This window comes from Zootoca vivipara, chromosome 6 (assembly GCF_965207765.1).
Source record: "Zootoca vivipara chromosome 6, rZooViv2.hap1.1, whole genome shotgun sequence".
NCBI lineage: Eukaryota > Metazoa > Chordata > Lepidosauria > Squamata > Lacertidae > Zootoca > Zootoca vivipara.
This window is the reverse complement of record NC_142589.1, coordinates 23477742-23621920: the sequence shown is the minus strand read 5'-3', so window position 1 is coordinate 23621920 and position 144179 is coordinate 23477742. Positions and strand designations below refer to the sequence as shown.

At 46.9% G+C, this 144179-nt stretch overlaps 2 protein-coding genes across 6 annotated transcripts in view; one reads left to right on the top strand and one right to left on the bottom strand.

Moving 5' to 3' along the window:
• Positions 1-30880: 30880 nt before the first annotated feature.
• On the bottom strand, positions 30881-131541 carry NPHP4 (nephrocystin 4). Of its 2 annotated transcripts, none has more exons than XM_088671789.1 (30): positions 131405-131541; positions 124658-124848; positions 117697-117849; positions 109686-109858; positions 109299-109363; positions 107167-107316; positions 96195-96322; positions 92283-92464; positions 91777-91903; positions 79531-79713; positions 78037-78178; positions 67354-67412; positions 65696-65812; positions 63942-64093; positions 63157-63348; positions 61635-61825; positions 58121-58281; positions 56451-56631; positions 48799-48927; positions 43516-43727; positions 42769-42995; positions 41385-41571; positions 40954-41043; positions 40149-40305; positions 39443-39528; positions 38770-38855; positions 37941-38112; positions 34486-34665; positions 32278-32421; positions 30881-31585 (listed from the first exon to the last, which is right to left on the bottom strand). In XM_088671789.1, exons 2-30 carry the CDS (start codon positions 124793-124795, stop codon positions 31445-31447), a joined length of 4305 nt encoding a protein of 1434 aa, XP_088527915.1. In that variant the 5' UTR covers positions 124796-124848; positions 131405-131541; the 3' UTR covers positions 30881-31444. The 2 variants fall into 2 exon arrangements, with proteins under 2 accessions (XP_088527915.1, XP_034974919.3); XM_035119028.3 differs by having other exon boundaries at positions 63942-64090.
• Positions 131542-134503: 2962 nt separating this feature from the next.
• KCNAB2 (potassium voltage-gated channel subfamily A regulatory beta subunit 2) overlaps positions 134504-144179 on the top strand; it is a 104244-nt gene continuing 94568 nt past the window's right edge. For all 4 annotated transcript variants that reach the window (XM_088671788.1, XM_088671786.1, XM_060276123.2 and 1 more), the window contains exon 1: positions 134504-134611. The gene's annotated coding sequence lies outside the window, so the exon portion shown is untranslated. The remainder of the gene's footprint in view (positions 134612-144179) is intronic.

The following is a 144179-nucleotide window of genomic DNA, read 5'->3' as shown; positions in this document are numbered from 1 at the left end:
CACGTGAGCAGATGACACCCATAAATTGGTCTCAGCACTCACTGCTATGAATTCTGGTGTCCCAGAATTGGGCCCTGATCCAGAAAAAGAAAAATACAATCATACACACACACACACACACACACACACACACACACACACAGTCATACCTCATTTTACGTTCGCTGTGGGATATGTCTTTTCATGTTGTGAATGGGCCGAACCCGGAAGTCCCACATGCGCAGGAGTACTAAATCACACTTTGCACATGCGCAGAAGCACCAAATTACATCACGCGCCTGCACAGACACGGCACTTCAGGATGCGGCCTTTTCAGGTTGCTAAAGGGCCTCCGGAACGGATCCCTTTTGCAACCAGAGGTACCACTGTACATATATATATATATATATATATATATATATATATATATATATAATTAACTGATATATATCAGTTAATTATATATATATATATATATATATATATATATATATATATATATATATACACATATACATACACACACACACACACACACACACACACACACATATATATATATATATACACCGGGGTGGGTGGGTTGGTGTATTCCTGTTTTCTTTTCTCCATCGGTTTATGAGAAAAGAAACTGCATTTGGAAATGATAGAAAGGGAGGATGGGAAACCAATGGATACAGTAATTTTCAGTCTAGGTTAAAATTTGTAAAGTTTTTGTGTTTTTTTAAGAAATAAAGAAATAAAATTGGGGGGGGGAGATTCTCGAAAAAGAAATTGAACTCAATCCTATACGCACCCAAATTATAAATCGAGGAAAGCAGAAGCCTCTTTCACAAGGCAGGAAATCTTATTTTTACTTACCATTCATTCCTTTATTCATTCATTAACTTTCTACACCACTTTTCCTTCAAGGAGTCTGAGGTGGTGTACATAGTTCTTCCCCTTTCTGTATTCTCACCGCCACAACAACAACCCTGCAAGATAGGCTAAACCGAGAATTGGATTTAACCCCATATCTCTATATCCTAGTTTGATCCTCCATGCACAGCTATCATGCTGGTTTCCAAACAGTTCAGGTGAGTCATAATTTAGAGCTGCACGCAAATAGTCTCTCCAAACTTTCTATTCTATTTGTAGGGAGACAAATTGGGGTGAACGGGCGGCTCATGTCTCTCCCCACATATGGTTATTAGCCTTCTAAAAACTCACTTGTCAAATTCAGCTCCCGGCGCAGGTGGGGTGATGGTGCCACTCAAAATAGTTGTGGTGAGAAAAACAGGAACCATCCCAATTTAGCTGGTGATGTTAGGTGAGAGTCACATTTCTCTGTTCTACCTGCACATGCCTTGAAACAGCTAATAATTGCCCTGGACTGTTAAAGGGATGCATTGGTGAAATTCCAGGTCTTCACAGTTGGAAAAGAGACTCTTCCTGGGCAGAAAGAGTTGTACAAAAATCAAAATTGGTTTGTGATCCTATTTCTAAAATTCCTGCTGCTTATCAAATGCCAACATTCATTTACATGCCCCATTTGTGTGTGTGTGTGTGTGTGTGTGTGTGTGTGTGTCCCTTGCCCCGAGAATTTCCTATCGGTAGAATGGCAAAAGCTACACCAGTGGGACACAGCACACACACTTTCTGCCGTCCTGAGAAAACTCCTTAATCCCAATCTGATTTGACTTTATTCTTTGGGAGATTTACAAAAAGAAAACACACACACACCAATAAATAAAGATAAAATAAACAAATAAAGATTCTACCTAAACATTAGGAAGAACTGCCTGACAGTAAGAGCTGTTCGGCAGTGGGATTTGCTGCCAAGGAGTGTGGTGGAGTCTCCTTCTTTGGAGGTCCTTAAGTGGAGGCTTGACAGCCATCTGTCAGGAATGCTTTGATGGTGTTTCCTGCTTGGTAGGGGATTGGACTGGACGGCCCTTGTGGTCTCTTCCAACTCTATGATTCTATGAAATATATTTTAGAAAGGGGCAAGATCGGCTGCACAAACATTTTTAAATATGTTTTTAAAATTAGCTTTTATTTAGGGTTTTCGTGTTCTAAAAAACCCCCAAAATCAAGACTCCTTATGCTCCACTCCCCCTTTCCTCCCACCCAGGGTGGCCCTGCCCTCTGCCTGCCCGTCACAACCGTTGAATTATGCACAGCTGGGCTGTGGCCACAGCAGCCTCTCCTCCTCCAGCAGTCGCTATGAGCTGCCCAAGAGAGGAGGCTAGCAGCAGCGACCATGAACAGGCAACAGGATGCTCCCTCAGAACCGCAGCATCCGACCCTCGGGAAATAGGGACATTCTGGGATCAAATCCAAAGGCAGGATGGTTTTCATAATTCTGGGGCTGCCCCTGGGAAATCAGGACACTTGAAAGCTATGTGACTCTCGCTTGCCTTATTGGAGAGATCATTAGCACTATTTTTAAAAAAGGGCATTAGTGAAGTGGAAAAGGTTCGGGAAAGGGCAAGCAGGATGGTCCAAGGGATGGTGAGATTCACCTATGAGGGAAATTGAGGAAAATTTGCAGCATTAGGGACTTTAAGGCAAGTACAGCCGTACCTTGGAAGTCAAACAGAATCCGTTTCGGAAGTCCGTTCGACTTCCAAAATGTTTGGAAACCAAAGCACGGCTTCCGATTGGCTGCAGGAAGCTCCTGCAGCCAATCGGAAGCCGTATCGGAGGTTCGTGTTCCAAAGAACGTTGGCAAACCGGAACACTCACTTCCAGGTTTGCGGCGTTCAGGAGCCAAAACGTCCCAGTACCAAGGCGTATGGGATCCAAGGTACCACCGTAATAGGCGACAGGGTGGAAGCTTATAGAATTCTGCATGGCATGGAGAGGGTGGGGAGAGATGATTTCCCCTCTCTCTTTAACATTTGAGCTTGTGGACTTCCAATGAAGCTGAATGTTGGGACAGATAAAAGAAAGGACTTCTTCAGGCAGTGCGAAATTAAACTACAGAGCCCACACAGGAGGCAGTGATGGCCACCAACTTGGACGGCTTTAAAAGAGGTTTGCACAAATTCATGGAAGGGAAGGCCAGGATGGCTATGCTCTGCCTCCACGGTTGGAGACAGTAATGCCATTTGCTGGAACTTACAGGAGGGCAGAGTGATCACCTTCTGCTCCCTGGTTTCCCACAGGCACCTGGTTGGCCACTGTGAGAACAGGATGCTGGTCCACATGGGCCACTGCTCTTAAGTCCCACGCCTATTAGGTTTACAATGCTTCTCCGGGGTTTCAGCCTGGAAGTCTCACTCAAACTTACCCGGAGATGCCGGGGACTGAACCGGCATGCAAGGCAGATGTTCTGCCACTGAGCCCTCCACATTGTTCCCTATACATCTTGGCTTTAAAAGGACCTGCATTTGGGGGGGGGGACCTCCCCCCTCCCTGGAAATTGAAATAAATAGCTGAAAATAGGTTGACTTACCCACGCGAAGCACAGCATCTCAGATGCTAGTCAGCATCTCAGAAACTGAGAATTCTTGAGGTTTACAACCTGGAGATGATTTAAATGTAAAATGAACCCAATGGCCGAGAGGCCATTGCAGGGAGAGCTCATAAGCATGGCACATGGCTTATTAATGGCTATAATCAATGCACCAACAAAAGCCATGCACAGGTAGTTTGTGGTCCAGAGACACACAGTGTTGGAAACAGACAGTATCTGTGAGCAGGGACAGGGCCCATTTTTAAGATCTATTAAAAAAAGTCTGTCTGAGAGCAGCAAAATGAGGCCAAGCCAGATTCCCTTCTCCAGAGGCTTCTACAAAAGCCTAGCTTAACCAAGCTGCTTTATTAAGTTTCAGCGGCTAATGGGTTGGAAGCTCCAGACCGCATGTCGTGTTTGAAAGCTGAGGCTGGAGGACAAGAGTTTTGCAGGGAGCAAATGAGACCTTTATTACCCTCCAACGTTCTATAGATGAAAATAACAGCATGCACATAACACCCCTATTAGCATGCCGAGGATTTCTCTCTCTCTCTCTCTCCCCCTTCCCCCCTCTCCCTCCCCGCTTCCCACCATGTTGTCCCCCCTCTTCCCATTTCCACCTTGGGGAGGCTGTGCTCTCTGCATGCCGCATGTTCATTTATTATGTAGTAGCCTTTCCCCTGCTGATTTAAAAGCTAAGAGAGGATCTGTCCCTTTTGTTTAAGGATATGCAAAGAAAACATTAAATGGCTCTGCAAAAGATCATCAGCAGTTCACAATGCGCTTCAGAAGCTGTGTGCAAGATGGCGGGCTGCAAAATTGCTTCTTGTTTGTTTATTTCATTGCATTTATATCCCTCCTTTTTTTCCTCCGAGGAGTTCAAGGTGGTGCACAGGGTTCTCCTCATTCCTTTCCTTTTATCCTCACAACAACCCTGTGAGGTAGGCTAGGTTGAGAGGCAGTGACAGGGCCAGTGTGCTGCATAGATGGATCAAACGGGGATTTCAACTCGGTCTCTCCCAGGTTCCTGGTTCGGTGTTCCAGCCACTACACTGCACTGCTTCTGGTTCCAGCTACCGTATTTTTCGCTCCATAAGACACACTTTTTTCCTCATAAAAAGTAAGAGGGGATTCTGTGTGTCTTATGCAGCAAATGCATGGTCCCTGGAGCCGAATTGCCATGGGGCGAAAGGCAGATTGTGCTTTCTTTTTTAAGAAAGAGCTAAAGGCTAACAAGAGGGAAAGAGAGTGTTGAAAGGACCTGCTCAGGAGCTGACTGCAAGAGATCGGGGAAGGAGGTAAGGGAGCTAGCTCCCTTCCCAGACCTGCCCAGGCCCCTTGCCGAGGCCTCAACTGTTGTCTGCAGAGAGAGGATGCTTGTTTACCCAGCAACATGTGACTGGCTTAGATTATCTGTCTGGAAACTGTAGAAATTGGTCCCTTTCCTTTCCTAGAGAAGCTGCAGAACTGTGAGTTGAACCCCACAAAAACAGGATTTTTCTCCCTTTGTAAGGTAAGCTCAACAACTTTGAGCTGATCCTCAAAAATGGAGCTTTCCCCCTTTGCAAATAGATGCACAACTGTGAGCTGACCCCCCCCCCCCAAAAAAATGGGGCTTTTCCCATTTGCAAAAAAGCTGCATAACTTTGAGCTGATCCTCAAAAAAATGGAGCTTTCCCCCTTTGCAAAAGAAGCTTCCTCAAATATTTAATGGGGGGGGGCGGGCAAAGACACCTAGGCCTCTAGGAGTTGGCTGCTATGCCTAGGACAATTCCTTGTTTTCCTACTCTAAAAACTAGGTGTGTCCTATGGTCAGGTCGTAAGGAGCGAAAAATAGGGTAATTAACATCTATGCAGGCCATGGGCTAAAAGGCAGGACAATGGGGTTCCACTCACTCCTGGGACATGGAGCAGAAAATAGGGGGCTGGGGACATTTGGAGTAGAATCCTAGAACTGTGGGGTTGGAAAGGCTGTAGAGCTGAACATGGGTTCTGGTCAAACTTCAAAAGCCCTCTGCAAAGGGATCAGTCAATTCATACCTCAGGTCCCTTTGCATGCAGATTTCTGGGAGGCAAAGAAAGAGTGAAAGTGCACAATGGAGGGAGTGGTAGAGAGTGAGGAGTGGACCCATTCACCACGGGCTTACCGTAGGTCCTTCCCACCAGTACTATCCACCCTCCTTGCCACAGATTAACCCCGAGTGTGTGTGGCCGTCAACTCTGCCCTCTGCTATGTGACCAGAACCTTTAAGACACAAGAAAGTCCTAAAAGCAGCTGGGGTCCATGCTTTTGCACGGAAAAGGTCCCAGGTTCAATTCCAAACCTCTCCACTTAAAAGGATCTCGGGTAATTGGGGGAGCGAAAGCCAGAGCCCCAAGACTCACAGAAGCTACTGTACATCAGTCACCCACAAACCCTCCATGTAGCTAGGGCACTGTAAGAGAATTGATGGTTTACCATGATAGGTGTTGTTGTTGTTGTTGTTGTTGTTGTTGTTGTTGTTGTTGTTGTTGTTGTTGTTGTTGTTTAATAAAGCTCATGTGCACTCACCCACTGGAGGGGGAGCCCTGCTGTATCTCTGCATGATTGTTGCCATGAATATTGGCCTCCTGCCAATCAGATGCTGTTGGGAGGCGGGTCTCCGGCATGTTTCGGCCTTGGATCACTCCTGGGGCAAACAGAGAAGAGATCCAATGCTCTGCCCCTGAGGAGGTTCCCCCAGGACGGTGACTCAGGCAGAAACGCAACAGGAAGGGCCAACAGTACAAGGCTTCCTCCTGTGTTCCTCGCTCTGTGGCTCAGAGCTAGATCTGGCTGTGAGCGCATACAGTACAAGCCTCTTGTGAACACTCAGGTGGGACTCCATGAAGCTGTTCCCTTGCACATTCCTCCTGCGTCAGCTGCTGCCCACTCTAGGGGGTGCTTGGGAGGATGTTCGCAGGACCCTGCAGGGCCGCTGAGGATATTTCTGAACCCGACTGCTGCCTCTCCCCGAGATGAGAGCTGGAGATTGGAGGACGATTTAATTCTTTCATTACTTGGAATCCAATTTTCCTCCTGACGGGAATGAAATGGAGAGAGGATAATAAGCTGCGTGTTGGGTTGCAGCAGAGAGCTGTGCTTAGTGTCATTAACGGGGACAGCTTCATTAACAAGCTGGATTGCAATAAAAGGGGAAACGGCAGGGCGGGGGGTGGATTGCTCTTTGCAAACTATTGCCTGGAAGTGCATCCGAGCAAAGGGTGGCACAACTCTTAACTGAATCCTGCTCTGAGTGAGCGAGGAGGACAGGAGGGTCAAGACAGCCCTACCCAAAGTGCTGGTGGTAGGCTGGATGCACCCAGAGCTTATTTGGTGGCTGTGATTCCTGCACTGCAGGGGGTTGGGCTGAATGACCCTTTGGATCCCTTCCAATTCTACTGCTCTATGATTCACAGGAGGCTTTTAAACAGAGGTTGCCTAGCCATCTGTCAGGGATTCTTCAGCTGCCATTCCTGCATCACTAAGGGTTAGACTACCATATTTTCCGGCGTATAAGAGGACTGGGCGTATAAGATGACCCCCGACTTTTGAGAAGATTTTCCTGGGTTAAAAAGTAGTCTTATATGCAGGAAAATACAGTAGGTTATCCTTTGGTTCCTTCCAACTCTGTGATACCTTTTTCTTTGCTTCGCAAGTCAACTGTTTTGTGCAGGCACTCATTGCATTTTTTTATTATTATTATTTAGTTGTTATTCATTAAACGTCTTAGTCATTCTTTTTTACCAATAAAAGGAACTTACAGCAGTAAACACATACATTAAAACCAGCATAAAACAAAGCATAGAAAAATATAAAGGACAATTCTGTTTTCTAAAAGGCAAGATTAAAACATCCCACTCATTCAAGGAGACAGGGAGGCAGGGGCATAGGAAGAGGGGGGGCGGTGGGAGTGCGCCGCTCCCGTCAGTGCGACCCCGGTAGGGTGCCATCGCAGCTGCCCCGCTGGGCACCCCGCCCCCAGAATGCGCACCATGCCCCTGCAGGAGGTGCACCACACCCCCAGAACACGCGCCACGCCTATGCGGGGAGGGGGGGAGTGTTTTTGCCTGACACATAATTATGGTGCCACCAGAGCCTCCATAGGGAGAGCATTCCATAAGCAGGGAGCCATCACTGGAAAGGCTTGTTCTTGTGCTGCCACCCTCTGGATCTCCCATGGAGGGGGCACATGAAGATAGCCTGCAGGGTCTGTGTCAGTTCATATAGGAAGAGGTGGTCCTTGAGGTACCGTCATACCTCCGTTTACGACCACAATTGGTTCCGGGGAGCCGGTCGCTCCCCGAGGGATGCTTCTGCGCATGCGCGAAGCGCCGATAGAGCACTTCTGCACACGCACGTGCTGTGCAGATTGCTTCTGCACACGCGTGCACTGTGCAGATCGCTTTTGCACATGCGCAAGCTGCACAGATCACTTCTGCGCATCCAAGTGCCGCAGAACCTGGATGCAAACACTTCTGGGTCCGCGGTGGTCAGAAACCGAAGTGGTTGCAAACGGAGGCAGTCGCAAACCGAGGTTTGACTGTATTGAGGTTCTGTGCCGTATAAGACTTTAAAGGTCAAAATCAGCACATGGATTTGGACCCAGAAACTAATTGGTAGCCAATGCACACAGGCCAGGATTTATGTTATATATTCAGAGACCGTCTTGCTCTGGCGAACAACCTGGCCACCAAATTCTGTACCAGTGGCAGTTCCCAAACTGTATTCAAAGGCAGCCCCACATGTAACACCTAATTTGAGTACTGACACTTCTTTTTTCTACCAAAAGAAAAGCACACTCATTGTTGAAGCTGGGCCCATCAAAACCATTGGGCCCACCTAGCTCAGTATCGCCTACACTAACCAGCAGAAGATCTCCTGGACTTCAAACAGAGAATGTTCCCAGCCCTTCCTTAAGATGCCAGGGATTGAACTGGTGACCTTCTGTGTGCAAAGCATATGCTCTGCCACTGAGCTACGGCCCTTCCCAATGTCTAACAATGGCTGAACGACTGGCATATGTATACATTCCCCACTCTACCAAACAATGTTGCTAGGATAGGTAAAGGTAAAGGACCCCTGGGTGGTTAAGTCCAGTCAAAGGCGACTATGGGGTGCAGTGCTCATCTCGCTTTCAGGCCAAGGGAGCTGGCGTTTGTCCACAGACAGCTTTCCAGGTCATGTGGCCAGCATGACTAAAATGCTTCTGGCGCATGGAGGACCATGACCGCACGGAAACATCATTTACCTTCCCACCACAGCGGTACCTTTTTATCTACTTGCACTAGCATGCTTTCAAACTGCTAGGTTGGCAGAAGCTGGGACAGAGCAATGGGAGCTCACCCCCCATGCAGATTCGAACCACTGACCTTCCAATTGGCAAGCCCAGGAGGCTCTTTTTTTTTTTATAATATTTTTTATTGAACATTTTTTCAACAAACATACAAAATACAAAACACATCAAAAACATCAAAATACAGAATACAAAAATAGAAAAACCAAACAACATAGAACAGAAAAATATATCATTTCTCATCCAATTTAATATTCATTGTCTTCAGGCTTCCCCAATTCCCTACTATCTGATTTTCATTTTTATAAACTTCTATAGCAGTTTCTAACTCATCTTATATCCCATCATATAATCCCTTTAAAACTTCCAAATTAATTCATCTTCATATCATTAACCCTAATTTCAAACTTCTAATCTTCTATTATTTCCCTAATGCCTTTACCTCTTTACTTTCCTGGATATTCAAACTCTAATTATCGAATACATTCCCTATATACATTTTAAATTTCTTCCAATCCTTTAAAACTTTGTCATTTGTCTGGTCCCGGAGTCTTCCTGTCAATTCTGCCAATTCCATATAGTCCAGCATTTTCATTTGCCATTCCTGCTTCGAAGGCAATTCTTCTTTTTTCCAATATTTTGCTATTAGAATCCTAGCAGCTGTGGTGGCATACATAAACAAATTAACATCATCCTTGGGGATTTCTTCCCCAATTATTCCAAGCAAAAAGGCTTCCGGTTTTTTCAAAAATGTGTTCTTAAACATCTTTTTCAATTCATTATAAATCATTTCCCAGAAGCCTTTTATCTTAGGGCATGTCCACCACATATGGTAGAATGAGCCAACATCCTGTTTACATTTCCAACATTTATTGTCGCTTTTGTGGTACATTTTAGCTAGCTTGACCGGCGTCAGATACCATCTATACATCATTTTCATCAAATTTTCCTTCAACACCGTACAAGCCGTAAATTTCATACCCTTCTTCCACAATTTTTCCCACTCCGACATCATCACATTATGACCCAGATCCTTGGCCCATTCAATCATAACTGATTTTGTTTGCTCATCTTTCAAATGCCATTCTAACAACAAATTATACATTCTGGACAAATTCTTGTGATCTGTCTCTAATAACTCCGTCTCTAATTTCGATCTTTCTGATTGGAATCCTAATTTTTTGTCTAACTTAAATGCTTCATTTATCTGCACATACTGAAACCAGTCACTCAGCCTATCTTTCAGTTGTTCGTATGGTCTTAACTTAAAGTGGTTTCCCACTTCCATCAAGATATCTTTGTATTTCAACCTGGGCAAGCCCAGGAGGCTCGGTGGTTTAAACCACAGCGTCACCCATGTCCCACCAAAAATCAAAGGCCATACTGCTGCCAGACCCAATGTGGGTGTGTCATGGATAGTATTGCACCAGCCCCCCCCCCAAAAAAAACAGAAGAGGTGTCCTACACATATTTCTAACCCATTGGGAAAGGGTTAAATCTGTTGGGAGCAGAGCCAGTTTTAGGGCAGCGTGAATGGTTCTGCTGAACTGGGAACCAAGCCTAGGAGATGTCACAAAAACTATGGTATTGACAGAAGACAAGAGGTGGGGGGGGGGCACTGAATTTTGGGCTTGCACAGGGCACTGCTGATGTTTGAAAGACCAAAGCTCACCCCTGTTGAGAGTAATGCTAGCAATAAGTTATGTGAACTGCAGGGTTAGGGTGGGTATATACAGAAAAACAACCTATTATTTCCCTCATTGAATTCTTCCCTCACTGATTCTCTCACTGAATACTACAGCAATCTACTACATGCAGATTGCTGTTTCTCAGTGTCTACTTCCTTCCTGATGCTTCTTCACACAGGCCTTGCTTTTGTTAAGCCCACAACTCCATGATATGGCTATGTGGAAGGTTGGACTCAGAGTGGGTCTGTTTGCCAAGAGTACATTTATTCTTACCACCCACAGTCTTACATCACTGTGATATGTGTTTATACCAAATTCCAACGAAATCACACCTCACTTGGTTTGGCCTTTGTCCTAATTCACATGCAAAGGATGGTCCTTTACATGAACAGCTGTCTGATCCAGATCCACATTAAACATAAAAAAGAACTGTAAGAAGCGGCTCACAGAGGGTGGGTGGAGGTAGCATGAAGTTCACTGGCTTCCCCCATATGGTGATACGGATTGCATTTCTAGTTAGATTACAGTAATCATTCCTGAATGTGCATTGATTATTATAAGTTAGCATATGCAAATTTTATGCATATCTGGACACTTTTCTTCCCCCACTCCCTTTCTGACTATGCAAAAGGGGGAACACTTAGTTATGTTGCTGGTTCCCAGCCAGAACTATCAGGAAGAACCCTCCCTGGCTCAGACTTCAAAGCCTGCCAGAAGCCTTCAGAAAGTTTTTCCTCTCCCAAATCTCCTAGGTCCAGGGCTTGTAAAAGAGCTACATAAGGATAAGCTTGGCTGTCCTTTCCTGACTCCATGCAGGAGCTCACAGAACCCAAAACCAGCACCTGAAGATAGAGTAGCCTTTCAGGACCTTGGACAGCACCAAGGAGAAATCCCTTCCCTCCCTTGCTCCCACAAGCTCAAAGGACCGGTACTGAATTCTTGAATAGCATCTTTAAATATAACAACCACAGTGAGAGTTCTGACTGACAGAGGGAGCCAGGGCATACATTTTGATATTTTTGTTTTTAATAAGGAAAAGCTGGTGGATAACTGAGTTCCACTGCACAGATTTCCCCTGGAGGTGCGAAATCAGGGCAGCTCATCTTACAATTTGAAGGCATCCCTTTGTCCAGCTGACAAAGGATTTCAGCACATATCTTTCCCCTTCTTGCTTTACACACACACACACACACACACACACACACACACACACAGACGCTTCCTTAAAACATTGCTTTTACGCATAATTGTAAGCAAGCGGGGCTCTGCCTTTCAGCTGAAAGGGAGTTAATTGTTTAATTAAAGCTAATGTAGTGAAAACAAACTAATAAGCAGCAACTGGGTGTATATAAAATGCAGCCCATAAAGGGTGTGTGTGTACATTCAGTCCGCCATTGGCCAGCACCACTTGCTCACAGTGCCAGGGCTGACAGCAATGGAAATGCGGGTGGAGGAGAGGAAGGTCAGAGAAACCCTAATTTGGGGCTGTAGGGAGGCTCCAGAGAAAGTGCAGGAGACCTGAAGGGGTGTGCATTTAAGATGGAGACCATATGAGTGAGACGGTGAAGTGTGTGAGCTGCTGACCCCTTATTTACCTGTGGTCACCCCAATTTTCTGATCCTTGCTTAATCACTATTCCAATCTGTTATTTAATGGAAAGTTCGGTCTGTAGAGCATGAGACTCTTAATCTCAGGGTTGTGGGTTCGAGTCCCCTGTTGGGCAAAAGATTCCCTGCATTGCAGGGAATTGGACTAGATGGCCCTCGTGGTCCCTTCCAACTCTGCAGTTCTATGATTCTATGAGAAGTGGAAGTGTGGGAAGGATGGTAAAGGCAAGTAATTCTTTTCCCCCAGGGTTACAGGTTAGAGCAGGCTTCCCCGACCCAGTGCCCTCTGGATGTTTTGGACTACAAGTCCCATCAGCTTCCACCAGTGTGGGAGGATGTCAGGTTGAGGAAGGCCAAGGTTGCATCATCTCCTCAGAGTCCCCTACTTGCTTGAGTGACTCTAAAGGTAAAGGACCCCTGACAGTTAAATCCAGTTGTGAACGACTCTGGGGTTGTGGCGCTCATCTTGCTTTACGGGCCGAGGGAACTGGCATTTGTCCGCAGACAGTTTTTCTGGGTCATGTGGCCAGCATGACTAAGCCGCTTCTGGCGAAACCAGAGCAGCACACAGAAACGCCATTTACCTTCCCGCCAGAGCAGTACCTATTTATCTACTTGCACTTTTACGTGCTTTCGAACTGCTAGGTTGGGAGGAGTTGGGACCGAACAACGGGAGCTCACCCCATCGTGGGGATTTGAACCACCAACCTTCCGATTGACAAGCCCAAAAGGCTCAGTGGTTTACACCACAGCGCCACCCGCGTCCTTTTGAGTGACTCTACCCACCGCAAATGACTGTCTTCTCTCCTGAAGCAGGAAGAGCTGCATCAATGAGGATATAAGGCATTATTACAGCTTGCTCAGACTAGCTTTGGAGTTGCAGCTATAGGGGGGAAATACCCCCCTTCCAAAAAATATCTGTCATCTGCATCTTTTAACCTTCACAGCTGTGTGAGCAGTTGAGAAGAAGTCTATAAAGGCCTGCTGTTCTCTCTCTCACACACACCCCATGGCAAGGAGCTTCAGCAACAGCTGGCCCAGGCATCACCAGGGTGGGAACTGCAGGATCCTTTGCCTTCTGCGCGTTCTGAAAAAATCTCCCTGTTTCATCTTTCAAGGCTGAAGTGACTTCTCAATTTGCGTCTGCCTTTGCCTCGGGCTGATGAGACAAGGAAGATACGGATGAGCCTCGCCTTGACTCATTCAAGGCTTGCTGTCAGTCCTGAACAGCTGGTTCTAAGCATCCCACAAGACAATGCAATGCAGAGGGATGATTAATGTGGGGAGGTGCCAAAGGTCGGTAGCAGAGCAGGTGCTTTGCGTGCAGAAGGTCTCAGGTTAAATCCCCAGCAGCATCTCCAGGTAGGGCTTGCAGAGAGCCGTACCTTGAAACCCCGGAGAGCTGCTATCAGTCAGTGCAGACCATGCTGAGCTAGGTAGACTGATGATCTGTGTTCTGGTCTATTTCTATGTTCTCCCTAAAGACTGTCTCTCTCTTCCTCCAAATCCATCAAAACCTGCCTCTTCTTGAGGGCCTGGGGGCAGGAACAGTGTGGAAGACAGAATAATTTTAAAGCACAGAAGATGTTGGAGAAGTTCATCTTTGTACTTTTGTCCTTCCTGGCTGCGGTTTACATTTCTGTCTTCCTCCAATGTCTATTGGTTTATAGTTAATTATTCTATTCTTTACCTGTCTACAAACATCTATTCTCAAAGATGCACAATTAACAGATCCTGCATTGGACTAGATGGGCCTCAGGGATGCTTACAGTTCTATGATTCTTTGTTTTCTTTTTGTTAGGTGTGCAAAAATCAATAAAATATTACATAGTTAAAAACTTAGGGAATTGAAATTTACTACTGGGACTCCCCCCCCCCCCGGCTTTCTTATTAGAGTAATTTGGAGCTTCAAGATGACAAAGGATCTGGAAACCAAGCTCCTTATGAGAAGTGGTTGAAGGAGTTGGGTATGTTTAGCCTGGGGAAGAGGAAACTGAGAGGGAATAGGATAGCCATCTTCAAATACATGGAGGGCTGTCACATGGTGCAAGCTTGTTTTCTGCTGCTCCAGAGCACCCAAACCAATGGATTCAGATGACAAGGAAGGAGAGTCCCACTAAACATTAGGAAGAACGTTCTGATTTTAAGAGCTGTTTGACAGTGGAATGGACTCCTACAGAAGGTGGTGGATGTTTGAAAGCAGAGACTGGTTGGTCATCTGTCAAGGATTCTTTAGCTGTGATTCCTGAAATGCAGAGGGTTGGACCTTTGTGGTCCCTTCCAACTCTACAACTCTATGATCCTGTGATGTTATGACAGAAAGGAAACTTGGAAGCATTGAGATGAGCAGTTTAGGTTTCCCCCACCTACAGCAGGGGCCCCCAAACTAAGGCCTGGGGGCCAGATGCGGCCCAATCGCCTTCTAAATCTGGCCCATGGATGGCCCAGGAATCAGCATGTTTTTACATGAGTAGAATGTGTCCTTTTATTTAAAATGCATCTCTGGGTTATTTGTGGGGCATAGGAATTCATTCATTTTTTTCCTTCAAAATATAGTCTGGCCCCCCACAAGGTCTGACGGACAGTAGACCGGCCCCCTGCTGAAATAGTTTGCTGACCCCTGACCTACAGCCTTACTTGAGCAGTTAGAGACCAATAATGTAAATCTTTTAAGAATCATGCCCCCCCTTGCTGTCTGTCTTTCACCCTCACCCATCTTCCCTTCCAAATTCTCTCAATTTGTAAGGAATGGAATTAAATATAAAGGGCTATGTAAATAATTCAGTAATCTCATTATACCTCCATCCTTTGCAGCATCAGCCTAGCATCTTGTGCAGAAGCAGGAGAGAGCGGGAGCAGAGAGTAAGTCCATTGGAATTTCAACACAGCTCTCCCCCCAAAAAACATTTTATTTAGTGAGCTCCCGGTTATGTTCATTAACTGCATGATTCACTTGGTGGTATCAGGGGAACATTTTCAAGTTGGCTCAAAGGGTTCCTTATATTGAAAAGGGTGCAAACTGCACCTTAGAATGGAGATTGCAACAGATCAGGTTGCCAAGGCCAGGATCCTAGCCTACAAATGAAGTCTTAGCCTTGTCCCCTGAGGGAAGCACTAGGACCTATTTGAGCAGCAAAAAAAAGAAGAAGTGGTCACTCTGGAAACAAATAACAACATTGCTATATTGGTAATAAGTGATATAGATTGGTTGGCTTTTAATTGTTTATATTGTATACTTGTTAATTTCATTGAGAGGTGATTCATAAAATAATAACAACAATATTGATAAGAGCCTATAGCAGATGGAGCAAGCTTGTTTGCTGTTGCTCCAGGGGGTAGGACCCAAATGACAATAAAGGAGATTCCAACTAAACATTGGGAAGAACTTTCTGATGCTATGAGGTGTTTCACAGTGGAACGGACTCCCTCAGAAGGTAGTGAACTCTCCTGTGCTGGATGCTTTTCAGCAGAGACTGAATGACCATCTGCCAGGGATTCTTTGGTTGTGATTCCTGCTTTACGAAGGGGGTTGGACTAGATGAACCTTGTGAGTCCCTTGCAACTCTTACGCTACGGTTCTCTGTTTCTGTGTCAAGAGACATTCAGATCAGTGCTGGAGGCCCTCACGCAGGATCTCTGCTTATTCCCTCTCCCATTCCCCAAGGCTGAACCGCCTGACAAAGGCAACCGCTTTATAGCTCAGGGTGCGCTTCGCCGGCGTGGGATATGAGCTACACGGAGCCTTAATGTGACAGCTTTAATTAGATTTTTTTTCCTCCAAAAAATAATAAAATAAAATACACATGCCTATTAATGGGAGGCAAAGCCTGGCGGCGGGATTTATAGCTGACCCCAGAGTTGCAGATCTCACCACCCGGAAACGAAGCAAATGAACGTTCCTGCAGAGTGAGTTTTATCGCCGCAATACAAACCTTCCTCTCAAAGATGATGCAAATTGAAAGCCCAATTTTCAAGGCTGTTAGGCTCTAGGATAGCCTTCCCCAACCTTTTGTACTCTAGAGGTTGTTGGACCAGCATGGTCAATACCCAGAGACGATGGAAGGGATGGCGATAGCGCCAAATGATGTGTGGTGATTGTCCAGAACATCTTAAGGGTACCAGATTGGGAAAGTCCCATGGATCAGGGACCTGAGGTTAGCTAAAGCCAAGATTAGCTGAAGTATTTACCCACCCATCAACTAAGGGGAAAACCTAGAAGATTTTGGAGTGAGAAACTGCCATGCTACACCATTTGTTCTTTTCATTCTTCAGAAACAAGCATCTATGCAATGGGCAGATTCCATTCCCCCAACCCAGAGAACCAATAACTGGTCTGGATGGACTTCATAGTACAGTCCCACAAGGCAAGTGTTATGTCTCAAAGTTTCCAACGGTAAGGAAGATGGTTGTAAGGGTGACTCCCTACAGGGAGCCAGCCCCCATCGTCCTGACGTCCACCTCGTCAAGTACAGAGAGCACCAGTGGTTCTGAAGCAGCCAGAGGGGGAGGAAGAGACTCGGAGGGGGAGAGAAATCAGAGTGAGGAACAATGGGAAAGATGCAGACAGGGCTCAGGGATGTTGGAGAGCCATGTCACCGACCACTCAGGGAGGAAACTGAAAGGGCATCGCTCCTTCCGGCGCAAGAAGTAAGGAGAGCACTGCGACGCAGGTCAAGGGGGAGGCGTTTTGGGGTGCCCCAACTACTTTGCTGGCGTAGGAACAGACGTGCGCCATTGCCGGATTCTGATTCGGGATGAGAGGTCATGTTTTAAGCTGTCTCTACACTGTACATAATTAGCACAATAAACGTCTTTGAAGACAAACTGGACTCAAGCGGAGTTACTCTAGAGTAGCCACAACAACCCTCTGACAATGGTGATAGGATAGGTGTCTTCAAATATCCAAAGGGCATGGTGCTGCAGCTAATAGGAAAATCCACCTGCCACATTTGACTGTGGAAATACAAGGCAGTCTCTCTCCAGGTGTGTGGAGGAAAGTCTTCAGTGCTAGCCTGAGGTGGCATCCAGCTAGGTGCAATGGGGAAAGGCCCACCCATTTGTTTCTATGGCAACCAGCCACCTCTTTGGACATGTAAATGGCAGGACTTAACCGGCCAGCTCAGGCTATAATCTTACAAAGAAACTAACTTGACGGATCCAGCAAATTCTCTCTTATAGAATCTAACCCCACATACACAGGACCACAGGCTTGGAAGGGACCCACAGGCATCATCCAAACCGACCCCCACAAACCTATTACAACATATTCACCATGCATTGGGTGAAACAGTAATCCCTGAACCTACAGACCATCAATTTTGTTGCATAGTCAACAAATTTCTCTTCTCCTTACAATGTTTTTTAAGATGGGGTTGGCCAGAGGGACTGAAATGTATATTTTTCCCTGCGCCTATTCCCTGCACCAGTACCCTGCAAATCTAGGGTGTCTGTTTAAAAACTGAAAAGCAAAGGAATGTTGTCTACCTTTGGTGATTTATGGCCTGTGGGGGTCAGCGATTCACCTCCTGCTTGCTCATAATCCTTACGAAATATTTTGAGAAAATGTAATGGGAATTATTCAGCTAATCTACTTTAATAACCCAAGCAAGAAGGGCCTCTGTACATGGTGGATGGACTAATAATTTTGACAAAATATTAGCTGTCTCTTTCAATCAGTTCCTGGGATCCCGGTGCATGCATTAATGAAGCCAGCTAATACATCAGCCTAATCCACCATAAAGATAGGGGGCAGACCGCATGGGCCTGACTGCTAATCTCCTGCAGTCCCTGCCAGGCAGGAAGTGAAGTTTGTGCACCTCACTTAGGAGGAGCCAGATGGGGAACTCGTGGTCTTCCAGATGTTGCTGGCATTAAGCCATGCTGGCTGCTGGGGGTGCTGGGATGTCTAGAAACTCTTCCCTTCAAAAAACCAGGTCCTGGCAATGCTGTAAAGGCACAGCTTAGGAAGCTGCCTTATACTGAATCAGACCATTGCTCCATGTAGCTCTGTATTGTCTACACTACTGGCAGTGGCTCTTCAGGTTTCTCAGACAGGGGGACATCTCCCAGCCTTACCTGGAGATGCTGGGGATGGAACGTGGGACTATTTGCACGCCACAGAGCTATAGCTTTTCTCCTTTTGGAGTCCAACACCCACCAACCCCAGCTAACATGGCCAATGGTCAGGAGTGACGGCAGTTGTGTGGCGATACCCCGATTCCTCCAGGAGTAAATAAAGACACAGGGCACGTTGACTAAGGTTAATGGGCATAAAAAGGCCACAACTTTATTGATTACGGGTGTAGAGAGGTATTGGCTTAGGCATTGGATCTAACCCTTACCTTCCAAGTCCCGGACTGCAGAATCCGGGACCGGCAGCCGTGTGACACCAGAAGTTGCGTCGACGTAACTTCCGGTGGCACTTTGCCCTTCTATGGGCACCAAAAATGGCCACCGCCGGCTTCAAAAGTAGCTTCTACGCATGACCGGAAGTGCGTCGACACAACGTCGGGTGTCGCCCCGCCCATCTATGGGCACCAAAATGGCCGCTGCCGACACCGGAAGTCGCATCTACGCACTTCCGGTCATGCGTAGATGCTACTTTTGAAGCCGGTGGCAGCCATTTTTTGTGCCCATAGAAGGGCAAATCAGGAAGAAGAAAAAATGGCTGCCGGCAGGAGAAAATAACGGAGAAAAACGGGAGACGAAGTGATACGGGGGACCACTGGGAAAAGGTAAGTAAAAACGGGGGTTTCCCGGGGAAAACGGGAGATTTGGCAGCTATGATCTAACCAACTATATCCGACTCCAGCCCGTTGTGCTGGCAGTCTGTGAAGGGTTAACCACCGTTGGGTGAGCCCTGCAATGGAGATCAGCTAGGAACTCACCCTGGGGCCACCTCCAGGGGGCGTGCCTTAGGCCCTCACCTACCACGGCTTCAGACATGGCCACGCCCCCTTAAGGGAGTACCCTTCAGCATTTGGGGGGAGGTGATGGCAGCAACCTCGGACCCCCACCCCCCACCATAACCTTTCAGAAATAATCCAATGCCTAATCGCCAGAACCAAAGTTGTGACAAGTTGCTATGAGGTAGGCGAAAACCACCCGGCCAGAGCCAATTTGCCAAGTGGAAAAATTCCTACCAGGCCCCTCAACGGCGACCAACCGAGGTCCGCAGCAATGTCAAAAGGAAAGCCCTGCCTAAAAGGAGGGTGGGCGGGGACACCGAAGCGGCTGGGGGCAGGACCCGAATCCAAGCAGCTCTGGATTTTCTACACTACTGGCAGTGGCTCTTCAGGTTTCTCAGACAGGGGGACATCTCCCAGCCTTACCTGGAGATGCTGGGGATGGAATGTGGGACTATTTGCACGCCACAGAGCTATAGCTTTTCTCCTTTTGGAGTCCAACACCCACCAACCCCAGCTAACATGGCCAATGGTCAGGAGTGACAGCAGCTGTAGTCCAGCAGCAACACCAGGGTTTGGGGAGCTAGAATCAATTGTTTGGGCAAAATATTTGCTGTGTGCACCCTGATATCTGAGTGGCGAGAGCCTCCAGGGGTGCCTGTGCTTCTCCAGGGTTCAGTTTCCTTGGAATGAAGGTCACTGGAGACTGCAGTGTCTTTAGGACATATAGCTGTATTTACACATATATGCAACCTGAGCAGAGGTTGGAGGGGCTCACAGCATTAACCTCCCAACAGATCTTGTCCCCCCCCCCATTAGGTGACCAAGGAAGCCTCAAGTCACACTTGAACTCATGGACGTTCCATGATGCTGAATGATGGAAGGTTCAGGACAGAAGAAAGAAAGGATTTCTTCACACGGCACACAGTTAACCTATGGAACTCCCTCCCACAGGAGGATTAGACAAGCTCATGGAGAAGACTATCAATGGCTACTAGCCATGATGGCTCTGCTCTGTCTCAACGGTCAGAGGCAGTAATGCTTCTAAATAATAGCTATTGGAAATCATAGGAGGGGAGAGGGCTCTTGTGCTTGAATCCTGCTTGCTGGTTTCCCAAGGGCATCTGATTGATCACTATGAGAACAGGATACTGGGCTAGATGGGCCATGGGCCTGATCCACTAGTGCTCTACTTAAGTTGCTTCTGAGGGGGTCACAGTAGCCGATATCCTAACAGGAACTTCTGCATGCAAAGCACACACTCCACTACTGAGCTATGAACTCATGCATGAAAAATATATTGTAATAAAATATGTGCCCTGAAGATTGAGAGATCAGGATGGAACCATGTCTGTTGAGGTAGACACTGTTCTATATTTGAAGTCTGAACGCCACATTGACTTCCCTGTTAATTTTCGAGAGGGTCAGGAAGGATGTAAAACACACTACAATGTGATCTCTTCCTCGGGTGCTGGGAGTCACAATGAAACATGGTCTGTATGCTTATAACGTATTCTTTCCTTTTCTACACAAAGGAAGCTGGTAGGACTTGTGCCCCTGTTTTCAAAGGGGGAGCGGGTGGGGGAAAATATGCAAAATGCACTGGAGTACGTTTCCCTCAAATTATCTGAGTACGTTTCCCTCAAATAATATGCTTTAATAGCACAAACTGAGGCCCTTCACTGCCTGCTATGGGCAGCAGTGGTGGTAAAATGTGAATTGTTGAAACAGCTGTGGTTGAATGGACGAGTGTCTATGCTAGGAAGTAGTTGGGCCAGGAAGGGTGAGGAGCTAGAAGTGCACAAAGCTTTTTTGCAGCTCAAATAGAAATTCCCAAATATTGGAAATCAGCTGGATGTCCCTCTAAAGAGGGCTGGGTGTATTCTCTCTGGGCCATCACCCTTTCCACATGCCTGTCATATAACCAGAGGGTGGTGCAAGAGGTAGCAAAATATGAACAGTTTGATAAAGTTTGGTTCCCATTTAAAAGCTATAGCAATAACTCTAAAGGGCTCCACTTACTGGTAGCACATCAAATAACAGGATGAAAGGGCTGTCTAAATGTCAATTTATTTTATTCATTTGTTTTTATTTATTGGATTTATGCACCACCCTTCAGCAAAAGAGCTCTGGGTAGCTCACGAGATAAAATAAATGAATATGGGTCTTCCGGTCTGTCGCGGCGGAGAGAAGGACGCAGGGACTTCGCGTGCCGAAGTCCCTGGCTTCGCGGAGGGGGGGGGGGAGTCCGCAGAGCGAGCGGACTCCCCGTAAAAGCACCGGGTAGAGAGTCCCGGTGACTCACGTGCCCAGCGGCTGCTCCGTTTTGCGGATCCCCCGCTGCCCGAGAGCTCAGTAGAGCGATCGAGAGCCGGCGGGGTGGAACCGCGGGAGCCATTTTGGGCTATATCTTACCTCCGAGAAGCGAAGCTCCGAGTCCTGACCCGGCAAGCGGCGGATTCTTCCGAACAAAATTAAAGGTTTCCATGAAGTAAGTGGAATTTTGATTTGGACTTTAAATTTATTAATTGGAAAAATAGGAGAGACTTTAAAGAAACGGAAGTCGGTCTCTTCCTAATGGAAAACTGGGAGGCGTTTTAAATAAACCTAAGCCGAACGACGAAAAAGTATTTGGGACTGTGGACCCGAGAGGAAAAAAGATCTTTTCGAACCATCTCAGCTCCTGAGTCCGGCACCCCTTGAGGTACAGCATTATTAAGGGGAAGAGCGCTTTGACAGCTGTCAAAAGCTGTCAATCTGTTAAAAGACCGGGTGGATTTATTGCATTGCTGTGAACAGTACAAATTGATTGAAAACGTGGTAGAATTATTTAAATCGGAATTAAGAATGGATTTGTGATTGAGTTAAAGAACAAAGAGAAAGAACAGCCAAAATGGAGTCGATCGTCTGAGGAAGGAATTTTCCAGCACCCTTTGTTCTCCACCTCCTGTTTGTCTGCGGTTAAGAGAAGTATGAAAACAAAGTACTCTCGAGCCTTCCAGGAGGCTGTGCTGAACTATCTACAAACATGGGAAGACATTTACAAGGAACGGCAACATCCCAATTTACCAACAGTTGAGGTTGAAGTCCAAGTTCAGGACTTAGAGGATAATTTGGATTTGGAGACTGCTGAGTCTGAGACTGTGTGTGAGGAGAAACAACTTGATGAAAGTATCAAAGAGGACTTGGACTATAACAAACATGTTTGGGATGAAGCAAAGCATGGATTTCAAAAGGAAGAAAAACAAGCAGAGCAAGAAATTGAGAAGCAAAGGAACTTAAAGATTAATGGAATTGAAGATCCTGGAGGGGTTAAAATGTGGGGTGGTGTTTTTGTGGGATGGGAAGGACAGGGACAGGGGGGGGGCAAAGGCCTGGAGATGGATTTGGGAAAGAATGGGTGTGGGGTGAAAATTTTAGTTAAAAGGTTTTGTCTTGGCTTTTGAAAGACGGTTTTCAAAATCTTGGCCTGTTAACGGAAATGCTGATCCAATTGGGGGAAAAGACTTAGGGAGAGGAGATGGAGTGTAAAAAAGAAAGAAAAAAAGCTGTGTTTTCTTGAGGGAGTTATAAGAATGGCCTAGGAAAGAATTTTTAGGTTGATGTAAATTTTTGTAAGTCAAGATAGGTGTTTAGGCAGAAAGCTGCCTACTCTCCTCTCCTTACTCTGAGATACCCAGTGGCAGGGGGTGCTCAGAGGGGTGAGGAGGGGATTTAATGGAACCTTGGAAATGCTGTGCCCTACAGGTTCCTATTGTGGCAGGAGGGGGCCTGTGGGAGGGCAGCATGGAAAAGGAGGAGGATTTGAGTTAATAATATAAGAAAAGGATTTTAATTTGGAATAGAAAACCCGCCATGCAATTAGAGTTTGTTAGGAAAACCAGGAGGAAGAGTATCGAGGAAGTCACAATTACAATGTTAAGATAATAAGAATTGGGGAGTTAAAACTCTTCCCTATTGTTGTTATGTTTATATTTGTTTATGCATGTTTATGAAAGAGCTGGGGGAACCCAATCCTCAGAACTCCTCCATTCCTGTCCTTTCAGTGGCAGGGGGGGATGTGGGGGGAGGGGGGAGGGGGGAGGCCAAACCCAACTTACAAAGGACCCCTTTGATTCTTAAAGCTCACGGGTACCACTGGTGGCAGAGGTGGACCGGTGGGTGGAGGGAAAACGAAGGGACAGTTTTATATTGTATGTTTGTTTTGTTTGTTTTGTTTGTATAAAATCAATAAAAATTATTATAAAAAAATAAAATAAATGAATATGGGGATGTGTTGTTACATAAAGGTTGAATTGCAACAGGAAAACATTTTCCATCATTGTAAGTTTTGTGTTTATGTACCCTGAGCTATGACTGTATTGGGGTTAACTACTTTATGTACTCTGAAAGTTCCCAATAAAATATTTCAGGAAAAGCAGAAGGGCAGAAGGGCTTCCCTGTTGATTCTGCCAGACCACTCATTTTCCAACCCCACTGTCCATTGTTGTATCCTTCCAGATCGCCTGAATGGGAGGGAACTGTGAAGCAAAGGGGGAATACTCTTTTGTGACAGCCCTACACAGATGGCAGGTCTTGGAATGTAGTGCTGTCTGGTCTGGCCCTTGTTTTTTGGCTCCCATCATGCAATTTAACACCTCCATGGAACCCTAAAGCATTCACTGTGTGCTGATGACACCCAACATTCACACCGGATTCTGGATGGTAGTGTACTTAAGAATGTAAGAGGAGCTTGTTGGATCAGGCCAAAGGGGGCACATCTAGTCCAGCACCCTGGCCAATCAGATGCCCTTATGGAAAATCCACAAGCAGGATTCAAGCACAAGAGCACACTCCCCTTCTATGGCTTCCAGCAACTGGTATTCAAAGGCATTGTTGCCTCCAACCATGGAGGCAGAGCATAGCCATTAGTAGCAATTGATAGACTTTTTCATGAATCTGTCCAATCCTCCTTCAAAGCCATCCATGTTGGTTGCCTTCACTTCTGCAGAAGGAGCAGGTGAACAGTTTGGGTCTTCCTTTGGCGGACCCAGCTTCACCCCTGGATAAAGAGTTACAACTGGGGGAAGGCGTGCTTTTGTGTAACTTTGGCTGCAACCACTTCTTTCTTTTAAATATTTCCATCCTCATTCGATGCTCTCGCAACGTGGCTTCCAGCAACAGAAACAATACAATTAAAAAATAAATGGCAATTAAAAACCAGCAGCGCAAAGCTGACATGAAAGGAATCAATCAGGAGAGGCTTAAGCATAAAACGAGATCGATCAGGAAAGGCTCAGGAAGACAAACGAGCCCAGTTAAAAGCAGTCAGATTGGACAAAGGCCCCTGGGAAGGAAGTTACACAGAAATGAGAGTCTCTTGTGTCTGGTATTTTGCAACCTGGCCCTTCCCAACGAACCAGAGAGCAAAGCTTCAGAGGGTGGTCTTAAGACTGCCAGCTTTTCCAGAGTGGACTGACCTCACCACAGTTGCCCATCCCCTGATTGCATCCAGATCGGACTACTGTAAGCACACTCTGTATGGGGCTGCCCCCTAGAAAGCATACAGAGACCCATTCGTGTAAAACAGGCATCCCCAAACTGCGGCCCTCCAGATGTTTTGGCCTACAACTCCCATGATCCCTAGCTAACAGGACCAGTGGTCAGGGATGATGGGAATTGTAGTCCAAAACAACCGGAGGGCTGAAGTTTGGGGATGTCTGGTGTAAAATGAAGCAACAAGGCTGTTGAGGGGACCTCAGGACTGCTGGCCATATTGCTGCAGTATTATAGTAACTGCAGTTGCTTCCCTATCTGTTTCCAAGGTGCTGTGGTGTTTTTTTAACAAGGGGTGGGGGGAACCTTTTTCAGCTTGTGTGAAGCATTTCCCTGTGGGGAAACTCTTGGGGGTTGTTTGTCAGTTGGTGGGCAGCGTTAGGGGCAATGGATGGGTCTCTGGCCTCTGTTATGCCCCCCCCCATTATGTCAGTGGTTCCTTGTTCCCCAGGTCGATGGGACAAGTAAGTCAAGAGTCTGTAGCTTGGAGGGAGAGCAGAGTGTGGGTTCAGGACCATGGACAGTGCTCCTGCAGTTGAAACCAAACATCCAACTTGTCTCAGCAAGGTCCCGGAGCAACTGATTTTTACAGCACCGCTCCATAGTAATCAATTGGAGTCTACACACACACACACACACACACACACACACACACACAACTTCCTTGCCAATCAAAGGGCCAGTGCCTTTTTCTTTAGTTCGGCAATGGGGTTTCCAGGTGCAGGGGCCTCATCTCAGAACTCTGTTGACTCGAGGCATCTGTAAACCAGCCATCAAAGGTGTATCCTTGAGGGTGGAGGGAAGCAGACCTCAGTGCCTGTGGACCCACAAAGAGTACAGCAGAACATAGATCCATCTCCTCGGAACCGCAGTTGTTAGGGGAACCTGCCCCCAAGGAGTCCTAGTTTGGGCCATGACAGAACCCACCTGATTGAAGAAATCCCTGGAGAATATAAACTTGAAATGTGGGTGGTGGGGAGGCTTTCTGCATTTCCAAAAGAAAAGTAGCAGCACTGGCAAGATGGTTGGTTATGTTGCTTTAATTAAGAGATATCCATGGTGTAACGACTGCAGGTCCCAGCCAATCACACCGCTTTTTGTTTCTTTTTACGTCTTCAAAAGCAGTTATCCTTTTGATCCTGTTACTTTCAACCCAGAACAGAAAATTGTGTGACGCAGGGAGGGCAGAGAAACAGAAGCCCAAAGGTTTGGTAAGCTTAAGGAGAAGGGGATGTTTTGAGGCCCGTTTTGAATTCCCTAAGATTTCTCTCTCATCTTTCTCACACACTGTTACGATTCTGTTTAATCACCCATTGTGCTCCAGGATTAATTGGACTGAGCAGAAAAGCATTGCAGAGGATGATTAAGAAACAAAACGCAGAGCTCTCAAATTGGCCTAATACAGTGGTTTGCATTTGTTATGAAAAATAGCTGTGTGTTTCTTTTAAAGCAACCCTAGGGGCTTGTCAATGCTGGACAGCAGGGAGGAAACATATATCAGTATGGTGAGATGGTCAATGTATTAGGCTCAGGTGTGCACATCACCTGATCTCTCCATACTTGAGTTTTCATGGGGGAATGAAGCTCACATGCCCCATCCTGGTTCCACTAAAAACAGTAGCTAAGGGCCCTCTTCCACCCCCTTAATCTGAGCACTATCGTACTTGATATCTGGCAGCTGAAAGTGCAAACTGACTGCAGTGCATAGCACCAAAGCTTGCATTTTAAATGGGAAAGGGTGATTTTTAATTAATGGTGCACACATTTGCTTTAGAAGCTATTTTGTCTCTGGTGTGTTAGCTGTCGGAGGCAATGGAAAACAAGCTATTACTGATGTCCCTTTCTTTCCTTATCATAATAAAACCAAGTAGCAGCTTTCGGTTATTAAATTGTGTTATGTGACATGCCCTTCTGAACGCCTTAACAAGGAACTCGGCCGAGGTTTAGTTGACATACAGATGCACTGCAATTTGACTGATTGAGCCGCTGGTGAAAAGTGTCCACAAAAGTGCTTAGCAAGGGACTAGGAGGGAGACGGAGAAGGCTGCAGGCTGAGCAAGAGAGCGCATGTCTTCCCTGCCACCGGTGCCACATCCACTCCCTGGCTTCTCCAGTTTCAGAAAGGCTCACCAAAGTGGCAGGACTGGGAAAGACCTAGTTGGAAAAGACTCAGAGCAACAGACAATTCTGTGCTCCATCAACTGGGCTGATTTGTTATAAAACAGGTGGGCATATTGGTCATTCTAATGGACTTTAGCTGTAGGACTGAATATTTTACTAAAGGATTGGAAGAAATGTCTCAGGGGCAACAGCAGTTTGACAATGGAACTAATGACCTAGAGGGATGCTAAGAGGCAAATGGGCAGCAGGAAGTGGAGATGCCTACCAAACTATCACTGGATCAAGTTCATTCATTTTGTTGAATTAATTGCACTAAAGTGTTTGAATTGGATTTTGAATAAATGTGCAATTATTTGTTACCGTTTTTAATTGCATTGTTATCTTTCTCAGTGGGCTGTGCAAAACGCTATATAATTTTTTTAATAGGGTAGAGTAGGCACTGGGGATGAGTTTATGGAGTCAAGGGGGCAGTGGCCCCAAAATGTTTGGGAACCATTGACCTAGAGCAGACATAGACAACCTTGGCTCTCCAGATGTTTTGGAACTACAACTCCCATGATCCCTGACCACTGGCCCTGTTAGCTAGGGATCATGGGAGTTGTAGTTCCAAAACATCTGGAGAGCCAAGGTTGCCTATGCCTGACCTAGAGGGATGTCATTCACTCACCCTGGAGGTCTTCAAGCAGAGGCCAGGCAACCATCTGGGCTACAGGATAATCTACCTCTGGGCTGCCTGCATGGAGCAGGAAATTGGCCTGCAGAGCCTACAAGCCCTGCCCCCACCCCCAAATGCATTCAAATTTTCACATGGACCTAAAAAGAAAATGCATTCTAACACAGAACTGGGATGAACTGAAGGCTGGGGGGGGGGGACAAGAAGCAGAGAGAAATGGTTCATCCCAAGTGAATGGAGGATAGAAACTACCCTGCCTTTCTAGAGCCCCATGGAATCTCCCAACCTTCTTGGGTCCCTTGGGGAGATTCTCCACTGCTGCTTGATGCCCTACCCACAATCCTTTGCCTCAAAGGGCACTGGTGTCCTCAGTCGCCACTACATTAACCAGAACCCCAGAGGAGCACCATAAACTGATTATATTTGTACTTCTGTAAAAATCAGATTGTCTCACAAGAGAAGCAACTCTAATTATGGGGAACCATCGCATAATTTTGTATCTAATTGGAGATGCATTTGCTGGAAGAATTTGTTGGGATAATTAAGAGTTGAGGGAGGGAGGGAGGGATGTGGGTAAGCTTGCGAGCCATGGAAGAAGCAAATTCCTCATTTCAAAAAAAGAGAAAGAACAAAAGTCAGCAGAGTGAAGGTTGGGTGGGAGTAGCTGCTATCGTCGTCGTCGTCACACTCATGCCAAGACGCATTTCAGAACTGTAGACGGTTCCCTTTCCCTTTTTAATTTAAAGAAAAGAGCTTTTATTGAGATCCTTAGAGAACTCTCCTTTTGCTTTTGAAAACTGCATTAAAGCCTGGAGTGGGGATTGCAATTAGGGTGTCTGGGGACATTAGGTAATTGAAGTTTCCTTAACTACTGTATCCAATTTTGCTGAGGGAAGGATGTTCTCTGCATGGGGAGGAGGGGGAAGCAAGCTATAAAGCTGCAGAGAGACCCTGGAATCTTTAAAAGGTCAGTGCAATGTGGCTGGAAATTATTTGCTATTCCCCCCTCCCATCTGTCTGAGCCCATTGTGGGGTGGGAGGTGTCCTCAAAGTTTGGAGGTGGTGCTTTTTGCTCATTCTCGAAGGGGTTTTGTATCGTGGTAGTCATCTGTTGTCTGAACAACTGACCAACAGGGACGTGGAATAACCATCCTGGCTTGGTGTCAAATGCCACCAGCTCTTAACCATGCTAAGGATTAAAAGGTCTATAAATGCCTTAAATATAGAAGAAGCAAACCAGCAGCACTTTAGAACGGGGCGGGGCGGGGCGGGGCGGGGCGGGGCGGGGCGGGTAGTCATCACTGCTTCCCTGCTCCCGCTGCTGCAACTGCTGCTATCGCAAACAGTTGGGATGAGTGGAATTAAATTTCTTAAGGAGGACCAATATACAGTTTTGTCACCATGTCACTGACCTTCATATGGATGGATTTTAAGCCCCCAATTAATTCTGCGGTTTGCCATTTCCACCGGTTAGATTCAATACTAAAACACGCAGGCACACACACACACAAAACCCTAAAGCATTTTCCTAGTTTAATCCCAATGGCTCTTTTTGCTTTATTTCCCTTTTCCCCTCCACCTCCTCTTTGAACGAAACAAGAGGTTATTAACTAACGAAGGCTCCCTCATTTTCCAGTCTGCTGGCTGCTTTGCTACCTGTGCCATGGGCCGTTGAGATGGAAATTCCATCCCTCGGCCGTTTGGGCAGAATTACTCTCCATTCTTTTGAGACGCTCCTGGCCTCTGGGCTTTTTTTGTTCAGCCCTGGAATTGTATTTCAGGGCTTGTAGTTTTCATTCAATTAATGAAACGCTGGTCCCTCTCTCAGTAGCCGAGGAAAAACCGTTTCCCGTCTTCTAATGGGATGCTCCCATTTGCTAGCTGAAATGGCTAGCAGGAAATGACCATTTTGAAATCGGAGCCTATTTACTTGGTAAATACTAAGTTTACTTGGTTTATCATCCAAGGATCTCAGGGGTAGCAGACATGAGGCCATCCCATCCCATCTTGAGAGAAGTTTGCGAAACAATGCCTGGCCCAAGGTCACCCAGAGAGGTTTTGTGGCTGAGAGTGGTGAAACCAGGTCTTTCCAGCATAAGGTTGATTCTCTGGCAGAGGAATAGCTAACATGGTATAGTTGGACTACAACACCCATTATCCTTCATTGTGGGCTATGCTGGCTGAGGCTTATGGGAGTTGTAGTCCACATCTGGAAGGTCCCACATTGGATCCCCCTGTTCTAGCAGGCACATCACACAGGTTTCCACAGGTGCTCTTGCTTGTTCCCAAGCAAACACAAACACAGGAATACAGAAGACAAGAAACTGTGATATATCTAGTCAGGCCATCAATCCATTTCGCTCAATGTTACCTACACTGACAACTTTTGCCTTTCTGGGATATCAGACCAAGAGACTTTCCTTGTCCTGCCTGGAGACGCCAGAAATTTGGACTGGGGCTTTCTGTGGTGAAAAGCAGATGCTCTACAACAACCTCCCCAGATGTTCAGCCAACTACCACATCAATGATGCTGCCCCCACCTGATGGTCAAATCAAAGTTTATTGAACGGTCACAGACCAATTCGAGATCTGATGGTCTATTTTAGTGTATCTTTGATTCTCAAACAAGGGACAAAGTGTACCTTCCCAAAACTAGCCCACCATGTTGGATGTATGCCTCTATGCCTACCAGAGGGAGGTCTCCCACAGCTGTATCCCTCACCCCTTCAAATATAATCTATTGCTACAAGTGAAGGGGAATCCTAAAAGCTCGGCTATAACCCAGAAAGCATCTCCCTATCAATGACAGACCAATTAAAGAGGAGAAGAGGACATTGGGGGAACCATATGACCCAGTCCATCTCACAGCAGAAAGAAGCACACCTGCAAAATTTGTTTGAGCAGCCAAAATAGATACGTAGCAGTTGGATGTAACAGCAAACTATGCATCCTCTTTTAACCCGGGGGTAGAGGGCAGAAACAAACTTGTACCTCCAGGTATCCAAAGTTTAGATGACCCTGTCTTAATCAGTATTTGCTTTGAAGCATTTGAGACACACTTTTTAGAGGAAGAGTGCATAACATAGTGGGCGATGGGTGAGAGCTTTATAAAATAAATGGTACCTGCTAGTCCCAACCCCATATTTACCTTTGAAATTGCTGCCACCTCCTTGCATGCCAATGATCCATTTCCTTCTCTTTTCCCTCATCCTGCCCCACCCACCCCCTGATCGCTGGTCCCCAGTTGTGTGCTCTGTTTAGGACAAAATTTCAGCAACAGTATCCTGGACCGTGTATATCCTTTCCTTGCAGACAAAGATATATACATTACCATCCAAGTGGCATAATTTGTTTGGACAGCCAGGTTTTATAAAAACAAACCAAAAACACTTGGTGGGGTGGGTGGGTGGGATGTGCTGCTGGTTTAATTTCTTTTTTAACACCTTTATAGTTTATTATAGAGGGTTGCTGCATTTTTTCCATGGGGAATGAGCTTTATTTTTATGTTTGTGTGTGTTGATTACGTCAAAATAACTGTCTGCTTTCTCCATACTGTGGTGGCTTTAAACAATTAAGTTTAATTCCTTCAACAAGAATGAGAAGGCACGTATGTTCTTCTGATTATCATCCTTTCTTTAATTAAAAAAAAAAAACAAGCACCCAAACACGCCCCCAACCCAACCCCTGTGTAAAAATAATGTTACAAAACCAAACAAATTGGCAAACAAGCTTGCACTGCCGTGTTAAAGGTCTGAAAGCCTCCGCTGCCTTCTACCAGCCGGTGACATTTCGTGGCGAGAGAAATGAATTTTCGATCCGGAGCCAGGAGGAAAGGGGGCAGGGGTATAACAGGCGGGACTCAGCTGCGTGGCTGGAGGTCGTGCTGACGTCCCAGGAATCCACTCGGGCAATCAATCACGCAGGCTTAGCAGGGGCTCGATGGGATGCAAGCTAAAGTACACTCAAGTGGAGGCCATGTGTCCCACCGCTCTGAGGTAGCAGGGAGGGGGAGGTAATCTCTCTGCAGACTTGTGGTCAGCGACAATTCAGGGGCACAAAGGCTGTTTGCCAACGGGGATCGTGAAGGGAGCGGGACTGTCCCTTCAGGGAAGTTTGATGGGTTGCAGGAGAGCGGGAAACAACCGAGGCAAGGGCACACACAAACGCATACACCTTACGACACTACTGGTAGGTGACCTTCACGCAGAAAGTCTCTTCGTTCTTGTCTTCATGATCATTGATATAAATCAGGATTTCCTCTTCGCCAGCACTCTGGCTCGGGGCAAACCGCAAGCCAATGGTGTACGTCTCCCCTCCGCCGATCTGAGAGGATAAACAACAGGGACGGTAGCCAGAGGGTCAGTTGAGGGCTAATGGATGCCTGCATATAAATTGCTCAGTAAGCAGTGATTCCGTGGATGATCCCTCAGTATAATTGTTGAAAAGGGCATGGCTCAATTCCAAGCCAAAGTGAAGCACCTTTTGTGTCTCAAGGGTGGTGTGGGATTTTTACTATTATTATTATTATTTTAGTGCTGAATTTTGGCTGGAAGGTGTTCAGATGGTGCTCGAGGCTACATGAGACAATATGGAAGCTTTGCCTCTGGGATTTGGTCTATGCTGGCTGTTTCATGCATTCTAAACATTGCATACCCTCATCGAAACTGAAAGATGAGGCATACACATGCGAAGAGAACCCTCACAGAACTATTTTGGGATGTGAGAGCTGATTGCCCTTGATATCCTCAAAACTCTCATTCATTGGAGGTTTTTAAACAGAGGTTGGATGGCCATGTGCCAGAGATTCTTTGGCTGTGATTCCTGCACTGAGGGGGGTTGGACTAGATGGCCCTTGGGGCCCCTTCCACCCCTACAATTCAATGATTCTATCCAAACATGCAGATTACAGAGACGGTTGAGAGCCAACTTAGCAGTGCCCAGGGTAGCATTTCTGCCTTGAGAACTTCCTGGAACCTCAGCCAAGTCAAACCATCCTGTTCCTCTTAAGATGCTACCTCAAAAGAATCCTCCTTGAACTGTAGAAGGTCCGGCCGGTTGGTGTGCAGGAAATAGACCCTCCGGGATGGATAGGGGTTGGCGTAGGTGATCCTCTTGTTTGAGCCTTTCCCTCCGCCCGGGGGGAGCACGATTTCAAAAGCCTGGAGGTGGGAAGAAAAAGAAACTGGAGTCCGAGACAACCATTTTACACTGGACAGGATGATGCAACGCCACTATCAGGGCCGAATGGTGTGAGAGAACTCTGTGTTTAGGATCTCCTCTGAGTTTCTTTCCTTTTTTCAGTTTAGTAGGTACAGGCATGTGCTTTGGGGGAAGAGACACTCTGAGAGAGGGTGATTCACTCTTTTCCTCCCATAACACTTCCTGTTTCAAATAGCCCCGCCTCCTTTTAATTACACAGGAGATGGGGGGTCTATATATATTGGGTTGCACCCAACATCTATGCCCAATGAAATCAAAGAGCTCCCCCAATTTAAACAGTTTCGATGGCCATCTGTCAGGGATTCCTTAGCATTGCAGGGGGTTGCACTAGATGACCTTTGGGATCCCTTCCAACTCTACAGTCCTATGATTCAAAGGCCATCAGTTTCAGAGGGCCTACTGTGACTGAGCTGGATTTCCTCATATCTTGAGGCTGCAGAGCTATAAACAACTCGGTGTGTGTATGTGTCGATTTCACATTTTAGCATCCCATCTGAGCTGCTGCTGCTGAGTTAGCTCTTAGCTTCACCTTTTGAGCAGCTGCTGAATATCTGATGCTTTCTCACCTAGCCTGCTGTCAGGTGTGCCAGGGTAATTGCTACTGTCTCCAGTTTTGGAGTCTCAGGTGCTCTACAGGGCTGGCACACTTCCTTACCCAGAGGACTTAATGTCTAATAAGCAAACCAGAGAAGGCTGTTATAATGAGACAGTGGAGAAAAGGGGGAAGGGGGCAAATCAGATGCTGGATCCGGCCACAGTGACACATGCCCTAGTTACATCCCAGTTGGACTACTGTAACACATTGTACATGGGGCTACCTTTGGAAGCTTCAGCTGGTCCAGACTACTGATGGGGGCATTGCAGGGAGCATGTTGCACCCCTCTTAAAACAACTTCACTGGCTTCTAGTCCATTTCTGGGCACAATGCAAAGCACTGGTTATGACCCATAAAGCCTTATACAGCTTGCGCTCAGGCTACCTGGGAGACCTCCCTGTATGAACCCGCCTGTTTGCTAAGCTCCTCCAGTGAGCACCTTCTCTTGGTCCCATCAACATCAGAAGCATTGCTGGTGGTGACACAAGAGAGAGTCTTTTCTGCGGCTGCTCTCAGATTGTGGGATTCCCTCCCGAGAGAGGTCAGCCTGGCTCCCTCTTTGCTATCCTTCTGTCAGCCAGCCAAGACCTTCCCTGTTCAGGCAGGACTTTGAGAACTAAGGAGCAGACAATGCTGATCACTGCAAACGGTACTTCAGCTGCTGGTTCTAAATGTGTTTCGATGCATTTTGAAGTTTTTAAATGTTGCACGCTGCTTTGAATCCCAGTATGGGAGAGAAGTGGGATATAAATACATTAAATAATGAATAAATAGCCAGAAGGTTAAGGCTTGTGGGATCCTGCCTTCCTACCCTCTGTCTTCTAAGAACGCGTTTTGAGGAAGGGCTGAAGGAAACGTGGCTGTGGACATGAAACTGAACCGAATCGTGTATTCTCTGATTCATGGTCTCTGAATCTGGGGAGCTGGGGGTGGCTGAACTGCAGCAAGGCAAATTGCTCCTCTGTTGAACAGGCAAGGGCAGAGCTCAGAGGCCAGTCAAAGTTCCTTCCTGCCCACAGAGCAGATTTCAGTGATGGGAGACAAGCTATGTAGCTAAAGGCCTGGATTTTAAATTACAACAAGAGGGGGAAACAAACAGTGCATTGCCTTTTAGGACACACCTTTGCCATTCCTAATAATGACCAGAAACACAAAAACTCCTGAAGAATAACCATGCAGACAGCCTTGAAATTGCCACCCAAGTCCCCCCTAAATGGCACTCCTGAGACAGGAGTGTAAGATGACTTTTGACTTTCAGACTGAAAGGAAAACCCACCTGAAGCAAGGTCTTGTCCTTGCCTATTCTGGATCCCTCATGTTCAGGAGAACACGGCCCTCCACCTGACCTTTCTGCCCCCCTTGCATCACCCTTAGTAAAACCTGGAATTGAAGGCAAAAGTCTGACTACCTTGGAGACAAGAGGCTGCCGGCAGGATAGGCACACCAGCCAGGAAGAGACAAGCTGATGGTATTCGACATCCACCAGGTTGAGGTAGACAAGCCGGCTGCCGGCACTCTGAGGCCTCACGCCGAGGTGCAGATCTTGCACGCCATTTGCAGGGAGGATGAAGATGCCTTCTGGGTCCACCTAGCAGGGGAAGAATGAGGAGACATAAGCACAGAGCTTGCTGGATCAGGCCAATGGCCCATCTAGTCCAGCACCCTGTTCTCACAGTGGCCAAACTGATGCAAGCAGGATCTGACCACGGAGCCCTCTTCCCTCCTGTGGCTTCCAGCAACTGGTGTTCAGAAGCATCACTGCCTCCATCTGCAGAGGCAGAGCAGAAGTATCATGGCCAGTAGCCATCAATAGCCATATTCTCCATTAATTTGTTTAGATTCTCTTTTAAAGCCATCCAAGTTAGGGCCATCACCGCCTCCCACGGGAGCGAGTTCTGTAGTTTAACTATGCACTGCATGAAGAAAGGCTTTGTTTTATTTGTCCCGAATCTTCCAACATTCAGCTTCATAATGAGCCTACGGGGAAAGGAGCTTGCTGCAAAATATTACATAATCTTCGGCGCCTGTACCTCTGCCCACACAAAGCTTGCTCTGGAAAACAGGGAGTAGTTGCTGACTAAACCATGGAGTGAAGCTGCTGAGGACCCAGAACTCCTTTTCAGGGCTGCTTCATCAGCCTTATTGCATGGATCCTTAGATCCACCTTTAGCAAGAAAGACCGTGATCAATGGCAGAACCACCCCTGGTCTGTCTATAGTAGGAGACTTGAGGCATTCCATTGCTCACTCTGAACATAGCTTGCTTACGAGCCTATGTTCAATAGCCCATGGGCGGTTTTACTAACCACAAGTGATTTCAGGCCTAGCTAAGACTTAAAATCTGTTCCATTTTAAAGTCACTGTCAAAGGATTCTGGGGAGGGAAATCCATGTCTCTCCCACAGAGGAAGTGAGGAAGAAAGACTCCTCCCTTCCTCTTTGTTAGATGTGAGTTACAAGGTGTGGGTGGGTGGCTTGCCAAAAGCCAGGTAATAATTTTGGAAGGGAGCATTGTGTTTAAGTGCAAGGCACAATGGTCCTCTCCTTCACCTCGCAGGACACCTCCCTCCCTCCCTCCCTCTACATCGTATCCAGAGATGCTACAGGGTGGGCTTAACTATGGAAAGATGGCTTACAAATGAACGATGAGAAAGGTGATGGATGTATCAGCATCCATACTTTGGCCCTTTAACAATGGTGCCCCAATGGGGACAGTGACCTCAAGGCCATGTGCTCTAGGTGACTGATGCTGTGAACAGTAGCTACCAAAGCCCCTTGCCGGAGGATGAGGGGCTTCTCAGAGGTTAATCCAAAATGCTACAGACACCAAGGAGGCTCTTCTGAAAGGGACCACCCTGCTATCCTTTGATCAAGCCACGGGGGAAGCTAATCTGCTCCACCTCTGTCTCCAGCCTGGAATGCAAATGAGGCAATGATTCAATGGGTGCTGCTAACATGGAAATGAGAGCCTGCAGAGGCAAAAGGCAAGGGCCTAGCATTTTCTTTTCATGAAGGTTCCCCCTTGGCAACGGGGGCCACATCCGCCTTATGCCAGCGATTTAGCAGCCATCTCTGGTCAGTCTGTCCGGCTGCGGTGCTTAATGCCCATTACATTTAAGGGAGGGCTGTTTTAGAAACTGAAAGCAAGGCTCCTGATCCTTGGCCTAAGGTATAATTGCCACTGGCTTCCTCCTCCCCTTTGCTCTAGAGATATAACACTCAGCTGACTCCACAGGAGGTTCTCCAGAGAATACAAGGCCATTCTCCACCACGGCTCAGGCTGCATGTGCCTCTCAATGGCAGGGGAGGTGGTCTCAATGGATGAAGGTCAGCAGAAGCTTGCCTTGGGGACCCTGAACACCCTGAGACATTTCGAGGCCCACTTTGAGGGCAGCCTCAAGGAGTGGATCCCGTGTTTGACTGGAAGTTTAGACTTCCTAAACGAAGACCTGTTGGCCAAGACTCTCAATCTTTCATAAGCTCGAGAGTTTACAGGTGTCAGTAACCCGCTGACATAGCCTCCTGACTTCAAATTGTCGCCAGCTTTAAATTCCTTCTCACTCTCAGCTAAAGGCCAGGACCTGGGCACTCAATAGGTCTGCCTGTAACGCCCATCTTCTCTGAAAACTCCCACTGGGAGCTGGTCCAGGTCCTGCACAATCTGAACTAGATGTGGCTCCCTGAGCTCTTGATGCTTGCTACTTGCTGCTGCACACTCACCAGAGGTCAAGTCCCTCCATGCCTCCCTCAGCATCTTCTCTGGCTTACAAACATCGCCAATAGCACCATCAACATACCAACTGCCCATACAGGTGTGCACCTGTTTAACTATCCACCTAAATTCTGCATGAACCTAATGCCAAATTCCGAGTTTGGAGAGAACCGCAGATTACTCACATCTCCACCCATTATACTTCTGAGCAGACTTTTCTTATGCTCTTATAACCTCATGTCACACTGAGTACCGTATGGGCTTTTATACGGACTGGATAGGTGAAGTTGAGGGTGAGGGATTGACCAAGGCTCATCAGAGAATCCACATCTAAACTGATCCCGGGTCTGATCAGCAGAATATCACTTGACACCATACCATGAATTAAGCCGGAGTTTCCTTCAACTTTCCTTTGTCTTTTGTTGTCCCCTTTCAACTCATGCAGCTTCAGAATTTTCAAGCCCACCCTCCTTTTTTCAATTTATGTGAGGGCAGCGGAGTTTGTGTTTCTCTTATTATTCACATTTATAATTATGACTAAACGCATTCTAAAGAAATTATTATTCTCCATAGACTCATTAATTCTGATAACTTGCCCACTGGGGTTTTTGGGCCACTGATCCCTCCGTACAATGGCTTTAATCAAAAGACAATTACAGAAGAGGCTTTGCAGCTGTAAATTGTCTGAGGTCCCCTAACAGGCTCTTGCATCCTAGCGGATGGCCCATCTCTTGGGGACCTTTGATGAAAATCTCCAAGCAAAGACACTTGCAGAGGCTGAATCAAATTTCCCAGCAGACACACACACACACACACACACACACACACACACACACACACACACACACACACCCTCCTTGTGTGATTTCTCACCAGTGATTTCTCGCCAGTTTCTTGTGAACATGTGCATCACCCTTTCTTTCTCAATTGCTTTTATTTGTCCTTGGAAAAACATCATCGCCCAGCCGAATCTGATTAGCTACACCATGTGATCCCTGATTGGCTAGGATCAACCGTTTGACTAATCCAGGCAGGAGGGAGAAAGCGTAATAAAGGAGGAGGAAAATAAAACAGAAGATTTCCTGTTCTTTTAAGATCTGAGCAAGGACGGAATAAAGCACAGTCCCCACGGAGTCCCGGGGTCTGATCTTACCGTCAGCTCATGCGGGTGTGAGGTGTACGCTTTCACCTTCCGGATGGCTTGAGTCCCTCTGAGCACCAGCGAAAGGCGGGTCAGCTGCCCTGTTATGCAGCTAACATCCACCCGCTGCAAAGAATGGAGGTAGAATTGCCAGATCTGTGTCGGAGCAGCCAGCCAGGGGTCCCTGGAGTGACAAACGGAGCAACAGATGGTGCTTCACAGCCTTGTCAGAGTGAAAAATACTCGGGGAAGTGACGGCTCCAAAACTGTGAGCCGGGAAAAGAGGAAAATCCTCCCTCAAACCCACATGTGTGTGTTCCATAAATTAAGCACCAGCCTCCCGGTTCCTGGGGAATGCTCGCACGGCCTAGCAGGGCACAATCCTATCCTGGTTTGTTGGTTTGTTTCCTTGTTTAAAAAACCAAAAGGAAAACATCCAAACAAAACGCAGTTCTGCGCTCAGCTCTGGGCTTCTCCGAGTGGTTGAATGTTCCAGGGTCTGTTTCCTTAAGGAGACAGAGCAGCATAGGCCAGTGTTTCCCAACCTTGTGCCTCCAGCTGTTTTTGGACTACAGTTCCCATCACCCCTAGCTAGCAAGACCAGTGGTCAGGAATGATGGGAATTGTAGTCACAAAACATCTGGAGGCACAAGGTTGGGAAAAACTGGCATAGGCTGCAGGGTGCCTTTTGATATTTTAAAATTAATTTTTATTGCTTTGCTTCTTACCTGTTAAACAACAGCACACATACAAGCAAGCAAGCAAGGAAGGAAGGAACCCTCCACCCTTAGTAACTCTGATGCAGCACAGAATCTGAGCGCCGTCATGGTTTCCTACTTACGTGTAAATAGAAAGGAAGAACCTCTTGATCTGTGGACTTGGGCCCCCTGCGACTTTCAGAAAGACATCCTGAGGTTCGCCAGGCCCCTGGGTGGGAAGACCGAGACCAGATTGTGACATATCAGACCTTACCCAGCAGTGTCGAATTAATTTCTGAATTAAAACCAGGGAGCAGGTTTTGGAACAGAGGAGACTGCCTTCCATCACTGATCTACACCAGGGGTGGTCAACGCGCATCCCTTTAGATGCGGCTAGAGTAAGACTCCTGTCATCCCTGACTATTGGCTGGGCTGACTGGGGCTGATGGAAACTGGAATCCAGCAACATCTGGAGGGCTGCACTGCTAACCTCACCCTGGTCCACCCTGCCTGGCAGAAACTCTCCAGGGTGTTATACGGAGAGAGCCCTTTCCCAGCGATGCCGGAGATTAATCCTGGGACCTTCATCAGACAAGGGACGACCCACTGACATATAGCTCTCTTCCCTGAAGGCTCTGCTTTCTTGCATCTGGAAAAGTTAATTTATAACGTGTGTAAGACTCAGAGCTGTGCTGGAAGTTAGGAAAGAAATATTTTCAGCACCTTGGGAGCAGGAGCAAAAGGGGGTAGGGGAAAAAACTCGCTAATCTTTGGTGGGTTGGAATAATTTTCAAAGATTTATGGGGCATTCAGTACCATTTTCTTGGTTTCACAAACAATGTTGGGGTCACTGCAACGCACAAACATCTCTGGTTCTCCACCCGGCATACCCACTGGGGCACCTGGCAAGGACAAAAATGGATCGTGAGGTCTGATTATTCCCACGAAAACAGCATGAATGAAAATAATCTCTGCCGTCACTCCTGCGGCATGCAATGCAAACGCTGAACGCAATTATCTGGGCGGCTTCCAACAAATACCAAAATACATTAAAATATCACAGATTAAAAACTTCCCTAAACAGGGAATTTATACTGCTAAGACCACCCCACTACCCAGACAGGAAATCAAGGGCTGAACTGGCCACCTTCTGCATTCCAAGCATATGCTCTACCCCAGAGCTAATGTTCTACCTCAGTACAGTACAGTACAGTACAGTACAGTACAGTACAGTACAGTATCACAGCAGACTACAGGGCCATTTAGCTCAGTATTGTCTGCACTGACTGGCAGTGGCTCTCCAGGACTTCAGACAAGGGTCTTCTTCAGCCCTACCCAGAGATCCCAATTGAAACTGGGAGATTCTGCATGCAAAGCAGGTGCCCTGAACTATGACCCTTTCCCATTGCATACATTCAGTATATCCATCTTGGCCCTGGCAATGGCAGTGACTTTCGACGTGCCGTTTCTCGTTCTGCACTTTCAGGGGGTGGGGCTGCCTGCAAAATTGGCTAAGAGCTACCTGGAAGAGTGTGCCAAGGAGGCAAACGGATGGATTTCTTGAGAAAGGTGAGCTCCGGGTGGTAGAAGCGGAACGTCTGATCCACCACATGGGGCTGGGATTCCACGTTCACACTGAGGATGGCGAGGAGCTTCCCGCCGCTTGCAGTGAAGGAGACCTGAGTGGAGGGAGAGGGAGAAAGTTAATGTCGTTGACTTCACTGCCTCTCACCCCGCCCTACCTTGCAGGATTGTTGCAAGGATTACATGAGGTGGGGGGGGGGAGCCACGTGCACCACCTTGAGCGCCCTGGAGGAAAAGTTGCCTTTCGTAAAACAGGCCGAATCTTTATTGCACTGCTGTGGGATAGTTTGCCTAAGCCGCAATTAGCAAATGCGGAATTAAGTCCTTAGGCTTGATATCCTTGTTACATCCCATAAATGCAGAGAGCAGAAATAATCCTTGAGAAATTTTAGTACTATCACCTGTAAATACTAATCAGGTCCTTGCGTGCCTTTAAAGAAATAATAAAATTGGAGTGCCTTTTGGAAAACAGGCCACATCTTTATTACAGAGCTGGGCAAGGTTTGGAGATCAAAAGGCACAGGGGTGGTAAATTGGGGGGGGCGCATGTCTGGAGCTGCCCCCACCACAAGTCATTGCACACAGACCCACCCCTGCCACTGCCGCCACCACCCCGTCAACCTTCCTGCATGAGGAATATACCGAGAGTGACAGAACCACCAAATCTGAAGAGGGAAGAGCACCCACAAGCCGACTGACTGGGTGCTGTCCAATCACTCTCCTTGTCAATCAGTGCAATTTACCCTGATGTGCTTTGTTTGTATCCCACAGGACTTCCAGGGGGCTGCGGAGTCCTCCTTGCCTTTGCTGAACATCGGCTCCGTGGGACCTTGCTGGGAATGAAAGAGAGGAGTTGGAGTGTGCTTCCCATTTTAACTCTCCCCCCCCCTCAAAAAAAAAATCCTCCCACTGCATAGCTGCCAAGTTTTCCCTTTTCTCGCGAGGAAGCCTATTCAGCATAAGGGAAAATCCCTTAAAAAAAGGGATAACTTGGCAGCTATGCCACTGTCTTCTGGGTGTCTAATGTCTGTGAGCCATTATCCTGGTTTATATGCTGTGGAATTCATTCTGCTACAGGCTTAAATGAGATTCCAGTGCTGCACCTTGTGTAAAGTTTCTCAAAAGCAAATATTTGGGAAGTATTTTAAAAAGCAAAGCACGAACGCCTCTCTACCTGCATGGTGGCAGCATGCTCCAGGGAGAAGGCCTGGTACTTGAAGGGGATGTGGACCGTCTCCTTGGGGCGCAGGTACACCTGAGGCGTGAGGTCGTCCTGCAGGTGAAACATGTCCTCCTCCAGAGGGGTGGTGGTTTGGGTCAGCTTCTTGAAGTGCCTCCATTCTCTAGCATCCACAATGACCCTGGAGGGAGAAACAAACCCAACAAATGCCAAATGCTTTTACTTCCAGGCGGGACTTCCAACCTCTTTGTTACCTGCGATCCATCTCAAAATCAAACTTTGGATTGCCACCTTTGGCACCGTGGCTGGGAGCCGATGTGTGTTGCAGCACGTGTGTCGGCTTTCCTCGTGTATAGTGGAGGGAGAATTAATTTCACAGGAGCATAGAATTGTAGAGTTGGGAAGGGACCCACGGGTCATCTAGTCCAACCCCTTGCAATGCAAGAATCACAACTGAAGAATTTACCTTCTAACTGGGGGCTGGTGGCATTCATGTGCATAGAACCCTTTTATTATTGCCTGTAGGCAAATGAATGCCGCCCACTGGTTCGGGGTGGGGTGGGGAAGCAAAGCAAACTTTTGCAGGGCAGGGTGGGGGTCCAAAACTGTCTTCCCTCCCTGAGATTGAGAACTGCAACTCCCACTGGCAGAGATCCTACAGGGGATGCAGCAACCTGTTTGTGCAGTGTGTGAACTAAACCTCCCCTCTACCTCCCACACGAATTACTATTTATTTAGAGCATTTGTACCCTGCTCCTTAGACAAAAAGGTGGTTTACATATGATCAGTTAAAAGAAGCCTGGCAACACAGGCTTACAACCTAAAAAAAACAAAACAAGAACAGCACACGAGGGAAAGGGGATAGGGAGGGAAGAGGGGAAAAAGATAAATCTTGACCTGACTGCACACCTGGCATTTTTCAAGGGACCCTGCTCCAATGACCCAAAATGAAGGACACTTCAATATAAGAACATAAGGAGAACCCCTGCTGGATGAGGCCAAAAGCATATCTGGTCCAGCATCATGCTCTACCAGGGGCCAACCAGATGCCCCAATGGGAAGCCCGCAAGGAGGATCAAAGGGCAAGAGTGCTTTCCCAACCTGCAATTCCCAGCAATATGTTGTAAGGATTACTGAGCTAATGCACGTGAAGTGATATGAACACTTGAAACGCACCATACCGGGTAGATACACAAACACACATTAATGCCGAGCATTTTTATGATTGATTGTGTGTCTCCCGGCAGATTTTGCATGATCCTTCTGGCGTTCACAATGCAGCTGCTTTTTCTCACAGCGATCCGGTTGGGGCTCAGTAAGCACAAAGAAGGGCACCGCCTGCTTTTGCTCCCAACTGCTCCCCTGGGACTTCTCCTACCTGAGCTCTGGGTTGTCCGTCTCTATGGTGACCGTGTGCTGGACATTATACGGGTTCTTCAGGGCAAACTCGAAGAACTCAGCCGTGCCAAACGTGGCGTAGAGGGTGTGACGGGTGGTAATGGCCTGGCTCAGCATGCTGGCGATGCTCTCGGCTTTGATGCGCTCCCGGTAGGCCTCGATGATCTGGAGGTCCCGGGAGTGCTGAATGCGATCCTCATGCCGTCCCTGGGAGGGAAGGGAAGGCTCAAGAACTGGCTGAGTGGGCAGGGTGGCCTATGGGACGTAGCTCTCTTGGAGAAACTAACACAGCATCTTAAGAGTACTAGGGAACACAAAGACCAAAGACAATTCTGAAACTGTATGGAACGTATCTGTATGGAAGGTATCTGAAGAAGTGTGCATGCACACGAAAGCTCCTACCAATGACAAACTTAGTTGGTCTCTAAGGTGCTGCTGGAAGGAATTCTTTTATTTTGTTTCGACTACGTCAGAACAACACGGCTACCTACCTGTAACTAGACGTATGGGACATGTTTATTCCACACAATGCACAAGGCAATGCCACCCGCGGCTCTCTCTGGGACAATGTGTTCGGACAGCGGGTAGAAGACCACTGACTGTCTCCCACCTGACGGCTCAGCTCTAAGACCCTGTAGAGCTGCTATTACTTGGGAGTGAGTTGTACTTGGCTAAATGGGCCAAGGGTCCAGCTCAGAAGGCGGCCACATGGCAGCCAGTCTCTCACCGTGATGAGGCTGGCTTTCTTCCCAGCATCGCCCTCTTGGGACTCCCGCCTCCGGACCGACAGCATCCTCTCCAGCTTCCGCCTCCGGGTGACGCTGGCCTCGCGGTTGCTGTGCTGGAATGTGGCGCTGACTTCGCGCAGGCGCGAGAAGAGCATGGCCGCCAGCTCGCTGTCCACATCAGCCAGTTTTTGTGCCTGGCACACATTCCCAACTGGAAGACACACACAGAGAGAGAGAGAGACAGAGAGAGAGAGACAGAGACTCAGGTCATGATGGAAATGGGCAGATGGGATGAAGCAAAAGCCAATCACATCATTTCTCTGTCTTGATGCGCAGGAATTGCTTGTGGGATTGATACCTGCCTAAATGCCGCTTTTTAAACCTGTGTCATTTTCTGTTTCCTTAATAAGAAAATTTTTTTTACTCCTTCTTCCTTTTCTCCCCGCCCCCCCCTTCTTTTTTTACTGGGCAATAAAGATAAAAATGCAATTAAGACCGTGGCTACCTCTGCCCTCCTTTCAAATTCCATTAGATCTCAAAATGAAAGGCTTCAAGTTTGGTTTTGAAGACAACGTTAATGAATTAGCTACATGTTACTCTGCTGAATGGTTGAGTATTAAGTTATTAATTTGCGGCTTTATCTCCCCGGATTGATTTCATTTGGGGGACCAATTTTCAACACACCAGTTGGCTACACTTTCATATTCTTTCGTTCCTTGTTTGATGTGGCCTTTTCTTTCCTTTGTGGTGGGAAATAGCTTTGCAAATAAAGTAATATGCTTTTTTATATATAGAGAGAAAAAGACCACCAGAGGTAAAGCAGAAGGAGAACAAAAAGCTTTTAAAGCACAGAAACGTAAGAAGCTGTCTTATGCTGCAACCATTAGCCATAGAATCACAGGACTGTAGGGCAATCCCCTTTGCAATCTAGCTCAGTCTACACTTTCCTCAGTCCAAGGGCCATGGGGAATCTTCTGGGGGCCACATGCCAGCAGGTGGGCTAGGCTAGAGGCAAAAGTAAGAGGAAGAATAGATGGGATTCTTTGTGCCCTTGTACAGCTGGCTACATTTCCGCCACACAAGAGTCGGAGGTCTCTAGACACACATCTCTCCACCAAGGCAAACAAGAGACATGGTCCCAGCTGGCAAGAAAATGCCCTTAGGAAAGGCACAGAGGTGGGGTGGGGAGAGTCCTAAGGGCCGGGCAGAAAAACCTGTAGGGCTGCATCCAGTTCTCAGGCAAAATGTCTTGGGGCCAGCCCTGATGGTGGGTGCAACTGGAGTTTCAAAAGCATAGCAAGCTGCCTTCTATTAGGTCGCACCACTTGTCCTCCAAGTTATTGTCTACACACTGAACTGGCCACTTCCTGCTACACTTTTGTCCACCACCACAGCTAACCGATGAGAGCCAGTGTGGTAAAGCAGTTAAAGTGTCACAGACTAAGATCTGGGAGACCAGGGTTTGAATCCCTGCTCGGCCATGGTGAGTCACTGCCTCTCGGCATAACCTACTTTGCAAGGTTGTTGTTGTTGTTGTTGTTATTGTTGTTAGGAGGCGGAGAGCCAAGTATGGCACCTCGAGCAAGGAGCTTGAAAAAGGTGGGGTATAAATGCAGTAAAATAAAAGTAAGTAAATAACTGCTATGCCTTAAAGGCCCTAGTTTCAATCTCTGGTTGAAGGGCTGTCAGGCCAGAGAATGTTTCTCTCTCTCTCTCTCTCTCTCTCTCTCTCTCTCTCTCTCTCTCTGTGTGTGTGTGTGTGTGTGTGTGTGTGTCCCTCTCCTCCTCTTTCTCTGCCTGAGGGCTTGAATAGTTTTAATACATAGGTAGAGCTGGCCATGAAGGGCTGGTGGTCTTACTCAGTGTATAGCATTCATGACAGCCTGGGGTAGTTGGCGGTTCAAAAGGAAAGGTCCACTGGCCCCCTGGCCACTCCACCATTCAGGTTCCCAAATGAAATTCTTCTTCTGACGTGGACTGCTGTACAAGGTTGCCTATTAGTCTGACTGCACGACTCTCTCCCCCCTCTCTCTTTCTCTTTCTTTATAAATAGTAAGTCCTATTTGCAGGTTAGATGCCCTTAATTGGATGCTCAGTCCACCTTCTGTTCTCCCAGTCGCGGCAGATCGGCTCAGGCAACCTTGGCAACAACAACAAATGAATCACAAAGCCAGGATCCGGATACATCTAGACAAGACTGCTCCGAGGGAAGGGGATGTTTAAGGTGGGTGAATGTCGCACAACCTGTGTAAGTGGAGCTGGCCCAAGGCTGGCTGACTCCAGAGGCCCTAAAGATGTGCAGCAGGATTCCCCTTGCTTCTGGAGGTTGCATCCGGATAGATGCAGGTGTTACAAGAGCTTTGGGGGGGGGGACTAGCCCCTTCTAGGGCAGGCTCCCAGTTCACTATTTTTCCCACCCAGAATATCTTTCTTGTGGATCTTTTGGGACACTGTCGCTAGCAGTTCCGAGTTCTCCCTGTGGGTAACTCAGAAACTCCCTACCGGTTGACAACCATATCTACTCCACCCTGACGTGTTTGGAAGGCTGTTTCAAGTGGCTTTAAGACAATGCTATTCAGCTGTGGGGATCTTCTCTGCTATTAGATATAGAGAGCCCGTGTGATGTAGTGGCTAGAGTGTTGGACTAGGACGTGGGTTCAAATTCCCCCACTCAGCCATGGATCTCACTGGATGATCTTGGGCCAGTCGCTGCCTCTTAGTCTAATCTACTTCACAGGGTTGTTGTGGGGATAATAGGAGGAAAACTGTGCACACCACCTTGAGCTCCTTGGAGGAAAAAGGTGGGATATAAACGTAATAAATAAATAACGAAAATAACTGTCCTATATCATTTGTTCTTTGAATTGTTCTTTGTTGGTTTCGGTGGCGGGGGTGCTATTTTATTCTGCTACAGCTGTTGCATATTTAAATAAAATATGTAGGCCATCTTTGAATATGAGAATATATATGACTGATGAGTGTGCACTAGTAGCAGAGCAAGGGAGCAGGTTGCGGCAGGGGTACAAAAGTCTGGGGCGTTGGGAGAGCTGTCGGGCAATGAGGGATGGTTTTCACAAGGGGTTTGGGAGTGAGCTATGGAGGAGGGAGGTTGGGCAATCTGATGGAGGAAATGGCTTTCGGTGAGATGTAAAGAGGGGGTTGCAAATGGGGTGGTGGATAGCTGGGACTGGTGAGTAATGCAAGCAGGAACAGCAGTCCAAAGTAAAGTGAAACAAGTAAAATTATCTGTTTCCCAAAAACCTTGCAGGTAGTCTTTACCTGCATGGCAGCAGTTGGCTAGAATAATACACCTCTGAATTTCTCGCCCCCCCCCCAAAAAAATCCCCACAGTATTCAATGGCTGTGCCCGCAAGAAGCTGCAGCAATGGTGCTGCTTGGCTTGGTCTGCTGCCCTCGCCAAGCCTCCAACCAAGATCTGATCAGATCACTCAACCCACCAGCATCCACCTTTAAAAGAGAACCAGTGTCTGGAATTAAAACCAAAAAAACCCAAGGCCTCGCTACGAGGGTGAGCTTGGCCAGTCTCAAAAACGGCTCAGGTGCAGAGCAGCTGTTTGGTTTTCATCCAACTCTTTGGAGTTTTCTAATGATGATTTTGTACTTCTGCATGACTGTTTTCAATCCTGGCAGCTGCTTTGAGGGCCCACAGACAGGAAAAGCAGGGTAAATACAATAAATCAAGTCAAGCTGGCTTTTCACTGAACACCTTGAACACAATCCCATGCTAGAAAGAAAACATGGCTTAACTGAAGAGCTGCTTTAACTGCCAAGTTTACACAGCCTCACCTGAGGCTTCTTCCCTGTGCATTGAGGTTTAACATCATGCATTTTCTGAGTCAGTCCCCATAGCCCATTGCAAAGAGGACACACATTTATGCATGAGGTACCAGCAAGCTAACAGATCCACATACCCTTAAGGGAACAAGTGGCCACCTACCCTCATCTTTTCAAAATAAACTCAAATGGTCTGGTCTTGGATATCGGACACAATTTCATCAGTAACTGGTCCACCCCGTTGCCTGACACTCCCAGAAGCATTGTTACTTCTGGAAAGTGACCTGAATCCGAAAGTTAAGCACAAAGCTCTTTTCTTGCTTTCCCTGGTGGTGGCTTGGGTGGTCATTGCTCAACAATGGAAGTCATGAAAAATGCTACCTGAAGTGGCATGGCTCAATATTGTCTGGGAGATAGCCCTGTCTGAACGTCTCACACAGCATAGATATGGGGTGAAGCGAAGAAAGATCAGTTTGAGGGAGTGTGGTCTTAAATATTTTCCCCTTTATTAGTATGGAAAAGTTCTCAAGCCCTCCACCCACACCTCACTTTAGAGGGGTTACAACCATAGGTGGAAGCAACCCCCAAGTGTCATATAGTCTGACCCCCTGCAATGCAAGGGAGACAATTGCAAGTCTAGAAGCAGAGCATAAAGTGTCGAAACAAATCCCTTCTGAGAACCCTTGGACACCAGAGATTCAAATCTCTTTAAAGCTAAAGGAACCCTGACAAGTGGTCAGCTAAACTCCGCTTAAAAGCTTCTAAGGAAGGAGAGTCCACCACCATCCATTCGATGGTTGAACAGCCCATAGAGTTGGGAGGGACCACAAGGGTGATCTAATTCAACCACCTGCAATGCAGGAATCTTGTATTATCAGAAAGCTCTTCTTAAGGTTTAGTTGGAATCTCCTTTCTTGCTATTTAAATCCGTTGGTTTGGGTCCTCCCCTTCGGAGCAATAGAAAACAAGTTTGTGCCATCCTAAAATCAATAATCACACGAAACTGGTAATGACTCTTCTAAGATAATTTAATCATTTGCTGTTATCTAGTCTGACTGTGTATTCTATAACTTGTGTCTGTAACTGGATTCTGCTATGTATGTTTACTCGAAGCTGTTCGATTTTCTTTTCTTGAAATCAATAAAAATTATTAGAAAAATAAAAAATAAACTCAATAAAGTTGAGGGGAGGAAAGGGAGGAAGAAGACTCATCCACAAAGCCCTTAGCAGGTGGTCCATCCCTCCTCTCCTTGCATCCACCTGCTTGGTGCATCACTCACTGTTTGGGGAAGGAGAAAGCGGTGGTCTCTCCTCTTCCCCATTTCTGCTCCCACCTGCCCATAGCTGCCAAGTTTTCCCTTTTCTCGCGAGGAAGCCTATTCAGCATAAGGGAAAATCCCTTTAAAAATGGGATAACTTGGCAGCTATGCACCTGCCTCCTCAGCGTAACCCAAAAAGGAAATTTGAGAAATCAGAAGCCGACTTACCGCTGTAAGAATTTGCAGACACCAAGCTGCCCCCATGGAAGCCACTGTTCCCGTCATGGGAAGAGATGATCCGAGAGCGAGAAGGTGGCAAAGAGATGGACTTCCTCTGCCTTTGTTCACACAGATGGCCTACAAAAGAAGATAAGGTAGAGACTCAGGGAGCACAGGCTCAGGGGATGAACAAAGACCTCTCTATCAAACCCCAGGGGGTTCCACAGAGCTCCTCCCTCCTCAAGCCACACACCCCACAGTCCCTGCTCTGCACTCTCCTCAAGTGCTTTTGTATAGCTTGAATGTTCCCCTGGAATGTAATCTTGCCTGGATGGCCTGCAATGGATGCAGGAGGAGAACTCCTCTAGTGGATTACAAACTGGTTAAGTTGTAGGAAGAAGAACAAGCATTACTGAAGCAGAGTCAGCATGGCCTCTGCAAGGGCAAATCCTGTCTCATGAACCTTCTCTGAGCATATGGATAGAGGTGATCCGGTTGATATAGTGTACTTGGGCTTTTGAAAGGGTTTCAATAAAGTCTCCTGAGTAAGCTTAGCCCTCAAAGAATAAGAGAAGAGATCACAAATTGGCTAAGCAGTAGAAAGCAGAGAGTAGGAATAAATGGATGGTTTTCTAGATGTAGAGATGTTGATAGCAGATTCCCTCAAAAATCACTATTAGGACCTGTGCTTTTTAACTTATTCGTAAATGATCTAGAGTTAGGCACGAACAATGAGCTGACAAAGTCTACTGATGATACTAAATTGTTTAGGGTCACTGAAACAAAAAGGGATTGGGGAGAGCTCCAAAAGGTCCTCTCTAAACTGAGTAAATGGGGGGTAAGATGGCAAATGCAATTCCATGTAAACAGGCGCAAAGTGATGCAGTCAGGGCTAAAATAATAATAATATTAATTTCACCTATATGCTCATGGGGTCTGAACTGGTGATGAAAGGCTAGGAATGAGACCTTGGGGTCACACTAGAGAGCTCTAAGATCTTGACCCAGCGTACAGCGGCTGTGAAAAGGGCAAATTCCAGGCAAGGGATCATTAGGAAAGGAATTGAAAACAAAGCTACTAGTATCATAAAGCCGTTACAGAAATCTATGGTGCAACCACATTTGGAATACGTACTGTGTACCGTTCTGGTCATCACCTCACCTCAAAAGTATATTATAGAGTTGGAAAAGCTTCAAAAAAGGGCAACCAAGAAAATCAAAATGAGGAAAGGTGTTTGGGAGTTTTTAGTTTAGAGAAAAGGGAAGTGGTGCATGACAGAAATTTATAAAATTATGCATGTCATGAGTAAATAGACATAAGTTTTTCTCTCTCCTTCATGAGACATGGACACCCATTGAAACTGAAGCTTGTAAGAGCAGCTAGAAGCGCGAAAAGGGGTGAGATTCCCGCCGCGTCCTGCTTAAATCAAGCAGGCCACACCCCCAGACCAATCAGCTTGGTTGCCTGGCCAGTGACGCAGCCGGGAATCCCCCCAATTGTGCAGGGCTGACCACACCCCTGTGCACGTGAAGGGGTCGTGAGTGCCCACAACGCCACCTCCTCCTAAGGCAGAAGTGGCTTAAGAGAACATCCTTCACACAGCACACAGTTAAAACTATGGAAGTCCCTCCTGCAGGAGGCAGTGGTAGCCACCAACCCTATAAAAGAGGGTTGGACAAATTCATGGAGGGCAAGGCTATCAGTGGCTACTAGCCAAGTTGGCTATACACTGCCTCCACAGTTGGAGCCAATAATGCTTCTGAATACCAGTTGCTGGAAACCACAGGAGGGGAAAGGGCTCTTGTGCATGGGTCCCGCTTGCGGGTTTCCCACAGGCATCTGTTTGGTCACTGTGAGAACAAGATGTTGGCCTGTTCTAGCAGGCATTTCTTATATGTTTCCATGTTTCCAAAGCAGATCCGGAGAGGCAAGTGCATTTTGAAGTGGCTAATTCCAGTCTTAAGATGTAGTATTCAGAACGTGCTTTTGGCTTGTTGGAGAGCTTTCTCTCTACTCTCCTCCCCTCCTCCTCCTCTTTTTCTCAGATCTTTCAAAGCCTCAAGCTAGGTTTTCTTTTTGGGGGGTTTTAATTTTAATTTTAATTTTTTTTACAATAAGCACCAGAACAAGTACGCTACAGAAAACAAAGTCTACCTTTCCCGGAGCAATGTTAATAATGAAGGTGACTGAGGAAGCGTGGGTTTTTCCAGAAAGGAGCCTAACAGGAACCATCTGCAGGGGCTCCAGAACAATTCTAAGCCCCAAAAGCACCCCCTCAAAGAATCAATTCCTTCCCCCTCGTGGCAATTGCCTTATCTTATTTTGTACCTTTCTGACACTGAAGGGGAACTCAGTGGGATCCCCTTTGACTTTCGGAAATAAACACCTTGATGCATAATGGCAAGCTTATCCAGTCTCTTTGCAAGTCCGACAGCTCCTTTGATCTCTGACTCAACCTGCCAGCCAAAACTCTCTTTTTTTAAAAAAAAAAAAAATTTAAAAGGCCCCATCTAAACTCACAGCCCGTTCAGAAAAAGAGAGTTATCAAAGGAGGCACCTTAAGGCTCTTTCTGCATAAGAGGGTCTTTGATTTGCAGTGCGCAACGGAAGCCAGGATCCTCTGAAACAGGAGCAAGTGAGCGCCTTCATCCCTCGGATCCTCTGAAGGAAGCTTACGCTTCCTGGCTCCTTCAAGCAGTTCCTTCTTGATCTGCTCCTTCAGGTGCAGGAAGGTCCTTCTTTGAAGTCACAATTTCTACAGTCTCCATAGTTGCCATGGTGAAGTATTTTACTTTAGTGGGGGGACCATAGCTCGGTGGTTAGAGCACATGATCTGCACAGCTGAAGGGCATAGCTCTGCCTTCCAAGAGAGGGGGATCGTTGTGGGGGTGCTGCTGCCCCACCACCACCTGCTGCCTGAGGAAGCTGCCTCACTTTGCTTAATGGCAACGCTGGCTCCAAACCTTTATAAAAAAAGCTCCCATTGGCACCAATTAAAGTAGAGTCTAGTTTCGCTCAAAGAAATCAAAGTACAGGTGATCTGTGAACCGCAGAGCAGCAATTTAGAAAGTCCTGAGCAGGGCAAAGAAATGGCACCGAGCACAAACTAATTTGGGATGATGAGAGGGATGGTCAGGAGGGCTGGGACTGCGAGCAACGTCAAATCATTGAGCAGGATTTGGTCCGGCCCTTTCAAAGGTATCGATCTTTTTTCCCTGGCCACAAGTATTCTGGTCCCTGCATAATCACCAAGGCAAGAAGGGTCCCTATTACTCAGCCACCCAAACTCAGTCATTCTCAGACAGCACGGGATCAGAGAACATTTTTTTATCATCGTCGTTGTCGTCGTCATCTCATGTGGCAGATCTTCAAAGAACAACAGAACCAACAAACCTGCTTCCCCAGATGAGACGACTGATTACTGAGAGGCCGGCAGTCTCCTGGACCAACACAATTACAGTCACTCAAACAAATACACAAATTAGAAACATTAAACTAGCCAGAAAATGTTGTAGAGTGAAGGGGGTTCCTCTGTGTCCCCTTTAGCTGCGTACATAAATAAAGGTATAACAGTCCCTTGCAAATGTGTCCTTCCCTTTCAAACCTCTCACGCGCTTTGATTTGTCAGCCAATTTCCCTGCCAAAGCCAACTGCCATACTTTCGTCTCTACCAGGGTGGCGATTGATGCTCCTTCCAGAATCTTCCAGTACCTCCTCGCTACTGGTAGACTAGATGCCAACAGCCACTGGCCAACAAGACGACTGAAATGGAGGATCAGGGAACATGTAGCTGTGGAGTCAAAGAGGAGGAATGGGGCTCTGTGCCTATGCCAGGACTTGCCAAGTCCCTTTTGAATCTCTCGCCCCCATTAGATCATTTCCTTCCCCAGCCTTTGATTCATCTCTGGATTGATCATCGCAGCCCCTGTCCCTCCCCGACTCCTTGCTAAAGAGCTTATCACCCACTTGCAGGCAAAGTATGAAATGTCAATTTATGATACGGTAGAATGGAAGCTAATCTTTCTTCTGAAGATAAGATTTTTTTTGGGGGGGGTGGAAACACATGGTGGAGTCACACCGCCTTTATTTTTTTGCAGACAGATGAATTAAAGCACCTGCTACGAGGCCTGTAGTGCTAAGGCCCTTATAAGCCCCGATTCCTCATCCTTCCAGGTACGGTTCTGTGCAGCTTCCAACGCCCCCGCCTCCATTTCTCCTGCGTTGTTGTTTTGTTGGCATCTAATTGAGTGTTGCCTTTTCCATATTGTCTCCTTTGAAAGCCGCCTTGGATTGCCCGCTTGTAAACAAGACTAAGCAGAATTAATGACCTGTGTATTTCCACCATGCCGCAACAACCCGATGTTATTACCGTTGTCGGGGCACAGGGGGGATAATAAGCTTTCGCAACGCAAGGTGCAAATCTTCTGCTTTCCTCCCCTTCCCCCTCCGAGGAGCTGGAAATCCTCCCTAAACAGCCCAAACGGTTGTTTTCCATCAGCTCTAGAGCTGATGCCCGTGTCTCAGTAGCCTGAGGGGGTCAGGTGGGGCAGAATCACAGCATAGAAACACCCCTGGCAGGCTGTGATTGGAGGGGGTGGATTTTGTCAGCACTCTATTACGTAAAAACAAAAACCAACCACTCTGCCAGAGGGGGCGCTGGAGAGGTTTTTGAGGTTTGATGATCTGCTTTGGGATTTGACTGCTGAACTATTCTCATCTGAACCCTGGGCTTGGGATAGAAATGGACCAAACTATTTCTGGTCCATGTCACTTTGGGATCCCATGTGGCCCTGTTTCTGCATTTATCCACAGATACTTTTTTTAAAAAAAAAAAACTGCACAAAAACTGATGTTGGTATTAAACTCAATTTATTAATAACTGTCAGGGGGACTCCCTACAGGGAGCCTCCCCCCGTCATCCTGACCAGCACTTCGCCCAGCGACAGCACAAGCAGCGAGTCGGGAGGAGGGAATGAGGAATGGAGCAGTTTGGAGAGAGGGCTCATTGAGGTGTCTGAGCCCTGGCAACACTATGGGCATGCAGGAAGGGCTCAGAGACGGGTCAGAGCATGCAGGAAGGGCTCAGAGCATGCAGGAAGGGCTCTGCAGGGAACAGAGCATGCAGGAAGGGCTCAGAGACGGGTCAGAGCCCTGGCACTGCTCTGATCGAGGGTCAGCGGATGAGGGACTCAGCGAGACGTAGGAGCCCAGGCGCCGCCCCAGCCAGCAAGAGGGGAGACCTCTCCTTCTGGCGCCCGAATTTAGGTGCGTGCCCACACGAAGGGCGAAGGGGCGGCATTTTGGGGTGCCCCGGCTTTTGTGCTGGCCAAAAAGCAGGCAGCAGCCATTGCCGGGTTCTGAATCGGACTAGGCGGTCATGTTTTCTGTTATCTCTGCACTGTAAATAGTATGCACAATAAAACTCTTAAAGACAGTGCGGACTGGAGCGTCTTTACTCGAGAGTAGCTGCAACAATCCCCTGACACTAACCTTCTAAACAAAGTCTCAAGGTGATGTAGCAATAAGGTGATTAAAAACAGTTAAAAACACAAAAACAGCTAATACTTTAAAAACAAGACTAAGTGGACCCATTTCTCCAGCTTGGAAAGCCAGTTGGAACAGAAATGTTTTCAGAAAGTGCAGACAGTGGGCTCTTGATATATCTTGACGGGAATGCTGTTCCACAGGACAGGGCACCTACACCAAAAGCCCTGCTCTTTTAGAGTTACCGTACTACAGCGCAGGCTGTGGAGACCTCTGGAGCTTGCGGGATTCTCTAAAGCAGTGTTTCCCAACCACTGTGCCTCCAGATGTTTTGGGACTACAACTCCCATCATCCCTAGCTAGCAAGACCAGTGGTCAGGAATGATGGGAGTTGTAGTCCCAAAACATCTGGAGGCACACTGGTTGGGAAACACTGCTCTAATGGACCGCAGCAATCTACTGAGTGTGTCTTTTAGTAATGTTTGTGTATTACATAGTCTAAGTCCTATTAAATAGGGACTTAAATGTTAGCACCGGCACCTTGAACGTGGCCTAGCAGGGGACACGGTCGAAAAAAATCGCCGAAAATCGCTTGTGCGCATGCATATGGGCCTCCCCCGACCCGGAAGTGCACCGGAAATGACCTCTTCTGGGTCGGGAGAGGCCCATACGCATGCGCGCAAAGGATTTTCGGCGATTTTTTTCCGATTTTGAAGATCGCCGCCGCGCCACGCGCCGTAAGAGCGGGCGGCGGCAGTGGGCGGCGGGGGTCATCGCGGGCCGGATTGGGAGGCCATTTGGGCCGCATCCGGCCCGGGGGCCGTAGTCTGGGGACCCCCTGCTCTGGACCAACACCACACAGCTTTGATATTTGGGGAGTTGAGCCGGAACATTTGGAAACTGCAACATCCAGTGGATAATCACGTTCCAATCTGTACGTTAGTCCAGAAGGTGTAAATCAAGGCAGTTTGTATCAGAATTGGAGGTGATTAAATTTCACATGCACCCTTAGTTGAATGGGGAACCCTGCCAGGAAGCCAGTGCTGCTTCCTGGCAAAAAGTAGAGCAAGGTAGCCCTAGACAAAAACATTCTAGCCCTAGCCACCTATGAGAGGAAAACCCAAGGAAAGGTTCCCCATCCATTCATGAGGCTCTACCAGGCATTTGTTGTCAATCCATTTCGAAGACCAGGCTACTCCAAAAGAAGAGAGGGGCCTACGTTCCTTGTGAGATGAAAACAGCCACACTGTTTCTCTTACAACTACATCACAACGGTCATGTCTGCAAGTCACGGCAAGCTACAAACCATAGTTTACTGTGCACAAGTGAATTGTGGCCAAAGAAACCACAACCTTCCAGTTTGGCATTACATCAGAACCAGGGGCTGTGGATTGCTAACGTCTGACAAAACATGATCTGTAGCCAAGGTTTGCTCCTGGCCTACTGATGGTGGTTTGTTTAAAGCCCTAAATGGCCTCGGTCCAGTATACCTGAAGGAGCGTCTCCACCCCCATCGTTCTGCCCGGACACTGAGGTCCAGCGCTGAGGGCCTTCTGGCGGTTCCCTCACTACGAGAAGCCAAGTTACAGGGAACCAGGCAGAGGGCCTTCTCGGTAGTGGCACCCACCCTGTGGAATGCCCTCCCACCAGAGGTCAAAGAGAACAACAATTACCAGATCTTTAGAAAGCATCTCAAGGCAGCCCTGTTCAGGGAAGTGTTTAATGTGTGACATTTTAATGTATTTTAATGTTTTGTTGGAAGCCACCCAGAGTGGCTCGGGGAACCCGGCCAGATGGGCGGGGTATAAATAGTAAATTGTTGTTGTTGTTGTTGTTGTTGTTGTTGTTGTTGGGGCTGAAAGAAACCATAGCCTCCTTTTCATATGAAATGCTAAAGTGTGGTTTGTTGTTTTGTTTCCCCCATGGAACAAAGTGGATGAGATCAGCCCACTTATGGTAAAGCCATAACTGGGCGGGCGAGTTTTTACATGGGTTTGCTCTCGATTGGAAAGGGATATTTTGAGCTCTGTCCTCCAGGATTAAACAAAATTGACTTGGGTGGATCTCCTTGGGAAGGAAATCCTGGGTACAGCTGAGTTCTGTTTTAATCTGAGGCTGAAGAGCCATAGGTTGCCCCAGAAAGCCAATGGAAATGCCTGAACAAACAGGATTCTTACCGATGTTAGCCAGGCTCAGGTGGAGACGCCCTCGCACAACAGCATGGACTCCAATGGGCTTCACACCCCCATGCTTGAGAATCTCCCCACTCATCACGGGTGTGTCCTGCTTGTATTCCATGGTGATAACCTCCAGCTCACGGTAAACTTGGACAGCTGTCCGGCCCTGGCGGAGCAAGTGCTGCAGAACAAAGAAAGTCTGTGTCTAATTGGCAGATCATTCAGGGGTGTGGGTGTGGGTGGGTGTTGGAGTGTGTGGACCCACTCAGCCATGAAGCTCACTGGGAGACCTTGGGACAGTCACTGCTTCATATGATTGTTGTGGGGATTAAATGAAAATGGGAGGGGGGGGGCAATATATGCCACCTTGAGCTCCTTGAAGAAGAAGTGTGATATAAATGCAATAAATGAATAAATAAGAAGCCGATCACCTTTTGAGTTGTCCTCTGAAATCAGTTATCAGACTGGCTGCCAGACTGGCAGTAGGCATAATCCAAACTTTCCCAAGCTGGTGCCCTCTAGATGTTCTGGACTACAACCCCCATTGGACTCCTTATTTTTGCCTAAGATGTATATCTCCTTTCTGGGGATGCACTACAAATCCCAACTTTTTCAATCTAGGTCCCAACCTGAGAATATGGGTGTGCATGCATTGTCATTAGCAGCCAACAACCACCAATGCTCTTTTTTGTGTGAGATCTCCTAGCAACAAATAACCATAAGGAACATTTTGGGGGGTGCTCTCAGATCCTTCTTGCAAGATCTGGTTAGGCACTGTGTGAAAAGGATGCTGGACAAGATGGGCTACTGGTTAGATCCGATTGGCTCCTCTTTTGTTCTTCCAACATAAGACACAGCCTTGCACTGAGTTAGGTCACTGGTCCATCTAGGTCACCCTTGTCTAGGCCAGCTGTCCCCAATCTGGTGTTTTGGACTACAACTCCCATCAGCCCCAACTAGCATGGCCATATGATGCTGAGCCTGATGGTCTCAAACGCCTGAAGCACACCAGGTTTGCAACAGCTGATCTAATTCATAGGGAGTAGAATCAGTGGAAAATTTAAAAGGTCTAGTCATTTCTAAATACTCTAATTTCAGTACGTCTACTTTGAGTGAGACCCTGTCAACATATAACACTTGTGGTCAGAGACCTGCTAAAAGCATTTTTGTTTAGACAAAGCTACCCAGGTATGCAGAATGATGATATGGCTTTTAATCTGTCTTTAAGCTTATTGCTGATTTTAATTACTACAGTCGTACCTTGGAAGTCGAATGAAATCCGTTCCGGAAGTCTGTTCGAATTCCAAAACGTTCGGAAACCAAAGCGCGGCCTCTGATTGGCTGGAGGAAGTTCCTGCAGCCAATCGGAAGCTGCAGAAGCCCTGTCGGACGTTCAGCTTCCAAAAATAGTTCGCAAACCCAAACAGTCACTTCCAGGTTTGCGGTCAAGAACTAAGCTGTTTGAAAACCAAGGTATGACTGTATATAAATGTTTTAAATAGCTGGGGGTGTTTTTACTGATAACTTTATTCTTTTTGTAAACGGCTTTGAGGTTTTGGGGTTTTTTTACGCTCAAGTAGTATATAAATTTTATGAAATTGGCTCAGAGTGTGTGTGTGGGGGGGCTTTTCTCCCTCCCAAGAGTCAGCTCCAACTTAACAAATTCCCACCTTCAGCTTCACAGCAGCAGATCCGACGAGGAGCAACGAATCGCCATCCCACGCGTCTATTTGCAGGGTGTGCTCTGCCAGGTAACGGATAAACCACCGTTGCTCACCTGGCTTGAGGAAACCAGGATCCACCATATATTTCAGTTGGAAACCTGGGGAGCCTGCAGAGAAAGTTGCTGGTTACAGGTGTGTAAGGCCCAAAGCAAGCAAACAAACAAACCCAAACTCGCTGAGGCTATGAGCCGTTTGACAGTGGAACAAACTCCCTCGGGCAGTGGTGGGCTCAGAGACACATTCCATCCAGGAGAAGCACTCAAGGAGGGTGTGAAGCTGGGCAGGTGGGGGTTTAGAGACTGGGGGATGTCCTAAGGGCCTGCCAGGGACTGGGAAGAGGAGCGATGGGGGAGACCTCCTCCCCAGCTTGACCCTTTCCAGGGAGGAGGAAGAGGAAGACAGTTTAGATTTACAACAGGGGTTTGAAGGAGGTCACAGCTCAGAGGTAGATGAGGGGGAAAGCTGGGAAATAATGGGAGAGGAGGAGGAAGCATCAGGGGGCAACAGCTGACGGACACAGTATCTTTAGAATGCATTCCAGAACCTGCTCTCCCAGAACCCGGCGAGCCTTAGAAGTAGGAGAGCAAAGTGCTCAAAGACAGAAGGCACGTAGCAGCACGTAGGAGAGACAATGAGAATGATGAATGAGGGAGTAGGAGAGATGGAGGGTGGAGATTCACTTGGGACAATGCCACTATCCAAGAGTCTGAGTTCTATACCCTCTCTCTGTAAATACTGAATAAAAAGAGGAATGAAAGAAACACCCCCTTGTTTTTGTATGTTCCTGGGCTACCAGCAGGGAGTTGCTGGCAGTGGCCTGACAGGGCCAGATATGGGGCTCAGCCCCTGGATCTGAAACTTTCTATCCCTAGTCTAAATGGAATGACAGTGGTTCTCTGGGGCTTTAAATGAGGACGGGACCTTCAGGAGGCAAAGTAGGTTGTCCTGCTAATGCACTCTATTTAGTTGGAAAGCCACTACATTATCTGCTTTCTGTACTGCTCCTGTGTTATGTTTTCTAACTTTCATTATGTTTCGTTTCTTGTTGGCTTGTACTTTTTATGCTACATTAATTTTTCTTTTAAAAAAAGCTTTACAGAATAATAGAAACATGAAATAATAGAAACTGTAGAGTTGGAAGGATTTCTAAGGCTCATCTAGTCTAAACCCCTACAATGCAGGAATCACAGCTAATGATTTTTAAAAGAAGGAGTCAAGGGTGTGGCAGCATGAAAGGGGAAATAAGAGAAAGGAAGGGACATCAGATCACAGCGAGGCCTTGTGCCTTCTTGACTAGGACAGCAATGGCATTTGTCAATGGATCCAGGGAGCAACCGAGGAGTGGAAGATGAGCAGTTCAGCTCCAACAAGAGGACCAACCCTTGAGGGCCTTCCTTTTCAAAAGTCATCAGCAAATGAGGGGTCTGCTGCTGCTGTGTGGCTCCACTTTAATAAACAGAATGATCAAGGCTATTATGAAAGATCTGGCTAAGTAACTTTTAAAGTCACACTGGGAGCGTCCTATCCTGGCACAGAGCAGCATTTAATGTGTGTCTTTCCCCCTTTTTAATTTCCATTAACTGTTCCACGGGGGAGAGGGGTGGCTTTATGAACCAGAGACACTCAGCAGGGTACGGAACAGGACCGCCTCTCCCGGGACGAGGCTTTAATAAGACCAAAAAGCACTTTGCAGAGCGAAACAAGGCAGCTGAAGCTTGGCTGCTCGGATGCGTAGAACTCGAAATAAATAAAGAAAAATCTGCTTAGCTAACTGGCAAGTCAGCATTCTGGATTGCCAAATCTCAGCCCTGATGCTTACCAGTGCCTGACACTCCATCCTAGTTCTGCAAAGAGCAGATTATTTATACTGAACCTGTGTCTTAACTGTACGGCTACAGACGGAAGGTGAGGGTTCTCATATCTGAATATTGGAAGGCTCTGCACAGTCCTGGTTGCCTCCCCTAAAAAGAATATTGCGGAGTCGAACAAGGTTCAGAAAATAGCATCCAAAATGATCATAGGGGTGGAATGACTCCGCTGTGAAGAAAGGTTATGAAACTTTGCATGGCATGGAGAGAATGGTGAGAGAGAAGCCTTTCTCTGTCTCTCATAACACTAGAACTTGTGGACATCCAATGAAGATGAATGCTGGAAGATTCAGGACAGATAAAAAGAAAGGACTTCTTCATTCAGCAGACAGTTAAACTATGGAACTCCCTCCTTCAGAAGGCAATGATGGCCACTAATCTGGATGGCTTTAAAAAAAGATTAGACAAATTCATGGAGGAGAGGGCTATCAATGGCTACTAGCAATGATGGCTATGTTCTACCTCCATGGTCAGAGGCAGTGATGCTTCTGAATACCAGTTGCTGGAAGCCACAAGAGGGGAGAGCGCTCTTGTGCTCAGGTCCTGCTTGTGGGGTTCCCCTGGAGCATCTTGGTCGGCCACTGTGAGAAACAGGATGCTGGACTAGATGGGCTTCCTTTGGCCTGGTCCAGAAGGCTCTTCCCAGGTTCTTACGCTATTAAGTTCAAACACCCACTCAGCCTCCATGTCTGTTTTCAAGGAGATCAGAAACACGGCGCTAAATGAACTGGGAATACAGGCATCTGGGAGATGGGAGAAAAACTTGGCTTGCGCATATGTCAATGACCTAATTCTCCAACCTTGAAAACCAAAAGTGTTTTAAAGGAGGAAAGGGAGAATTTACAATAAACCAAGGCAGTATCTGAAGCGAAGCCTCTCAAAGGGTGGGCTTTACTAGCTACACTTCTGTTCTGAAGGAATGATGACTCAACAGCATAGCAGATTCTAATTTTTGCTATCTGTGCTTGGGAGTCGGTTGATATACGTGTCATTGACCTATTAAAAACTGGAGTTAACCTCGCTCACAGGTGTCCCTTCAGCTTCCACTTCCATCAGGCTCACGGCAGAAAGGAGAATTTTGCTGACTCGCGGCTTGAGACTTCATCCCTGGGGGATGCTGCAACAAGCTCGGAGCCGGCTCTGACTGCTGCATTCTGAATTGGGAATGATCTTCCTTGTAGGGCCTCATTTTTCAAACTGGAGAGACAGCTGGACTCAAGTCTGCCTGGAATTTACACTCTCTGGTATGATAGCCTCTCTCCCTCCCTTCAGAAACAGAGGGATCCGAGTGGTAGCTGTGATGTTAAAGTGACTGTAGGAAAGGTTTCGAGATATTCCTTACTGACATACTGCAGGCCTAAATGCCATGACATCAGAGAGGGTCTTTGTCAGTGTTTAACTAAGCTGCTCTAAAGGCATCCAAATGGAGCTTCTTGGATCATCGGAAGAGAGAAGAAAGGTAGGAAGACATATCTAAGGAAGAGGGACAGACTAAGGAGGGACACTAGGGAAGGCAGCTGACCAAGGGCACCATGGGGAAGGACCGGAGGGTAGAAATAAGTTTCTGCCCATCTGTTCCCCTCAGGCCTTACCAAGGTTCAGGGTCCCATCTTCCTTGATTTGCACCAAGATGTGAGAAGATGGAATGAATGGAGCTGCCTTCGAAGTATCTGCATTGACCAGCTGCAACCGGGGAGTTGTGACTGGAGGGAAGCGGTAGAACTGGAAGGTGAAATAGATGGTTTGGGGCCACATCTCCAAGGCTGTCCTGTCCTCTGCGGCCCTTGTTTAACAACAACCAAAAGAGACAGAAGACAATTAAATCCCACTGAGATTAAATCCTGATGATTTAAATCCCTATGCCATGAGTCACCAATTCCCAGGGTGTGTGCTGGCCAGGCCAAGGGCACCTCTCAAAGGATGGCTAGCCAATTCTTTGAAAAGCTAAAGGTTTTTGAGAGACAGGACGTGCCTTCCTACAGCAGAGGCTGCCTGCTCTGTCTCAGCATGAGTCACTGCTCTGAACTTGCCTGCCTCCAATCAACCTCAGCTGGGGGGGGGGGGTTGGTCATTCTGACAACTCCCTGCATCAGGAGCCACTGGAACCTCTCCCTAGTACACACCTAACAAAGACTTGTGTGCGTTTGCACACCTTGTATGATCTACCTGTCTGGACTGGCTGTTGGAGCTGGAATTAAATCCTTGAGAATTTTGGTGCTCATCCCCCAGCCTCCTCCTCCCCCTGCATAAAAAACCCACAAGTCCATAGACCTTAAGTCTGGGTAGACACATCTGGAAACACGAGAGCAATTTTTAATTTCAGAATGATACCGTTACGGGAGTCTGATGCTGATAGAGGAAGGTTTTCAGTACAATGCAAAAAGACATGTTTAAGACACAGAACACCCTCTCAAATGGGTCTTCTGCTATCCCTACAGGCTATTCTACTTATTTTATTCCTTCCTTTGTGTTAACCAAACACTTCCACACACTCACAGTGGATTGGATCAGCAGAGACTGGTTGAGGAAAAGAGAAACGAGAAATAAGGATGTCTCTTTTCCCCCTTATGGACAAGTAACAGCTGGGCCAAATCTTCATACATTGCCTGAAGAAATCTCCCTGTTTAATGGAGGGGAATTATTTGGCAAAACTTGTAAACAATGAATCTGAATGCCTGTGTTTCCTCCAAGACTTAGTCCCTGTGGACGAACTCAGAGACGCAGCACTGCCTCCCTCAGCTGGGTTCCCTGTCAGCTAGTTCAGGAACTACATAGCTCTCTGGAGCCTTCAAAACAAAGCAACCATCATAACACAGTTGTTTGTTGCTTCCAGCACAGTTTTTTGTGCAAAATGCTGGGTGTCCAGGGCTCGGGAGGAAAACAGTGCCATTTTCGAGGCAGGTGCCAAAAAACTATTGCAAAATCCAAAAGTTTTTTCTGATAGCAACAAAACCCAAACTACCTCAAAAGCATTGACTCAGTCATAGAGATGGGAAGGCCTGGGGGGGGGGGAATGGGGAGGACAGCCCCCCCCCCAGTTTTTTCTAAAGCCGTTTCCCCCCAGAAAAATTGTCAAGACTCAGACCTGTCTTGAACCTCAGAAACAGGCTTTACCTGGTAAATGCAAGAAACTGCACGATGATTTCATTGTTCTGCAGGAGGTCAGCTTCTTCCCGCTGTGGGACGAAGTTCACAGGGTCCACAGGGTCCACAATTTGGACAGGCTCCTTGTTACAGTCCAGGAGCTGAGGGAATCCCGATGCACGCAAGCGGGCGAGAGCAGCCCGCGTAAGGCCGGTGCTAGGACTGAAGCAGAGGCAGGCAGCTTAGTCTGGGAGAAGCCGGGTGCTGCCAACAGACTCTCAGCCTAAGCGTTTCCCCCCTCTAGCACATATCTGGGGAAATCAGCTGGCCTTAAGAGCAAGGGTGCAAATATCTAGGTGTCCAGTGGCCAAAAGCTTTGGGGAGGTGCCCAGCGCTTGTGTTTCTGCAGAGAGCAGGGAAGCAGGATTCTACTCCCACCTGGCTCCTTAAAAAGCCTTGCCGGATCATTTGTTTTGCGAAACAAGATCTGTACATTCTACCAGGCTGCTGTCCTCAAGGTGGGAGCCAAGGTTATGTGGGTCCAATGACACCCAGGAAAGGGGAGGTAGAGGAGGCTTCCTCATCGCCCCTTGAAATCTTCTCTGGCTTCCTCCCCAGCCAAACCAACAAGCCCCTGCTTTGTCTTATTCCTGCCAATGAGGCTGTGCTGTCTTCGGCAGCACTTCCTCAACAGCAGAATTGGGGGCTCTCAGTCCTCCTCTCCATGTCAATCAGCCACACCCCACCATCCTGTCTGCTGTGTCAGGGCCAACCGACAGGTGGCTAAGCCCTGCCTCCTCCCCGCACAACCTCACCTTTCTGAGTGTGGCCCCAGGGCCATAATGGGCACGTGCACTGGTGTGAAGGGCAGCTCCTGGAGCTGATCTGCGGTGGGGGATTCCTGGACCAGCGAGCTGTAGCTGAGGTTGGACTCCAAGTGGGTGATGGCTCCACGGGGGTTATCCTGCTTGCAGAGGGAAAAAGAAAAGCGATGTTCATCCAAAACAGGCAAGCCTGTGGCTGGATGCAAAGAGGGCTGTGCACAGACAGAGCAAAGCATAGCATCATATAATTGTAGAGTTGAAATGCACCCAAAGGTCAAATAGTTCAAGCCCAGCAAAGCAGGAATGACAGCTACAAGACGCCCTGACAGATGGCCACCTAACCTCTGTTTGAAAACCTCCAATGAAGAAGAGTCCACTATCTTCCGAAGTAACACAAGGTGCCTCTGGATATCCCACAAGCAGGGCCTGAAAGCTACTGGATGCAGGGCCAGCTCTGAGATGAAGGGCAAGGCAGTGCTTCCCCCCCCCCCATTCCAAATACAGAAGAATAAGACTGGGTCTTATTTCAACACTGGCAGCGAAAGATACTGTCCTCCACTGCATCGAAGGGCACCAAGCTAGCTTATCATGCCCAAGACAGGCTTTGTAGCTCTGTCCACTCCCTGCCCCTCAAAATCTGCCTCACCTTGCTCAATGGTAGAGCCAGCGCAAATTGGATGTTCAGGGTGCACTGTCAGTTCCCACAGGGTGATGGGGAGGCGCAACAGATTAGGACTGCGCTCAGTGTGCAAGCACAATAACGTGTCCCAGAATGCAGGACACTGGCAGCCCACCTCAGAGCTGAGTTGGGCCTCCCTTTGCTAGCAGCCAGAATTGATCTAGCCTATCTGACTGAGATACTGGCACAGACTCAATGCCTTCGAGGATCATACTCTTACTAAGCTCTGCTGGTTAGATCAACTGAGAACAGGGGGCTGGGCACAAAAGTGCCAGGATAAGCTTAGGGCTTATAGGCTTCAAATGGAAAACTGCTCAGCTCTTAGCCCATGTGACCTTAGAAATTGGATTTTTTTATCAGGATGCCAACCAAGACAGAGCATCCATCATTGCCACACGTTGCTCTACTTGGTACCCCCAAATTAAGACCAATCACTCAAGGCCCCATTACCTTGAAACTCTGACCTTCCCACAACTACACAGGGCCTTTGTAGAACTAAGATTCCAACAGATGCCCTCGGCATATTTAGAGGGGAGATATCGGGGGATTCCTCATATGGATCGCAAATATATATATGGATCACAATCAGGTAGAAGACATCACACACTACCTGCTAGTTTGCCCCCTGTATACAACGTCCAGAGGAAAAAATTATATTGCCAATTCTTAATTGGCTTCCAGGTCAATCCTCACAAGAAGTGACAGATGAACTCCTAGCAGATAAACATCTGTACATTACCCACCAGGTAGCCAAATTTGCGCTGGCAGCCAAGAAGCTCTGTTCCAGCTATGTGAATGCACTCCAATCTTAAGTCTTAATGTTGTACATTTCTTTTTATGCTGTAAACTGCTACAGGTTATGTTCTATGATTTTAGATGAAAGTTTTTCTTTTATTCTCTTGTCCATTGTAAAGGCCTTTGGCTATATACAATAAAAATTGACTGCCCCGGAATATTTGGTGATGCTCCAGAGGCTGCTTGGTGGAGAAAGGGTTGATCTGGCCCACGAGGGGCACTTGAGGGTCTTTGCAAGCTCTTGGGGCAACAGCGTTGTCCAAACCTTTACCTCCTGCAGCTGGCTCAGAGCTTCCGAGGACTGGGACGGCAGAGCCCCTCCAGATGGCTGTGATGGGGTTTTGGAGGAGCAGCTCACTGGAGGCACAGAGAGCTGGGAAATTGACAGCTGAAATGAAAATATGAGTGTTATGTAGGAAGCATCACTGCTGCTCGCTCTTCTGATGCAAGGTAAGGGATGGAGAGAAGAAAAGAGTTTATTCTGTCCTCCAGAATAGGCACGTAGAGATGCCTGGAATGGATGAATTCCTAAAGCAAGCAGCTGCATGGCGCTCCAATTAAGAGCTGATCCAGACATAATACAGAATGGGACATTCAGCTAAATTTTACATATACCACTTCAGTCTGACAGTGGGTACATGTGTGTGGTATTTGAAGACACCCAAGGTAACCAATGGAGTGTCATGGCTGAGCGCGGATTCGAACCCAGGCTTCCCCAGTCATAGGCCAACTCTCAAACCACTACAAATCAACTGACCACCATGAGAAGAGAATTAAGCTAAAAATGCACTGGTAAGCAGCTCGAGTGAAGCAGGGGAGCTTTCCTAGTGTGAATATGACATGAAAGAGAGTGGAAGAGAAGAGGGCAGCTCAAAGCCACCCTTTTATCTTGCATCCCATTAAAAGCAGGATTTGTGCAACATCAGCTTCTCATCCAATGACAGCAATGACGAGGTCGCAAAGCGAGTCACCAGTCCTCCTCTGCCTTCAAATCCAAATGGTTTTTCCTAGCAAGTTGACCCGCTAAGCTCCTTCATTTTCCCCCTGCCTTTTCTCTGCCATTGTCCAAGCCCCTTAATTTATGGGGGTGGGGGGTGGGGAATGCCCTCCATGAAAGAGAAGGACAAGAACTAGGACTCCACCGTTAAAACTAAACAAAACATTAAGCTGGCAATTCTCAAGCCACATGCCAGTGGAAATGAATGAAACTAAAGCCTCTCAGGAGCTCAAAGTACATCTCTTCATGAGTCACCACTCTGGCCCATGTTAGACCATAGCTGCCAAGTTTTCCCTTTTCTCACGAGGAAGCCTATTCAGCATAAGGGAATTTCCCTTAAAAAAGAGGCAGCTATGTGTTAGACACTGGCAACTGAACCACAGAAACCCTCCCAATGCAGAATTACGTACCCTTACCAATGCTCTGGTTGGCATCCCCCGCCCCTGGCCCCATCAGCCTTTGCTGGAGCAGGTAATTCTTCAGCACTGGGGACAATCAGATCATCAGATCACCCACAGTGCAAAAAGATCATAGGGACCTGAAAGGCCCACTTTCAAGTAAGGTTTTTCGCTACATCTCTGTCTGACTCACCACTCAGGGCCTGCCACTTTCCAATCAGACTCCACAGGTGGTGGATAACTGTTACGCAGCTCTCAGCATTACATGAGATTATATCATCCCATCGTTCCTGATGCAGGGATGTGGCAAATGGACCTGCCATTGGGTGGTTGGGGGAGAGATGCCCAGAACAGTGACTCATGCAGAAATAGAGAGGGTAGGCTCCTCCGAGAGCAGATAATTTCCCAGTCTTTCAGGGCGAAACTTTCGGTACTCCAGTTTTCAATTCAGGAAGTGGTGAGCCTCTGTTATTGAAAGCTTAGGAATACAGCATTAAACTGAACAGGTGGGAAACCTCCGAAGCACATACTTACCCCAGGACCTCGGGAATAATCTTGGGTGGAAACCAGCACCTGAGGGGAAGGTGGAGACCCTATGAGAGACAGAAGATCAGGTATGGTCAGCAGGGAGGTGAAGGTTGTCTGTTGGGTTTTGGTTGGCCATTTTAACGTGAAGGGGATGTTAACAGCTTCTTAGAAATCATGCAAGCGGGTCTTTACCAAGTAGAGCTTGTGTTTGCCCTGGAGATCTAATGCGGCATTGTTTTAAAAGAGTGGAGAAAAGTAATGTGGTGTGGCTTGACAGGCCAATCATTATTGTGTGTGTCCTTGAGTCCACCCTCAGAGTTCTGCCTTCCTAGCTGGGCTCTAAATTGCATCCCATTCTCTCCAGCCCCCAGAATCCAGGAGACTTCGGGGGGGGGGACTAGATAACCCTTCCTTGAGGTCCCTTCTAATTCTACAATTCTATCATTCTATGAAATGGGCCGTGTGGCCTCACACTCAACCCTTCTGGTTCTGAAGAGGCAATGGAGGAATGGGAGTCCTTTTGATTTCCACTTGTCCCCTGGAGATGTGTACACCAGTGTGGCCTAGTGGTTAGTGTCAAACTATGACTCAGGAGTGGGTGAGGGAAGCAACCCCAAATCCCCCACTTCTCCAGGAAATGCACTTGGTGACCTCAAGCCAGCGACCCTTTCTCAGCCTAGCCTGCATCACAGGGTTGTTGTGCAGATACAAAGAGAGAGAAGGAAAGAACCATTTGCGCCCATTAGGAGAAAAAAGATGGGATATTATATAAAGAAAAAGTTCAGGGGGTTGGTGCCTATTTCGCACAGCAATTTCCCGCCCCCCCACACCACCTCCACAGAGATAAGACTATGTTCCTTCTTTGCTGTAAAACACAGCTTCTTCATCACTGTAATGTGCTGCGTTTTTTTCCCTTACAGCCATACAGGCCCCGGTTAAATGGGTTGTTTAATGAGACGTGAACGCATCCGAATACTTAAGGTTTCGCCTGCCTTTTACATCATTCCTTGTCACCTTTTTAGTCTGCTGGAGCGTTCAGACCCTGCGATCCTGCTTCAAAAGCTGTGCTGTCATCCTTGTACCTAGCTGGTATAGGGGTGTTGTGCTCCACCCCACCTCCCACATACCTAGTTGGAAGAGAAACAGATGCCCCCCACTTTTGTGGAACCATGTGAGGTATAAAATGGCCTAACTGGCTTCAGGTGGGTTGCAGGGAGTGCCTTCCACACAAACATACGAGTCTTCCTGCCCCGTAGAACTCTGATTCCGTTGCTGCTGCCATTTTGCTTGGTAATAGGGCAGGCTTAGACAATCCAGAGGCTTCCTTCTGCCTGCAGATCACAGGGGTTAGCACTGCATGCCAGATTCCCCTCTGCAGCCTGGGTAGCAGCTCATCAGGCTATATGCAGTCCAAGTTGCAGATCTGAACATTCGCCATACAAGCCCCAACCAGGCCATCACTCTGATGTGCCGCCCCTAATGAGGCTCATAGCCAACGCTAAGAACAGAAGAGGAGCCTTCTTGATCAGGCCGATGGCTCATCTAGTCCACCATCCTTTTATCGCATTGGGCAACCAGATACTCCCAAGGGCAACCTGCAAGGCAGGACCCAAGCACAATGACACACTCCCTTCCTGTGGCTTCCAGCAACTGGTATTCAGAAGCATTGCTGCTTCATAAAGGCAGAGCATTGCCATCATGGCTAATAACCATTGGTAGCCATAACCCCCAAGATTTTGTCTAATTCTCTTTTAACACCATCTAAGGTAGTGGGCATCACTGCCTCCTGCAGGAGTGAGTTCCATAGTTTAAATCTGCACTTCAAGGAGGGCTTTCTTTTATCTGTCCTGAAACTTCCAACATGCAGCTTCATTGGATGTCCACAAATTCTAGGGTTTTGAGAGAGCGAGAGAAACTTTCCTTTATCCACTTTCTCCATGCCAGGCATAATTTTATAAATGTCTATCATGTCTATCATCTCAGTCGCCTTTTCTCTAGATCAACAGGTGCCCAACCCTGCAATCTGTCCTCATAGGAGAGTTCTCTCCAAAGCTCATCCTTGAGGGTCTTTAGATAAAGCTCGAGGTGCACCATGGTCTGAACAGTCCCTGGTTAAAAGTGTTGTGTGGGGAGCCAATGTGGTGTTGTGGTTAGTGCCAGACTAGGACACGAGTTCAAACCCCCGCCTGTCGGTCATGAAGCTCACCAAGTGACTGGCCACTGCCACTCAACCTAACCTACATCACAGGACTGTTGTGAGGATTAAGTAAGGGGGGGAGCCATGTACATCACCTTGTGCTCCTTGAAGAAAATGCAAAAAAGAAAAAGAAAATAAAAGAAGCAAAACAAGAGCAATAAAAATAAATAGATAAGGCAAAAGCTCGAGTCACTGATGACTTTGCTGGAGCAATTCACCCTGTAGATGAAAACACTGTTTCCCTCTAATCTTTGAGATTGCTCCTTTCTTCTGTATTGTGAAGAGTTAACAATGAATCTCTCTCTCTCTCTCTCTCTCTCTCTCTCTCTCTCTCTCTCTCTCTCTCTCTCTCTCCTGGTTCTGAGCCAAGCTGTTCAAGGAGAGCGGAGTTAAAGTAAGAGTGGCCATGGTCACACCACGCCTGGGCCAGGAAGGCAAAATGAACAGCCATCCTTCAGAGAAGTTGTCCTGAGCAACCAGCAACAGGGGTCAGATCTATTTTTAAGAGGAACTCTATTGGCTGATAAGACACATGATGCAAGGACACTTTGTCGAGGCACGTGTGGCCTGCACGACACCAGAAAGTGATGGATGAGTGCAATCCCTCTCCTCTGCTTAGCAAAGAAGACAAGCAACCTTCACCAAGAAGCATAGGCAGTACAGGATCAGAACAGTCCAATGCCAAGGCTACAGCTGCAAGAGGAGACAAGGATGGAGCTGGGGAAAAAGTCACTAACCTGGATTAGTGGCAACAAAACGCACTCCATACAAAAACTTTGTTTCATTCAGTTACATTGTCCCTCAGTTATTTGCCATCACGAAGCCAAATCTGATTGGCTTTGCAGCATTCTGACATTGTCCTATTTCTTGTGTGATCCCTGACTGGGTGGGATCACTCATGTCAACAAACCCAGGGAGGAAGAAGCAGTCGCGGCAGCCCATTTCCACTTCACCAAAATGGCTAGTTTCTGCATGAACATTTCTGTCTGGCTCAATTCCACCTATCCAGGTGCGTGGAGTCCCAAGCAGGACATTTTTAAGGATTGTGTGTCCAAATGGACACCCAATCCTGGCTACTAGCCTCCCGCTAAATGTGATTTGGATGCAGAACATTCATGTAATGAAACAGTGTGTGGGTAATAATTTAAAATGTTGAAAATATAAGGAGAACCTGCTGGATCAGGCCAGTGGCCCACCTAGGCTAGCATCCTGGCCACCAACTTGTGTGTGGGAAACTATCAAGCAGGGCCCTAGCACCAGAGAATTCTCCCCTCCAAGCAAATAAATATGAGCCAGATTAATTTCATTCCCATCCCTGGAAAGACACAGCTAAACACAGCTCCCTCAGTATTTAGGGAGCATGGTCTGCCTTGACACCAGCTGGCTATGTCCAGGGTGAATCATCTCTAAACAGAGACTGGCAGTTCTCTCTCCCAGGGTCCAGGTCCAGTACTCTGGGCATTGTTTACTATGGAACGACTCTGTTCACTGGAGGCCCACAGATTCTTTTGCAGTAATGGATGCAATGTTAATGATCTGAGTGAGAAGAGAGAAAGCATGGGCAGCACTGAACTGTTCGCCTCTGGAGCAGTCCATCTCCACTCTCCATCCCTGGGAGATGCAAGGATCTCTCAGCCAAAGACAATTTAAAAGCTCTGTGTTTTCCTGCTGGTAATATTTCAGTGGCAGCAGCGAGGAGTATGTTCTGAAATAGGCTGTCAGTAATTGTGACCTCCGTCAGCCTTCCCCAAAATGCAATGGAACCGGCTTCTGTGCAGCCGCTCCTGAATAGTCCCAATCAGCGTGACATTGCCGCTTCTTGAATAGACATATTCAGCCGGCAATTAAGGGGAGATCAGGAGACCAAATGGGGCGGGAGGGGGGGGGAATGAGGCCCTCAGCGAATTGGGATTGAAAGGAGCTGGCAATGGCAGGCTGCAAAGGGACAAAATCCCAAGGCAGAGGATGAGCTAGGACAACACAGGGCTCATACCCTCCCTCTTTGGTTCTGCCTCATGCAGAAAGAAGTTGCTCTGCTGAAGACATAATCTGACAACACACCGAACGTTCACCAGTTGCTGTGCTAGGGGGACCAGGAGAGGAAGGAGGCAGCATCTGCGTTATGTTTAATTGCATTTTATAATGCTGTTTTAATTGGCATTTCTGTCTTCAGCACTTTGGATTTAAAAAGAAAAACGAAAAACATTATATATAGTTTTGGGAGGGGGAGGTATAAATAAATAAATCCTAGACACACTTAATAGGCAAAATTATTCCCCGTATGAGTTGGCACTGAGCAATGCAAAGGATCAATCTGCAATGACTTGTTCACACATGAAAAGGCCTTAAGAGCTGCTACACATATTGTAACCATGGCAAGGACCGAGAGTTTTCCAAGGACACTGCCACACAAGAAACATGTAACACATGGCCAGCACACGCAAGGAAATCTGCATCTTTAACCACCAGTGTACATGTGTCTGGGGGAAATACATGGTTTCCAGGCAAACATACCACATGCAACATGCAACAAGCACCTATTACATGTTCACTGTGAGAAATTCCACTAGCTGTCAGAATGTGTAGGGCTCCTATTGAAGCCACAATCTGGACCCCACCCAGCAGAGGACAATTTTAAAGGCCTTGGGGATGGGCTCAGTGGTAAAGCATCAGCTTTGGAGGCAGAAGTCCCCAGGTTCTACCCCAGAAACTCCAGGTAAGGGTAAAGAAGACCCTAGTCTGAAACCAAGAAGAGTCACAGACATTGAAGCCAGTACTGAGCTAGACAGACCAATGCTCTGACTTCAATAAGGCACCTTTCTATTTATATTAGAACCATGAAGACTACCATCTTACTTTATTTTAAGGGAAAGGGTTGTAGCTCAGTGGTAGAGCAGCTGCTTTGTATGCATCAAGCCCCAGGTTCAGGCCCCAGGGGCATCTTGCTGCAAAACCCCTGCTGCAAAGCCCAGAAAGCTATCACCAGTCTGACCAGTTGACATTGGGCTAGATGGGCTAATGATCTGATTCAGTATAAGCCACCTTCCTCTGTTCCTATGACATGGGAGGATGAAGAAGTCGGGGGCCCTGAACCACTGCAAAAAGCAGCCAATGGAGCAGTCATTCTGCTTCGCCAACGAGCACCTTTGCATCATACTGGACGAGGCAGCCAGGCCCCAAAGGGAAGGCATACTTAGGGGCATAAGCGAGGAAGCCAGAATTGACTATGTCTTCCTGGCAGATGTCCATGGTGAGCTTAGGAACCCTCCTTCTCCAACACCTCGTCAAGCCCAGGGATCATGGGAGTCATCTCAACCCCGTGTAAGAAAGAGCATGGCCCCTTTAAATCTCAAGAATCAGACTCTTTCTCTACAGGACTGACACCCCACCCCCAAGTTGATTCCAGGTTAGTGCTGAGTTAAGGTTGCTTCACAGGAAGTTGTCCATCCAGACTAGTGCTGAGTGAAGCAGGCTCTGCGGGAGGCTGTCCGTGGTCCTGATCAAGAGGTCCAGACTGGTGTTGGGCAAAAGTGGCTCCACAGGAAGCTCTCCCTGGTCCTGAACCCCAGCCGGCTGCCCTACACTGTACCTCAACTGACTACGAACATCCCTGCGGAGCCCAGCCTGGAATGAGAAGGGTCCCCAGCTGAGTCCCAACAAGCTCTGTCTCAAGCAGAGCCCCAGCTGGAAGAGGCAGTAGGGGAGTGCACAGCACGCTCAGAGGACTCATCCTCCCCCTCCTCTCTCATTCGGGTTTGATTCTGACCAGCTGAACTGCCTCTGTCGGGAGGAATGTCAGTGGCACAGCAGTGCCTCGATCACTTCCATTTATGTCACAATAAACTAGATTGTCTCCTAAGCGCTATTGCTCCCCTCCCCAACGCCCCTGTGCCAGCACGGCTAACTCAACTACCGCTCAGGATTATGTCAAGGAGAGTCTAAGTGAAATTGCCACCATTAAACTTTTTTTTTCAATTGACCCTCACCAGTTCCAGGTTTTAAAACCTATTAAACAACACATGAAACCCACCTCTTGTTGAAACCAGAGCATTTGCAAACAGAATATAGGTCAGCACAGGTCCCAGCAAGGCAGAAGCCTGGGAGACACTGCGCTCTAGTGGCCCCATGGAGGAAATGCATCTTATTTTGCTGCTGCTGCTTCTAATGCTGCAGCAAGAAATAAAAGACAATTGGGGGGATTGTTCGTAATATCTCTCAGCCTAAGTGCTTCTCTCAAGATGACAGCTTCAGTGGCATCAGGATTACCAAAGGAACTTACAGTGCTGGTGAAATATTCAGGCAGGGAAAGGTCTCAGCCAGGACTTTAAATGCTATCACATTATTTTGCCTCTTCCAGACTCTTCTGAAAAGGATGCTTCGAAGGGGGAGAGCTAAACTGAAATGTATCTTGGCAGCAAAATCATGAGCAAACCAACTCTGAGCCCAAAGGATTATGGGAGCTCAGTTTCAGGCAGGGAAAGGGGGGCCTTACTTCACCCCGAGGGCAACAATCCCTCGTAGGCAGCCTTTTGGGAAATGGATGCCAATGTCTGGTGGGGCCAGAGGCAAAAATGGGTGGATTCTTTACTTATGTGTGATAGACTGCATTCTAGCTATTCAAAAGCCAGCATTTTCTACAACCCATCCCCTATCTCTTTTTCTAGGCAGGCAATAAGTATTTTATTGCATTCCAGCCAGGACAAAGAACTCAAGAAGAGTGTGGAACAGGGCGAGTAAGGGGTGTGGTTTTTTAAAATTTTATTTATTTCATGCATTTATATCCCGCTTTTCCTTCAATGAGCTCAAGGTGGGGTACCTGGTTCGCTCCCCTCCTCGTTTTATCTTCACAGCAACCTTGCATGGCAGGTTAGGCTAAGAAGCAGTGACTGGCTTCCCAAGGTCACCCAGGGAATTTCACTGTTGAGCAGGGATTTGAACCCTGGTCTTCCAGGTCCTGCACTATAACCACTATGCCACACTAGCTCTTGTGGCCTCAGGAGACTCTTGATGGCCAGATGGAAGTCTGCAGTGCTGCATTAGGCTCCCAGGATTGAAGTTCACCCTACTCCTGCTCCAGGGGGATGAAGGGCAACTGTCTGGTGTGATTCAGAAGAGGTGCCCTCCTTTGACTACTGGAACCCATTCTGATGCCCACTTTCCACCACATCAAGCTAATCCTTACAATTGCTTCTGTAATGTAAGAACAATGGTTCCATGGGGTAAACATATGTAGCTTCCTAAAGCCCCATGCGTCACACACAAGCTTCTAAGAACACCCCGTTCTCCCACAGGTCTTTGTAAAATTGTGCTTAATTCCATTTTTTTTAAATGAAGAGGATCTTATTCCTGATTCCACAATGAAACTGGCTCTTTGCTAGGAGACCAAAGTTCTTGCTACCAGCGGATCCTCTCTGGCACTTTCTCAACTGCACACAGTCCTAAAAAAGTCAGTAACTGCACCACATTAATAAGGTAATAAAGGCGCATATGAGTGTTCACACAGGCTGTTAAGTTGAGAGGAATACAGTTAAAACATCCACAGACAAATGGGAAAAGATTAAAAAGAGCAATGCAAAGCAGATTTTGATGAACGGTGGGACAGCGCTTCACTTCATCTTTTAATGCAAGGCTGTTCGTTACCCACCCCAGATAAAGGCAAACTATATAAATGCATTAATTCCTATTGCTGGTTCTTGAACAGGAGCCAGCCAGGTACGGTTGCAGAGTTCAATGCAATTTCCTGTCTTATTGTTAAGTGACTGAATGATAAAGTCTAGGATCTGGCCTATGCAGTCAGCAGAATTACATGGTGCAGTTATTGCTCAGACTTCAGGAGGCATGCTGCATGCTTGAGGGCACTCCCCCCCCAAAAAAAAAACTGTCTGAGGAAAGGCAGCACATCAGGATGAAATTTTCTAGCTCAGTTCTCCAACATGCTAGTTTTCTATCTGCAGAGATATGTTTTGGGTTTTTTTTTTTAAGGGGAGGCTTTTGTTATGTTGTCGGTAAATTCAAGGAAGCCTCAGGTGTTAATATATCTAAGACTTTGGGGCAAGTGGGAGAGATATAACCAGTGGCTTGCCTCCAGGTACGTTCTACTCAGAGTAGACCCATTGAAATGAATAGGCCCGAGTCAGTTATGCCCATTAACTACAGTGGGTCTACTCTGAATAGCACGGGCACTTAAGACAACCCAGCAATGGCCAGATGTGTTTGTAATTTCTAGGATTAGAACGTGTGACTCATAATGTTCCTCTTCAATCCAAAAAGAACATGGTGGCCCAAAAATCCTTCTCCATCTTAGATAATAATTCAGCTACAGTGGTGCCTCGCTAGACGAATTTAATTCGTTCCATGGGTCTTCTCTTATAACAAAAAATTTGTCTAGCGAATCCCATAGGAAAGCATTATTTTTTTGCCCATAGGAACACATTAATTGAATTTCAATGCATTCCTATGGGAAACCGCGATTCGCTAGACGAATTTTTCGTAAAACGCATTCGTCTAGCGAGGCAACCTCCGCTAGAAAAAACCTTTAGTTAAGCGGAAATTTTGTTAAGCAGGGCATTCATTAAGCGAGGTACCACTGTACTATATGGAATGCTCCCTGCCTCACCGTCTCCTTCTTTTCTCTCAAACTTATGGAAGCAAGAGAAGCAAGGTCTCTTCACCTGCAGCCCTTTCCCTACCTCCAGTGCCCAGAATCACTGCAACAGCATCCCAAGTACAAGGAATAATGGGAAATATAGGTCTCCAGGTTCCTGAATCTACATTGTGGGCCCAGGTTCACTGAATTATTACATTTCCCATTTTAGGCACCAGGCAGAGGAAGATGGAAAACCCACGGGGAGAAACGTTAGTTTTGCCATGTACATTGGGTTGAAAGTGTTGACAGCACCTGTCTAGCGCAGGTGTAGGAAACCTTCGACCCTCCGGATGCTCCTGAATCACAACTCCCATCAGCTCCAGCAAGAGTGGCCAGGGATGACGAGAGCTGAAGCAACATCTGGAGGGCCAAAGGTCCCCAACACTTGGTCTGGGGCAGGAGTTCATTGTATGCTACTAGCCGCAATGGAAGCTATGCTCCGCCTCCACAATCAGAGGTGGCAATGCTTCTGAACACCAGTTGCTGGAAACAGCAAATTACCTTCCAAGTCCCGGACTGCAGAATCAGGGACCGGCAGCCGTGTGACACCGGAAGTTGTGTCGACGTAACTTCCGGTGTCGCTTTGCCCTTCTATGGGCACCAAAAATGGCCACCGCCGACACAGGAAGTTGCCTGTACGCATGTCAGAAAGTGCGCCGACGCAACTTCCGGTGTCGCTCCGCCCATCTATGGGCACCAAAAATGGCTGCCGCCGACACCAGAAGTCGCGTCTATGCACTTCCGGACATGCATAGATGCAACTTTTGAAGCCGGCGGCGGCCATTTTTGGTGCCCATAGAAGGGCAAATCGGAAAGTAAAAAAAAATGGCTGCCGGCAGGAGAAAATAACGGAGAAAAACAGGAGACGAAGTGATATGGGGGACCACCGGGAAAAGGTAAGTAAAAACGGGGGGTTTCCCAGGGAAAACGGGGTACTTGGCAGCTATAAACAGCAAGAGGGGAGAGAGCGCTCTTGCGGTGTTTGGGTTATGCCTGCAAGATACCCACATATTGTTGGCCACTGTAAAAAAAGGATGCTGGACGAGATGGGCTACCTTTGGCCTGATCCAACAGGCTGCTCTTAAGTTCTTATGGGCGGGGCCAGGGGAGCACAACCCAGAAACATCTAACCCAGATATTACAAACTGAACACTTTTTCCAACCCAGGAGTGAAATCTCCACCTTGTAGTGTAACAAAATATGAAGAGAAGGGATTCTGACTAAATATTAGGAACAACTTTCTGACAATAACAGCTCTTTTGACAGTGGAATGGCCTCCCTCAGAAGGTGGTGGCCACCTTTCCAGGGATTCTTTAGCTGTGATTCCTGCATTGCAGCGGGCCAACTCTACAGTTCTGTGACCTCAAAGGTGGTAGGCTCTCCTTCGCAGGAACCTTTTGAGCCGAGGTTGGATGGCCTTCTGTCGGTGATTATTTAGTTGTGATTTCTGCTTTACAGGGGGTTGGATTGCAATTCTATGATTCTATTCTGTGAGTCAACTCCATCTTAGCAGCACTTGACAGACGGCACCGTGTTCCCTTCTCCAGCCACAGTGCTTGTGTGGCTGCCACGGGAGCGCCTAGCTCCCGTTAAGGAGCCCACGTCCGTGCACCAGAAACAACAGCCTCTCGAGCTGCAGGCAGCTGAACGGCGGCACTTAAAAGGCTGGAAGAGAGTGGGAATCTCGCCAAGAAAGCAGAGCCCAAGTTTTTGGCCTTATCTCTCAAAATTCCCCAACCACAGCAGCGCATTTTAAGTGGTCTCTCCCCACCTCCACCAAGTTCTGGAGTGGAACAGACGTCCCGCTGTGCGTTTGAAGAGTTAGCAATCTGGAAAAAGAACTCACTGGGGGACGGCGTGGGCGGAGGATTCTTTGAGAGAGGAGCCTCTCCCTTCGTGCTGCTTGAGGGTTTTCCAGCCACTGCAGGTTGTTCCTCCGAGCCGGTGGAGAAGTGGAACTGAACAGTCCCTGACTCAACCTGCTTCACCTGGGATTTGAAAAAAAGGAGAGGGGAGGAAGCAAAGACATTCTTATTTCTCCTGTTCTTCATGTTGCCACTGTGGAACAGCAGAACTGTATAAAATCCTAATGTTCTGGGCCGAAGGAATCTGACTTCTGCCCCAAGAATTCTGAGACCTGCATAAATTGTGCACACTTCTGCAATTTCTACTATTCGATGTAGTCTTGGCTTAACCATGGGGGTAGAAGAAGCACAGACTTTCTGCCCCCTATTCTAACCACTGGAGTTCTTGTTTGGTAGCCCTTCTGCCTTCTCAGATTTTAGCAGGTATTCACACATGTTAAGGACTAGAAACTCCTTTCTCTCTCTTAAAGAAAGCTGGGGTTCTCAGAAAATACCTGCTTTTGCGCAGAAAGTCCCAGGTTCAATGCTCAGCATGTGGCTTTGCATCCCTGGAATCCAAGCCTAGTAGACGCTCCTGGTCGGTTTAGCACCCTAGCCGCTGGCTGGGACTGTTTATTATTATTTAGTTCATAAAATTTATATGTTGCTCAATTATAAAAAAAACCTCAAAGCAGTTTAGGTAAAGGTAAAGGGGCCCCTGACCATCAGGTCCAGTCGTGTCCAACTCTGGGGTTGCGGCGCTCATCTCGCTCTATAGGCCGAGGGAGCCAGCATTTGTCCGCAGACAGCTTCAGGGTCATGTGGCCAGCATGACTAAGCCACTTCTGGCGAACCAGAGCAGCGCACGGAAACGCTGTTTACCTTCCCACCGGAGCGGTCCCTATTTATCTACTTGCACTTTGATGTGCTTTCGAACTGCTAGGTGGGCAGGAGCTGGGACTGAGCAACGGGAGCTCACCCCGTTGCAGGGATTCGAACCGCCGACCTTCTGATCAGCAAGCCCTAGACTCTGTGGTTTAACCCACAGCGCCACCTGGGTCCCTCAGTTTACAAAAATGTAAAACTACAAAATCAGGAGAAAATTGCCATACGTTACAAAATGCAAGACAAGAAACTAAAATTAAAACAGATTAAATTTCACATCAGATTTTCTAACCACCTGGCTTGACTAAACAAAAATGCTTTTAGCAGGAGCCAAACAGAATACAGTGAAGGTGCTTGCTTGATATCAATGGGCAGGGAGTTCCAAAGTGTAAGTGCTGCCACAGTAAATGATTGGGTTTTGACAAATAAGTAATAGGTATTATGTGGCACATGTAGTAGTGCCAATTCTCATAGGTTCCTCCCTCTGACTGCTCTTTATGGCTGATTTGCTGACTGGCTTCACCATGTCCCTGGCTAGAGGCCTGTTGCCTCCAAACCACCAGCTCTGCCAATACTTCCCCCCAAATATGTTTCTGGGGATCACAACTCACCTCTTCAGAGCTCATGGTGGCTGGTGGTGTCTTGTACACCAAAACGTGACTGGGATTATGTTGCACTCCTCCTTGCAATGGCAGGACCACGTTTGAAGAAGTTGCGTCCGGTGAGGGGTTCCAAACAGCCCAGCGAATTGAGTGCATGTAAGCCGGCGTTGTCAGCGATGTAACGGATGGCGTCTGTAGTTCAAGGGGGCGGGGGGCAGGAGTGGATGTGAGAATGAAGATATCACTTATTAATGTCAGTTCCATGGGGCTGTTACACTCTGAGCATCGCACACCGGTGTGACCAAGAAATGCAGTCCGGATTATGCAGATATATACAGATATCTGTGGAATAGCATCCCTGTTGAGATAAGACAGGCACACGCTTTCCAGAAATGGCTGAAGAGATTTTTGTGTTGACAGGCTTCACTAGCTAGGTCTTTACCATGAATGTCCACTTGTTATGGATTTGTTGCTTTTGTGTGTGTGTGTGTGTGTGTGTGTGTGTGTGTGTGTTTATAATTATAATTATATGTTAATCGCCTTGAGACAGTGGTTTAAGGCAACTAATAGATTCATGTTATAATTAATTGATTAATAGCTCTGTTTAAACTGCCCAAGATGGTGGCAATTGCTGCCTCCCGCAGGAGCAACCTCTGCAGATTAACTATGAGCTGCATGAAGAAGGACTTTTTACCTGTCCTGAATCTTCCAACATTCAGCTTCCTTGGATGCCCATGAGTTCCAGTGTTACGAGAGGGGGGGACTTTTTTCTATCCACTTTCTCAATGCCATCCATCATTTTATAAACTTCCATCATGTCGCCTTTTACTTGCCTTTTCTCTAAACTAAGAAGTCCCAAATGCTGAAACTTTCCCCCAGTTGGGGTGCCCTTCTCCAAATCTTCTAAATCAAGTACACGGGTTGTACTTTTTAATTTGGCAATGTTACGTGGTGGTGCAGGCAATGTAGAAGTTAGAAGGGAATGGTTTGTTTGTTTGTTTTTAAAAAGAGCACAGTGGCAAACATATTAATACAATCTCCCTGTGACCTTGTTCCCCTATGTAAGCATCTGCCAACTTCATGAATCTGATAAAATAGGCCGTAGACCACAAAAGTTTATCTGCAATAATTGGTTAGCTTTTAAGGTGCCACAAGACTATTCGTTTACAGTAAATTAAATATGAATACGATTCATGATTTTGGATAAAATCAAGTAATAATCCAAAAAAAGAGCCCCTTCCCAAAAATACATAGTTTCGAACTCCTTGCTGCTTCTAAAATGATGTGCTATGTTCCAGCTGATCCTGGAGCCAAAAAACCCCAGGATTTTTCAAGGGCAACTTCCTCCCGCTTTACCAATGTCCTTGTGTAATTAAACCTTCATTATCTGTGTTCCCACTCCATAGTCTATGGTAGAGTGGTGGGAAAGGGCCTTTGTAGCACTGAGATTATGGAGTAGGTGGTAGGTATTATTATCAGCAATAATAATAATAATTAAGCTTGGTTCATATTTTGTACAAAAAGCAACTCAAAGTGATTTACAACCATAAATAAATAGGCATTGAAATGAGGCGTAAAATAAAAATCTAAAAGACAACCCTGTTCTTAAAAGGCGACATTTAATCATCCCACCCACTCAAGGAGGCCTCAAATAATTAAAAGGCCCAAGAAAAAAGACATGTTTTTGCCTGCCACCTAAGGATATGGAATAATGGCACCAGGCGAGCCTCGCCAGGGTGAACACTCCACAAGAGGGGGGCACCACTGAAGTGGCCCGTTCTTGGGTTGCTACACTCCAGGCCTCCCATGGAAGGAGCACACAGATTGCAGGGTCTGGGGCAGTATATATGGTGAGAGGCGGCCCTTGAAATACTTGGTAGACTGAGCTCTACTGATAGATCTGTTGATTCTTCGCAGTGGGTCAGGAAGAGCTTGTGACTCCCACTTGACTGACAGTAACAATGACTAATAGGCTTCCTTATCCCCCTAAACTGAAGTGATGGAACAAAGAAAGCATGAGGGCAGGAACCAGAATTGGATTTTTTGTGCGAAATGACTGTGAGTTAATTTCTGAAACTGATCACAATTCCTGGGCTGAGCATGTGCTCAGAAGCGCTCTGTTTCTTAGTGAGTGTCTGCCCTTCTGGCCAGAATTGTGCACCCGATTCTAGTTACAGGTCCAGGGTTCTAAGTAATAACAATAATAAAAATAACAAAGCAGATCCTGCAAGGCTGGTGATAGTTAGGCATTCAAACTGAAGAGGAGAGAACTGTTCCTTTTCTCCTAAGTCTTACCAAATTTAATATTAGCCCCATAAATCAACCCCAGCAATCAGGATTCGCTCTCCAGTATCTGGTGCTCTAGTACTAGTTCTGCTAGTAACCTGACCTTCCAAAGAGAAAGTGATGCAGGATGGGCTACACCGGTAGGAAGCACCATTCTGAATATGACATTATGGGCTGGCTTCTTAGCTAGAGAGGCTCAGGAGGCTCAGGCTGCCCCCGTTTTAAGGACTCTTCAGAAGGGTCTCAAAAGAAAAGCCTAGGAACTCACGGCTGCGTCCCAGCATTTTGAAATCCTTCTCCCGGCTCCTTGTAAATTGCTCATTACGAAAGCTACAAAGGCAATCAGCTTAGGGATTATCCACCCTCCAGAAAGGAGAGGGTAGGGGGTTAATTGGGTTCAGTGCGAAGCCACGGCCGGGCTGCGCAAAAGGGCTGTTGATGACACTCTGGAGCGCTGGGAGGCATGCTAATCTGCACATCTCACACTCATATGACGGGCAGACTGTCTGGCGCAGGAGCCTGATTGCGGTAGCTCAGCATAGAAACTGGCTTATTTGGGGGCACCTGCCCGGGTACTGATCACTTTAGGGAAACTGCTTCCTCCTGTTTCATGGAGGATAATTTGGGATAATCAGCCTCATATGACCAGCATGCTTAACTCTAATTAATGCATGAAGGGGTTAAGACCATAGAGTAAGCTGCCCTGCTGGGCTTAGCTAGGCCATACCCCCTCACCTTGGCAGGAAGGGTTATCAAGCCTTTGTTCTTGAACTCCACCCTTCCCCAGCTCCCAGGTTCTTAAGGGCAAAGGTTGCAGCGGACCTGGTGGGGAGCCCGGAGTCTGCATCAGAGTGCTTCCGCTTTCTCCCCAGGGTGGCCGACTAGATCTCTCAAAGAGAAGCCCACAAGCAGGACCTACACTCTCCCCAGTTGTGATTCTCAGCTACTGGAATATTCAGGGGCATGCCTTCTCCAACAATTGGAGACAGAACACTGTTATCATAGCTAGCAGTCACTGATAATGACATACAAGTCCATAACCTAAAAGCAAAGATTACCTTTTGCTTCACAATTTCACAAATGCCGGTATTGCTTTCAAAAACCATTCTGATGATCATAATTCAAGACAACTGGGTCTCAACTATCTAACTATCAGGCCCCAAGTATCTCAGGCAGAGCTGGTTAATAAAGACCGGCTGTTTTTATAATGCAAGCTATTTTAATGCAAGGTAAACCAGTTTGGGTTTGGATTTGACATGCAGAGCACAGGAGAGGAGCTGTTCCTTTCCCCAGCAGGACCAGGTGCCATCCAGCAAGAAACTGAATTCCATTATTACCACAGCCTGGCATGTCTAATTCAAAACAGGAATGCACAAATGGTGTCTTCTCTGACCCACAGGGGAGATACAATCGCCTATTCTATAAATATTAAAATGTGCACACTGGGTTGGTATTCACAGTGTGATGTAGCTGTGGGAAGCAATGGGCGCACAGTGCCCTCCTAGATTATGTATGGGGAAAACATCAGGCATGGGATCAGTACACATAAAATACCAATGAGATTTCTCTGATGCACTGACAGTTCCTATTCTCTTGCGTCATCCCAGCCCTAGCCAATAGCTTCCAAGCATGCAAAATATCTCATGGGGGTGGGATGGGGAAATTGGCTAAGCTGCTGATGTATCCTGGGGATACACCACTTGCTTCTGCTGTGGTGAGCTGGTGGGGGAAGAAATCATGTTCCTTTATTCCAGGTTAATTAATCAAGCATAATTACAACCTGCTAGATTTGCATGCACAGATTAGAAAGGCCCATTTGAAAGGCGACAGGCTCCGTTTTACAAATGAATTGTTGTTGTTGTTTAGTCGTTTAGTCGTGTCCGACTCTTCGTGACCCCATGGACCATAGCACGCCAGGCACTCCTGTCTTGCACTGCCTCCCGCAATTTGGTCAAACTCATGTTCGTAGCTTCGAGAACACTGTCCAACCATCTTGTCCTCTGTCGTCCCCTTCTCCTAGTGCCCTCAATCTTTCCCAACATCAGGGTCTTTTCCAAGGATTCTTCTCTTCTCATGAGGTGGCCAAAGTATTGGAGCCTGAGCTTCACGATCTGTCCTTCCAGGGAGCACTCAGGGCTGATTTCCTTAAGAATGGATAGGTTTGATCTTCTTGCAGTCCATGGGACTCTCAAGAGTCTCCTCCAGCACCATAATTCAAAAGCATCAATTCTTCGGCGATCAGCCTTCTTTATGGTCCAGCTCTCACTTCCATACATCACTACTGGGAAAACCATATTTACAAATGAATAGACTGCTTTAATCCTAAATTTAAATGGGTGCTCCAGGGTTATTGCACCAGAACTTTCAAGATTTGAGTTAGTTAGGCCTGTTCACACATCTGTTGAGACCCAGCTTGCAGACAGCTCTGGCAGGGGCTCCCCAAGCTGTGAAGGTGAGCTGGGGCCACCTGCCCAGGCAATCTCATAGCCCTGGAATCTCAATTCCAAAGAGGATGGATCAGTTCACCGGGTGTGAAACCAGGAGAATCAGGTCGCATAACCCATAGCCTGGATTAGGCTGCACAGTACACAAAGACAACTTCCTCTCTGATGGATCTCCCAGAAGAGAAGGCACAACTAAGGTCCACCATTGGAGCCCTAGGGCAAGAGCATCACCCCCTGGCATTCTCTGGGCAGCAGCTCGTGCCAATCCTGGCCATCGCCCAGGCTGCCTGGGGCTAATGGTAGCTGGAATCCAACAACAACCAGAGAGCACCAGACCAGCTGTCCTCTGCCCTAAGATCTCAGTGTCAGGGCTATAAATATGTGTCTGGGCCAAAGCATTTGAGATGAACTCGTAAGACTTAAAGAAATCCAGCCTTCACACAGAAAACCAAATGATAGATAGCTCTGGCCTAGCATTTTGTGGGCATGCTAGTGTTCTCTATGCAGGGAATCATGTGGATTCCCTACATCACCTGACTGCCACCTGAAGTTGAACACATGCATCCATGAGAACTAAGCATAACTCAGATTTGTTTATGCAAAGCTGACCATCAACCACCATTGTGGTCCACCTGTCTGCATGAAGCCAAATCGAGCCTCCCTTATATTATCATTCAGCAAATAATGCCTAGGTATGAACAGAGGGGATGGAGCGGGTCTGTATAAGCCCCATAGTTTTGTTGTTGATTATTACTGCATTGCTTCTCTTTGCTCTCCTTAGTCATCTGCACACAGATCAAGTGAGTCTGGAAACAGAATACAGAAATTAGCAAGAGAGGAAATCCCTAATACAAACTGGGTCAGAATTGGATAAAGGCACCCCCACCCACCATAATGCAATGCTGCCATCCGAAAAGATTCCTTCCTCTACCCCTATTCTTTCACTCTAATTCCTCAAATCCTCCATTCAACCATCTCCCATGTAATTATATTATTTCACTGCTTCTATATGTCAATTTCCTTTAAGCAACATAGCTGTGAGATGTCAAAACTGAACAGAATTTTAAAAAATAACACAAATAACACAAACACACAATACCAAGCTTCTTAAGAGTTAAAGAAGTAAGAAATTGGCTTGTTTCTACAGTGGTACCAAGGATTAAGAACTTAATTCGTTCCGGAGGTCCATTCTTAACCTGAAACTGTTCTTAACCTGAGGTACCACTTTAGCTAATGGGGCCTCCCTCTGCCACCACGCGATTTCTGTTCTCATCCTGAAGCAAAGTTCTTAACCCGAGGTACTATTTCTGGGTTAGCAGAGTCTGTAACCTGAAGCGTCTGTAACCCAAGGTACCACTGTACTTTTGAGTCATAGAAAGCATTTGTGTGTGTATTAGGCCACTTCTCTTTCTGTGCTATGACCTCAATAATTCTTATAATGAAAGAAAAAATTGGAGAGCTTTCAAATGCTCTTTCTGGAGCTCACTGTTTCAAGAGCTTTCCAGAACGACTGTTGCAAGTCAGTATTTCCTGCACACACAGTCAGCAGGAAGATTGAACGCCACGGACTGAAGGGGTGTGTGTGTGTGTGATTTAATATACTTATTTTAGCATGTTACATGTGACACCTTTGCAAAGCTCAGAATCTGAAGATGAGCAATGAAACACCTTGAAAGGCATCGGAAGCAAAACCGCCACTGGTGTTGCAATCCAAAACGGCATTTCACTTTGAGAGTGCGTGCATTATTGCACAGGAAGGCAAGGCCGGCCCTAAGGCAAGGCTGGGTGGCGCAATGCGCCAGGGCACCGGGCTGCCAGGGGGCACCACGCCCGCCAGACAGCCACGCCCGCTTCAGTCCTTTCCCAGCAGCAGCGGCGGAGCTGCCTCTGCCGAGGGGTGGCAGGAAACAGGAACAGGGCTACCTTCCGCCCACACTCCGCGGAGCATTGTGGGGCAGCGCTGTTTGTGCTCGCTGTGACTTGAAGGAGTGTGGGCAGGCACTGCCCCACAATGCTCTGTAGGCAAACCTTCTGTCGGGGCGGCGGTTAGGGCTCCCTGGACTGCAGCCCCGCTCTGCTGCTTCGGCCGATCAGGCGGAGGCAGAGCACAGCTGGCAGTGTCCCTACCTGTCACGCTGCGCCCTCCGGCTGCCCGCTGCGCCTGGCCCTACCCAGCGGAGCGCGAGGGGCGCTGGAGGGATCATCGCGCCATGGCGCCCAATATACTTAAGACGGCCCTGCAGGAAGGCAAAAAGAAATGGACTTTGGGAGACCATCGCTCAGCAGGCATGGCCAAACGTGGCCCTCCAGATGCTTTGGGACTACAATTCCCATCATCCCTGACCACTGGTCCTAGGGATGAGGGGAGTTGTAGTCCCAAAACAGCTGGACGGCCAAGTTTGGTCATGCCCGGCTCAGTGGTTGAGCATGTGGTTTTCCTAAACAAGACTCCAAGTTGAATCCCCAATGGCATCTCCAGGTAAGGTTTGGGATGTCCCATCTACAACCCTAGAGAGCCACAACCAGCTAACACTTCCCATACAGATGGTCCCAGGTCCAATCCTCAGTGACATCTCCAGGAAAGGAAGGGAAGGGAAACCCTGGAGACACACTGCCAGCCAGTGTGAACAATACAGAGTCAGGCAGACCAACCATTTGAATCATGGTTGACTGATGCTCAGTTACTGCTGGACTCCAACTCCCAGCAGCCCCCATGGCCAATGGCCCAGTGGATGATGGGAGTCAGGAGTCCAGCAATATCTGGAAGACCAGAGTCCCCGCCCCCACCCCCCACTGTAGGAACATAATGAACTGTCTGCACCCTGGCTGACTTTATCCATTGCTGTTAGGCAACTCTTTTAATGTATTTTGATTTCTTGCAACACTTTTGTTGGGATCTGTTGGGTGTCTTGGGTCCATCTTTTTTTTTCCTTCGAAGACAGGAAGGGCATTACTGGTTTTATAAATATAATGTATACATAAAATATGTTTGCAATATATGGGATTTTGTGCCCCACACCAGACTCCCCAGCAAAGGCTTAAGGAGGTGAAGGGTGGAACCTATTTGTAAGTACAGTTCAACAGCAGGACATATGTTGGTTTAAAGAGGCTGTGGTCCCTCCCCAAATATTCTCACGTGGAAAGTTGTGTCATTGTGCAAGACCTTGACTCAGGGCAGAGAGCATCACTTATTAAGTCCTTTCTGGATCCGTGACACTGTAATGCGAGAGGTAATCTTTCTCTAGGGTGAAAACACAGGATGTTCCTTCCCTGGAGAACCACAGCCAGTTCATTTGTTATACTTTCGACAATGTATTTGTCAAGACAAGGTTGCTCATTCCAACTGCGCAGCTGTACAATCAGGCAAGCAGCACGGTCAGGTATGACATCTCAGGCCATTGCCAACCCCCTGGGGAAATCAAGCCTTGGGTTGATGCATTGCCTGACAACTCCCATTGTCTTTACAGTAGGCTCAGGAACGGGCCCACTGTGTGCGGAACTCAGAGCTTGCTCACAGCCTGCATGAGAGAGAGAGAGAGAGAGAGAGAGAAACTGAGCAGGCCAGGGAGAAGCTGGCTATGTCGAGGTGGCGCTTGCAATCTGCACACAGATATGCAATTAAGTGCTCAATTAACGACTGACAGATCCTCCCAACCTCCTCACCTACTTTCAGAGGAGCTGTGAGGCAGAAGTGGAAGGGGCTCGGAGCCAAGCACAGGCCGCCGTCCAAACGTTACCAAAAGGGGCAGAGGGCAGAGTGCGATGCTGGGACAGCCAACAGAATTCCTCGATGGGGTTTGCTCCTGGAAATATTTAGGGCAAAGTTAACTAATAGTTAGGGCAAAGTTAACAAAGCCGTGTCTAATTAACGGCTTTGAAATCCGGCAGCATCAAAGGGAATGCCGGGAGGAAGCCAAAGGTACTTTCAACTGGGTCTTCGTTGAGGACAAGGGTCTTTCCAGATAATAAGACTTTTTTGTTTAGAGGAAAGGTAAGTAAGCAGTGACAGGATAGAAATTTATAAAATGCTTGGCATGGAGAAAGTGGATAGGGTTTTTTTTCTCTCTCTCTCTCATAAGCACTAACAATGATGACTTGTTCCCCTTGCTAACCTCCTTTTCAGCCTCCCCGCCCCCTTTTTCTTGATGTGGGGGTGGGTCATAGGGGAAGAAATCAGCAGCATCAGCGGGGTGGGGCATGGTGGAGGAGTGGCATCGTAACATCAAAGCTACACTAGAATGAACCTGGGTGACTCCTTGCACAGGCATGGCCTTAGAAAGGAAGCCAGACCTTGTGGGGGATCAACAAGGGGTTGAGGGGCTCAGCAGGTGGCCTTTCTGCTCCTTAGAGAAGGTAAGCAATTTGACAGCAAGGCAGCAAGCAAGTTGCTCTCTAGGTCAGAGCTGCTAAGCTCTGGCTAATGAACCAAACACTTCAGATCTGCACAGGTGGATTAAGGTGGCTAATTTCGTTAATAAAAAGCCGAGGAGCACCTGATTCACGGTGCCCGGATTTCATCTGGATAAATAAAAGGAGCGCACTGGGCTTCACTCCTGCTGTGTTGAAGGTGCCTTCGCCTTTGTGTGGACGTCAAGCGGAACACTTAAGACTGGAGCCCCAAATCAAAACGTTTGCTAATTGAGTTATATTGAAAGGGAGATCCGCACAGTGAAAAGGAGGAGGTCACCAAGTTCCAGTTCAAAACTAAGGCTGGGCAAGTTTATTTTTCTTTTCCATTTTTCTGCCTCCTCTTAAAAACCGAGAATTAAATTCATCAGCAGTAATTTTCAGGCAACTAGGATTGTTTCTCACAGGCATTTTGTTATCTTCCAAGTTAAATATCCAGGGCCGAGCTACCTATTATGCAAAATGAGCCGGGAGAATTCCAGACTCTTATTCCTGAATGCTCCTCCATGTTAAAATGTAAATAAATCCTACACGCAAGGCAGAACTTGCAGAGCAGAGAGATAGCTTTGCTAAAACTTTTTCTGATCTACTCTTAAATGCAAGGAGTTCTCGTGTGGGGTGGGGTGGGGTGGGGAACTTCAAGATTTGATGATGGAGGAGAATCACTGGGGGCCCTTCTCCTCCCACCACCTGTCTCAGCTGAGAGTGCTTGTCTGCTAGTCCTGGGTGCTTCATATACCAGTGACTCCTCCACAGAAGCTCCCTCGGCTCCTGGCATCCTGCTCTCCCAATACAAGACAAACCAGCACTGCCACAGTGCATGCTTCATAACTGAGTGCTACTGCCTTCATAGGGAGCTCATCTTCTCTAGGGAGGTGGGGTCCAGGTTATTCCTGCATCCTGCAATGGGCTCTGGTGGGCTTCAGGCCAGTTAGGACTGGACCACAATCTTGGCCAAGAGCAGGGTGGTAGGCTATGATTCATCAGTGAATGATTGCCCAGCTTCCAAAGGAACACTGAATGCTGGGATTCTTGTAAGGTGAGTTAGACTTGGAGGACATAAGGAGAGCCCTGCTGGATCAGACCAGGGATCCATCCAATCCTTCACTGTTTTCAACATTAGATGCCTCCTTGTCCCATTCCTGCCACAGGTTCTCCTCTTAGCAGTAAGATGAACTAGACAAGTCACGCCATACATGATGATATGATATCACTTTAAACAGTCATGGCTTCTCCCCAAGAATTCTGGGAGCTGTACTTTATTAGGATGTTTAGAGTTGTTGGGAGTCCCCATTACTCTCCCAGGGCTAAAATTCCCAGCATTTCTTGGGAAGAAGGATTGGCTGTTCAGCCACTCTTGGAAGTACAAGGGGCAGGGAGGGGTCTTGAGCTCAGCACCACTACCCACAACTGCTTATCGCTTGGTATTCTCCCCAGGTACTGTAACCATTGGGCAACAGCACCCCTGAGAAATGGCATTTGGCCAACCGCTATGCTGGAAAACTCATTCCCCCCCCACACACACACCTGCAAAAATATGCAACTCCCCCTGGATCTTTCATCACTGTTTGGTGGAAGGTGGCACTCCACTGAGACAACACCACTTAGAGAGGATTTATGAAGCATGATAGAACCATCCGGTATGAGCCAAGGGTAGCAGCAAAATTCACACTGGCTTCCCAGCCTTAAATAATTTTAAAAGGACTTAAAAATCAATTTGAGCATATTGTGCAATGCGAATAAGCCTCACGACATACTGTAAATCTCTGCAGCCACCCTCACACTCCTCCGCAACAAATACCACTGCTACATGAGACAGGAAGACCTTTTTGAGGGCAGAAATACCCCAGCCTGGAGGACACAAAATCATTTCCATGATAATTCCTGAAATGAGTTTTCCCACCACAAATTTATAACCTTATATTATCACTTGCTGGGAGGTAGCAGCTTACACTTAGGGGACCCCACACACACACACACACACACTCCTTCTATTCCCCCTCCCCACGTCATTCAAAATGTGGACTCAATACAGGTTACAAAATCACTCAAAACAGCCAGCAGTTAAATCTATGTAAAGATATGAAACAAAACCACCATCAAATCTCGATTATACAGAACATTTAGAAGCATATTCTGATTACAGCAAATGATTTCTGAAAGAGTGACAATTTCATAATCCTTAGAAAGCAATTTGGTTGCCTGCTGGCTTGGGAACTCAAGAAGTACACAGACTCTGTTATTCATTATTGGGACCAGTTCTGACCAACGAGTCTGGGGCTGAGTGCTGCCAGTATGCCCCTGAAAGTAGCTAATCAGATCTAGCTATAAGAAGAGCCTGCAGGATCAGGCCAGTGGCCCATCTGGTCCAGCATCCTGTTCTCACAGTGCCCAACCAGATGCCTCAACGGGAAACCCGCAAGCGGGACCTGGGGACAAGAGAACTCTTCCGTCCTGCGGTCTCCCGCAACTGGTATTACAAACCAATGGTGGAGACAGAGCATGGCTATCATGGCTGGTAGCCACTGATAGCCTTATCCTCCATGAATTTGTCCAATCCATGAGTTCCAGTGTTATGAAAGAGGGAGAAAGCTTTCCCCTACCCACTGCCTTTGTGCCATGGACAATTATATGAACTCTTGCTCAGGTTGTGTCCCAGGTGAGGGATGCCCTGGGAGAGCAGTAGCCAGCCTCTAGCCTAATATCCCTACATGAAGCAGATTTGCTGTGAGTGTGCAATTGTATCCTACGTATTGGTTCTGCACTTTGAAATGCTGGCCATGTTCAAGACGGCACCATACGGATGATACGCAGCTACCGCCATTGCAGACCGGGCTTTTAAATGAGTGATGGAGCTCGTAGAAGGGAGGGGAGGGCAGTCAATGGCCACAATTGACCTCCATAAGGCTCTTCTGATGTTTCTATGTCCTTGTGCTGTGTCAAAGGGAAGAAAAGCATTGCCTGCCTGTCCACCTCTCGTCAAGAGATCCTCATAGAAAAAATGGATAGGAGGTACCAGGAGGTCAAAGCTGGCACAACTGAGTTGTGACCCTATGAAGATAAAAGACTCAAGCCATCCTTATGCTACCCAAGAGGTGACAACAGATGCAATGCATACCTTCCCATCTGGTCCACTTGCCACGGAGAAGACGTACTCCAGCAGCAGGACCACTCCAAAGGCTGGGTGATGGACCATCTCTGTCAAGTGTATGCGGCTTCGCAGCACAAGAGCTTGCCCCTCCGAACTGCAAGGAAAGAAGGGGGGCAGAGAGACCCAGAGATGATATGCCAACCAGCCACATGCCATCAGGTTTATAGTCCTGGCCATCTTTCTTTTGCCCTAATTTCTACTTGGGGAGGAACAAAGTACTGCCAGTGCGGGGTGTGCTCATGCCTCTCTATCCAACCCTCAGGACTCTTCCCCAGGCAACGAACACCTCTCTTCAAGCCACATCCCGCAGTGGTCCTTTGCCCCATCCTCCCCAGGTACTTTTGCCAGAAGGTGCCCTTGAAATGTGATCATCTTCTTGCTTGCTTGCTTGCTTGGATGAAGGAAGGAAAGAGACGCGTGTTTGGTTGGTAGGAACCTCTGGCTTTTCCTTGACTGGAAAGCCGCCTCCTTACCTGGGTCTGACACCGGCTCCTTGTTTCCTCTGTAAGCTGCCGGTCCGCCCTCGAGCCACCTCAGCCTCTGGCACCACCACCACCACCTGTGGTGGCTGCACAAAGCAAAAGCTGTTGTGTACCCCAATGTGCAACCGCCTCTCCTGCACTGTGAGGGTGTTCCCATCCAGCATCGAGTTGCCCTAGGAAAATCGATAGGTGGCCGGGTCATGTCTCAAGGCACAAGGAACAGCCATTCAACTACCCTGCAAAATGTCACGTAGTCATTCATTCATTCATTTTCCTGTCCTTCACCCTAAGGTGCCAGGGAAAACCATACTCGAAACAACTCAAAACAACTTACAGAAATAAGGCGCATCCTGAAAATATACACCCCGAGCCAAGTTAAAGAGGTGCCTCTTCAGCATTTGCCGGAAGCTGTACAATGAAGGTGCCAGGTGCACTTCTGTGGGGAGGGAGTTCCACAAGACAGGGGCTGCCACAGAGAAGGCTCTCTCCCAGGCAGCCACACACCCCTGAGCCTCTGAGGGTGGACTAACTACAGTGGTATTTCAGTTTACAAACAGCCCTGTTTATGAACTATTCAGTTTATGAACTCCACAAAACCAGAAGTAGTGTTCCGGTTTGCGAACTTTACCTTAGTCTACGAACGGAAGCTGAACTATGGAACAGGAGGTGCGCCTTGGTTTAAGAATGGATTTGGTTTAAGAACAGATTTCAGGAACGGATTAAGTTCATAAACCGAGGTACCACTGTACTCAGCACCCAAGAGGGTCTGTAGGGAAGGGGGGGATCTTTCAGATATTTTGGGCCTAGATTGTTTAGGGCTTTAAACACCAACCTTGAATTGGGCCCAGAAACAGACAGGCAACCAGTGCAGCTGCTTTAAAACAAAAGTTATACGAGATCTAAACAGAGGCCCAGCCATTAACCTGGCTGCTGCATTTTAGACTGGTTGAAGTTTCTAAGTCGTCTTGAAGGGCACCCCCATGTTTCATGACCACCTGGAATGGAAACAATTCCAGGAACATGTTGGAGGCGCTTGACTGAGAGCCAATGGGATGGGCTCTGTGACCCATCTCTCCCACTGTTGTAGTCTGCCGGAATGGCTGATGGCTGGGTGATAGCTATGGGAGAGAAGGCCTGATGCGGCTTGTCTTATAACAGCGCTGGTGGAAAATGAAAATCCAGCTTGCTGTTCCCTTTCCTTATATTCAAATGCACTGGAAACAGACCCAGAGTTAAGGGCCCAGCCAACTTATCAAATGCCATGGCATTTTTTAACCCGCGATACCAATGTATTGTGAGGAGGGGGCGGGAAAAGTAATTTTAGGCAGGATGTCCTCAGCTAATAAAAATGAAAGCTGCCCCAGAGTGACTGCTGGATATTAAAGTGTTTCATCTTCTCCTCTCTGAAAATCCACTGCGCATCTGACAAATCAACAAGGCGCATCCTTGGGGGTCATTACCGCTTCCTAAATTGCGAGAGCGGAAAACACAAATATTAAAACTTAGAAGTTGCTCTGGGTACCCATTAATCAAAAGCAGCCTGGCCACCGTGTAGCTCATTAGCAGTTGCTTATTCCAGGAGGAGGGGAGGAGAAACAGCAACAGGGAGGCTGAGAAGAGAGCAGTCTCTTAATCAGAAGGAAAACTAAGGCAATGAAAGGACTCTTCCCTCCCCGTGAAAAATGCAGCCTCAAAAAGCAATCCATATGCAAAGAAACAAGCAGGTGCGTTGTTATTGTTCAGAAAATGGGAAATTCATCCCTCTTAGAAACAATCCATTGTTTTCCGCTTGGTGGTATTGGAGGAGGCAAGAAAACCAGCTTGCGAGGATAATCCAGCTTCCTAAAAATTAAGCTTCATTTTGAAAATAAAAAAAGGATGTAGTCCCTATGAACAAGACTACCTTCTTAGAACAGTCTTCGCCAACCTGGTGCCATCCAGATGTTTTGGCCAGAAACACATGCTGTGAACTGTAGTCCAAAAACATGTGCCCCAGGATGTTGCAGAGGAGATCCAGAAAACCCTAGTGAAAGCTAGGTAGCAGTGTCTGAATAAGGTTTTCAGCGGTTCAGACAGGGCTTCCGTGACCATACATAGCTCCCCCTTGCAAAGACTAGCCGATACAGAATGAATTCTGTGATATAGCAGCAGCTGGTGAACAATTTATGCAAAAGAGGAGCTGCTATGCAAAGATGGCTCAAGTTGTATAATCAAGACCGGTAACAGGACCAGGTTTGCAAGAATTTGGACCACCTGGTCTCAGAATTGCAGGGGTTTTGTTGCTGTTGTTTTAAGCTTTGACAACACAGGGCCAGCCTACCTGTGCAGCAGGATAGTGGCTAGAGCAGTCATCCCCAAACTGTGGCCCTCCAGATGTTTTGGCCTACAACTCCCATGATCCCTAGCTAAGAAGACCAGTGGTCAGGGATGATGGGAATTGTAGTCCAAAACATCTGGAGGGCCGAAGTTTGGGGGTGCCAGGGCTAGAGTGTCAGAGTGGGACCAGGGAAACCAGGGTTCAAATCCCTGCTTGGCCATGAAACTCACAGTCCCTCAGCCCAATGTACCTCACAGGTTTTGGGTGAGGATAATCTGGGGAGGAAGAGAAACTTTGTCCCATTAGTTCTGAGTAAAACTTAGTTGGCTACAACCACTGGTGTCTGAATGGTGTGGCAAGAGATTTTAAATTCTTCAAAGAATTGCCACTTCAAAGAAGCAAGCAAACTGTCTTGGACCGACACTATGACTTATGCGCATTCCTGACAACAGGTTATGTCTGGTCATTGTCTGGAAAAGAATGTGCAATGAGATTTGAAACCAAAAGTCTGAAACTAGTTATGCTTCAGAGTGCCCCTGAAGAAGAACAATTCAATCTGAAATGCATTGGGTTGAAGAAAGCATACTTCCACTAAACTTCTGAATTAAACACACTCCTGAATCTGTCATTTTTTATTTCTTTCAGTAACTTGTTTTCTCCACTCTTAAATTTGATTCCCCCCATTTCCACATCAGTTTTGTGTGGGTTGTTTTTCCCCCAAAGTCCTCGTGAAAATGTGTCAGGATTTTAGTGCACGTATTTTGTAATATCTATTTACTAATTACATTTATATCCCACCCTTTTTCCTCCAAGGAGCTTGAAGTGGCATACATGGTTCTCTGCCTCCCCATTTTATCCTCACAACAACCCTGTGAGGTAGGTTAGGCTGAGAAGCAGTGACTGACTCAAGGTTACCCAGTGACGCTTCAAGGCCAAGTGGGGATTTGAACCCTAGTCTCCAAGGTCCTAGTCTACCACTTGTAACCACTATGCCATACTGGCTCCAATAGGCAAAATTCATTATGCAACTTGGCCTAATATATGTTTTCCCTCAAGCAATTGTTTCCTAATACCATGTGTTATTGTATGTTATTTTCACTAATGCTTGTTTTCTTGTACAGTGGTACCTCTACTTATGAATTTAATGCGTTCCGAACGCACATTTGTAAGTCGAAAAAATTTGTAAGTCAAATCCCATAGGAATGCATTGGGAGAAAAATTCGTAAGTCGAAGTAACCCTATCTAAAAATTTGTAAGTAGAAAAAATCCTATCTAAACTGCATCCAAGATGGCGGACGGAGCTCCATTCATAAGTAGAAACATTCGTAAGTAGAGTTATTCGTAAGTAGAGGTACCACTGTATATGTTATTTGGCTGGAAAGCTGCACTGAAAATTCAGAGAAGTGCAAGCTTGGAAGGATAACTGTGTCCTGGTTTACGTATTGTTTTGGGAAGTATGAATTAGGGTAAAGGTGTATGAAAATGCAAACCAAACTGAATTTATTCCCCAATCCTACCTGGAGGCCTCAAACCTCTTCTCCCCGCTCCTCCTTGACTTTTACTGCATTTCTGGCCTTGGAGAGTACCTGATCACTTATGAGCAGGTCCAAGAGCTCCTCTTCAAATCTCTCCAGCGAAGGGTAGAGGTGGATGGACAGCTTCTCCAAGTACCACGTCACTGTCTTCATGAGTCGTGGCTTCTGGAACAGGTCTCCTACAAAGAGAGTCACAGGTCATAGCACAGCCAAGGTTTCAAGTCGCGACATCTCCTCACTTTGTTCATTGTTCATGAATTAATGAGCCCACTTCGCAGCTCTTTCGTCTTCCTCATAATGCTGGTGTTTCTTCGTCCTGGGCAAACTTTACCCAGGTAAGGTTTTGCCATTGTTTTTGAAAACAACATTATTGGTTACGTTGCTGAAATTCACACAAAAGGATTCTTTCAAAAACAACAGTGTCAGAGGCATCATAATTTCACAAGCAGTTTATGTCATTTTACTACAGACGTATGATGCAGGTGTTTTTGGAAAGGAGATTAGCAAAGTGAAGCCAATGTAGCGGGGTTTTTTATTATTATTACGAAAATAAAAGTCCAGGGCACCATACTTCCGCATGCATTTGTGAAATCTCACTCAATGTGTACTAATCTCAATGAAGATTTGTTGTTGTTTAGTCGTTTAGTCGTGTCCGACTCTTCGTGACCCCATGGACCAGAGCACGCCAGGCACTCCTGTCTTGCACTGCCTCCCGCAGTTTGGTCAAACTCATGTTCATAGCTTCGAGAACACTGTCCAACCATCTCGTCCTCTGTCGTCCCCTTCTCCTAGTGCCCTCAATCTTTCCCAACATCAGGGTCTTTTCCAGGGAGTCTTCTCTTCTCATGAGGTGGCCAAAGTATTGGAGCCTCAGCTTCACGATCTGTCCTTCCAGTGAGCACTCAGGGCTGATTTCCTTCAGAATGGATAGGTTTGATCTTCTTGCAGTCCATGGGACTCTCAAGAGTCTCCTCCAGCAGCATAATTCAAAAGCATCAATTCTTCGGCGATCAGCCTTCTTTATGATCACTCAATGAAGATAGGAGGGGGCTATCAACGGCTCTTAGCCATTATGACTATGCTCATTATGGCTCCACAGTCGGAGGAAGCAATTCTTCTGAATACCAGTTGTGGTTTCCAACAGGAGGGGAGAGGGCTCTTGTGCTCAGGCCCTGGTTGCCTGTTTCCCCACAGGCAACCAACTGCTTGGCCCCTGTGAGAACAGGATGCTGGACTAGATGGGCCACTGGCCTGATTGAGAAGGACTCTTCTTACAGTACATTCTCAGCGGCACTCTGAAGTTCCTGGATAAGTTTGAGTTTCTGTACATACTTTGTACTACCCAACATCACTTTAATATTCAGAAAGCCTGAATATAAAATGTTCAGCCAGTGGTATGGAAATTAATCCTGCAAATATTGTCAGATGTTGAAATTTCAGGCTGCCAGAGCTGATTTTCTTCATTTATAGTGGAAATCTGCAGAAAGCATAGTGATCTTGGAAGCTTGTACTGGAAGTAATTTTTTTAATGTACTGTAACTCTTCATCCACTGACAACTTCATTGAATTTAATAGGAGATTCATTAAAAACAAAAGGGAAGGTGGTTTGAGAACATGCGTTAGCAGCAACTGAAACAGTTGGGGCTCGGTATTGGAAAAAAATGTACGTAGTGCCCTCTGACTCCAAGCGGCTGAGGGAAATTCTTGATATTATTGGAAACTGACTGAACTAATAAACTAACATAATAGGGGTTATATTCCATAAGATTTAGGAGAGAAATGAAAGGTGTTTCTCAGTTATTAGAATACATATTGGAACAATTGTCACTGAGGAAACTTATTTTTTAGATTTAATATCCGTTCTAAATGTGCTTATTGGAATAAATATATTGTATGCAGCATCACTGGAATGACATATATTTACAATTTAATACATATTACATACATTGGATTTTTTTTTCCTTGCTTTGCTTTAAATTAAAAATCAATATAAAAACGGATTGATGTTTATGTGCTTGCGTGATTACAGGCTCCCATGTATCATTCCTTTCTTTAAAAAAAGAAGAGAGAGAAAGAAACCCACAAAGTGTCTTGTGGCACAGGCAAGGCAGTTTATTGCGGCATCTGCTTTTGAGGGACAAACTCCACAACAAAGGCTAAGTCTGAAGGCACCTCTGTGGCTGGTGTGAACTGAATGGGTGTCACTTAAGAACCCCAGGGCTTCAAGCAGGAGCCGGGGCAGGAGAGGCTGAGTTCCCGCCTCCGGCTTGTTTAAAAGACACGAAGCCCCGCCTCCCAGCCGACCCTATTGGGCAGCCCAGGTCTGACGGAGGCGGGAACTCCCACTTCGCGAGGGGGCTGAGCTCTCAGCCCCCATCGCGAGAGTTCGCTCTGGGCCAGCCCACAACACCACCTCCATGGGGATGCAGAAGTGGTTTTCTCAGCTCTGCCTGGAGGTGCTAGGGATTGAACGTGGGGGCGTCTGAATGCAAAGAGGAAGGCCTTTTTTAGACTATGGCTGGGCCTATTTGACCCTAATATAATATTTGTAACATCATTTTTATGTAAGCATGTTAGGGGAATTAAAAAAAAAACCTAGAACACAGATTGTCCACTCATCAGCCCTGTAAACATTCCTTTTTACCAATGCTTTTGGCCTGTTAAAAGTTGTGGAGGGGACTGTTAATATGCGGATGTTATTATTATGCTATCTGTCATTATCTTTTCATTATTATGCTCTGTAAAATGTGTTCTTCATGTTGTACACCACCCTAGGATCTTTTGATAAAGGGCGGTTTGTAAATCGAATTAACAACAGCAACCAGCAGAGGGGCTTTGCCAACTACCCACACAATGTCAGCAAGAATCAGAGCTCTCCGAGAGCCTCTGTGGGAGAAGCAGCATTTATACCAGGCTTCAAAAAGCAATGAGCTGCATAAAATCTTATACTAAAGGGTGGGGGGGATGGACAATTCTCACCTTTTTTCTTTAAAAGAAAAAAGTACAATCAATAAACAAATAGTAAAACTGTTGACACTATCTGAGTCCTAGTACACAAAAAAAAACCTTGGGCAACAAATTGTAGCATTCAATCGTTCAAAGAAAAGCACCATCAGGAAAGAACTGGAACAGGTGTTCTCTCCCTTTGGCTCAGCCTCCCTTCCCCCCCCCCCCCCCCCGTCCCTTCGCTGGCTGGCCGGGAGAAAGTTGCACTTGAGTTAATTTAAGCATGGGAAGAAAACCAGCAGCAAGGCAGCATCCTCTTCCTGAGCCCCTCTGTAAAGTTTCATGCTGGTCTTTCCAACAGAAAACTTTGGGGCCCACCATGTCAACACCTGGGGCCCTTCCAAAGGCATCTGCCAGGGAGAAGGAGGAAGGGAGGTGAAATGTATGCCTGTAGCCGGAAATGCTGTAGTGGTAGTAGGTGGAACGGTATTAGTTCAGATGGCTTTGAAAACCGAACTGGGCAGATTCATGAAGGATGCTTCTAGCCTGCACCAACAATGGTGGGTTTGGTGGCAAGAGAGCTCTCCAGGGTGAAAAGGCAAGGAGCCAGCACTAAGACTCAAAGTGTGTATCTCCAGCAAGGAGCCCAAGCAGCAGCCTCCAGACAGCAACAGAGGCTTCTCAGAGCGCACAGCTAAACTATGGAACTCACTCCCACAGGAGGCAGTGACAGCCACCAACCTGGGTGGTTTTAGAAGAGGATTACACAAATTCATGGAGGGGAAGGCTATTAATGGCTACAGGCCGCAATGGCTATGCTCTACCTCCACGGTCGGAGGCGGTAAATGCTTCTTCTGAATACCAATTGCTGGAAGCTGCAGGAGGGGAGAATGCTCTTGCGCTCAAATCGTGCTTGCTGGTTTCCCACAGGCATCTGGTTGGCCACTGTGAGAACAGGAGGCTGGAGTAGATAGACCGTTGGCCTGATCCAGTAGGCTCTTCTAGTGTGGCAAGTGCATTTTGGAAATGCAAGAAGGCAACAGAGATGGGTAGGCGTATTTTCTGAGCCCCTTAAATTAAGAAAACCTTTAATAAAAATTATTTTAAAAATATATCGCTAGGATAAAAGTACCAGATTTCATAGAGGTGGGTTGGAAGATCTTGGCTAATTAACTGTTTAGGGAAGCTTTTAATGTTTGGTGGATTTCTGTATTTTAATATTTTGTTGGAAGCTGCCCAGAGTGGCTGGGGGAACCCAGCCAGGTGGGCGGGGTATAAATAAATTATTATTATTATTATTATTATTATTATTATTATTATTATTATTATTATTATATATTATTTGAGTTAACCGGAGTGGGGTGCTGGAGAGCTTAGCCACTGCAAATCTACAACAGAGCCAGTTAAGGGGGGGGGGGATGGACTAAGCTAGCCTGATCCTCTCCTAGCCTGTGCTGCGCCAACAGCTTTGCAGAGCACCAGAGAGTCACCTTTCACCTGCACGACCCATCTATCTCCATTACGTTAATGGAGGCTGGAGAAGTGTGATTCCAACCCTCTGCACAGCCAAGAGTGACTGTGCATGAAGTGACAAGGTTGCTAAGCCTGTCGCTGGGAAAAGCTCACGGCCAAACAGCAGCCAAGTGGGAGATTGATGAGCCTGTCGGTGGGGATGACGGATCAAGTTCCTGTATGCCCAGGATACAGCTGCAGAAGAAAAGATCTTTAGGGCATGGCAGGAGAAGGAGGACCCACTTGGAAAGTCATCAGCATTAATGCAATGTCCGCTGGATTCTGTGGACAAGGAAGTATCCAGAGGAGTTGGAGATTCTAACATTTCCTTGCTGCGGGAATATTCCTGAAATAACAGCAGGCTGACTTCTAGGGCGAGCATTGTCCACGCATGACTCCTATCTTTTCAGAGCATTTGAAGCACCACATGTTGTTGTTGTTTAGTCATTTAGTCGTGTCCAACACTTCGTGACCCCATGGACCATAGCACGCCAGGCACTCCTGTCTTGCACTGTCTCCCGCAGTTTGGTCAAACTCATGTTCGTAGCTTCGAGAACACTGTCCAACCATCTTGTCCTCTGTCGTCCCCTTCTCCTAGTGCCCTCAATCTTTCCCAACATCAGGGTCTTTTCCAGGGAATCTTCTTTTCTCGTGAGGTGGCCAAAGTATTGGAGCCTCAGCTTCACGATCTGTCCTTCCAGTGAGCGCTCAGGGCTGATTTCCATCAGAATGGAGAGGTTTGATCTTCTTGCAGTCCATGAGACTCACAAGAGTCTCCTCCAGCACCATAATTCAAAAGCATCAATTCTTCGGCAATCAGCCTTCTTTATGGTCCAGCTCTCACTTCCATACATCACTACTGGGAAAACCACAGCTTTAACTAAACGGACCATGGTTGGCAAGGTAATGTCTCTGCTTTTTAAGATGTTGTCTAGGTTTGTCATTGCTTTTCTCCCAAGAAGCAGGCGTCTTTTAATTTCGCGACTGCTGTCACCATCTGCAGTGATCAAGGAGCCCAAGAAAGTAAAATCTCTCACTGCCTCCATTTCTTCCCCTTCTATTTGCCAGGAGGTGATGGGACCAGTGGCCATGATCTTGGTGTTTTTGATGTTGAGCTTCAGACCATATTTTGTGCTCTCCTCTTTCACCCTCGTTAAAAGTTTCTTTAATTCCTCCTCACTTTCTGCCATCAAGGTTGTGTCATCTGCATATCTGAAGTTGTTGATATTTCTTCCGGCAATCTTAATTCCGGCTTGGGATTCATCTAGTGAAGCACCACATACTATTTTTTGATATTTATCACACACCTAAAAGCAACAGCAAGGTACTCTACAGTGTTAAGAGGCACATCGTTTTTTTAAAAAAAGCACAGAAGAAAGACTACCTGTATTATTGTCCTGATATTACAGGAGTAGGGACCGAAGCTGTTCTCATGGCTGAACCCAGAACTTTCTGACTCAAGAGTGCCTTCTCAGTTCAATTGACAGATAGCCCTTACAGCAAGAGGGTGTCGGTCCTAATGCCGTGGACTAAAACTCCCATTATCCCCGACCACTGACCACTCTGGCTGAGGCTGATGGGAGCTGGATTCCAGCAAAACCTGGACAGGGTCAGCCCTGCCTTGAGCTACTCCAGTGACATGAAAGCTGTGAAGAGACACATCGTCCCCTTGACTTGTTCCTCTCCCAGAATGGTTGCTGGCGTGAGGCGGCTCACCTTCGGAATCCTTGAGCTATTGCCAAGTGTCGTTTCCGCCTACTTACCTGCGGTGTGCCTGAAATCTACATGCCCGGAAGGGAAGAGAGTGGCAAGGGAAACCATCCCATAACGCTTTTCTCCCCAAGAGGCAGCTGATTAAAGATTCTTCTTGTCCTCCTCAAGATACACAACTGTGCATTACTGAGCCTGTACTGTATAGTTAGGAGGCACAGCCCCGGCGACACAGAAAGCACCCGGCAATAGAATGAAATAATACATCTCTGGCTGGCGGAGCAGTTTAAGAGCCGCAGGAAGTGCTGGGAACGGAGAGTTTCTGACAAATTAGCTTTGCTAACACTAGAATCTCCCTTAATTCAATTTTGGGAGCCAAATATACCTCCTCAATTTCATAGAGGCTGTTATCCAAAGCTTCAGTGTATCAAATTACAGGGTACATTTGGCTGGAAGTGCCCATTTGCAGCCAATTTCAGGCCCTCGGCTCTGTCTTGTCCAGTAACCAAGTAGTATTTACTGTGGGGCCGTCTTGGTTAAGGAGAACAAACAAGAACAGAAGGGCTGGAGTGCTAACTTTGGAGGACACAGATCTTTGTCAAAGTAACGCAGCCGGCAAGAGCCATTTTCATGCCCAGAACTTAAAAGGGTGAATCATTCATTAGGCTCTAGAGCAGGCATGTCCAAAGTCCATTTCAGGGGCCTAATCTGGCCCGTCAGTCGGTTTAATCCAGCTCCTGTGGCAGTTTATTTTGGGGGGTAAAATCCTAAAACAAAAAAACAAAAACAAAAACCAACCTCAATCCTAAAAAAAGCTCAACAACTTCAATCAACAATCTTGGCCGGCCCCCACGGCCCTTCACTTCATCAAATCTGGCCCTCTTTGAAAAAAGTTTGGACACCACGACTCTAGAGTGTGTGCGCCTGGCTGTGTGTGTGTGTGCCTGTGACTTTTTTTTCTGTCTGTCTAACTATGTGTGCTCTGATTGTGTGTGAGGATCCGGTCACTTTTCTTATGATTATCACTGTAGAGTTGGAAGAGACCCCCAAGGGTCATATGGTCCAACCCCCTGCAATGCAGGAATCACTACTAAAGAATCATTGACAGATGGCCACCCTACCTCAGCATAAAAACCTCCAATGAGGGAGAGTCTGCCACCTTCCACTGTCAAACAGCTCTTCCCATCAGAAAGTTCTTCCTAATGTTTAGTTTGAATCTTCTTTCTTTTCTTTTAAATCCATTGGCTCAGGTCCTACCCTCTGGAGGAGCAGAAAACAAGCTTGCTCAATCTTAAATGTGGCAGTCCTTCAGACATCTGAAGTTGGTTTTCATATCACCTCCCAAAGTGCTGGGTTTGACATTTAAAGCCTTATGCAGCTAAGGACCTCAACAGCTCAGGGACCGCTTCTCTCCACATGAACTGACCCAGACCCTTCCATTGTTATCTGAGACACTTCTTCGTGTGGATCCTCCTTGGCAGGCCTGGAGAGCAGCCATATGAGAACATGGCATTTTCAGTGGTGGCTCCCCACTTGTGGAACATTCTCCACAGGGAGGCTCACCTGGCACCATCAACACACAAACATTTCTTTTCCATCAGGCCTTGGGCCTCCTTGAGTGGGGGAGATGTTTTAATCCTGCCTTTTAAAATAGGTTTGTCTTTGAGTTTGTTTTCGCTTTTTGCTTTTAATGCATGTGCTTGTTTATATAGTCATACCTCATGTTACATTTGCTGCGGGTTACGTCTTTTCAGGTTACGGACGTGCTGAACCCGGAAGTCCCAGAACAGGTTACTCCTGCATTCAGTGTGCACGCATGCGCAGAAACAGCAAATTGCATCACATGTGTGTACAGGCGCGGCACTTCAGGATGTGACCTTTTCATGTTGCGAACGGGCCTCCGGAATGGGTCCCGTTCGCAACCAGAGGTACCACTGTATATTGTAAATCACTTTGCGTTACCTTGGTAAGAAAAAGCGACCAATAAATTTAATAAAGAAATAGGTAAAGGTAAAGGGACCCCTGACCATTAGGTCCAGTCGTGACCAACTCTGGGGTTGCGCGCTCATCTCGCATTATTGGCCGAGGGAGCCGGCATATAGCTTCCAGGTCATGTGGCCAGCATGACAACGGTGCTTCTGGCAAACCAGAGCAGCACATGGAAACGCCGTTTACCTTCCCGCTGTAGCGGTTCCTATTTATCTACTTGCATTTTGACGTGCTTTCGAACTGCTAGGTTGGCAGGAGCTGGGACCAAGCAACAGGAGCTCACCCCGTCACAGGGATTCGAACTGCCGACCTTCTGATCGGCAAGCCCTAGGCTCAGTGGTTTAACCACAGCGCCACCTGGGTCCCTAATAAAGAAATATAAATGAATAAATATTAAAAGCAGTTTCAAATGACTTAAAACTGCAGAAATAACGTGTGTCCTAAAAATATGCATCTCAAGTGCGGAAAAGCCAGGGTAAAGCAGTGCATCTTCAGCATTTGCCAAAAGGTATATAATGAAGCCCACAACATAGGGCATGGGTTGGCAAACTAAGGCCTGGGGGCCAGATCCGGCCCAATCGCCTTCTCAATCCGGCCTGTGGACAGCCCGGGAAACACCGTGTTTTTACATGATTAGAATGTGCCCTTTTATTTAAAATGCATCTCTGGGTTATTTGTTGGACCTGCCTGGTGTTTTTACATGAGTAGAATGTATGCTTTTATTTAAAATGCATCTCTGGGTTATTTGTAGGGCATAGGAATTCATTCTTTTTTCTTTTTCTTTTTCAAAATATAGTCCAACAACCCACAAGGTCTGAGGGACAGTGGACCGACCCCCTGCTGAAAAAGTTTGCTGAACCCTGACATTGGGTCTGCCATTTGAAATGCCCACTTTTCGACTCTTGACAGCTTTCCAAGGAAGCAATGGAATTTCTGGGCCCTCTCCCTAAAAAGTTCCCCATTCCCGAGTTTCAACTTTTGGATGAAGAGGGAGTCAAAGGAATGCTCAGCACAATCTAAATTGCATTGTGGGGGGCCTTTGAAATTTGACACCCAGCCTCCCTTTCCTCTGAAATCTCAGATTTAAATCCAATTAAAGTGAAAGGGCTTTTATTTCAGGGCCTCTGTGGCTCCAATGAGGGATCTCTTGACCTGGGGCTAGAATCAAGTCTAATGAGCTCCCACAGGCTGCATGTTCAGGCCTTCAGGTACAAAGAGCAAGGGAAAACATTGCGGGGGGCCCCCCCCCACACAACTGACAGGTCACATGAAGCCTCTAGTAGACTAGCCTGGCCTGGTATAAGTACAGCGAAACCTGTCCTTCTGCCCTTGTCTGATCAAACAAGTTGGGATCTTTCGCCTCCTCAATTTCAAGGCTCTAGTGCCTCCAAGTCTAAACTCCCAACACTAGCCACTGGCCTCAGAGACCCTGTTTGGTTGCAAGTCGCTTTAACCAACCAGCCAACAAAAAACACGACTAGGTCTAGTTGCAGGGCATGACTCCACCTCCCCGACCACTTCCTACCACCCAGGAAGTCTGCAATATACAGGACCTTCCTATACACAGGTTCTGTCCCCTACCCCCGATACTGGTTACTTTGCTAGCTGTCCATGATAATGGTATGCACTGTAAATGATGCAGACCACAGCCAACAATCAGGAAATACTGCTGTATGAGTACAGCTGATGGATGTTAATTTGGGTGCTCTGGGAATGGCCATGTGACAGAGTGCGGCCTGGCTTGTTTGCGGATAAAGAGAGTGTGTGCATACAGGTACACACAAACCCCAGAAACCTGCTTCCTTCTCCTCTCCATCCCTTCGGATCCTCACCTTTAACCATTTCCCAATTCCCGAACAGTCACGTAACTCTGCAACCAGACAGGATATATGTTGCATGTTGCTCTCCTCCGTTTGCCCACCTACATTCCTGACCTACTGCTTTGGCTAAGTGTAGAAGTCATTGCCCCTTTTAATGAGTGGGAGGTTCATTGATTGCTAGGCATGCAAATAGGTCTGAGATGAAGGTAGGGATTGGTATAACAGCTGCCGATGCCACAAAGGAACAGAAGGCTCCAGTCAAGCACAAGAAAGCAGGGAACTTCCCCTTCGCAGTTCTTTTGGGGAATGCGCATTTAGGGAGCTCTGTCCTAAGCTAAAAGTTCTATGTGTTCTGAGCACAGTCTGTTAAGTTTCCCCTCCACTGCAAAACAAGACTAAAACCCTTACAGGTGGACACTTGTGGGAAAGCCAATCAGAACAGAAATCCTTCAACTGTTTCTGGAAACTGCAGATAGTGGGTGCCTGCCACATCTCGACAGGGATGCTATTCCACAGGATGCTGGCAGCCACACTAAAAGCCCTGTTCTCAATCACTGCAGAGGCTTTCATGTTAGTGCCAGCACCTTGAACCTGACACGGTAGCAGATTGGTAGCCACCGCAAATCCTGCAAGTAGGGTGCTATATGCTGGCAGTAGTTTGCCTACTCAAGCAACCTAAGTCTCTGTGTTCTGCACCAGCTAAAGCCTCTGGGCTAACATAAAGGGTAGCCCCACAGAGAGTGTAATTTATTGAAGCGATTCATCAGCAGGTTTTCCAGTCATCACACATTTTCTGACTTGAGGAATTTGGCAGGTCAAATCCAGGATAGTATACAATTTTAGCATGGTCAAGTGGAAGGCCAAAAGGGTGAGTAGTCACAGTGCTGAAACCCTGAACTGCCCCAAACCCTGAACTGCTGCTGCCAATCAGTGTTGACAGTACAGAGCTAGATGGACCAATGGTCTGGCTTGGTATAATGCAGCTTCCATCCTATGCTCCTAGTCTTTCACACCGCAAAAAAGAAAAAGTGTGCCTTTCACAATACCTTCATGTGCTGCTAGCATGCCAGGGATTCTCTGCAAGCTGGACACAGGGGTGTTCTCTGGCAGGAGGTGATAGACAGCCTCCAGGGGTGGGTGTGGCTGCAGGCTGCACTGAAGATGACAGCTGTCAATCGTCATCAGGTACTTGTTCACTAAAGAAAGGAGAATAGGAAACTTTTTTCCTTAATTCAGTGAGACCGAGAAGGGCCCTGCCTTGCCCAATAAAATAAGCCACACTGAAGAGGAAGATAGCAGGACTCCTATGGATTGTTTTCAACTAAGCTTACTCAGAGTAAACCCACCGAAATTAATGAAATGAAATAGTCAAGGCCATTAATACTGATGGGTGTACTCAAAGTACAATTGGGGGGGATCTCTGGATCTTTAGCCTGTGAATGTGTGTTGTGTATGTGTATAAGGGTATGTGTAGGGGGGGACTTTTAAGAAGTGCTTCTTTGCTCAACCCGTTTGACAAGACACACCCAAAATTCTTTCTTCTGCACTGTTCTAAAGGGAGCTGGAACTCAATCAGGAGCACAGGCTTAGCAGACAATGGTTGTGTCCCCACAAAGTGCAAAGTCATGGTTTGTTTTAACCATGGTTTGTCCAACATCTCACTGATGAACAAACAACCCACATCTTCACTCTCCAAATTTTGTTGTTTTCCTGCTGCTCTTGCTTCTCATGGCTCTGTAAGCCAATAAGCACCTAGGTTGGGGCGGTGTGGTTAAGCAAGTATGTTTGGTTTGGATGTTACACTAACCCACACTTAGAACAAGCTGTGGTCTGCAATTCAACAAACCATGGCTTCACACTGTGGTTTGTTCCCAGAAAGCAATGCAAGGTTAGTCTGCTTGGCTGGGTTCAGACATTCAAACAAACCATGGTTCAGCTTGGGCTAAATAAACCGTGGATTAGTGGTAGGCACAAAGCAGGCCACCGTATTGCTCAGGTTCTCCTTTTAGCTTGCCTCCCCATCAGCATGTCCAACCTTCCCTCACTCCCAGGTTGTTCTTGCCCTCTGGCAGGAGTCAGATCTGCAGCAGGAAAACCCATTGCAGCATATCTAAATAGCTCACCCCATCCCATTTGCTGCTATGTATCGATTGGGCGCTGTCCTAAAAGAGGGTTTCAATCTGCATAAAAGATTCAGCATGAGACTGTGCCCTCTTGCAGAACTGCTGCCAACAATGACCTTTGTCCCTCCCAAATGGATTTGGCTCATGTATGGGCTGTACAGAGCGACTGTCCAGAAACAGCTGGGCTGTTGTAAAATGTTGACATGGTTTCTGCAGCACCAGAGCAGACAATGAGGGTGGGTGGGATAAGGGAGGAATCGGTCAGCAGGTAAGATGGAAAACAAACAGTAAATTAAATCTGACAGTTTCCTGGAAGCAGTCTGTCTAAAGGCAGTTTGGATCGGCATTTCCAGACTTCTGAACCACCCTCTTTATCTGATTTAAAATCAGAGGTATGTTTCGCTGCTACTTCCCAAGAGGTTTAGTTTTAGAGTGTGTTAAGGGCTACCGTAGCTGGTCGTAAACAAGACCGTGCCCTGGGTTTGTGCATGATTTGCTTGCTTGAGTGTGTCACGTATTTAGAATAACACAATCCCAGAGCAGTGCTTCAAGCAGAGATGCAACAGGCAGATAGGTGTCTCTGGGAGTGGGCAAAGAGTGCATCTGTGTCAGAAGTGACCGTATGCTCCAGTCACACTCAGTGAAAAGATGAGACAGAATGACCCGCCATGGAAGGGCTGATTGGAAGGAGGCAAGCCAGACTGCTGAAGTATACAGAGAAATTTATGTTTCTTCTATCTCAAGGTTTCTTTTGGGAGGTTTAAACTAATTTTGGTTTGTTGTTTTTTTTGAACAATTATTAGTTTAGTTTTAGTATCATTCACTTTATCAATATCTCGTTTCAGGGATTTATCACGGTTTAGTTTTGTTTTTGCGCTGTATACTGAGACACAGCATGCAGACTCTTTTGTGGGTGGGTACTTTGGGTTCATTCATCCCCCTCCCCTCTGAGTCCATGTTCTGCTTTCCCTCAGAATTTTATGGATCCGCCTTATTACATATGCAAAGAATACACTGTCTAGCATGTGAAAATGGCGATATGCCTCATGACTTACACTCTATTGGCTCTTGGAGAAGTGGGTGCAAGAGGGCTCGTGGGGTCCCATGATACAAACTGAGCCTGGGGAGAAAAAGGAGACAGAACATGATACAGAGGGTTGGTGTCATCTTTTGTCCCAGTGCAGAGTAGTAAATAAAAACCAGAAACTCTCTTTAACCTACAGCCCTCCAAATGTTGTTGGGACTTCAACTCCCATCATTGGCCACACTGGTCAGTTGGCCACACTGGTCAGTTGTTGAAGTCCAACAATATTTGAAGGGTTGCAGGTTCCCCAACCATGTCAACACAAACACAGCTCTAGGCTTAACAACCAGCTAATCTTTACTGTGTGAACAGCCCTAAAGATATCTGCCTCTGCTATTACAAAAGTTTATCCATTTACCCTTTGTCCTTCAAGTTCAGGTTTGTTGGCTCAGATCTGCTGTTAAACAAATGTACGATCCCAAAACCACACGACATCTCCTGCGGGGTCCCGTCCCGCCTCCTGGCTGTTGCTACGACCTCCACCACCAAAACGATGCTGGGATAATCCAAAGATGTGTGGAAATAAACAGTCTGGAAGGGGAGGGCAAGAGGGGAGAGGAGATGAGTAGGGTTATCATAGAAGCTTGCAGCTAACTAAAGCCGATTCCAAACTGTGGTCCCTTGCTGCCTGTATATCAGGAACTTCTTCCAAGGACACAAATATGGTACATCAAGCTTTTCCCCTCCTAGTCTCCCACCCTGTGAGATCTTGACTTCCCCACCTCTCACTCAGGTTTCATACACCAACTTTCTGCAACTTTCACGTGGGTGCAGCATTTGGCCCTCAGTAGCAGCCCAGAGTGGGTGCCCACAGTGCTGGGTCCATATCAGTCATGGCATTAGCAGTACCCGGGGGGGGGGAGTGAAAATGAACAACCAACTACCCCTGGCAGGGCCAGCCCAAGACATTTTCCCACTTAAGGCGAAACAGAAAAAGGCAGGGGAGCTCCCCCATCACTGCCTCCTCCTCCTCCTCTGCCTGAAGTGACTAGAAGCCACAGCATGCTGAAGGGGTTGGGGTTGGGTTGGGGGGAGAATCTGGAGAGCAGCAAGTGACATTAGCCGCCATGGGCAGCAAGCACAGGAGGCAATGAGCAGTATGCTCCTGGGGGAGGCTGGATCTGCTGCCCCTCTCAAGTCATCCCCAGCCTGCCACCCGAGGCAACTGCCTCACCAAGGCTAATGGGTGGCCCAGTCCTGACCCCCGTCAAAAGGGAATCAATCCATTTTATTGCATATAGCCAAAGGCCTTTACAACAGATGACAGAGAATAAAAGGAAATTTCATCTAAAACCATACAACGTAGCCTCGTAGCAGTTTACAACATAAAAAGAAATTTACAACATTAAGACTTAAAATTGGAGTGCATTCACATAGATGGAACGGAGCTTCTTGGCTACCAGTGTAAATGTGGCTACCTGGTGTATAAGGTAAATATGTTTATCTGCTGTTCAGCTGTCACTTCCTGTACAGATCGACCTGGAAGCCAATTAAAATTGGGCGATATAAATTTTCCTCTGGGCGTTGTATACAGGGGGCAAGTCAGCAGGAAGTGTGTGATGTCCTCTACCTGATTGCATTCATGTATAAATTTGCGATCCATATGGGGAATTCCCTGGTATCTCCCCTCCAAATATGCCGAGGGCATCTGCTGAAATTTTAGTTCTACAAAGACCCTGTGTAGTTGTGGGAAGGCCAGAGTCTCAAGGTAATGGGGCCTTGAGTGATTGGTCTTAATTTGGGGGTACCAAGTAGAGAAACGGGCAGCAATGATGGATGCTCTGTCTTGGTTGGCATCCTGATCAAAAATCTCAATTTCTAAGGTCACATGGGCTGAGGGCTAAGTAGTTCTCCATTTGGAGATTAGAAACCCTAAGATTATCTTGGCACATTTGTGCCCAGCCCCCTGTCCGTAGTTGCTGTAAGCAGCAGAGCTTACTAAGTGTATGGTCCTCGAAAGATTTAGCCTGTGCCAGTTCCCGTCAAAGGGAATCACTTCTGGACCACTCCCAAACCATGTCCAGTCGCCTCTCCTTAGACCTGCATGACTTGGAAAGTCTGGGTGCAATCCCTGGCAGGCGTGTGATTGAAGAGCAGGTTAATCCTTCTATTAGAGAGTCATTATCCAAGTGTCACAGGCAAAACATTTGCTGTAATCACAGACTGTCAGGGAAGGATAACGGAGGGAGGCATTAAAGCATCAGTCCGCAGAAATAAATCGTTATTCTATTATCTTTTATTGCAAAATGATGGAAAAAATTGTCAGCAACCGTTGACAAGCGGACCGGCAAGGCAGAGTTATGTGCAGGTTCCTGAAGAATTGGGTACCTCTCTCAAAGTAGGTATCCGTTGCGTCGCTAAGCCTATTGCTGTCTCCAGAAGTGCCAATATTGGTCTTCCTAGCATATGCCTCCTTTCCTGAATGGGGCTACCACGCTGGCAGTTAAAAACCACCAGGGTTATACCGAAGTGAAGATTCGGGAGAGAAATTGGCTGAGCTCCCTCCCGAACGAGAATGCAATACGGGCTATGTTAAATGTCTTGTTGCATTTGACGTTAATTGGGTGGTTGAAGAAGAAAAGGCCACTGTTCCTCACCCACCTCCATGGTTTCAGCCAAAATCGGGCCTTCCTTCCACAAATTGCAGCCTCGAGGTGGGGCATCTTCATGAGGGCCATGGCAGGGAAGAGTTAAAAAGCCCTGCCCATGTGGCCATGTACCTATAGGGATTGGGAGCTTTGCAGTGTTGTCCCCTCACTGGACTAGGACAAGGAAGGGCACACATACTGGTCTCTGTGGGCATCACAATTCTCTTAGATGGCTTTTAAAAGAGGATTGCACAAACTCATGGAGATAGGAGTATCAATGGCTACTGGCCATGATGGCTATGCTCTGCCTTCACAGTTGGAGGAAGCAATGTTTCTGAATACCAGCTGCTGGAAACCACAGGAGGGGAGAGGGCTCTTGTACTTGGATCCCACCTGAGGGTCTTCCACAGGCATCTGCAGCAGCTAAAAAAGCCAATGCAATTCTGGGCTGCATCAATAGGAGTATAGCATCTAGATCTAGGGAAGTAATAGTACCACTGTATTCTGCTCTGGTCAGACCTCACCTGGAGTACTGTGTCCAGTTCTGGGCACCACAGTTCAAGAAGGATACTGACAAGCTGGAACGTGTCCAGAGGAGGGCAACCAAAATGGTCAAAGGCCTGGAAACGATGCCTTATGAGGAACGGCTTAGGGAGCTGGGTATGTTTAGCCTGGAGAAGAGAAGGTTAAGCGGTTATATGATAGCCATGTTCAAATATATGAAAGGATGTCATATGGAGGAGGGAGAAAGATTGTTTTCTGCTGCTCCAGAAAAGCGGACACGGAGCAATGGATTCAAACTACAAGAAAAAAGATTCCACCTAAACATTAGGAAGAACTTCCTGACAGTAAGAGCTGTTCGGCAGTGGAATTTGCTACCAAGGAGTGTGGTGGAGTCTCCTTCTTTGGATGTCTTTAAGCAGAGGCTTAACAGGCATATGTCAAGAATGCTTTGATGGTGTTTCCTGCTCGGCAGGGGGTTGGACTGGATGGCCCTTGTGGTCTCTTCCAACTCTATGATTCTATGATTCTATTATCTTTGGCTCGGGCTTTGTATAGCCTGGGAACAACATGGGAGTTCTTTAAAGCCTTGCATCCACCAGGATCCACAGCACAGAACAAACGATTAAATCCAAATAAATATATTTTTTTTACTTATTATGTGCTTGCCTAGCTTTATGTAAAGGAAGCAGGATTGCTTGCTTGCTGCATATTTCACACGCCTAATTGTCGACAGGGGGAATCCACTGGGCATCCAGGAACTTGGACAACTCTCTTTCCGTTTGCCATTAAGAAGACAAGCATTAAGAGACGGTTCCCCTGCACAGGCAGCTCTCTCTGAAAGGTTTGAAAGCAGCTTCCCAGGAAGGTAAACGAGGGAAATGTAATTATTTGCAATGGCACCTTGGCAAACCTCTCCACACAAGTGCTCCCCCATTATCATCAGGGGGAAATAATAATTGAATAATCACAGTGATATGAAGCTGTTCATTAGCCGGAACAGTACGGCTGGGGGGGGTGGCAAACGGGGCTCAGCAAATTATCCACGCAGGAACCGTGTTTGTGACAGATGAGACGATGTTCTCCTGCCCTCTTTGGAGCGGCTTATCAGGATTTGACAGTTATTCTCTGTGACGGAATAAACAACTTTCTAAACCATTAACATGTGCTGCATTCCAATCCCTGGAATACCCTCAATGCAAAAAAAAAAAAACCTGGATTTTTCTGTTGCTGTTGATACTGTTTAGCAGAACAATTTTACCGGCTCCTTTGGATTTCACTGCTGCCATTGTGGGAAAGAAGGGTCACAAGAAGGTCTTGAGACTCTTCAAATGGCAGAAGGATGGAGAATGTGAGTCAAAGGCAAAGGAACCTGGTAGACAGCTGAAGCAGGTGTCCGAGTTGCTCAGACTAGCAGGGAAATCTGTCCTGGAAGCATGATACCATCCTTGATTGAAAGAACAAATATGCTGAATTGCAATCCCAGCATAATTCATCCCCGCCCAAAGAGAAGCCCACAGAGGCCAGCCTGCATTTGCCCTCGATCCGCCCTCATCACCTCTTCCTCCTTCCGCTGCTGCCCTCACCCTGACACTTGTTCCTCCTTGCATCTCCCCTCCCTTCGTTGACTCCCCACCAGCCAAAATGGAGACTGGAAGTTCCTCAGGTTGAAAACTGTTGTTTGTTTATATCACTAAACCTAACAAACAAAAACACTCCTTAAAGTAAGAAGCCCTCGCTGTTGCTTCTCTGGCCTTCAGGGAAGCATCTCTTTGCATGCTCAGAAACAATGCATGATTCTGATAGGTCATGACTCTGTTGCAACAGAAAAATAAAGATCTGCCTTGCTTTCACTGCATCCTGCCTCCGTCCATTCATCTCTGACTGATCATGAACTTAGAGAGGACTCAGTCCCTTGGGGAGTTGGGCAGCAAAAGCCAACTACCCCTATTTTTTCCTATATCAAATGTGATGAGAGTATTGAGCACCTGATTGGCCCACTGCATCCATTCGCCACTGGAGGAGAGAGAGAGAAATGGCAAAATGCACCATAATCCTAAAGTTCCCGGGAACTGTGCTTTACAAATACTAAAACGCAACATTGCATTTAAAGAAAGGCAATCCACTTAATGGGATCATCGGGGGGGGGGGAGAGGAAGGGAAGACGCAGGGCAACTCAGAGCAAGGTCTAGTGGTGCCAAGTTTAAGACAACACAGAATAAAGTTACTGGGGAGGGACACCCCGTCACCCTCAGCTGCTCCTACCACCCCTGAATTGGTTGTACAGTGGTACCTCTACTTACAAATAACTCTACTTACGAATTTTTCTACTTACAAATGGCGCTCCGTCCGCCATCTTGGATGCGGTTTAAATAGGATTTTTTTCTACTTACGAATTTTTAGATAGGGTTGCTTCGACTTATGAATTTTTTCTCCCAATGCATTCCTATGGGATTCGACTTACAATTTTTTTCGACTTACAAATGTGTGTTCGGAATGCATTAAATTCGTAAGTAGAGGTACCACTGTATATGCTTCCTGACCTTGTGTCATTCCTGGAGCAAGAGCACCATCTGCTGCCTGATCTCAAGCATGACAAGTGTAGTGAGAATTTTTATTTTTATTTTTTAAAAATCTCTTCCATCATTTACTAGACTGAGGGGGCGAGGGTAGAGCAGAGAGACAGAATGGAGGCACAATACCGTGTGACAGGCTCATTTACAAAGCCCTGAACAACTTAATGTGCAGGGTATCTCAGAGAATTTGTCTGACCCTCTTTTAAAGCCATCAAAGTGTGTAGCCATCACTACCTCTTGCGGAAGAGAATTCCACCAAGTTACACTCAAGAGAAATCCCAGTTCTGCTCAAACCCTTCATTCCGGAGATGAGCGGGGAAAGAGCATAATTTTACAGCTAATATTACTAGAAATGGGGAAAGAAGAAAGGCGGGACATCCAGGAGAATACTGAGAGACCTATAAGTGATATGGGGGTGGGGAAAAGACAGTGTGGTGTAGTGGGTAGTGTTTTGGGACTAGGACGCCGGAGACCACGGCTCAGATTTCCATTTCCATGGTTCAGACTGTTCCATTTGGGACAGTCACTGGATCTCATCCTAAACTACCTCACAGGTGGTTGTTATTATTATTATTATTATTATTATTATTATTATTATTATTATACTCCGCCCATCTGACTGGGCTGTCCCAGCTACTCTGGGTGACTTCCAACTTAATAAAAACATAGCAAACATCAAACATTAAAAAGTTCTTGATACAGGTAGGTTGTGGGGATTAAATGAGGAGCGGGGAGAATCATGTACACCACCTTGAGCTCCTTGAATAAAAAGGTGTGATAAAAATGCAATAAATACATAAAAGACCAGGGAAGGAGCATGTGCTCAGGGACTCCGGAAGGGTCCAAGGCTGTGATCTAGCCAAGTCTGGGTGTGCCCCACCCTCCACTTGAGCTGCTGAGACGAATAGATCACACCACTCTGCCCCTGTGAATGGCATGGCCATAGAATCACAGATGTATGAAGCCTCAGAATCGTAGGATCCGAGCCTGCTGTATCTGTGATCATTCAGGCTCCAGCATCTAACCTCAAGCAACTCCTAAGAGATCACCAGCCCTTTAAGCAAAAGCACATAAAGGGGCATCCTAAATCAATGGGCTGGAGCAACTGGTCTATGAGGAAAGGTTATAATATCTGGAGTTTTTTCAGTTGTTTCCAGAAAGTGCAGATCAGGGTTCCTGTCATAGCTCAACAATAGCTATGTCCACAGAACAAGGGCAGGCACACTAAAAGCCCTGCTCCGAGTTACTGCAGAATAGGCTTCTCAGACCTCTGGAACTTGCAAGAGAAGCCCTCCTGCAGACAAAAGAAGCTGGAGTAGGCACTAGGCAGGCCATTGGTCTGATCCAGAAGGGCTCTTTTTACATTCTTACGGGATTCCGCATGACCTCCTGCTGACTTCAGGGTGAGGTTCCTGGCAACCGCAAACTGCTGCTTGACTAGCAAGGCCAGCCAATGTTTTGCTGACCTCTACCTATATTCACTGATAACACCCAGGTTCCAGGTCCGATAAGAATCCCCCCTTGCCTTCATGTTAGCTGGTTGCTGGGCATGCAACTAGGTCTGAGATGAGGCTGGGGACTGGAGTAGGGGCTGCGGCCTTCATCAAGACACTAGCAGCTTCCTAAAGCAGTAGATGTGGGGGGAATTCACTTATGCAATCCCTAGTGGGAAAGGGGTTCGCCTTCCTCTCCATTTGAGCATTCCGATAATCCCTCCAACACATGCACTGGCAGAGCAGTTCAGGAGAAGAAAGTGTACCAAATGACTGCAAGAGGTTACAAAAGAGACCAGCATACAATTTTCAACACCTCAAGCAACCTGGCGCTGGGATCTTTCCAGCCCCGACGTCATACGATTCCAACGTGGTGGTGGAGGAGACTAAGGGGGCAGAGAATCTCTGGTCCCAGTTTCGGAAAGCAAGAAGCCGATAGGTATGTATTCTGTTTATTAAGCTATTAATAAAAGTGTAAGGGAAGAACTTTTTTTCCACTGCGACATCAATACCACCCACCAGATTACAATTACAGTTAAGGGGAGATCTTGCAATGGCAGGTGCCTGCATGGTTTACAGCGGGAGACCCATTCCTAACCCCGCGTCCCAGACACGTACCTATCTTTCTAGTTCATTATGATTATTAATAATTGATACTGGCAGAGTATTGTTTGCAACCTGTAACACAGTCCTTGCTGAAATCCTGGGGCACGTTGGCGATCTAAACTTCCACAGGTCCCTGACGCATCAACAGGAACCTCTGTACATGCAGTGGAACCGCCATCACATGGATAAAAGCAGCAGGACCCATATACGAACAGACTGAACCCATATTTGGGGCTGACGTGCCACCTTTTTTGAAAGAGCAAAGCTGTGAGCTACTACTGAGCCGTCGCCAGGCTATCAGGACTCTCAGCTCTTCAACCCTGCCCTGTTACCTTGTCAGAAAGTACAATGGAGGTACGATTTCCCTGCCCTGCCTTCCCTGATCCCAGCTTTCCACCCATCCTGTCTAAGGGAAAACAGAGGCGCTTAAAAATTAGCACCACGTCGATTATGGTATAAGCATGAACTCCTCACCCCACTACAGAAATAATGAGTCGCCTACAGGCTTTTGAACCACCCTGTGGATTTGGGCCAATTCAACTTCCCAACCCTGTGCCCCACCAACACCTCAATTTCAGTCATCACTCAGAGCATTTCTTCCTTACCTCGTGGAAGACCGCTGCAGGGAGATGTCCCAGCCCAGCTTTAAGGGGCTTCGTGGCACTCCTCCAGGTCTTCCCAAAGAAATGGTGGTAGGTGACGTCAAAGAAGGAAAGGCGCAGCTGGAATTCCACGTCCGACATTTCATCCAACGCTCTCTGCCAGTGGTAGACCAAAGCAAACCATGAGAATGTAAGAAGAACCAAATGGATCGGGCCAGTGGCCCATTTAGACCAATACCCTGTTATCACTGTGGCCAACCAAATGCCAATTATGGAATGCCTGCAAGCAGGACCCGAGCACAAGAGCACCCTCCTTTCCTGTGGCTTCCAGGGAAACAGGAAGCTGGGCTGGATAAGCTTTTGGTCTAGTTGACAAGGATTCTTAAAGATGGAGAGTGCAGCTCTAAGAAATTCCATTGCCTCTCTCAAGGCATGGGTCCAGAGGAGGTAGCCCTTCCAGCAACATGCAGAATTCAGGGTTCATCTACAAGTTCTCAGATTACAAATGGAATTTGCAGCAAACTGTTAAAAACTTATGAGGAGTCTCCTGGATCAGGCCAACGGCCCATTGAACCATGCATCCTGTTCTTACAGTGCTGCTTCTGACCATGGAGGTAGAACACAGTTGTCAAAGCCAGTAGCAGTGAGCTGATTAGCATGGTCGGTCCATCAGAACGGAGGAGGGCCTGTCCTAAGGAGAAAGGGAACTATTTGCACCTGTTCTAACAAATCTCCTTGCTCTAGTTCAGGGTTTCCCAAACTTGGGTCTCCAACTGTTTTTGGACTACAATTCCCGTCATCCCTAGGTAGCACGACTAGCGGTCAGGGATGATGGGAATTGTGGTCCAGAAACAGCTGGAGACCCAAGTTTGGGAAGCACTGCAAAGTTACTTCTTCCCCAACCTGCTGTCCTCCCGCCAGCCCCGTTTATTACAGTCAATGATCAGGGAGGATGGGAGTTGTGATCCAAAATATTTGGAGCGCTCCAGGCTAGAAAAGGCTGCCGTAAACTAACTGGTATATGAGATGTGCCTACTCAGAAGAGTAGGATGAACTGAATTTGGTAGAACTTACTCCAAGGACCCAGGTGGCGCTGTGGGTTAAACCACTGAGCCTAGGGCTTGCTGATAAGAAGGTCAGTGGTTCGAATCCCCGTGACGGGGTGAGCTCCCATTGCTCGGTCCCAGCTCCTGCCAACCTAGCAGTTCAAAAGCACGTCAAAATGCAAGTAGATAAATAGGAACCGCTACAGCGGGAAGGTAAACGGTGTTTCCGTGTGCTGCTCTGGTTTGCCAGAAGCGGCTTTGTCATGCTGGCCACATGACCTGGAAGCTATATGCCGGCTCCCTCGGCCAATAATGCGAGATGAGCGCGCAACCCCAGAGTCGGTCACGACTGGACCTAATGGTCAGGGGTCCCTTTACCTTTACTCCAAGGTAATGTCCTGGTTCCTGCTGTATAAAGAAATCAATCTCAGGTTAAATTTTCTGCCAGATCAGTGTGGTACATAAGCAAAGCAAGGATCAATGGCCCAAGAGGTGTTATGCACAGCGTTGATCCAACAAACGCCATGCCCCCTTACGTCCCGTTATAAAGACTGTAGAAGGCACCACTTCAGTGTGGCAAGCAGGTTATTTCTTTGGACTGGGCAAGCAAATGGGGACACCTTCTGATGGGCTGAGCCTAAGCTGTCTGTGCCAGTGCTGGACTCTTCACAACCTATGTAACATAGGAGATGTCACCTCCGGCTCAGGACCAGACCGGTGGTGGGTGTCTCCTGAAAGGCTGGACGAGGAGCAAGCTCCAGCAGTGCAAGGGGCAAAGGAAAGGCTGGCACAGAATAATAATAATAATTTTATTTATACCCCGCCCTTCCCAGTCAAGACTGGGCTCAGGGCGGCTAACAACAAGAATATCAAAGCAAGCATAAAAGAAGCAATTCAATTAACATGCAGATTAAATACAATGTTAAAATTCAATATTAAAATTAGGAATCTACAAGTGCAACCTCATTTAAATATCTGTAGGATAAAGCCTTAGGGGAGGGTAACACCAGGGTCAGACTGAGTCAGTCCAAAGGCCAAGCGGAACAGCTCTGTCTTGCAGGCCCTACGAAAGATGACAACTCCCGCTGGGCCATAGTCTCCTGAGAGAGAGCATTCCATCAGGTCGGGGCTAGTACTGAAAGGCCCTGGTCCTGGTCGAGGCCAGTCTAACCACCTTGTGACTCGGGATCTCCAGTATGTTATTATTTGTGGGACTTAATGTCCTCTGTGGGGCATACCGGGAGAGGCGGTCCCATAGGTACGAGGGTCCTAAGCCGCATAAGCCTTTAAAGGTCAAAACCAGCACCTGGGTACAGACCATCTAGGTGACATGGGAGGGGTTCGGGTGGAGCACTGGGGTGACACACCTCTGGGACCCTCCCCTGGGTCCGAGTCCTCAGCTGTAGTTTCCTCTCTGGGTTGTTCCTCCATCTCGCACAGCCCAGACTCTGCCTATCATAACCTGCTGGGCCACTCCCCATGGTTGTCAGTAGGTAACCCCTACAATTCTTCCCCATCCTGGTCTGACCAGGTAAACAAATATAGGTAAACAAATACAGGATAGCAGCTTAACGTATGTTTATACTTAGCCACTTTAAAGAGAACTGGGTGTATAAGTTTTATATAAAAATGCTAATCCACCTTTGCAATATCCTCATGGGGAATTAAGAGTTTATAGCAAAACCAGCAAAGCACAGAAGAACATAAATTACAAAGGGGCACAGGGCTCCATATAGTATGAGATAGCACAGAAGACAGCCATGGGTGTGGGAAGTCACATGCAAAGAGGGGAGATGAATGTGGTCGATTAGGAACCAGGTTAGGATTGAATATATATTTTAAAATATATATATCTTACAGTAATATGAGAGGGCAGGATAGAGAGGGAACAGCTGGCCAGTATCTGAACCAGAGGGAAAGTAATTAAAGTTAACTGCATCTGATTTTTAAACAAGGCGATGTTCTCACTCTCTGTCAAATATAAAGCAATTGGCCCCTGGAAGTCTTAGCCACCAGCACATTACACAGCAGCTGCTTAAAGCAGGCGCACGTCCTGAAAACTTGACACACAGATTTGCATAGTTAAGGCAGCGCTCTTGGGTGATGGTAAGGTCAAGAGCCCACACAGCAGCTCTCTGTGTGAACATGGCACTCAGCGCCACTTAAATTATTCAAGGATTGCTTTTCTCATACAAATTTAAATGGGCATCTAATAATACACCTTTTTTCATTTAAAAAATAACATTACAGTCAATGGGTTATACGCAAAGCAGTCTGTGCATAAGCCTGGGCTTCTACTTGTGCAATGGGGCTTCACTTTCCTCCCCTCCTCTCTAAAGCACCCTCATGCATGCTCAAAGTCTGCTTCTTGGGGGGGGGGGTGGCAGAGGGCTGTGGAGCAGACCATAGCCCTTAGGCCAAAAAAAGAGGAGAAAAGATTAGCCACCCCATCCATCTTAAATATTTACAAGGTTGGCCATGGCAGAAGACGTGTGCTATTGGTGAAGAAATCTGATTAAGCTGGAGCAAATATAAATCATGTTTCTAGTCCCCCCCAGTTAAGAGAAGGTGCAGCAAGTCACCTATTTCTTCCAGGAGGGCAGAGGTTCCCAATTAGCAGACACCCAGTTTTTCAAAAGCTAAGTCACAGACTCCCTACTTTAGAAAATTTTAATAACATTATGGTGTATTTTGTTATGTGAATGATGCCACAGACCCCCATAGGTGGGTTACGTGGATCCTCTGGGGTCTATGGACCACAAGTTGGGAACCGCTGCTTTAGAGCATAAGAGAAGTGCCACCATTTGCATAACATAATGTTCTTTATTACTGTACCTTGTAATTTACATTGTGGTTCTGTTCCTGCTTTTAATGCTGTGTTTTTATTCCTGTCTGTCCCATGCACTTAGCAGGGAAATGGTGGTACATAAGAAATAATAATAACAAGAACAACAACTCACCTTGGCCAGGTTTTTAGGTGCTATTAAATTTGCCGTTGATTGTTTAGTCAAATACATGCTGCCCTGGGAAAAGCAGAGCCCTCAGACAGCCAGGGAAGCAGGAAGTTTTTTGGGGCAACTTTTTTTATTATTAAAAAACAGCAAAGTGATGCACAAGTGTGGGTGACCTGAATTTAGGTTTGGAAAAACAAGAAACTGTCAGAAACCAAAATTGACAGATTTTGTCATTCCCTGATCTCCACCACTGTGAAATGAGCCGGGATGGCAAGAGGCAGCCATTGCAGAAACTGGAGCCCTGAAGCCATGCACTTCCAACAACCCACTCCAATCGGAAGACCAGCAGCAGTGTTTTGAGACGGAAACCCTATAAAATGTGCATTCTCTTTTGCTTATTGTTTCTTTATCTTACAAAATAATCAGTGAGCAATTTTCCATCCCACCTTGATTTAAAAGGGACAGGACCATGGCAGAGGAGGGTGTGCACACAGCAACTCCCTTTAGGGCCTGGGTCAGCCCACGTACATTCAGCGTTGACCCCCCGATCCAAAAGAAGGTATTTTAAGGTATTTTAACTCCCAGCTGCCCCCTCGTCTCCAATACCATCAGCAAGGCCAGGATTAGAGCAGAGAGACTTTACCATGTGTGCTATTAAAGATTTAGTCGCTGTGCATTATTTAGCAGGACAGGGCTTTAAACCCCTGAACACTTCAGCCTAGAGAGTGGCAGGTTCATCTTCTCAGGTCCGTGCCTGCAGGTTGGATAAGGTAGATGGGAGTTCAATCAACCACTTTATACTCCTTTCACAAGGTGGTACAGAAGGGGCTGAGTTTGCATGAAAGAGGCTTGCTTTAGCAGGTGAATCCTACTTATTTTAAGTGAGATGCACCAGCAGCATCACATACTCTGGAGACAGACAGACAAGGTAACGAAGGGAAATGAGAAAGACAGGGCAAGCTGGCCAGATCACATTCTGCCATTATACAGTAATGAGAAATCGGTGACAGGGTGGGGAAGTAGGTTCTATGGTATGTAGTTTTAAAATGTAGGTAGGTTTGAGAATTGTTGTTGTTTAGTCATTTAGTCATGTCTGATTCTTCGTGACCCCATGGACCAGAGCACGCCAGGCTTCGAGAACACTGCCCAACCATCTCGTCCTCTGTCAGGGCACCGGGCCGCCAGGGGGGAGCCGCGCTGCGCGCTGCACCCGCCAGACAGCAGCGCTGGGAAACGGGGCAGGGGAATGCCGGAGGGCACCAGATATGCTTAATACAGCCCTGCTCCTGTCTTCCACTGCCTCCCGCAGTTTGGTCAGACTCATGTTGGTGGCTTCGAGAACACTGTCCAACCATCTCATCCTCTGTCGTCCCCTTCTTCTTGTGCCCTCCATCTTTCCCAACATCAGGGTCTTTTCCAGGGAGTCTTCTCATGAGGTGGCCAAAGTATTGGAGCCTCTGTCCTTCCAGGGAGCACTCAGGGCTGATTTCCTTAAGAATGGATAGGTTTGATCTTCTTGCAGTCCATGGGACTCTCAAGAGTCTCCTCCAGCACCATAATTCAAAAGCATCAATTCTTCGGCGATTAGCCTTCTTTATGGTCCAACTCTCACTTCCATACATCACTACTGGGAAAACCATAGCTTTAACTACACAGACCTTTGTTGGCAAGGTTTGAGAATGCCCCATGCCAGATAGATAGATGATAGATGATAGATAGATAGATAGATAGATAGATAGATAGATAGATAGATAGATAGATAGATAGATAGATATAGACTGCACCTGCAGCAGAAATACCAGACGCCTTCATCTGCTCCACCTACAATAAAACATGTCCCTCCCGTATTGGTCTCCACAGCCACAGCAGGCACTGTAACTCTCCAACGGTTTGACTTTACCCCTGAAGGCACACTCTTCCATTGTCTCCTGAGACAGACAGATCCATTTTTGTTGCTGTTGTTGCCAAAAATTCCCAGGAAGGGCAGAGAACTCCCCACTGGTGCACACATATATATACACCCACATGCACACAAATGATTACACCAAACAGCAGCACCAGTTAAAAATATAAACTGCAGCGGAAGGATGTTTGGCTACCTGAGCACATCTATTTCTTTCTCGGCCAGAACACATGCTTGAGGTAGTTCTGATGCCAGACCCCACCCACAGGCCCCAAGGTTCTCAGTTCAAGTCCCTGATGTCGTTGTCTACACTGCAAACTCCTTTTAAAAAAGACTCCCCCCCCTACCCCAACAATAACTTGATGTTGGTGGTGGTTACCACTTATAGACACGGATGCTAATGGGGAATTATCTTTGTGATAGTGGAAGAATCACAGATTCACTTCGGTGGGGAGGTGTCCTCCATGAGCATTTCATCTAAATCAGGCACCCCCAAACTTCGGCCCTCCAGATGTTTTGGACTACAATTCCCATCATCCCTGACTACTGGTCCTGTTAGCTAGGGATCATGGGAGTTGTAGGCCAAAACATCTGGAGGGCCGCAGTTTGGGGATGCCTGATCTAAATGTTATTGTATTGGTATCAGTCTCTTGTCGTGGTCAAATCACTTCCTGTTGAGATTTAGGTTTTCAGTACCTTCCTCTCTGCAGAGGTAGGAGATCTATTAGGATGGTCTGCCCTCAAAGGCTGATGGATCCAATGGGTTTCCAGACAGCTCTGGATAATTTTCTGGCTCTTATGACGGGCATGCCTAACAAAGCCCTGGGGTTATGGGTTTGTTTTTGGTTTATTATGTATTTTGTATTCTCACATTGTATTTTTCTGTTGTGAACAACCCTAGGATCTTCGGATGACAGGCAGTTTACAATTTAATAAATAATAATTTTAATACTAATAATAATCTCAGCTGTGAGGCGATGCCCAAAATGTCCCTGCACAGAGAGACTTTTTCTTTTTTTAAAAAAACAACAACCCTGGTCTTCAAGGGAGGCATATCTTACCAGCTTCAATGCATCTCCCTCCACAGACTTCAGGATGAACTGAAACGCCGTTGATTCCCTGGGTGGGGAGTGCCGTCTCCTCTGGTTGTGTGGAGGAACCGTCAAGTTTTGTACAAAGATCCTTTGCCACTCCCCCATCCTGCTGCCTGAAATGCTGGCACTGTTTTCACTTCAGCCACAGAGACTTCTGCCTTTCAAAGGGAAACAAAAAACAAAAAGGGAATCTGACTTGAGAAAGGTTTTGGCCCACCCTCACATTACATGTGTGTCTTCCAGTGCTATGAAGGTGCATTTGGCAAGGTCCACATAAGTAACTAGCCCCTTCAAAGCTTTTGCTAGTCCACAGCAACAAACCCTTGCCTGAAGGCAATACTTACCTCACCACTGTCCCCTGCCTCTTGACATTTGCCGCTTGAAGCAGCTGCCTCGCTTACCTGTTGACAGAGATGGCTGTGCGCATAGGAGCCCATGCTCCACAATTCCTGCCTATGCATTTTCTTCCAGTTTCCAGAAGGAGTAATTCCAACATGGCAGAACATAAGAAGAGCCTGTCGGATCATGCCAATGGTCCATCTACTCCAGGATCCTGTTTCTCACATGTTGGCTGGGGTTGGTGACAGCTGTAGTCCAAAATATCTGGACAGTACCAGGTTGGCAAAGGCTGCTCCATCACTACAGGGGCGTGTGGAGTAGGGAATTGTGCTCCCCTAGCACTTCAGGAATATAGGCCAAATCTTTCTTCCTACTGTAGCAGTTTATTAAATGTAAAGGGGTTGGGGTTAACCCCCCCCTTATCTAAAACAAATGTCTAATTCTATTTTACATACAAATAAAGTGGCTCAGAAGCATTAGGTTCCACAAATCTATGCAAGTGTCTAGATTTTGAACAGCCAAAGCTTATTTTTTAACCTTTGGGTCTGTGGTTTTTTTTGTTTTGTTTTTTTGGTGAGGGGGGGTGTTTTCCTTTAGACCAGGGGTGGCCAACTTCCAAGAGACTGCGATCTACTCACAGAGTTGAAAACTGGCAGTGATCTACCCCCTTTTGGGGGGTTCAGGTCAAAGTTGTTGAGCATTTTTAGGAAGGAAAGCCCTGTTTTGGGGGGTTCACGTAAAAGTTGTTGAGCATTTTTTAGGGAAGAGGAAAGCAGAATTGAGCCTTTTGTTTTTTAGGAAGGAAACCCTGTTTTGGGTGGTTCAGGTCATTTTAGGGGTGCAGGGCAAAGATGCTGAACTTTTTTTAGGGAAGCCAGAGTTTTTTAGCTTGTTTGGGGGGGAGCCCACTGATCTACCGGTGATCTACCACAGACGTCCAGTGAGCTACTGGTAGATCACGATCTGCCTGTTGGACCTGCCTGCTTTAGACCATGGAACACTTTCTTATTGCAGACCATGCATTCTTTTCCTCTCGGTATGTATTATTACCGACTAGGTAAATCGCAGAGCTGAATCCTATTCTTTTTTATTAGCAGTTGTGACAACCATTACTACTTCTTCTGTTTGTTTGTTTTTTCCTGAAGCATGTCTGTTGCTATTAAAACTTGTTAAGAAATATATGACAAACAAACGTGCAGAAGCATCCAGGAACGTGATTTCCAACTCCATCACTGTCATTTGTAAACAGAATTCTATATGTATCTTAACTGTTTGTGCATATATATATTTTACATTGACAACCCTGGGAATTCTGTATTGTAAAGGGCAGTAAAAAAAAGGAGGGGGAAGGGGATAATCTAAAAGAAATATTGCCACCTGATTTCACACAATGTACAATATAGGGGGATTTTACCAGGAAGGAGGTGGGTGCGTGTGGAAACAGAGCAATATCAGTGAAAAACACAGGCTTGCTGGGCAAATGCAGGGCTTGGGCATCCAGAAATCCTCTCGCTTTCCAGCTGAGGAGTCTAAAGATGACTCACTGCCAAATTAGCCCTGCCTGGAGACGAAACCAGATAAGTCATTCAAGGGCAGGCAGCTGACCTGCCACGGGGGAAACCAGCACTGTGTACATTCATAGATGACATGCTGGGGTTTCTAGAGCTCATCTGTACAGATGAAATATGCCTGCAGCTCCAGCTCAGGTGGAAGGGGCCACCTTCACATCCTCTTCTTGCTGGCCTTTCTATAGTTTTCTTTTCCCTCCTCTGCCTTCCTCATTGTCGGAGATTTCCCTCTTCCAACCACCCCTCCTGCCCTAGTTTGGGAATAGGGAGGCACACAAACACACACACACACCTTGCCAAAGTTCCAAGATGTGGGGTCAGTCTCCTGACTGCATAGATAAAATCAACATGAGTCTTATGTATGCAGGCATTGTAAGACAAAGCCAGGCTGTATGTATGCAATGCAGGCCTAGGCCCCATCCCTTCGGTGAGGACAGGAACCATCTGTACCTAAATAACTTCCTTGGGACTGGAAGTGGGTGGGCAGTGCAGGTCTGCCTCGGATCAAGGTTGAAGTCCTACCAATTTTTGACAGGCAGGGGAATCAGTGAAGAAACAGGACCGATAAATGTGAGATTAAGACCCACTACAGTACAGGGAATGTCAAGAACAAGGCCTCCCAGCATCCTGTTCTCATAGCGGCTGACCAAATGTCCCAAAGGGAAACCAGCAAGCAAGATCCAAGCACAAGAGCAATCTCCCTCTTGGAACCTTAATACATGAAGGAGCACCCTTAAGCCCTACAGTCAACTGGAGCCCCCTGGCTATAATACATACTTATGACCAGCACCATGGACAAGACAGCAATGTGAGACAAGGCATTTTTGGTGGTGGCACCCAATTTACAGCTCCCTCCCGAGATTGTCCTCTCTATTAGCTTTCTTCAAGAGCAAATCAATTTTCTGTTCGTCTAGGTTTTTAAGGCAATGTTCCTTCTGAAGTTGATGGAGCAGACTATTTAGGGGCTCTCCAGACTGCTATTTTATTACAGGTGTATTCTACAACATATTCTCGACCCAACAATAAAGAATTAGGGGTGGATTTAATCTACTTTGGTTTGTTCTGCGATGATTCCCCAATGCCACAACATTATAGCTATCCAGAGAGACTACAGCAAACCAAAAGCGGGACAAAAAGAAACCAGAGCTTTTGTGGTATTGGACATGCACAGATTGAAAATGAAGCAGTGTGACTGCCCCAAAACATTTGGAGGGACAAACAGAACTGAAAGCAGGAATGTGTATCACTGCCCAAATAGCATCATGAACATAAATCATAATGAATGTCCAGTAAAAAAGAAAATCTGGAGGGGCCCTTAGTGTTGTTGATTTGTGTTTTTCATTTTAGGCTGCTTTTCTTGTATATTTTTTATATTATATTGTATATTCTGTGCTGTCAGCCATCCTGTGCTTGGAGGAAGGCTTGGAGGAAGCTGTGCAATAAATTAAATGGCAAGCAAGCTTTTTGAGTTCTAACAGAACTGCAAATCATCATGACACTATGGGCAAGTCATCACATAGGGGAAAAATGCACTAGCTGAAGGGAATCCCACTCTTGCTCTTTACTGGCTGAGAAAAAAGCAGGAACTAATAATAATAATAATAATAATAATAATAATAATAATAATAAGACTGCTGTAGTCTTATCAGCATCTGAAGGGTATTGAGTTCCACATCCTTAATGTATGCCAGTCTGAACATAACAGTAAACTATGGTTTGACTTAACCAGGAAGTGAGGGAGGGAAGTGGAACATACAAAGTATCAAGCAGTCACTGTGGTTATATATAAAATTAGGTGGTATATCTTCACTGTACCAATCAGTGTGATCAGTGTGCAAATATTACCTTTAAAAGTTAAGTAGTAACCTAGCCAAGCTCCCATTTTCTCCACACATCCTTATTATTATTATGTTCAACAGATCTGAACTGAAGAAGAGGTACCATTCACAAATCAGTAAAACCAAGTTTTCGGAACACTAATATTAATTTTTTAAAAAAACTTTCCTGTTTGTGCTCTCATGGCAAACAGCACTTGTAGGAAATAGTATAATAAAACTGGCACGAGGTTTGGCACATAAAGACTCCTCCACAACTAATCGGTACAGCTTTATTGCATTTATAAAGGGCCAAAAATGAAAAACAGAGCATTCCCTTCACATTATGAAACTTTTTGGTTAGCATAAACTATATGTATATTGCCTTCTCTATAAATGGTTACCTAGATTAGGAACTTGTCTTATTTTGATGTACTGCCTTAACTTCATCTTCCTGGCCAGGGTGGGATATTTTATTTTAAGTTTGTATGATGGTATAGGACAGGGGTTTTCAACCAGTGTGCCGTGGCACACCAGGGTGCCTTGAAGGATGAGCAAGGGTGCCGTGGGCAACACGGGCCTCCATCCCTCTTTCCTCCCTCCTTGGATGCCCTTTCGCATCTCTGCCTCTCAAAGGCTTGCACAGTTGTTTGTTGCAGAAGCCTTGGCTACAAGTTCCCCGGGCCAATGGTGCCTCTCAGGCTTGCCAGGGGGTGCCGGTTGCCAGGAACTGAGGCTGCCTCGGAGTATGCAAGCAAGTGGGTGACTGAGGGAGCCCAGGCGGCCACCCCGCCAGCCCTTGCTGTAGGGAACGGGCAGGCAAGTGGGAGACCGGGCAGCCAGGCAGCACGTTGGCCTTTCTTGTGCATGCTGAGTGCAACGCCTATCTAGAAGGTGAGTGCCCGGCGCCGAAGGGGAGCCTTTCCGCCATGGCAGGCTGAGCAGTGCCCGCTGCTGCCTCCCAAGGTGAGTAAGGTACTGGCTTCGAGTTCATCTTTGGTCAATATCTGTCAGGCTGCTTAAGGCTGGGTAAGTAAGGAAGTTGGAGTTCTTGACTGAAGATCCCACAGAAATAGTAGAAAGGTAAGAACTCAGGCCACCATAGTAATGTATCCGATAGTAGTTCAAATGATACAATAGTTTCAAATAGTCTCTTATGTAGTTGGATTTATTTATAGAAGTTTATACGTCAGATGAAGTGTATATATACCAGGACAGGGCCCTGTTTCGAAAATTATTGTCCTGGTACAGTGGAACCTCGGTTTATGAACACCTCGGTTTATGAATTTTCGGTTTATGAACGCCGTGGACCCATCTGGAACGGATTAATTCACTTTCCATTACTTTCAATGGGAAAGTTCGCTTCAGTTTATGAACGCTTCAGTTTATGAACAGACTTCCGGAACCAATTACACCCATGTTTCAGTTTATGAACGCTTCGGTTTAAGTACTTCGCGGACCCGTCTGGAACGGATTAATCCACTTTCCATTACTTTCAATGGAAAAGTTCGCTTCAGTTTATGAACGGTTACTCCGCGGACCGTCTGGAACGGATTAATCCACTTTCCATTACTTTCAATGGGAAAGTTCGCTTCAGTTTATGAACGCTTCAGTTTATGAACAGACTTCCGGAACCAATTGTGTTCATAAACCGAGGTACCACTGTATATACACTTCATCTGACGTACTGTATAAACTTCTAAAATAAATCCAACTATTTGAAACTATTGTATCATTTGAACTACTATCAGGGATACATTACTATGGTGGCCTGAGTTCTTGCCTTTCTACTACTGTACGTACAGTCATACCTCTAGTTACATATGCTTCAGGTTGTGTACGACACGGAATACGTATGTGCCGAACCCAGAAGTAACGGAACAGGTTACTTCCGGGTTTGGTGATTTGCGCATGCGCAGACGCGCCGAATGACATCATGCCGTGCGCAGAAGCGTCAAATCATGCGGGGAGCATGCGCAGATTCAGCGCTTCAGGGTAAGTACTGCTCTGGATGCGTACGGGGCTCCAGAACGGATCCCGTTCGTATCCAGAGGTACCACTGTATTTCTGCTTGAGGCTGGGGACATCTTTTTCCCAGCCCTTTGTGGGGTGGCACAAGGAGGCACCTCTCTTTGGAGCAGTGGAGGCGGCTGCCCAGAGGACTCCCAAGGAGAGGAGAGGAGGCTGAGGGAGACCTCCATCCACAAGGGAAGGTGTTCAAAAAAAGGGGTGAGGGGTTGCAGGCTCTGCAGGTCACTGAGGCTCAGAGGGGAGGCATGGACCATAGCTGTCAACCCTCCCTTTTTTGCGGGAAACTCCCTTATTCCAAGCCACAGGACAGGTGTCAACCTTCCCTTTTTTTGCTGGAATTTCCCTTAATCCAGCGCCATTTCCCACTGCTATCCTGGATTGTTAGATATACCGTGGACAGGTGAGGCTGCTGATCCCTTATTTTCAAATCCGAAAGTTGACAGCTATGGCATGGACTCAAAATATAAGGTTGGAAACCTCTGTTATAGTACATTGTGATAATTTAATAATAATAATCATCATCATCATCATCATCTGCGGGGTGTTCCATGGAAATTATCAAATTATTTCAGCAGTTTGTCTGTGAAGCTTCTTGGGGGCACTGGTGTGTGATTAAAAACAAACAAACCACCTTATATATTTACAGTACTGTATACAAAATGTCAAGAGAGGCCAAGTTGCAGGGAGAAGAGCCAATGGAACCTTCTAGAACCTAGCGGAACAACAAGGAAGGGGCCGAGGCAGTTGGCGCCCCCTTTCGCGAGGTGGAGTGTATGTGAAGGGAATCTGCTAGCCAATCAGCGGGCTCCTCTATTTTTCCCCAATGGGAAAAGGGCAAAGCAAAATGCACCCCTAAAGCTATACGAGGAAGGGGAAGCCGGACAGCCAATCAGCGTGCTGCTTTTCATCGCCTCTCTCAATGGGACGGGGTGCTCGCCCCACTTTCTCCCACCTCCCGTTACCTGCCGCTTTCATGCTCTCCTTCTTTGGGCGCACAGCCGCCGCCATGTTGTCCGGGCCGAAACACTCGCCTATTGGTTGGAGGGGGAACAGAGCAACCATTCGTCACCAGGGGCCAAACGCTGCCTTTCGCCACTGCTCTTCGCCCAGTATCGTTCTATCTCCTTATAGGGTTTATTCTCCTCTGCCTGTCGTCCCGCCCTCCCTCTCTTTGTCTCCTTGCGTTCCTCTTCTGCCACCTACCCTCCCCACCGAACTTTGCTAAATGGTACGGCCCAAGCCGGCGTGGCGGCCGTTGTAGTAGCATAGGCGTTGCCGCGGCAACGGAGAAAAGGGGCGCGGCCTCGGGCGGGCAGAAAGCCGCGCGCGCGGGGAAAAAATAAAATTCAAATTTTAGCTGCACTATTATACCGGTAGCTTAAGAGAATGGAAGCACAAATTATTCTTATCCTGTCCATGCTCCTGTGCAATTTAGCAACAATTACTTTGATATAATTAAACAGCCCGAGAAGCAGACAATTTTACAATGGGAAGCTTTATTCCTTTCCCCACCTCCCTCGCAGCTATTTTAAAAACTGGTGCAATTTCCCTTAATTCCAATATTATGTATTTTTCCCATTTATACATGTACCTCAGACTTTTCGCAAAGAAGCTAAAGGAGGCGTGCAAAGTTAACCTGTGCCACTATACTTTTGCCCTCACAACAACCCTGTGAGGTAGGGAAGGCTGAGAGGTTGTGAGGCCTATCTTTGCCCACTGAGCTTTGAGCCTAAGACAGGAAATAGGAAGCTGTCTTATACCAAGTCATACCAATGGTTTGTCTAGCTCAGTATTGTCCACGCTCGGTATTGTCCAGAGTTGCAAACTACTGTAGGTAAGTGTCTTCTACCTGGGAGAGGCAAGATTCAAATTGGGGGCTAAGTCTCTTCACCCACATGCTACACCAGTACTATTCAGTTGTGGCCTTTATTGGAGGGTCTGTTTAGCTGTCATAGCTCAACATTGTTATCTTCCATTAATATATAACAAATCATTTTAAAGCACAACATCACCAGCATTCATCACCATGCATTTCATACTGCAACCTCCTGGGGCTGGGATTGCCCTCTTTGTAAAGTGTTGTGCGTGTTGACTGGAGTGTGCAGACATGCAACAATCATCACCACATCTTGTAGAAGTGAATCCCTAATGTTTCTTAGGTGATGCTCTGTGAATCAATATTTATTTCTGTTCCTGAACACTCTTCCAGTTTGTTTATTTCCTTACAATTTATACACCTACTGTATTGGCAAAAACAAACTTCAAAGCAGTTTACAAATGTAGGGTGAGTCCTGATTATGGGAATGTGGGTAAGAAAATCTCCTTTTTCCACACTTCATAATCCAAACATTTGCTCAGCAACAAACTCTAGGGCAGAGGCGGGTAACCTGGAGCCCATTAAATGTTGCTGGTCCACCACTCCTTTCTTATCTGACCATTGCCCATGCTGATGGAAATAGTCCAGCATTGTGGTGAAGCTTTTTTTAACTCCTTGAAACTGAGAAAATAAGATAGAAAAGCTTCAGTTACTAGTTTTCTGTGTGCTTGGCTGTTGTTACAGATGCAGAGGTTAAGTGCAAATTAAATACAATGACACCACTCTTCATGAGCTTCCCAGATAACAGGATACCGGATGACTGGGCCCCCTGCACTGAAATACTTACCTTATGGTGAACTCAGGTTTCCATATCAGTTAAAGGAAGATATGTGAAAAAGACAATCCAGTACAGTATGCAGAAATAACTCCCAATGTGCTCAGTGGGGTTTGCTCTCAGAAACTGGGCAATAAAACTGCAGATGACCCTATGCATGTATAATTATTTATTATGTAGTGCTCAGTGAGTCTCATTTCCAGGAAAGATTATAGAATTGCAGCCCAGTCCTTCTGGTAAGTGTAGATAGGAAGTCCCACTGTGTTCAGGGGAGCTTACTCCCAGGTAGCAATTAGAATTCATCAAGAAGCTTTAACTCTCTTCATTTTGCCTGAATAGAGACAATGGCTTCCTTTCACTCTAGCTATGTTACAGTAATTAAAAGCACACACAAGTTAATTGCTTTATCATTACACTGAATAACAAATCTTAGAGAGATGAAAATGGGAATGTGTACAGACACCTCGGGGGCATCTGGTTGGCCACTGCAAGGGAACAGATGGAAGACTAGACAGGCATTTGGGCTGATCCAGCAGATTTCTTCCTCTGCAATCCTGTGTACACTTACCTAGGAGTAAACGCAACTGAGCAGCATGGTTCAGAAGTGCCAACGTGGCCCCATGACCATGGGTGCCCAGGGCCAAGGGTGCCATGCAGCGTGCATAACACTGGCACCAAAATTTGTGGTTGCCCACAATTCTTCATGGAGAATTTTGTTCTTCCTCGGGCACCCAGGACCTCAGAGAGTTGGCACCTATAGTGCCTCTGGACTGCAGGTTCCATGGACTGCAGGTATCATAGACAGAACTCTGTCTGTAACTTTGTGTAATGCAGGGGCAGCATGGTGCTCCAGATGTCATTGGGCCCCAACTCCCATTAACCCCAGCCAGCATGGTGAATAGTCAGTGATGATGAAAGGGTAAGGTATGGAGGTCCACCGATCCTATGCCACATCTCATGGTGCTGAATACCACAGGTTAACCTGTGCAGTGTGTTCGACCCACTGTATGTTTACTTGAAAGCCTTGCATTGAAATTCTTGCATTACAGGGGGTTGGACTAGATGCCCCTTGGGTCTCTTCCAACTCTGCTCTTCTGATTCTACTATTCTCAAAGTCCCACTTAGAGACGTGGGGGCTTAACCCCCCCCCCATAAACGTGCACAGGACCACAGCAGGGGCTAAACGCAGCTCCAGGCAGAGGAGGGATGCTGCAGGCCAAGGCACCACCTGGGTACCAAATGGGTACCCAGCCTGGGGAAAGATGCTGATGCGGAGGGGATGCAGGCGAGGCGCCTGGCTTTGGTTGCGCAGCCTGCCGGTTACCAGGAGGCGCTTCCCAGCCAGCCAATCGCCGCCGCGCGGGGCCCCGGTGATTTGCATGCGACCGATTGACGTCGCCCGGGGGCCAATGAGGAGCTCTGGGGGCGAGTTCCTCTTCCACGAGGACGAAGATGGTGTAAGCTGGCGGAGGTGCCTTTGCTGCTGCTGAGCTGCTGCTGCTGCTGTTGTTCTTGCAGGTGCGGGGGACTAAACGGGCGGGTGCACTGGGGGTCTGTGCATGGTGAGGGGGAGGCTGTTTGCAATTGTGGAGAGGAAGGGGGGCGGTCTTAATGCTTTGCAGTGGGGACTGTCCGGGAACGATCATTTTGTGCTTCTGGTTTAGCGGAGGCACAGGCGCCCTTGACAGGAAGTTGAGGGTGCTTGGGATTTAGGGTGCCACACAAAGAAGCTATTTAGCTTCTTCTTCTTTTTCCTAGTGGGATCAGCGAGTTCTTCTGTGATCTCCTGCTTTGCTTCCTGGCTGTTAGACTTCCAGATCTGTAAATGCTGCAGGCTGGCAGCACGGTCATTGTTTGCGCGTGTTGTGATCTGCCCCTGAGATCTGTCACCTTCTGTTCTCCCAAACGCCAGCTGCAGTGCCTCAGCACAGAGTCAGCCGGAGGTAATAAAAGAGAGAGGAGGGTGGGATCCAGAGCCTGGCTCCTTGGTTTTGCCTCTGGGTGCGAGGTTTTCGTAACTTGCATTTTCTTTTTCGAAAATGCCTGAAGAAGCTCATCGATTGCTTCCCCCTTCCGATCGCCCAAAGGGAGTGCGATGGTGGATGGATGGGCGACCTGTTTGTCTCTTGTAGGAAGCCGAATGCAATTCTGCTATACCTTTTAGGGGCGCGGCATCTCAGAGGCCTGTAACCTGACCTCTTTAAGATTCCTGGTGGCTAAATGGCATGACGGCTGCCTGGTTGGGGTTTTTTTGTTTGTTTCTTAAGGTTTTCTTTTTTAAAGGATTTTAAGGAAAGAGAGAGATTGCTACTGGGTGACTTGCTTTCCCTCAGCCCAAATAACAGCAACCAGATTTGATTTACCTCTAGAGAGTAGAAATGTATAGAAGTGGCCACAACATTATTTCCTAAAACATGGTTTTGTGTATTGCCATCCAGCATTGCTCTCAAATGCCTTTGTTCCATCTGGTTGGCCTCCGAAGGAGTACAGCAGCTTTTGCCAAGCTGGTGCCCTCCTGATGGTTTGGACCACTATGCCAATCAGCCCCCAGCCACCACAGCTGGAGTGTAGTCCAAAACATCTGAGGGGTGCCAGGTATTGATTTACTTGTTTGTTTAACAGATTTATAGACAGCTTCCCAAAGAGGTGTGCAAAATAACAAAAAGGATAAAATGTAAGGCCAGGTTACCAAGAGCAGTAGGATAACGTCTACAAAAGTCTAGAAACAATAAAACTATACCTTACAAATTCTAGGAAGCATAAAACCATATCTGCAAATATGCAATCAATAGTCCATAAGTGTCTGGGTCACCCATCAGGGAAAGCTTTCCTGAATAAAAATGTCTTTAGAAGGTGCCAAGACGTCATGGTGCTCAGCTCTGACCTTCTTTTCATCTGGTTATTGATTCCAGAGGGCTAGGACTGCAACGCTAAAAACCAAGTTTCTAGTGAAAGCTCAGCACACCACCTCCGAAGCGTGACCTACTCTCAGCAGTTCCTCATCGGAAGAGTGCAGATGCCAGGCACAGATATGTAGGGCGAGGTGCTCCCTTGGGTAACCTGGCCCCCAAGCTGTTTAGTGCTTTAAATGCTAAAAGCAAAACCTTTTAGCATTTAGTGCCCAGTGGCATATTGGCAACTCCCTCAAAAGAGGTGTTATAGGGTGTCAGCAGGATAACCCAATCAACAACCTTGGTTGGTGAAAGCTGAGATACGGAATGGATCAGAGTGGATCAGACTTGGCAGGGAGGTATTAGTTCATAAAGAAAGATTGTGGCAGAGTTTCATAACGCCTTCGGAAGGTAGTGTGTCTTAGATGTCAGGAGGGGAAATGCAATGTGTCCGCAGAGGGTCTTGGATATATTCGAAATTAAAAAGCCAGACCTCCTAAAGATGGTATACACTATAGGTTTAAGAACATGTGGTTACTTCTTTTAATACAACATAATAGGGGGTTGTACTATATGACCCTTTGGGTACCTGCCAATTCTATAATAACTCGAGAGGTGCTCTCCAGGATATACCTCTGTGCATGAATGTAAATAGTCTGGCAGCTTTTCCTAGCTGGCGGAGGATTCGGAAATTTGAAGATGGCTGAGCGAGAAGTCCAGTGGCCCTTCTGAGGCTTGTCCATTGATTGTGGCTTCCATGAGCTCGCTCACAGAAGCTTCAGCCGCGGTGAGCCTGTTCTTTTTGCTGCTTCAGCCATCTGCTACTGTGCACTGCCTCTCCCCAACCCATCTTGGTAACTCACATCATAGGAAGTTGCCTTATAATGAGTCAGACCACTAGACCATCTCCATCCATATTGTCTACACTGACAGGCAGCAATAGCTGTCCATGGTTTCAGGCGGGAAGTCTCTCCTACCCTACATGCAGGTGCCATTGGGAATTGAACCTGGGACTTTTTGCATGCAAAGCAGACTCTCTACCACTGAGCTACAGCCCTTTCCCATCATGGCGAAGATGTAAAGAGAGGAGCATTTCTGGAGCAGTGCAAGAAGCAACAGAGGCGAATATGGCTAGGCCTGCAACAACTGAGTTGTTTTTTTGTGTGTTTTTTAAGGCATCATAATAGTTATTCTATTTCTTTATATTTATTTGCTTGTTTATATCCCACCCTTCCTTCCCAAGGACCCCAGGGCGACAAACAGATATACAATGTGAAAAGCAAAACAAAAGCTTTCTAAAACAGATCAAAACATTCTAAAAACAATTAAAACATTGAAACATCTGAAAGCAGTTACAGTTAAAAGCATTCTAAGAGCAATTTCAGTTAGAAACATTGTTCCATCCACTGGATCACAGGGTTGTCTGGAAGGATATATGATTCTATGATATTTCTTCAGCCGCCAAATGCCTGGCTAATAATGAAAAGATAGTACAGTAGTGATGGAGGCAGGTGCACCTCACCAGGGAGGACATTCTACAGATGAGGAATCACCGCTGCAAAGGCCCTGCCATGGGTCAGTGCCAACCAGGCAGGCCTTGGTGGCAGTACCACCAAGAAGACTTCACCTGATGATTGTAGGGTCTGCCAACCCCTTGCCACACAAGCGGCCTTCAATGTGTGTGACGCCTCTCAGCATGCCGTAAACAAGTCAGGTCTCTGCCCCAAAGACCTTACCATCAATATTTCAACAGCTGGATCAGACCAAAGGCTCATCTAGCCCTTAATGTCCTGTTCTCACAGTGGTAAGCCAGATGCCTCAATGGGAAGCCCACAAGGTGGTTACAAGTTCAACAGCACTCCTCGCCAACTGGTATTCAGAGGCCTGTACTTTCTCTGATACTGGAGGCTATATGCAGCCATTGTGATTAGTATCACTGACAGCCTTATCCTCCTTGGTGTGTTTCTCTAATCCCCTTTAAAAGCTGTCTCAGTTGGCAGCCATCGTTACCACTTGTGCTAGGAAATTCCATAATTTAATTACATGTGACGTGAAGAACACCTTCCTTTTTCCCATCCTGGATCTTCAGACATTCAGCTTCATTTGGATGCCTCCAGCACCTAGTACTAATAGAAAGAGAGAAGTTTATCTCTATTTGCTTTCTCCCACAGATTATTTTGTACATGCCCCTCTACTTTTTCTGACCAAAGTGTTGTAATCCTTCCTCATAGAGGAATTGCTCTGTACAGACAAGAAAAAATGAGCGTTAGGCTGCAGGGCTGCTTGGGTACATATTTAACCTCATGTCTGAAAGCAAAATAACCCAATCTAGAGAGCAGCATCACCTGCCTAATCGCCTATGGTGAGTTAACAAGTGCCCCTAGGCAACCGTGTGTGTGTGTGTGTGTGTGTGTGTGTGTGTGTGTAGCCTTTAAAACTAGCCATTCATGCTAATAAAAATACTTGTGATCAGGTGGGTGAGTCATCGTTTTACTTTGCATGTTCTGTGCCATGAAAACTGAATCACAAAGTTGTTGCTGCACATAGAAATATTTGCCAAGAGGCTCCTTCTCCTCCATCCCCATAATCTGTGCTTTCTGGCTTGTTTTGCCCATAACCCTTTCCCGAAAACTACAAGGCTGAGTTCCCCCACCCACCTCCTTCTTACTCAACTTCCTGCCTAACATACCAAGCTTTTCACCTCCTCCCCGACTCTGACTTCAGCAACCTCCAACGTTGCTAATGCATGGCAGGAAGCGGCTGGTTTTGCGTTTTCTGGTTGGCACCGCCTGTGTCAGTTGGATGCTGCTGCTGCTGTCACATCAGTGTGCGCTCTTGGGGGATCACTTGAATAATTTAGGAATGTGTGTCGTGCAAGAGGAGGTGGTAATGGTGGTGGAATTTACCGTGATCGTAGAATGTACTGTAGAGTTGGAAGGGACCACAGGCGCCATTTGGCCCAACCCCCTGCAATGCAGGAATATTTTGCCCATCATGGGGCTCAAACTCATGACCCTGAGATTAAGAGTCTTGTGCTCTACTGACTGAGCTATCCATGCATGCCCCAAAAGACAAAGAAGGCCAAGGGAGTGACAGGACAGGAGCTCCTGGAAGTTGAGGTGTTGCATTTACATTCTTAAAAGATCCATTGGCTTGGCTCATTTCTATTAAGCAATGCAGTGTTGGCCAATCTTGATGTAACCAATGCCTGCTGTTTCCTGAATTAAAAGGGGAGGCACCCCTTACTTCTGCACCCCTGAAGGGTTTGCTTTGCGAGAGAGAGAATTACCCAACCCTCACAGGAGCCTGCCTCCTATTTTTCTGCACAAGTCACTGATCTGGAAATGCCTCTTGGCCAGAAGCAAGCAAGCCCAGAGCGGTGACTCGTGCAGAGAGGAAGCAGGCAGCCCAACCCCCCACCCACCCACCCACCCGGTGAGGGTGGATAATTCTGCTGCATCTCTGCATCAGGGGAATAGTTGGATCATTCAGTCACATGTCCTGCAGAAGAGATGCAGATTCATCCTCAACCTCAGCATAGTTGCAGCCTGAGTAGTAAACCATGCGGAGATGCAGATGGAACATATGACAGCTTTGGACTTATGTGAGCCTTTAATGATTTAATAATTTAATTTGTTTCTCTTAGCCTGCTATGTTCCAGCCTGCATTTTTCTCTTTTTTAATGAAGCGACAGAACTTGAGTATTCTCCCATAACAATGAGCAGATAGCTGAAATACTGAGAACTGTATAGGACAGAGATGAGCAGATGGCCACTCACTTAGGTTCATTAATTTCCACGAGTCTTCTCTCAATAGGACTTAGCTGGATACAAGCCTTGTTTTGCTTAGATGGCACAAGACTGTTTGGGTTGTATCAACTAATCTTTATTCAGAGCAAATCTATAGAAATCAAGGGTCTTGGGTTAATCATGTTCATTAATTTCAGTGGATCTACTCTGAGTAGGACAGTCCTTTGGATACAGTCCTTTGTGGGTTTTGCTGTAACAGGCTAACATGGCTAGCCTGTGACACCATAGATTTTTTTTATTTAAAAAAAAACTGCAAGAGGGTTGGACTGGATGAGGCTTTGGGTCCCTTCCATCTCTACAATTCTATGGTTCTTTGAAATATTTTTTAAACAGTAGAAAAGAAAAGAGACAGGCTATTGCAGATAAATGAACAGGGAATACACAAGCATTCTCTGAGCTGAAAGCTCCTTGCCTCAGATCTTGAAGGGTTCGGTGATGCATTTAAAGCACATTCATACCACTTTAGCAGTCCAAAGAATCCCGGGAACTGTAACAGAATACAATCCCCAGCACCCTTAACAAACTTCATTTCCCAGGATTCTTTGAGGGGGAAGCCATGATTGTGTGCAAGAGTGTTGCAAGAGTGCTTGACATGTAGGGTGTAGGTGGTCCCCTACCTGCCAATCAAAACAGACAGTACTGGGGATGATGGGCCAATGGTTTGACTTGATGCCAAGGAGTGTGTTTGTTTGTTAGGAATTAACCCTGCTCACTCCTGCGCTGGGTTCTGTTTCTTGGTCATGAAATGATGTGGTGTAACCTAAAGAACTGTACTGTACTGCCCTTTGCACTGTCGGTTGGGTTTTCCTGTTGTTAATTTACAAGTGGCTTTGATTTTGCTGCGGATCAAGAAAAGCTGAGGATCATCTACTAAAATAGCAAATAAGTAAATCAGATAAAACTGTGTTTCAGGGAAGGGGTGCTCTCCTCTGGTGCAGAGTCCAGTGCATGGTTAGGCAAACTAAGGCCCGGGGACCGGATCCAGCCCAATCACCTTCTAAATCCAGCCCGCGGATAGTTTGGGAATCTGCATGTTTTTACATGAGTAGAATGTGTGCTTTTATTTAAAATGCAGCTCTGGGTTATTTGTGGGGCCTGCCTGGTGTTTTTACATGAGTAGAATGTGTGCTTTTATTTAAAATGTACCGGTATCTCTGGGTTATTTGTGGGGCATAGGAATTCGTTTTTGTTTTTTTTCAAAATATAGTCTGGGTCCCCACAAGGTCTGAGGGACAGTGGACCAGCCCCCTGCTGAAAAAGTTTGCTGACCTCTGGTCCAGTGCAACATGGCCTAAATCAGCTCCTTGCAATATCTTTTCTTCCACACATTTCAAAGACGAGGCAAAGCAAGGAAGGTGATTTGAGGTCCTGCATGAGCTGAAACCCAAAACCAGATGCTGGACAGAAAGCCTTTGGCATGGCCAAGTTGGAAGCTTTGTCTCTGGCATCAGATGTTTAGTGTCTGGTTTGCTTGTGAATATGGAAATTACACTTGATTATAACGACTGATGGGTAAGGAAACACCTATCCACTGAGGTTTTTATTTTATCATAATCATTTATAGGCAACATATATACATAATTATGTTTTGAATGGTATTGCTCCAGTGGTGTGTTTGCTGCCTTGGGCTCCATTAGCAGGAAGGGTGGGATGTAAATAGACTAGATAAACAAGCAAATCTAAGCTTGTAACTATTATGTCATGTGGCAGTGAATTGTTGTTGATATCTGTCTGTCTCAAGAGACAATGGAGTGCGTTTCCAGCAGTCAGGTCAAACCACTGTGTTAGCAGCACCAAGCTGAAATCCCTTGGGCAATGTGTATGGAGGTCCTGGGCTGCCCAGATGAGAACCCCCCTCTCGGCCTCATTGATGTGGTCCAAAGAGAGCCAAGCAATATATTTGGGTGCCAGCTTGTCTGCAGGAGTTGCCGGAAGGAGGCGTACAAGCCGCCATCTAACCATCTTAGGGACTCCACTCCGGATTTGTGTAGGCTTCACCCCATAGCTTTTTCTTCTCCCAAATATGTTCCACAAAGCAGCGGAGGTTTAGGATCAGAGTTTTCCTTCTCCTAGATGGGCTTACCTTCCCAGGTGAGTTCCATAAGTTAATTACACCTTGCAGGAAGAAGTTCTTATATTTATCCATCTCGGCTCTACTGCCATTCAGTTTCATTTGGCGACCCTGGGTTCTACTCCCAAGTCAGCCTCACCACACCTTCTTTAAAAAACAAAAACATCCTTTAACCCTTTTGAGTCCATTTGCATGGGTGTAGAATCTCTCCGTCTAAGCCTGCCTAGTGTCTTAGGAAGCTATGTCTCCATAACTGCCACCACCAATGCCATCTTATTGCCTGTGTGCAGGGGTGGTGGTGGGTGGGGACCTCCTTTCTCCCCCACCCTTTATCAGCTGGAGAAATGCAGGGGAGGCAAAGGGTTGTGGAAAGAAAGAGAGCTCTTTCACCCTCAGAACCGGCAAATTATCCAAGGTTCTGGTGTTTGGCAAAGACGTGAGCACTTTTGAAGGCTTTTGTCTCTGGGCGACAGCAGCCGGCCGGCTGCCTCTGTGAAGAAGTGCTTGAGTCACTGTGAACTCACTGAAAGATTTCCCCGCAGGCAAGGACACTCTCTCTCTCCCCGGCTGAGCAAATTAAAGGACCGTGATGCCTCTGATTAAATATATATTTCAAGAAATGAATAGCTGAAAAGGCTGGCAGCTGGCTGTCAGGCAGCATAAGAATGAGAGGCTCCCGTAGCCTTTGAGCAGCGCAGAGGGCGTCCTCCGAGATCCTCTGCCAAACCTGAGGAATGAGGTTTTCCAGCATGGAACTCCTAGGCTGAAAGGGCTGGAGACCCTGAGCAGCAGGCGAAATGGAGCTGCAGAGGCAGTTGGGGAAGGTCCAATGCTCAGTTCTGCTTTGCATGCAGAACATCCTCAGCCTCTCCAAATAAAGGCCGCTGCCCAAGACTCTAGAGAGTTGCTACCAGTGTAGACAACAGGCCTGATTCAGCTGGTTATTCTTAGGTTCTCTGCTTAGGCATGGGGAACCTGGGACCCTCCACATGCCATTGGACTGCTACTCCCATCACCTCCAACCACTGAGTATCCCTTGCCCTCTTAAAAAATCAGAAAGGAGGGGGAAATAGTGGGGGGGAAGGGAATGAGCTGGATTAGCTTTTCAGATGGAGAGATCTTTTGCAATGCCAGGGATTGAATCTCAGGCCTTCTTGAGTGCGAAGCAGGTGACATCCTGGGCCAATAAGACTTTTCTCCAGGCTTTGGGTACCAGGTTTCATGAAACATGAAAAGAGCTTCCGCAGTTCAGTTGATTGCATTGATTCAGGAAACTCTGACTCGGAAGAGCTTGCAGCTGGGCATCAGAGATATTTCTGAGATGAAGAGCCCTGGGAATGCTGACTGCGATGGGTGTGTGCTTTCCAGGTACGTGGGTGGGCTGCTTGGCAGAGTGTTATTGGGATGCATCAGCATTGATGGATCGAGTACATCAATGTACCTATGGATGTCTGCTAGGGAAGCAGGGAAAGAGAGAGAGCGAGGGCTTCTGCGTCTGGCAAGAAGAGTCCTTAGAGTCTTGGATAATTTATCTCCCCACCACCACCACTACCATAGAGCAATAGCACAGCTTCTGCCTTGCAAGCAGAAGATCCTTGGTTCAGTCCCCAATGACACATCCAGGTAGGGTTGGGAGAGACTCTTTCTTAAAATCCTGGGAAGCCACTGCCAGTCTATGGTGAGCTCAATGGACCAGTGGTTTGACTCAGTATAAGGCAGCTTCCTATGTTCCACCCTTAGGGATGTGGTGGGAGAGAGTTAAGTTTGGTTCGCATTTAAATGAAGACCTACCTAAATCACAGTTGAGGAAACAATAGATGGATTGGAACGCAGCAGTTCTTCAAAATTTACCCTTTGCAATGCAGTTCTCCGACTCAAACTTATGTGCATGCTGGGGGGAAAGTGTGTAAAAATCCACACGTTAGTAAGAAAATAATGTACAAAACTGTGTGGTGTTAGGGGAAGTTGATTGGGGGAAAATGTGATTATTTGCCAAAGAATGCTTACCAATATGCACACTAAAATACTGATGAGTAAAGTATGTGGGTGCATAAATCTCTCTTTCCCTTTCCTTCCTTCCCATGGAGTCTTCTGTCTGACATTTTGAAAGCTGTTGCTCATTTTGAGTCCAATGCCTAGATCTCCTCTATTCCAATTTTGCTGGCACCAGGCATCTCTTTCTGTTATGGGTGAATTTGTTTAATTAGGAATAACTTGGGCATGTTTGTAGACTGAGATAATGACTTAAAAAAAATCAGTTAAATGCTTGGGTTTTCGGGGACTTATTTGACCTGTCATTTTGATTTATTGCTGTT

Bases quoted from the DNA above. Each gene is read 5' to 3' on its own strand.
- NPHP4 (XM_088671789.1), bottom strand. From the start codon at position 124,795: ATGGGGGAGTGGCAAAGGATCTTTGTACAAAACTTGACGGTTCCTCCA. The intron at 43,728-48,798 runs GTAAGTCGGCTT...TGTGTCTTCCAG, and splicing joins GTCTGCAAATTCTTACAGCG to TTGGGAATGTGTGCCAGGCA. The intron at 31,586-32,277 runs GTAGCATCTTAA...TTATCCTCTCAG, and splicing joins TCAAGGAGGATTCTTTTGAG to ATCGGCGGAGGGGAGACGTA.